Source organism: Tetrao urogallus, assembly GCF_951394365.1.
Source record: "Tetrao urogallus genome assembly, chromosome: 1".
NCBI lineage: Eukaryota > Metazoa > Chordata > Aves > Galliformes > Phasianidae > Tetrao > Tetrao urogallus.
The window spans coordinates 145,519,477-145,663,655 of record NC_136813.1 but is presented as its reverse complement, the minus strand read 5'-3'; the positions used below and the strand labels follow the sequence as shown (position 1 = coordinate 145,663,655).

Below are 144,179 nucleotides of genomic sequence, written 5' to 3'. Positions count from 1 at the left end.
TGCCCCTCCAATGGATTCCTTCTAGGAGATGCCTGTCTTTTTAGAACCGGGGCACCCGGAAGTGGACACAGTAGTCTAAATGTGACCTCACCAGGGCAAAGTGCAAGAGGAGGATCGCCTCTTTCAACCTTCTGGCTGCACTCTTGTTAATGTACCCCCAGGATACCATTGGCCTTCTTGGATGCAAGAGCACAGTACTGTCTTATGGCCAACAAGATTAATCAATTAATGCTAAGGCAATATATAGTCTGTTAGGACTATCTCTGCTGATGCAGCTTAATCTGACCCAAACGCATAAGCACTTGATTCTCAGAGGTGAAATGGTTGACTAGATGATCTTGAGAGGTCCTTTATAAAAAAAAATATTTTATTTCATTACGAATTCTTTCAATATATTGAAATTTTCTTAGTTATCTGGATATAATTATTTTTGTCATTTATTCCAGTTAGATTGATTTTGTTTCCAAGTTTGTCTGAAACTTCTGACATTACGTAGATTTAGAAAGGTAAAATAATTATCAACTGATAGAGCAAGACAGTATATGTTTTGAAAGAAGAGCGTGCTTGCTTTTACATTGGCTCAGTACCCATTCTAGCTAGAAACGTAATCGTATCCCTGCTGTAATGATACTGAGTTGATTAGTCTGTGTTACTACATGTCATTAAAGTAGTTGTGTCATCTCAGTGAGTTTTACATGCTTGTATTTGTTTAACATACGTAGAAATCTGCACTTGCTTTTCATGAGGAGAAACAAAATTTAATCGTTTTGTCAGTTGTTTTGGATTTTGTAGATAGTTATACCAGTTTGCTTTAAAATGCGCAAAAAGCAAATTTCAGCTATAGTCTTTTCTTTGAAACTCCTGCAATAATAATAATAATAATGAAATAATAATGGCCTTCACAAGTCTTATGGAACTTTTTTTTTTTAAGGGTCAAGATGGATAGCACAGATGAACCTCAGAAAAAAGTCTTCAAAGCACGAAAAACGATGAGAGCAAGTGATCGACAACAACTTGAGGCTGTCTATAAGGCTAAGGAAGACCTGTTGAAGACAGTTGAAGTTAAACTGTTAAATGGAAAGTACGAGAACGGAGATTCTGATTTAAATTCTCCTTTAAGCAATACAGACTGTACGGAGGACAAGAGGGAAGTTAATGGCCTAGTGGATTCTAATGAAATTAGTGAAATCAAAAGACCTGAAAGTAGGGCAGAAATTATAGTCAGTGATCTAGAACCTAAACCTCTCTCTCCAGAGAATATTACTTGTGAACAAGATATTGATATTGCATTAGTTTGTGAGGCTGAAAACAGAGTGCTTGGTAGCAATAAAGTTAACTTCCATGAAGAAAATAACATAAAAGATCATTTGGACCAAAGAGAGGGTGACACTTCATCAGAAGGTGACAATAAATCAAACTGTGATAATAGCTCCTCATCTGAAGAGAAAGGAAAAACAAATGACTTAACTATTATTTCTAGTTTGCCTGTTGAAGACAAGAAGAAGGCTGGAGAAGTAATTGTTGAAGATTCTGTTGGGGAAGAGGCTATCTCTAGCAGTATGGAAACTGATCAGGAACCAAAAAATCAAGGAGATGGCACTGCAGGTCTTTCAGAAACCGTAGCTGAGAAGGCAGTAGATGAGTCAAGTGAAAGTATCCTGGAGAATACTGACTCTATGGAAGCAGATGAAATTATTCCAATTTTGGAAAAACTAGCTCCTGCTGAAGAGGAGATGAGCTGTTTTTCTAAAAGTTCTTTGCTTCCAGTGGATGACACAGCCCCAGATTTAGAAGAGAAGATGGACAACTGTTTGGGTTCACCACTGAAGCAGGAAAGCAATGAAAGTCTGCCAAAAGAGGCTTTCTTAGTGCTGTCTGATGAAGAGGATCCTTGCGATGAGAGGGAGCATGCTGAAGGGGTACTACCAAACAAGTCAGGTCTTCCAGGTAGGAGTTTTTTTAAATTGGTAGCTTTGATTCATCTGGAATTTTGTTCATTTCTTAAAATGACATATGTTTGATGTGTTTCTCAGTCAATGTTTAAGAACTTCACACTTTTGGGTATATACCGGGAGAAGTAATGAATTTTAGGAGCATGTGAAAATTGTATCAGTGTCTTTGTAATTGAAGGTGATAAACCATACTTAGTGAAGTAATGAGCTTTTAAATTTTTACCAGTATTCTTCAGCATTACTGGTGTGAGCATTTGTTCTTGCATTAGTACGGTGAGCAGCAAATGAAGAACTTGAAAGGCATTAAAATGATACTATATCATAGAGAAACTCTTAAAAGCAAGAAAGAGAGAAGGTCTAGCCAACACCTAACCAAAGACCAGTATCAATTTTTGCCACGTTTATGGTATTGGGTTGTTGTCACACACAAGCATTCAATAAATCAAACAGTATTCCAGTTCATACCTTTTTCTCTCTCTTGTTTTTTGCATAACTATTTTTGTTAAAGGACTCTATTTTGGCAGTATATATTCCTGTAGTGATTTTATGTCAGGCATATTCTGAATGTAGAAAACTTTCAAACTCTGCATCCAGACTTTAAATATATCAATCATATATCTACAGCTAAAAGCAGCATTTTTATACCATAATATCATTCTTATTTTTTCTGGAACTCGCATTCTCAAGTAATTGCAGGAAAAAGTAGAACCTATACACCAGGTTTGTGTTGTTTGCATGCTCATAAGCATGTTCAGAGGCCTAACAAAAGACAGTCTTACCCACTACTTTTATGTAGTCTTGCAATTTGAGGGATGGAATTTGTGGCTGAGAAAGACTGAAATTAGCAGCAAAAATTATCACAGTCCCCCCATCATTCTTCATAAATGGGTGGGAGGGATGGAAGAATATAAAAGGGAGTAATTGGCAGGTGTGGTACAGGACTTACTGGAAAAGAAATGTACTAACTTATTGTTCCTAAAGAGAAGAAGGTATTTCTTTAACATGCTCATAAATTTTAAGGATGAAAACATGCTAGTAATACAGACATAGCATAACCCCCATTTGTTTCAAATTTCTTTCACCAAATAATGATACTACTAGAGAGGTTTCAGAAAAAACAAATCATGTAGATTATTTTCATGCCATTTAACTTTAACTCGTAGTGGCTTTATCCAACTTCTGTCTGGTGACTGTGGCAACTGGTTGACATTCAGAAGCATTAAGTATATGAAACTGATACTTCAGTCTTTCCATGCAGTTAGCAGAACCAGCAGATAAATTCTTGATGTTAAACTGATGTTTCTGCTCTGTTGTTGCTGTCACACTGTTTTGTATGTGTAAGTATTTTGGGGGCGTGGGGCACTCTGTCTTACTGTCTCACTTCTGACAAAATAAAACCAATAAATAATTTATGGGTATATAGTTGTTGCCCTCTATCGGTAGTTAAAGAAAGCTATAGCTTCAAGCTGCACCGCTGTGAGCATTTTATGAATCAATTACTGCACTAAGTCAAATCTATTCATTCATGCTTGACTGAGTAGGATTTCAAGAGATTTATCAAGATCAAGCTGTCTTTGTTTATGGGATGTTAACATCCTGTTTCTTACCGATGAGACTGTCTTTCACTAATTTGTAATAGCAGTTTGGGTCTTGAATAAATAACTGGAGACAGGGAGATGAGAATGTCTTTCTATCCATGTTTCAGACTTTTCTTCTTTTCTGGTGCTAACCTTTATGTTTATGCCATTTAAAACAAGAATTAATGGGTTGCATAGTCTTCTTAGAGAATTTTATTTGGGTATTAAAATCCACGTTTCTCTGGAGTTACAAAAGTGATACCAGTGTTTATGTAAGATCTTCCAGAAGATATCTGTGGGTGGGATATGGTGAATAGAAAAAAATACTGTATGTACTTGTGTAGAAGTTGTAGTGCATTATGAATCCCTTCTCTAAAATGTTACAAATAAATCAGTGATTGTTGGTCTTATCACAGTTTAAGGCTTCTCTCATTGGATATGAATGAAGTTAGAATAACAAGGTGGCTTTTTTTTTCTTCTCATCTTAATCGAAAAGAAGCACACTGGTCACAGAGAAAACTATGAAGCAAAAGGCTATAAGTGAATACTGAATATTGGACTACTATTTGCAGAAGTCTGCAAAATGATACAAATGATTGTATCCAGCAATATTTTTTCTGTTCTGGACAAGAATAATTTCTTGACTAGTAATTTTTTTTTTTTTCTGTCAGCTGTAACAGTTGGAGACTTTTATAGTTGCATGAATGTAATTGCAACTGTTTCTAAAAGGAATACTGGCCAGTGAAATGTATTTTGTTGATAGTGGAAACATGTTAATTTCTGCATGCTAGCTTCTTAAATTTTCCCATTAAGTTGCCAAGGAGGGAGCTCAAATTTTTCCAAATAATAGATTCTACATGAAATATATTGAGGAAATCTTCTGGGGTCCCATTTTGTGCTAAATGTAACAGGATTTTAACACAGAAATTCAGCAGTCCTTTTACGAATTTATGTTTCAGTAACAAATATCAGAGAGGCTGTCAGGACCAGAAACAGTATCGTATGGGAAACCAGGTGGATAAATGCCTTGTAATATAGTTAACAACTTTCAGAAGGGGTCTGTTAAAATTATATCTGTGGAGATGGCATAGAAATTATTTAAGAATACCGTCTTGGAAGTATGTGGAAGCTGTTCAGTTAAACAGTAAAGCTTTGACAGGATGCAGAGGAAAACTAGTGTGACTAAGCAGTAATGTAAAGAATGGTTTTCCTTAAATGGAAAGGTAAGTAGCTTTTGTTTTTCAAGTAGAATTAGTATATATAGTAGTTGAGATGCTTAAGATTTCTATAATGGGAGGTCATACCTTCAAAAACCTTGGCAATGAGGATGTGATTGAAGTATATGAACTATTTCTGATACCCAAAAACAGTGACTTCTTGCCAAGAATGTACAGAAACTGAATGTTTTGGGGACAGGATGGAAAGTACTCATGGACGAAATAATCTGTCAAAGGACGGAAAGTAAATCCACTGAGATCTGTTCTCAAGACTGCCTTGAGCAACAGATTGAAAATGAAAGGTCACTACTGAGGTGACAGTTTGCTGATGATATTATGAAAAGCTGCAGAAGAATTTTGCAATAATTTGAATATAAAAATGCAAGAATCTCACTGAGGTTAACTACCAAGTTATATGTGAGTACAAAAGCGTTCATAACTTGGCAGAAAGAGCTAGCCACTCAAGAATGATTGTCCAGGATTATATTAGGTAGTTTTATGAAGTCATTGATTTAGTAGAAGTAAATGAAAGTAAATGAAGAACGCTGAGAATAAATGAAATAGAGGAAAACACCAAGCTTTAATATTTTTTTGACTTTGGGCAGTGTTTTCTTACTCCACTGCAATTCTTTTACATTGGAGCTTTATTAGAAGGTCCTTGCTGACCCATGCTAGTGTTCTTCCACACCGATTCTATGTTCAGTATGATAAAATGGACTATTTGCATGGTTTGAGTTGGCTGCTCTTGAAGAACAACTAGCTCTCTGGAGCCCCTTTTCTCTCCAGGGCAGTCTCCCACTGGATACAACGAAGTACAGTCTGAACAAGGTAGGAACTGCTCTCCTAAAGGCATAGGTTAGACTGTTATTTCTTGTGACTTCTTGCAAGATAATAAATTCCACAATCACATGGTTCTTGCAGCTGAATTTACTATTGACTTTGCTTCCCTCGACCAGTTCTTCCTTGTTTGTGAATAACAAACCTAGCAGAGCATCTCCCCTACTTGTCTCAGTAATTGCCTATGTCGGTAGATTGCTGTCAGTGCACTCTAGAAACCACCTGGATTGTGCTCAGACTTACAGCCCTTCCAGTTAAAAGTACATCTGTGAGTCCCCAGGCCTGGTATTATGTGAGATAGCACCATTGACTTGTTCTTCTTGAACAAGTAGCTCTCCTTGAAGTAGTTTGTGATGAGAGGCTACCACAATCCTGCATGCATTACTTTGCCATTTGTGGTCCTGAAATGCCCAGCTGTCCTATTGCCTGGCCCCACAGTGAAATTCTGAGCATTTCCTGCATAAAGCATTACCACTGCTAAGCTTTTACAGCCTGTCCTTCATGAAGAACTTGTGTTCATCTGTTCTAACACTGTAGTCAGTTGTTATCCCACTGTGTCTCCAATTCAATGAAATCGTGATTCTGCGGCTATGTAGAGGACTAGTAATTCCTTGGCTTCTCTATAGCAGTACTTGTTTGTGTCCTCCAGGGCTAGTTTGAAAGAGAGCTTACTCATTTTTTATCGTTGCTAATAGTCTTAAGTAAAGCAGGGCACCCAAGTACAACTTGTTACAAATAGAGAGTGCAGTTAACATTTAGAAGAATACAGCTTGTCTTCTAGAAAGTAGTATTTGATGAGAATTGCACAGCATGTGAGTGGCAGATAAACAACTAAAAATGATCCTCTTGTTCCTGTATTGTAATATGTATAGCTCTCAAAATTCTTGAATGTACAAACAGGAAAGTAAGTTATGCTCAGATAGCAGTTATGGAACCACTTTTTTCTTTATTTCTCGGTATTTCCAGTTCTGGTGTCTAATCCTAAAAGGGATAACAGGAAGCTTTCAGACAGCTGGTGCAATGGTAGTTCAGTATTTGGGAAATGTAATACTGGAAGGCTTAAGAAACATGAGTTTCATTCATCCAATAGAAGATAAAGGAAGTCTGTAGTATCTGCAACTGAATATATGGTGCAGAGAGGTTTCTTAAATTTGGCAGACAAAGGTACAACTGCTGCATCTTTGATTCATGGGATTTTAAAAACCAGAAATGAGATGCACTGCTGTCTGACAGACTTTGGAGGGACTGGATCAGGATGTTGGTTTTATCAGTTAGAATTTTAAATCCGTCATGCATTTTTTTCCTATTAAAAATACATTAATAAGTAACCAAATAAAACAATATTGTATTTTGTGCTGGAATTACTTAATAAATTTCTTCCATGCAGGAGGAGTGACAAAATAATAGAATAGTTTTGGTTGGAAAATTCCTCCATAGGTTTCTCAGTTAAAACTTCTTCTCAAAGTAAGGTCAATTGTGAGATTGGATCAGGCTGCTCAGGACTTGACCCAGTTAGGTGAACCTTTCTCAGTAACCTCCTCTGGTAAATGTGTACTTGTTGGAATTCCTTCTATCACTTGGAGTATCTTTATGCTTGCAAATGTTCTCTCTTCCTTTGCCATGAACCTTCACACAGAGACTGACTTCATCTTCTTAGAAGTCACCTTATAGATATTGAAAAGCTATAATGTCCCACTAAGCTTCATTTTCTCTGTGCTGAACAAGCCCAGCTCCCTTAAGCTCCCTCAGCTTCCTTCCTAGACCTCAGCCCCTTCACCATCTCTTGCTCCTTGCTGAGAGCAATGGCACAATGAGCGCAAAGTAAAGGATAAAATCACTTCCAACAGTATGCTGCCTATGCGTCCTGGTTTCAGGTGAGACAAATTATTTTTATTAATAGTGTATGATACGATGCTATGTTTTGGCTTTGGGAGAGAAGCAACGTTGATAGCACGTGAGTATTTTAGTTATTGCTCATCAGTGGCTGCAGAGAGCCAAGAATGTTTGAACTTCTTATACTGCCCTGCCAGCAAAGGGAAGTTGAGAGGTCGCAAGGAGCTGAGAGGGGACAGAACCAGGACAGCTGACCTAAACTGGCCAAAGGAATTTTCCATACCATATAACATCATGAGGAGAGATTTAAAAAACTGTGGGGTGTCAGCTGGAGTGGCTGCCATTGCTTGAGGACTGGCTGGGCATTAGTTGGTGAGCATTAGGCAATTTCACTGTGCATCACTTGTTTTGTAAATCAAAATAATAATGATAATAATAAATCTTTTCTCTTTCTGTTCTGTCTTAGTAAATAGTTTTTTATCTCAATTACTTCATGTTTTTTTTCCCTGATTCTCTTCTCTACCTCATCCCACTATGAGGGGGGGAATTGAACAAATGACTGTGTGGTACTTAGCTGCCTTCTGGGTAAACCACAGCACAGTGTTTCTGTGAATACACCTCAGGATGCTGTTGGCTTCCTTTGGTGCCAGGGCGTGCTGCTGTGTCATGTTTGGCTTGCTGCCTGTGCAAATCCTCAAAGCAGAGCTGTTGACTAGCCCTGTGGGCCTCAGCCCTCATGTGCCATTGCAAGTGCTCTCCCTTCCAGGCACATGACTTAGTAGTTGTTGAATATCCTAACGCATTTGTCACCCCATTTCTCCAGCATGTTTAGGTCATTATGGTTCTTTTGAAAATAAATAGAGAACTCTCAATACAAATAACTTTTTTAAATGTACGAAAACAGTTATACTTGGCGATCTTGCAGGTCTTTTCTAACCTAGATTCTGTGAATCTGAAAACACTTTGACTGTGCGAAAGGAATTGAAAGAACCTCTTGACTGTACCTTTGCTTGGAATGCTTTGGTTGAGGAATGTGTCATGGTGATGTGGATTTTTTGGATACTGAAACTTCTAACTTGGGAATGTACTTAGGCGCATAATCACTTCTTCAGTGTGTGTGCAGCTCTGCCTTAGGAAGAGCAATGCTGATTTTCTGAGTATTAGGCAGTATTTATGGTATACCCTGTAAATTACAGTGTAAATTACTTTGTAAGGAGCTTGATATTGTTGTTGCATCAAGATTGGGGTCTGACTGGCATACTGTGTTAATCTGGAAGATTTCTGTGCATAAAAATTTATGTGCAGAGGGTGATGCTGTGCTTAGTTTTGTGTCTTAGGAAGATAAGGAATAGGAAATATAAGCATCAATATAAATCTTTTCAGTCTGTGTAATCAGGAGTGAAATAATGTTCACGTAACACACCATTTTGAGAAGTAAATACCTAGAAAGCACACTGAATACATTTAACATACCGTCAGTGTTCTTGCAGTAGCATATGAGCTAGAAGTCCTTAGCAGTTATATAAGAGCTCACACAAAAAAACTGTGCTATCTACAGTGGATCTGAGGTGGTGATTGCTGGAGAGCTATTGTGTTGACACAGTACTCTGTGTGATACAGCATAGATAAATATCAGCAGACCTCTGCCTAATATGCTTCCTGCTTAAAATTCTTTTTAAATCAGGCTTGTTGCCTTTAGAGATGCATGTTTTCATATGTTTTCACATTCACTGTTTCATTCACAGGTGTTGTTATAAAGTTTGTATGGCTGTCAGATTTTTCCTTTGCATTGTAGGAAAAAAACTTCCACGTATTATTTGCTAGATTCAAGATTACGTGGCATACGTTAGCCAAACTCTTCATATAATGATAGTACAGTCCAGGCTAGAAAGGACCTTGAAAGATCATCAGGCTCAACTTTTTGTGGGAAATGAAAGCCTAGATAAGATAATCCAGTCAAGTTGCATCGCAGAAAACTTCAGTGATGAGAATTGTACCATATCCTTGGTGGTGATGTACCAGTGATGAATCTCATTTAAAAAAAATGTAATTCTTAAACCAAGTCAAAACTTCTCGCAGAACAACTCGTACCCATCTCCCTGTGTTTTCTCCATGTGGCTGCTTGTGAAGAAGGAGCTGCTATTCCTTTTAGGTCACTAGGATACTGTGATGAGGTCCTCTCATAGCATTCCCTTCTCTAGAGTGAAAAGGCCTAACATATCAAGCCTTTCCTGACACGGCAGGTTTTGCAGCCCTTTGATAATCTTTGGGGACTTCCTTTGGACCCTTTCCAATCTGTCCACATCTTTTTTGAATTGTTGGGGCCAGAACTGGATGTGGTCAGGCCACGTACAGCCTGACAAACGTTGACTGGATTGGGTAGATGGCATTTCCGTCTGTGTTAGTAACACTCCTGTGGATACAGCCCAGAGTCTGACCTCCCCTCATTGCTGCAGCAGTGCATTACTGACACGTTCAGCTTGCTCACCAGTACCCCTTAGTCTCTTTCAGCAAGGCTACTCCACAGTCATACCGATCCTAGTCTGTAGTGGACTCTTGGTGAACTTCCATTTAGACCTGCTCTAACCTGTTATGTCCTCATGAGTATGAAAAGTGCTGTTCTGCAAATGTATCATACTAGTAGGAGTATGTAGGATTTGGTAATTAGAATATCATTTAAAACAGTATTTCTTTTGTGTAAGAACTTTTATGTAGGATTTCATCAAGGATTACCACTCCATACAAGAGGTAGATTTTTGTGCTTTCTTGTGTTTATGCTTCCTGCAAGTACTGGAAGATCACAATGAGGTCTCCCTGGAGCCTTCTCTTTTCCAAGCTAAACAATCCCAGTTCCCTCAACCTTTCCTCATAGGAGAGGTGCTCCAGCCCTCTGATCATCTTAGTGCCCTCCTCTGGACCCGCTTCAAGAGCTCCACATCCTTCCTGTACTGAGGGCCCCAGGCCTGGACGCAGTACTGCAGATGGGGCCTCACAAGAGCCGAGTAGAGGGGGACAACCACCTCCCTGTTCCTCCTGGCCACCCCTTCTTTAATGCAGCCCAGAACACAGTTGGCCTACCGGGCTGCAAGCACACACTGCTGGCTCATGTCCAGCTTCTCATCTACCAGGACATCCAAGTCCTTCTCTGCAGGACTGCTCTTGAGGAGATCTTCCCCCAGTTTGTATAAATACCTGGGATTGTCCTGACCTGCGTCACCCTCCACTTGGCCTTATTGCACTTCATTAGGTTTTCATGAGCCCACTTCTCCAGCCTATCCAGGTTCGTCTGGATGGCTTTCCTTCCTCCCAATGTTTTGACTGCACTGCTTGACTTGGTGTCTTTTGCAAACTTGCTGAAGGTGCACTTGATACCATTGTCTGTGTTGTTGATGAAGATGTTGAAGAGCATCGGTCCCAAGACTGACCCATGAGGGACAGCGTTTGTGACCAGCCTCCACCTGATACAGAACCACTGATACAACCCTTTGGCTGTGTCCAGCCAGCCAGTTTCTAATCCGTCAAACAGTCCTTCCTTCAAATCCACACCTTTCCAATTTAGAGAGGAGGATGTGGTGAGGGACCCTGACAAAGGCCTTGCAGAAGTCCAGGTAGATGACGTCCACTACCCTTCCCCCATCCACCGAAACCAACACTCCATCATAGAAGGCCACCAGATTGGTCAGGCACGATCTGCCCTTGGTGAAGCCAAGCTGTCTGTCTCGAATCACTTCTTTATCTCATATGTGCCTTAACATAGCTTCTAGGAGGATCTGCTCCATGGTCTTCGCAGGCACTGAGGTGAGGTTCACCAGCCTGTAGTCCCCTGGGTCTTCATTTCTCCCTTTCTTAAAAATGGGAGTAACATTTCCCTTTTTCCAGTCATCAGGGACTTCACCAGACAGCCATGATTTTTCAAATATGATGGAGAGCGGCTTGGCAACCACATCAGCCATCTCTTTCAGAACCCTAGGGTGGATATCATTTCGCCCAATGGACTTACACGTGTTCAATTTCATGAGGAGGACCCGGACTTGTTCCACCGTTACAGGGGGACAGAAACCACTCCCCACACCCCCACTTAGAGGCTCACAGTCCTGGCAGACACAAGAAGACTGACCACTCGTGAAGACTGAGGCAAAGCACTCACTGAGAACCTCAGCTTTTTCTATGTCTGAGGAAGCCAGCTCCCCATTACCTTTCATCAGAGGAGGAACACCCTCCTTGGCCTGTCTCTTCCTGCCTGTGTACCTGTAGAACCCCTTCTTGTTATCTTTCACATCCCTCACCAAGTTCAGCTCCATCTGTGCCTTGGCTTTCTTAGTCCTATCTCTACACACATGGACAATCAAAATCCACACATATGAAAAAAAATAAATAAATAACCCTTCAGCTTTGAAACTAGGACGCTGCTAAAAATGTCCTGGATATGTGAATCTTTCAATGAAATATCTGGGTTTTTTTGGTTGAATATTCAAAATCTGCAACTTATTGATAAAGTACTCTTGAACTTTGGGAGTCTCCTTCAGATTCTTTTGTGAATGAGTCTTGGCTCATGGGTAACAATTGTGTGCATGGAATTTATCTGTAAAAAGTGAGTGGTGTAGCTACTATGACGCTTTGTTACCTTGAAAGTAAGTCAGATTGGTTTTGAGAAAATGTTGTGGTTTGAATCATTATTATTTCTTACATAGATTAATAACGTGGAAAGAAAAACCCTCATAATTTCCATTTGTGGGTTTCTGATTCCTTTTGCTGATTTATTATGTAACTTCATTTTAAATCATCCAAAGAGTGTTCACAGTACAAGTAGAATTTAGTGGTAAGAGACTATCAGTATTATCTTTGCAGCCACAACTTCCTCTAAAAAAGCCTACATAAGCTGTGATGTAATAACTGAATGAAAATAGAAATTGAAGAAGTGTAGCAATCAAGTATTGTATAACAGAGTTGACTTGTTTTGTTATATTCTGGATCTATTTTAATGTAATGCTAATAGGCAGTGTAACTTAATAGTTTTATGTTGCATGTAGCAAGCAAAGAAGGCAGCAATACAGCCTGTATGATACGCTGGAAGAAGTCATGGAACATGCAGTAAAAGTTGATGGAAATTTCTCCCTTTGTGCAGCTTTTAGAAAGTACTTCCTTGTAAGCTGTGTGGATTTGAGATGTAGTTAATTTTTTTGTTTGTTCATTGTTTAATGAACTTTCTGCAATGTAGGTTTTAAGTGAATGCTGGAAGGGACTTTAAGGGACATTGAAGACCCTCTAGTTCTAAGCCCCTTGACATGAGTAAGGTAGATGATTGGATTTAAATTAGGATGCTTTCTTCTAGTAACAAACATTAAATTACTATCAATACTTATTAAGAAAAAGGATCTTAACTTTATCCTACCATAAATACTGTGGTTGAATTTGCCAAAGGTAAATAAACATGTTAATAATTTCCTACTGAATTTTTATGTTTTTTTCCTAAGTCTAGCTTTCAGATGTAACTTTCAGGCATTGTGTTGGTTTTAAAGCTGAGCAAATCCAGAAGTGGATCTCTGTTGTACAGTAGTTTTGCTCTGAAACTATCTTCTGTTTTTTTCATCTCTACATACTTCTCCCTCTCTCATGTTTCTTTCTCTTCCATTTTGTAAGGATCCTAAGCTCACAAATCAAAAGAGGATTCTGTGTGTAACATTCTGTAAGTCAATGTAAATAACACATATTTTTTCTTGTGTTTGTAGAAGAGGTGGGAAAAAGTGAGGAAAAGGACAAAGAAAGAGAAGTGGTACACAGAGAAGAAGAAAAACTCACAGACAGAGGTATGTAATATCAACACTACTCTGCACTGATGATACATATTAGAAACACAGAATCATTGAGGTGTCAAGGATAGCTGAAGGAAAGGTTTCTCATTAAGGTCTGAGCCAAAATAGGCATCTGAGGTTTTTTCTACTGTATCATTTGCTACCCTGTCAGCAGCAGGGGGCATATTTTTCCTAGTTAACCTTATGCTGCTAATATGCTGGTAGAAAGCCCTTAGTGCTTACTGTTCATGTTCCTCACTAGATTGAGCTGAAGGTGGCTTTTAACTTTCTTAACCCCATCCCTGCACACTTCCTGTTTTTAGATTTTTATGAGGTCATTCTGTCCATTGCAGATGGGAATCTCTGTTCCCTGCAGGTAGGGAGTCATCCACAGTTACTGCTCTTGACTTCTGCATCGTGCTGCTGAATGGCTCAGGCTCAGATAGTTCAGGCGTTTCCCTGGGCAGAACTTTCAGCAATCTGAAATGATAAGATCCAAATCTTTAGTTATCCTGTGCACCTGCAGGCATATTGGGAGCCACTGTCCTGGTGCTTCCTACTTTTGTCATTGTTGGAATTTCCACTTTGCAACAGGACAAGCTCTGGCTGTGTCCTTTGGTGTAGCTGGAGGTTCTGGTTCTTGAAGCTGAAGGATCTTACAGTTCATCCGGTCAATCTCTGTTTAATTATCTCTGATGTTATTTCATCTCCTGACCTCCTTCTGTAGCTTCTTTGCTTGGTAACGTGACTGCCCCACTAGTTTATACCTCCTGTAGGCAAGAAGTTCATCTCTCTCTGCCAGGGCTTCATACAGAAAGAGACACCCTAGAGGTCCAGGCAGCTTGAGATTTGCAAAGCCATATCCTCACCCAGGAGAGCTCTGTTTGCATGGGGGCTTGGACATGACAAGGGGAACTGTCCCAGTGGAGATGATGTCACATGGTAGGTCATCACCATTGCTGAGCATGGTGACCATGACCACCTTCTGTGCACCCTACTTTGCAAAGTTTCTCAGCTGTTGTTAGCCATGCTCTGGGAGCTGTGCTTTAGGCCCAGCCATTATTTAGGCTTCTCGCCAGTACATGCTGAAAGGATGTTTCAGTGTGCATAAAGTGTTAACTAGAACATAAGTGGAAAACACCCTTCAATCAGGAGCAACTGATGCAACTCAAAGCTGTTATTGTTTTCAGGAGTCACAACTTCCCATTGCTATCCTTTCCATCAGCAGCAAGCACCCTCAAGTTCTTCAAAGATAATCAAGCTGCAGTATGATTTAATGTAGCCTCTGCTTCAGAACAAATTATTGAACATGTTTTGATAAATAAATAAGTACTTCTTGTATGTTACAAGCTAATTGTTTCATTCATGAATAGTTTGATTTCTTCTCAAATGACTGACTGGGAGTAGGCAAACAGTGTACAGAAAATCCTAGTAAGCTTGTCTCCAGTAGTCTGTGGATAGTTTTCTAACTTTGCAGTTTAAAATTTATTCACTTTCTGCAGGCTTTTCTGATGGATGGAAGAAAGCTTGAGCTATAGCTGTTTTCATTCGTCACTGTTTACTGTCATTCTGAAAAAATAAAAACAAAAAATTACACCTTAGACATTTAAACTGTTCACAGATACTCAGCATTCTGCAGTGTTTATATGGAGTCCTGTAGTCCTGTTGTATTCACCTAAAATGTGAATACCTATGCTCTCATTTTTTTTTAGATAAAGGTTGTCACACAGAGTTTTAAAATTGCCTTTTAATATTTTTAGTACACTATAGTCTTTTTAGTGCAGCTCTCAACATGGAAAACCATCAGAAATGTGACCATCAGAAAATTAGAAAATAATCTCTGAAGTTAAAAATAGGACTCGCACAGTGTGTGTAATATAATTAAAGAAAAATGGAAAGTCACTATTTGTTGTGCTTTTTCATTCTCCATTATCTACTAATCCTGTCTTTCTGACTCATCCTCAAATGTGAAGCTCATGGTCTTTGATGTTTGTATGGACAAACACACACAGAATGGTCTATAACTTTCTTTACTTCCCTTTACTGGGCACATCATTCTGTATCCACATCACTAGAGCATATGGTGCCAGGAGCTGGAGGAATGAATGAGGTCTCTTTTTGCTCTTCCGTGCTTCATCACTGTAATGAAAATAACCTTCATAATATAGTTCTGTTTTGAGCCTCTTCTTTCATCAGGTTTTTACTTTCCTTCTTGCTCAAATAGTAAGAAAAAGATCCGATTGCTCTCTTATTCAGAGGTTGGAGGTACAGGTTAAGAATTCATGACAGATAGGAAAGAACTCTGCTAACACAGGCAGAGTGAAGTAGAAGTTTTAATTGGCTAATAGGTTACTGAGAAAAAAATACTTTTTTCAGAAAGAGGTTTTATTTTGCTTCTGAGAAGCCATGTTACATTTCAGGATGGTGCTGGTAGGAAGAGGAAGAAATGGAGGCAGGCAAGAGAGGAATGGCTGTGTGGTCTTGCATTTGAGGTAGTGGTTTGGTTTGGTGAATCACAAAGCGGAACTCTTGGCAGCAATGTATGGAGAGAAAGGGACTTGTTCTCTTTTGATGTTGTCAAATACATTGCTTTTCTGAAGGCATTCTTACTGTTCTAGAATGAAAAATGCTTAAGTGGATAAAAAATGAAACTTCATAATATTCGTGCAATTCTGCAAGTATCTGTTTGGGGGTAGTTCTTCTGGTTGTTCTTATTTTGCTTTCATTTGGTTTCTGTTTGTTTGTTTTTAAGATTCGTCATCAGCAGTTGTATCTAATTGTTTCAGGTGAAGTATCAAGAAGAAAGCGTTCAAAATCTGAGGACATGGACAGCGTGCATTCTAAACGGCGTCGATATGTTGGAGAGGAAGATTATGAAGCAGAATTCCAAGTGAAAATTACAGCCAGAAGAGATGTTGACCAAAAGTTAGAAAAGGTAGAGAGGAAGTGAAGAATGAAGATGGCAAAACAATATCTCATATCTTTATTTTCTCTTACCACTTTACCTGTCTTTTCCCACGCACTCTCTAGTCACGTACACACAAACTTTCTCTCATTTTTTGGTTCAAAATCATACATAATTAAAATAACAACAGAGGTTCAATTTATAAAGTCCTAGGTAGCCTTACTTAGACTAAATGCCATTTGGAAAGCATGTCACAAGAATTGTATTTGAAATGTGTTAAGCATTTAAGTTCTTAAGTGAAATGTGACTGTAGATGGAGAATAAAAGAATCTCAGTAAAGGTGGCATTTTAGTATGATAAATGTTTACGTGTGCTTTGCTTTTTGTACCCAGCTTTAAAGAAAGTCTCTCATAATAATGAGTTATCAAACATAGTGTTTTGCAGATTTTTGTAGAGCTATGGTGGTGCATATTGTAACTTCAGTGTAGGATCCAGACAACCACTTTTATTGCTTGTTTATTTCTTTTTCTTATGGAGATTTTTTACTTTGCAGTAGTAAAGATTTAGGAGCAGAAGGGGAAAAGATAAATGTAGTAAGTAGACTTTGCAGAAATTAGTCTCTTCTTTTGCCATTATTATCTTCTGCAGCTAAAGCAGCACAGGGCATTTCTGTTTAGGGGAAACTGTGTATCAAAAACTAAAGTTTCATTAAACACTTTCAGTTTCTGTTCTTCAAATGCCAATGTCACTATAAAGAGTAGAAAAGAAGGGAAAAATTTAACCTGTGTAAACACAGTGGTACAAAAATGTCTTCTGTTAAGATTCTTTTTATCAATTATAAATCTATATATGTTTATCATACTGCAGTGAAATTAATGTATTGAGTTAATGGTAGGAAGGGATATATATATTTGTCAAAACAGACATAAACACGTTGTTTAGCAATGTAACCACATTCTTATTATTGATTATGATAAATTTAATTGGTTGACAAGGCACAACCAGTGTCATTTGTGGCAAAATTCTTTTTGAGTTGACAATATTTTTATAGCCAGTCTCCCAAGTTTTAGGATTAATTTTCTTTTCCTTTTTTTCCCATCCTAATTTGGCAGGTTATCCAGAGAGTGTTAGAAGAAAAACTTGCTGCTTTACAGTGTGCTGTATTTGACAAGACTCTGGCAGACTTGAAAATGCGAATAGAGAAAGTAGAATGTAACAAGAGGCATAAAACCGTGCTTACTGAACTACAGGTGAGTGTGTATTGAATTGCATACAAGTGTCAAATTTAGCAAATTCCTCAGCATTTAATAATAAGTTTCCTGTTGCTGCTGTTTGGGAAGGCAGTTTGATTCCACAGGAGGATGAGAGGAGAAAAAAAAAAAGTGAATAAGTACATTATCTTTGTTATGAATAGTAAGTGAACAGTTATGTTATGAATAGCAGTGAAAAGTCATGCATAACGTAGGATTGTGATACACGCTGGTGTCTTTCTGCTGCTCCAAAGTCATATAGTAGTACTGTCTTTCATGGAAAGAATATTTTCTTAGAATCATAAAATCACAGAATGGCCTGGGATCACAATGATCATCTAGTTTCAAACCCCCTGCTATGTGTAGGGTTGCCAACCACCAGACCAGGCTGTCCAGAGCCACATCCAGCCTGGCCTTGAATGCCTCCAGGGATGGAGCATCCACAACCTCCTTGGGCAACCTGTTCCAGTGTGTCACCACCCTCTGTGTGAAAAACTTCTCCTCATATCTAACCTAAATCTCCCCTGTCTCAGTTTAAGACCATTTCCCCTTGTCTTATCACTCTCCACCTTCGTAAACAGGCATTCCCCTTCCTGTTCATAAGCTCCGTTCAAGTACTAGAAGGCTACAATGAGGTCTCCCTGGAGCCTTCTCTTTTCCAAGCTAAACAATCCCAGTTCCCTCAACGTTTTCTCATAGGAGAGGTGCTCCAGCCCTCTCATCATCTTAGTGCCCTCCTCTGGACCCGCTTCAAGAGCTCCACGTCCTTCCTGTACTGGGAGCCCCAGGCCTGGACGCAGTACTGCAGATGGGGCCTCACAAGAGCCGAGTAGAGGGGGACAACCACCTCCCTGTTCCTCCTGGCCACCCCTTCTTTAATGCAGCCCAGAACACAGTTGGCTTTCCAGGCTGTATAAACGTTTGGTTTGTGTAATTTCTTTACTGGTTCTTGTGTTTGTGGTTTGGTTTACTGGCTTTTCTCTTCTTTCCATTTAGGCTAAAATCTCTCGATTGACAAAACGGTTTGGAGCTGCCAAGGAGGATATGAAGAAAAAACAGGAAGTAAGAACTGTGTTTGCAGTATTTGTATTTGTGAGCTAATCTAAGCCTTGTATTGAGGAAATTTTGTATGCAGGAATATGCGACTTATTTCAGTGGTATTCACAAAGTAGATTTGTCTTATTTGACTAAAAGTGCGCCATTCTTAGGAATAGAGTCTTCAACATCTATTCAGTGGGTCTCATTTGCACAGAAGGTCTTTTATACATTGTTAGTGTGGAAGCCCCTTAAATTATATGTAAGAAAAAGTAATTTACTTCAATATGAAGAGTACAGGATGAATATCTGATTTTAGGAAGGGAGGGAAGAGAATAGAGGAATGAATACAAATCTGTCTAGAATAAGTATTTTGGGTTAGTTACTGTGACGAAGTGGGAGCTAAAAATTCATAACAGTTCAAAAAGAAATATTGATTCTTATGCTATAAAATCCTAAAGACAAGAGGCTTGGAGAAACTGTGTAGGAGTGAGGCAGGTAGGACCAAATAGTCGAAAGTAGTGTAGAAAGGAATCTGTATGGACTACAGTTAATCCACAAGCTGATGTAGTTGTTTTGTTTTTCTTTATATTTTTGTTTCTTTTTTAGAATACACCAAACCCATCTCTGTCCTCAGGAAAAGCAGCAAGTAGCACTGTGAATGCAAACAATCTGACATACCGGTAAACAAAGCACATCACTACAGTCATGTTAAAATTCGGAGTAGGACCTCACATAAATAATTTGATTGTTTGTTTTTTAATTAAAGTGTTCTTCCTTCATTGCTATTCAACTGTAAAATTCAGTTTTTATTCACAGAATTCACAAATGGACAGTATTGAATTAATTCCTAGGTTAAACGATGTGTTAACAGTTAAAGATGATAGAAGTCTAATGAGAAAATTCACTTGACAAAAGGCAAGCTCAGCGCAAAAGCTTGAAAATTTGTAAATAAGTAATTCTCTGAGGGTTTTTTTTGTTTCTTTGTTTTTGTTTTTTAGTAGAGGAATATACAGTGTTAATTTGCTTGTGGAGGCAGAAGATAAATCAGATTATAAAATTAATGAAACTAATAGCCTTGCAATATAGCCTTTTTTCCCCATCATCACTATACCTGTTGAGAAGTGCTAACAATCTTCTTTCTATAGAAATATTACCACGGTGAGGCAGATGCTGGAATCAAAGAGGAATGTAGGAGATAGTAAACCAGCAACTCTTCAAGCCCCTGTGAATGCAGGTGAGAAACCGCCTATGGCCTTTATAAATTAACTTCATGAAAGTTTGATTACTTTCCATTAATTAGGTAACTAAACAGACCAAAACTGTTTTGTAGAAATTCTTTATTCCTGACATCATTACTCTTGGCTGCCTACCGCATTCCCAGTTTAGAATTGAATGGAATCATTGAGTTAGAAAGGACCTTCGAAAATCATCTAGGCCAACTGCCTGACCTCTTGAGGGCTAACCAAAAATTAAAGCATATTTTTTAGGATGTTGTTGAAATGTTTAACACTGACAGGCAAGGGGCATCAGCCACCTCTGCAGGTAGATTCTTCCAGTGTTTGACCACCTTTGCAATGAAGACATTTTTCCTTGTTTGTAGCCTGAAGCTCCTCATACAGCTTTACACCACTCCTATACATCCTGTCCTCAGTTACCATGAAGAAGAGACCAGCACCTTCCTCTTCACTTTTTCATCTCAGGAAGTCTTTGAGAGCAATGAGATCACCTTTTAGTCTTCTTTTCTCCAGTCTGGAGTCCAGAGTGTCCTCAGCTTCTCCTCATAGCTCATTCTTTCCAGCCTTTTTATCATCTTTGTTGCTTTCTTCGGGATGGCATTTATGTTTGTGTAACGTGCTTACTAGGCAAGGCAAAAAATACATTGACATGGCCAACTAGAACATCTGGGCAAATAAAATGCTACAGCAGACTGCTTGCCTGGGTAAGGCAGAAAAACATGAAGTTTCTCCACTGCTGAAGTTTCTTCACTGCTGAGAAGTGAAGCGCATGTCTCACAGGCCATTTTTTTGCACTTGATTGTAGTAGGATGCTGATTATTGTGCTCTCTGACTAGTGGCTATAAAAATTGAGTGAGGAACTAAAGGAAGTCACAAGCCTCATTTCTTAAAGGAATCACAAGTGGAATTCCAATACTGGAATTTTATAAGGAATTTAGAATCAAAACCACAATTAATTATATTCTTCACCATCTCACCATTCTCACACCATCTTCAGTTTTAAAATTCTGTTTACTTAAAACTGATTTATTTATCTTTTTTTTTTTTTTTTCAGAACCAGCACATAATAGGAATGTAATGGTTATATTTAGTATATTGTGCTCCTGAGATTTAATCCCAAAATTTTGTTGCATAAAAGCAAATACTTTCTTTGGCACATTAATCCTTATTTCAGTAGCATCTTCTAGATACAATGTCCTGCCCATACAAAGTAACTTAGTCAAGTTGATTTCGTTTTTGTCTTCTTGTGTTTTCTAAAGGACCGGTTGTTCTACTGTTTCTGTAGCAAGTGTTTAAAGTGCTGTACTTCATGTATTTTCATCATTTGAATCTCAGCTCCTCAAGCTTCTGCGTCTCAATTGTTTGTAAATTTTGTCATTTGTATTTAGTTCTTTCAAATAGAAATACGGTATACACTATCTTAAACTAGACCACCGAATTTCACAGTGTACAGCAGAAAAAAGAGCACACATAGCCTTTCTTTGAAAATAAAAGTAACCATTTTTTCATTTGTTGTGTTGGAGTGGATCTACCCTCTTGGTTCAAATTCTGTTTTTGTGTTTTGTGTGTAGCACCAGCTTCAAGTCTTGCTGCTCCTCAGACACCTGCCAGTGGACATCCTAAGCCTCAGACTCCAGTGACCTCTAGCCCTTTGACAACAGCAGTTATTTCGACGGCTAACACAGCTACAGTTGTAGGCACAAGCCAAGTGCCCAGTGGCAGCACTCAGCCAATGTCTGTTTCATTGCAGTCTTTGCCTGTAATCTTGCACGTGCCTGTTGCAGTATCATCCCAGCCTCAGCTCCTTCAAGGCCACGCAGGAACTTTGGTCACTAACCAGCAGTCAGGCAGCGTTGAATTTATATCTGTACAGAGCTCATCTACAGTTGGTAGCCTTACCAAAAATGCAGTATCTTTGGCATCTACTAACACAACTAAACCAAATAACAGCCTGTCTGTGTCCAGTCCTAGTGTTCAGAGAAACTCTCCAGCCAGTGCTGGGTCTGTACGGACAACATTAGCTGTACAAGCAGTTTCAACTACACATCCTGTTGCACAAACCACAAGGACTTCTTTGCCCACAGTGGGTACTTCAGGACTTCATAATTCTACCAGCAATCGAGGTCCCATACATATGAAGATTCCCCTCTCCGCATTTAATAGCACCGCTCCTGCCGAACCATCTACCGTTACAGCGCTCAGAGTTGGTAAGTCATGCTTGAATGTTGACACTAGGAAAAGAGGAGAAAACCATTGTCAAAAGAAAACATTAAATTCTAGTCCTGTGGAAGTTTTGTTTTTACTGAAATGTATCTTCTGGGTGGCCTTACTGTTGAAATTACCAGGATCAGGATCATCTGTCACAAATGTTTTAGCCATTGTTGAAAATCATATCTCATTAGGAGTTAACAGTTTGACTCTTTAAGCTTTGTTTTATTTAGAACTTGATTTATATTATTCCTAGCATGAAATCAGATACTTCTGTCCTAATATTAACATTTTCGTATTTATATTTTTTAATGTAACTTTCTGGAATAATCTGATTACCTTTCCAAAGAACAGAAAGTATGTTCGTTGACTTAATTTTCAAAACACTTAAACAAAATGGGAGAAAAAAAAAACACAACATAATATTAATCTAATTCCAAAGAATTAGATTTAAAGGCTCTTAAAGCACAGGAAAAGTTCAGATATGCTATTTAGCTGACATATTTTAAAATGCTTTCTCCCCATCTTCTGCCATGTCATGACAATTCTCTGCACTTCTGATACTAGATATGTTGAAATTTTTATTTGAAATTTTTATTTGCGGTCAAGATTTTCTTAGTGGTATTGAGTGTGTTGAAATCATAGGTAAGAGTTTCTAATTGGCACAGTATAATGTTAGGATTAATTCAAGTAGGGCTCAACATCACAAATAATTTTATTTCATTTCTCATTTCTAAGATACGTATGCCAAGTATATTTTCTATGAAAGTGACAATTATACGCTTTGCATTATTGTTTATTTCTAAGGCTAGTATAGTGATATCATACAAAGAGCTGTGAAAGGTCTCTGTGCCCAGAAATATGTATTGTTTTCTACAGTTCACATTGCATTTGTGTATACCAAGTGGTTTTCTCACCAGAATTGAAACACTGCTTTGGGCAAGCACAGTTGCTGCTAAGCTCTGGTTAAAATGTAAGGGAGTATGAAGGAAGAATTTTGATTTAAATGTTTACATCAAATATTCAAGCAACTTCTGCTTAAGTAGGTATGTGTTCAGTTGAGCAAGAATTAAGAATTCTGTCCCTGCTCTGCTTGCCTCATTTACATATTTTCCATTCTAACCATACATAGTCAATTTTCATGAATGTGTTGAACAACTTTTTTTTTTTCTGCTTTATATCTTGTCTGTTAACATATAGGGGCAGGAGAGATTGGAATTATGTTTTCTCCTCAGACAACTGAGGGAATTACCCATAAAATATTTGGAATACATGGTCAGACATTCAAGGAAGGGAATGAATACTACTTCTAGACTGAAAAGTGCCATTTTGCTTTTTCTTCCTGTTTCCTCTGAAAAATGATAGTAATCAAGCTTGGATACTTGCACTTGAAAAATAAGGAGCATTTAGTATCAAACAACTTCAAATGCTGCCTTTAAATTTGTAGAGTGGACTAGCTGTATTTAGTTTAGTATTGATTAGATACTGCAAATGAACCAATTTCTTGACCCTTCAGAAAACCAGACAAGCAGGCCACCAGCAGATTCTTCAGCGAACAAGAGAACAGCTGAGGGAACAACACAGGTAGGTTGTTGATTATATTTTTGTTGAAACTTCTGAAGTTACAATCCACAGGAGATAAGTTCTTTACCCTCATTGCTCATAATGAAGCAACTTTAGGCTGTGGGTGTTTTTTTTTTGTTGTGGGTTTTTTTTCTGGTTTGTGTGTTTCTTCATTGTTGGTATTTTTTTCCCCCGTTCTTTCTAGTTTGTGTCTATTTGTATTTTTCTTCTTCTGATCCAGAGTATTACTGGGAGCATGAGCTCCTCATAATCTCTTCAGAAGTTTTCCAGTGTGTTTTCCATAAGTAGGTGAGTTAGTAATCCTGGAGAACACTAAAAACATGTCTGATGCAACAGAGCCAACATATGAAACTCTACTTAGTTTTTGCCTAAAGGTCTTAAACTTGAAGCTAAAAGTATTTTGCAAACTATTGCAGCTCTCATTTTTACACTAATCCAAAAGTTATTAAGAAAAAAAAAGAAACTTCCTTCAGAAATAGCTACTTCATAACAAAGAACTTGCAGTACTTCTGGATTCTTCTAAAATTTGTTGGACTTTGCAATTTTAAGGTTAAATTTAAGGTATTTGAAATGATTTGTAATGACAATTCTGTGTACAGATATTACACAAAGCACTTCACATGTACATTTCTGTTAACTGGAAGTAATTTTACTAAGGGGAATAAAATTAATTTTTTTCTACCCAAAATTTCCACATTTAATGGTTTTTCAAGGTGCAGATAAATCTGAATTGTGTTTCAAAGCAAGAAGAAAGTATACTGGACAAGATTCTGTTTTTCACTTCCTGTATAAATAGTCTAGTAAAGATGATCAGTGTTACAGATTATAATCCATGCCTTACTCTACCTTTTTATTAAAGCATTTCATAAAGAATGGTTGTCATTTTTAAAAGATACCTGTGGATTATAGCTGTACCAATCTGTCAGTAGTTGATATGGAGGAAAAGCAGTACCAGAATAATTGAGATTTATGATTTTAAGATATATTTTCAGCATAAGATGTATATTTTCGAATTTCTCATCTTCGGTAGAGTCTGAAACCCGGAAAAGATTTTAGCAAAAAAGTTTGTGTGCATGAGTGGTATTTAGCAATTGAAGGTGAGCAAAAAGGAAGGATTTGGAAGGAAACAAGATACAAGACGCTTTCCGGTTTTCAGTCTTTTAGTGTATGTCTCTAGGTTTACTTTCAGTTGAATCAGTTAAAGCATGTGTAATGCCATGGTTAATTTAAAAAAAGACCAGATGCATTCTAATTGACTATCAGGATATGAAACTGACATGCGATGTCATTTGAAAAATCCAGTTAATGCCACCTGCTTTTTGTTATGTAACATCCAAAATATTATGTATTACTCTGCACTTCACAGCTCTCAGAACAAAAAGTAGTTCGCTGTGTGCCGTATACCTGTGGCATATTTGATGGTACAACTTTGATCAATTGTTTCGAAAAGCAATTGAAACAGGAAGAGACTTCATCAGAAAATAAAGAAGCAGTAGAAGCAGCACAGATGAATCTTAACTTCCCTGAGGATGTCCTCTTTGGCTTGGAGGAAGAGGAAGAGGATGCTAAGAGCATCAAAAACACCCACAAGCAGACTGGCTGGGCAGCTAACCTATTAAAGCAATGGCTGGCCAAAAATGGCAAGGATCCTAGCTTTGAATTGGTTCCAGTAAGTGAACTCAATGATATTTTAAGAGAATTTTATTGCAAAATAAGGAATCATGATGGAAATACCTACAGTGTGGCAAGCTACAAGTCAATGCGTGCTGGCTTAAACCGGCATCTCAAAATGCCACCTTACAATCGTCAGATTTGCTTAATGAAGGACAAAGAGTTTGCTAGTGCAAATATGGTATTTGTGAGTATGCTGAGGATGCTGCGCATCCAGGGAAAGGATGAGACTCACCACCATCCTCCTATAGCAGCTGACGACTTGCGTAAGATTAAACTGTCTGGTGTACTGGGATTGCACAGTCCTGTGGCACTCGTCAACAAGGTGTGGTTTGATTTGCAGTTGCATTTTACCAAACGAGGGAGGGAAATTTTGAGAGATCTGGCTCCAGATGCTTTTGTTGTTGAGAAGGACAAGAACGGGCGTCGTTACGCTATGTTTAGGTATCCTGGAAAAGGAAAAAATGAAGAAGATCCTCATAAAATGGGTAAAATGTATGATATGCCAGGGGACCCAAACTGTCCTGTTTTTTCCTTGGAGCTTTATTTATCTAAGTTGCCTCCAGAGCCTCCGGCCTTTTACCTGCATCCTTTAAAGCTAACAGCAGAGCAAATGAAAGAACAGCCTGTATGGTACAAAAGAGAACCAATGGGTGTGAACTACTTGGGTGCAATGATGCCCAGGATAAGTGTGGCAGCCAGGCTTTCTCAGCGATATACCAATCATTCTCTCCGAACTACCACCATCCAGCTACTGTGTGAAGCAGGACTGGGGCCTGGAGAAAATTATGGCATTGGCAGGCCATCACTCTGAGTCTGCTATTCGACACTGCTGGGGAGCTGCAGAAATTCACTACAGGGCTTGGTCAGATATAATGGAGAATAACACAATCAATTACCTATATAGCAAGATTGCAAATCATAAATGAATCATTATCTGGTGTCTCCACCTTTTCTAGAAACCATGTTGTTGTAAAACAAAGCAAAATCTTATAAATCTTAGAAGTCTAGCATGCCATCTGGCACTAGTCTTGTGACTTTAGTCCCTGAGGGACATACTGCTCTCCAATCTAAAAGCCCTATTGATCCTTTTGAACTGCAGTTCTTCCAGCGTGCAGTTCTTCCTCCCCAAGAACGTAGCCAATGTAAGCCCAACTGCCAGTCCTCTCCAAGGCTGTTGTAATTAACTTTCATAAAGCACTTGATAAAACAAGAACCAACGTCTTGATGCTTTTTGTAACAGCTGATTTCAAGTAAATCACTAGAATGGAAAAAAAATATATCAAATTTGTTTTATCAGTTGGTTTACTAAGGAAATTTCCTATGATGTAGTTCATCAAGAAGTATCTTGTTCACAGTCCTGAAGTGAGCTATGGAACAGAAACTTAGTGCAGGTCTTGCAGTTTCTGTGACTTTAATTAGCAACTGGGACTCTAAATGACTGAGCTGAGCTATTTAAATTAAAAAAAATAAAAATAAAAATGGGGAGATACTGGTTTCCCCTTAGCTGAAGAGCTATGCTTTCTACACTAAGTGCATGGCTTCTATATTTTGTGAAGAGTATATTTATTAAACCACTCTGTGACTGTTGGCACTACTGTAGCATCTTACTAAACAAATACTTGATTGCTGAAGATCTCAGAGAAAAGTACAAGCTGAATGAAACAGACACTTGCAGTTCAAATACATACATATGCATGAAAACAGCTGCAATTGCCTGATCACTGTCACATTCTTTGTTCCAGTCTTGTTACCAGTGATTGTTACCAGTCTTGCCAAAAGATTATGCTGTGCAGCTTCCTGTTTTTATTGTTTTGCTTTTGGATTTATTTTTTTTTTTGAACATACTTTTAAATTAATTTAATCCACAAGCTACAGATTTCTGTTGCAGGTCTTTCGTTTTCCTTTCATGTTTTTGACTAAGATTTCAGTCACTCCCATCTCCAAAAACACTATCTGATACAAATGGTGCAAAAATTTCTGTGTCTTCAGTTGTTCATGAAATGAGGAAAACGTTCTCAATAGAATTGAGAGCAGATCTGTTGTTTAAATGTAATTAAAGTTGAGGTGTTACCTCTGGAAACATTCAAGGTCAGGCTGGAGGAGTTCAGAGCAACCTGATCCAGCTGTAGATTCCCAGTTCATTGCAGGGGATTTGGACTAGGTGAACTTTAAAAGTCCTTTCCAGCTCAGGTGGTTTTATGACTAAGTGACTTGATGCCTGATCTTTGGAGTTCTTATTGTGGCTGCTGCTGATTACATTTTCAAGTCTGGGTTAGGTTAGTTGTATTTACTACTTCACTTTTCCTTAGTGTAGACTAACCCAGAATGTTCTGTTTTCTCATCGGTTGTGTTAATTATTGAAGAGATTTCAGAATCGCTGTATGTATCGTATATACTGTTTATGGTCAGTCTTTTCATATTATAAAGATCAAACAAGTTAATGAGATATAATCTTTAACATAAAAATTACTTCTGCCACACAGTCCTGTATTGACTTAGTTATAGCATTAACGTATGACTTTCTTGGCTATAGGAAATCACAGATCCAGGATTATCATTTTATCAAATCTAAAGTAAATCAAATGGAAATAACAAATAGAAGGGCCTTTCTAGGGGCCATATATAAAAATTAGGGGAAAAAAATACACAAAAACAGGTGGCAGTATCTTATTCTAGGATTTTTTAGCATAGCAAACTTCCAAACTTTGTCTTCATAGAATTCGTAATTCAGGTAAACTGGCAAATTTCATTTCTTGTTCGAAGAGTCTCGCTCTAAATCTTCACCAAAATGGATATGCCTTGGTTTTTTACACCTTCTCTCCCATTTCCTGTTGTTGTCTCAGATAATTCCTTGTTCTGGTCTACAAGACTTAACAAAGGAAACAAGAGAACACTGACAGGAGTTCATTCTTTTTTGTTCATTCTTGCTGCATAATGTGGTCACACCAGCCACATATCCTGCTCTGGTCCTAACTGCATCTGTGTAATTTACTGTAACAGCATATTGGCATATTGCTAATAGTTTGATTCCTCAACAAAAATCTAGGTGGTGATTTAAACTGGGAAAAAAAAAAAAAAAAAAGCTGAGCATGTCTGATTTTTTTTTTTTTTAATTTAACTTTGAATTTCACTTTTATCTGTTGACTGCTAATTAGATATTTTTAATTTCTGATTTGTTAAATTCTAATTTTATTGACACCAGCTGTGTTCTAAGTCTTCATTTTCAACCTGGTACTTCTAAGCTGTTACTAACTGCAGTATTACTAGGTGCACTCTTGGCTTGGGCTAGAAGTAGTATTGCTTTAAAAGAGCTGGAGATGGTGTTAAATATTAGTGGAAAGATTAAAAGATTAATAGAGTTAGTTATAACTAATAGAGTACATTTCTAGCCTTCTACAATTTAAAATCTTCCCTGTTTTTCCTCCCACCCAAAGTTTTGTATTGATCTTCCTGCATGTGTTTCTAGAAAAGCTGAAGCAGGCGAACAGAATGTGTGTTTGGCTGCTTCTGTAAATTCAACTTTGGCTATGTGTGTAGTAGTGTGGGGAAAGAAGTCTTTCCTTTTCCTCTCAGAAAATATCAAATAAATCCCATTTATTATAGAGCAGACTATGAACTGTGATCATGAAATCTGTTCAAAATATTGGCATGGATTGCTACTCAGTGGCAGTGGCAGCAGAGAATCACAGCATGAGGTTTTTTTTTCCCTTCCACTACGTATGTTTATCATTATTTGTAAGACACCATTGGCTCATAATTTACATTTCAGTTAAAAAAAAAAAAGAGAATATAGCAAATATACATTGAAATAAATGTATTATCTGTCATTCTTGACTTTTCTAATTAGATTTCTCATAAAATTCATTTTTCATTTCAGTTGCAGAAAAGCTGTACTTAGCCTTAACGAAGTTAACTAAGCTTGTATTTTCAACAAGAGCTGCTATGTCATTGATTAAATTCCATTTTCCACATTGAAGCTGATTCTGAAAACAGTGGGAAATGACTGTGACATTTCATAAATATTTTAGTTTTACATCTCGTTTTTATAGTGAGGCTTCAGTACATGCACTGGGAACGTAGAACTTCTGTTCTTTGTGGGTTTTTTGTAAGTTTGGAAATTTCTGTTAAGTAGTACCTTCATTTTTTATTTTATTATGTTAGTGCAGTATCTTACAGTGTGTCGTGTTGTTTTTTTCTTTCATTGTTGTGTAAGTAATTCATCCCTGCTTTAAAATATTGTGATCTGCAATGTGGGAGATTGTAAAAGGTAAATATTCCTCACTATATGCACTTTTCCTGTGTCCACACCTCTGAAGAGCTCTCTGAAGATCTCAGTTGTGTAGAATGTCAGATATTTGAAGACAGTCCTGAACTGCAAGATTTTGATAATTACATACTGCCTGGGTTAGTATAGTTAGGAGTTAGCAGGAAGCAGCTTGGATGGATAGTTTTGCTGTGCTACTACTTCTCCCTTTTCAGCCTTCCTCTGCTTATTGCTCCAAAAGGAATGGCTGCAGTGATTTAGGGAGAGGGGGCATCTTACTGTGTTAGTGGTAGTCTTTGAACTTCCAACTTTTTCCTGTTTACACAGAAATAGAAAGGTTGCAACTTGGTCCCAGTAATTTTGCCAAAGGCCATTCCAGTGCCTGAGGTCATAGGGTTGTATTTCTGAAGATGTGACAAGCACTTTTAATTTATTACAGTACATGTTGTTGTTAGGGGCAAAAGGATTTATAATTATATAACAAATCTTTATAATAGTTTTAAAGTATTTTATTATGAATCCCAATTATAGATACAGGAATTAAAAATGTTCTATATAATGTATAATATAGCACAGCATACTGTGGGAATCTATTAAAGTGACTTATTAACATTTTGTGATATAACATAACAGTGAGTAGACTTGAATGATGTTGGGTATGTTAAAAATGGTGAACATAGAATCAGTCTTTTTGAGTTATATTTATTAAATCAGCAAGTTGGGCAGATAGTCTTTTTTTCCCTGCTCCATGCTCTGGATGCACTTTATCCTTTTGTGGAGTACATCTTTTTTCAGTTTAAATTTAATCTGTGCATTTCAGCTTTTCAGCTAACATGATTTCAAATGAAAATTCCACCAGTGTCCAATCCATTTCCCAATGTTTGTGACGTACCTTGATTTGTTTGATTCTCTACAGTCGAAGGTATTTCTGTGACTATTGGAAATGTATCTGGTAAAATGCTATTAAAGTGCATCTATAACTTTTTTTTTCCCTTTGTTTGCAATGTGTAACAAACTTTGTGAATGTCTATTGGGAAACAGAGTGAACAAAGGGGACATACCAGCTTAAAAGTATTAGCAGCTATTAATTCTATGTTGTTGAACCATTACTGGTGAAAATGCGTTTCATAGTTTGGTCACTGAAAATAAATGTGTAATTATATATGTAAAATGGGATACTTGATTTTTGTCTCTGAACGTACGATGATGTTTCTGCTATTTAAAATGCAGCTAGCTCTCATCTATAAGGTGGAACCTTTACCTGAGACTAATTTGAACTCTAAATTCTTAAGATGTTAGAAGTTTAAAGGTCATACAAGAATGAATTAGCTAGATTATTTTTTTTCCTTACAACAGCAATTCAATTCAGCTATATGATGTCCTCTTGGGAATTTTTCAGGTGACTTTTAAAATTCATTATTACAGAGGTTGTCTTTCTTTGAGATTGTACCTGTGTTATGTAAAACAACTCCTAGCTGCTGAGAAAAGCTTTCAGTAAGGACTTGTAGTTGTGTTTTATAGGCTCCAATTTGTCAGTTTGGGCCAAAAAATCAAGAGTTTTATTGAAACGTTAAACTATTGGTGTCATTGCACTGTGGACGAATAATAGCTATAAAAAGTTTTATTAAACTGAAACGTGCTATAATTAAAATACATTTAATGATTAGTAATATGGTTGCTGTTCGAAGTGGCCATCCCATATGATACTGTTTTGAAACTTTCAGCGGTCTTTGGGGAAAGAGGGTAAATGTTTCACCTTAAGAGAGTAAGAGCCAGTAAAGAAATGTGTGTGCAAGTGTGTGTTTATTATATACCCTTTAACTATTTGATTAAAGAAGAAATCACAGCGGTACACAGATGCTTTAAGCATTACATCAAATGGTCCTTTATAGTTTTTATTTTGGAATTACGATAACCACTAAAAAAATCTTTCTACCAAAGAGGGTTTTAGTTATGCTTCCTGATTTATGTTTCTTATTGATGGGCATAGCAGAGCTGATGTCTGATCTTTGCAACAAAGAAATGAGAGAGTATAAAACATACAGAGATTACTAAGACAGATTCCTCAGTTTTTCCATATTTGTTTTGTTATGCTGTCGAAAACATTGCGCAGTACTGAATAGAGTAAGGGGAATGGTCTGGTAAATGCAATATGTAAAATGTCTGCTGAGAGTGTTTGAGTTACACACAATTAAGCAACCGCACACTATCAAAATAAGTATTGCAGCCCTGTGAAATTTTGTTTGTGCAGAATACAAACTAAGTAAACTGTTAGCTTATTGCATTATCATTTATACTGTGGTAAGAGATGACAAATGAATTGGACAAATAAATTTTCATGACAGCTTTGCGAGGATTGCCTAATTATTTTAATGTTGTGAGAGCTACTATATTGGAATTGATAAGTGTTAAGGGGTGAGAAGTTTGAAGCAGTCTGTAACAGAATTATACTCATGAATGTACTAAAAAATGTTTTCCATAGCTACTTAGCCTGTGCTTGAAATCTGTGGGTTTGTATGTGTATGTGAGCTTTGTTTTTATCATACAAACTCAGTATCACCACTACACACATGCTATTTCCAGCACATATTTTTAACATCACTTTCCATAATTTCAAAGCGATTTTGCTATTATATAATGCCTTGGTGCGTCACGTGCGACTGTAGTGGTGTGATGGTTCATGATAGTTAGTTTTATAACTCCCAGATTTTTTTTCAGTTTTGTTGATCTAGAAAGCATTAATAATAAAATTTTCTGCGCTTTGTCAGTGTGCTACAAATAATCTTCAGTATTTTGAGTTTTACTATCCTAGAGTTGATTTTTGTTGTTTGATTTTTTTTCTGTTTTTCACTTTTACTTGCTGAAATGTTCCTTTATGAAAAGCAGGTGGCATTACAATATACAGCATTGTTATTTGTGTGATGAATTGACCCATGGCGTTATATAATATCAAAATTCAAAACAAAAAAGATCACGCATATACTGTATTACTGTATTTGAATAGAGAAGTTCATATGCAGAATACCAGAATCCACATTTTGGTATGTGCATGTTTGCCTGTGTATGTGTGGTGTTGTGTAAAATGATGTAACAGATAACATTTTTTGTTCAGAGATTTTCTGTTCAGAGATCTGTTCCCCAGCTTTGTCAGTAGTTTGCTATTTACATGTATATTGTGATGTTCTAGCCACTTCTGTTTCGGTTAAATTTTGTAATAATAGTTATAATAGAAAAAGTTCCGTTCTTTTCTCAACATCATCTGCCATGTGTGCTTTGGTCCTTGACCTTTAAATTCAGGCTCCTTTCTTGTATTTGTTCTTTTGTGAAAATGGAGTAACTTTTTTTTTTCTCTCATGATTTAACCCAGCAGGCAGCTAAGCACCCCATAGCCATTTGCTCAGTCTCCCTGAAGTGGGATGGGGGAGAGAACTGGGGGAAAAAATAAAATAGAACTATTGGGTTGAAATAAAAACTATTTTTTAAGGCAGAAAAGTAAGAAAGAAAAGGGAGAAAAAAATCGCGGTGATGACTGCATGTGTGTAGTATGTAGTGTGGCTCTACTCTGCTGCCAGAGGAACTGAGAAAAATGCACTCATTCCCAATGAGGCTAATTTGGCCTTTCAGTAGTTACCTTCTGGATGTGCCTGTCACTCCAGAGATACAGATGAGTTCTGCCCCTTTATAACTTGATGGCCTTAAGGTATGCTGTACACCAGCATCCACTTGGGCCTTTTGCTCTGCAGTTCTGATACGTCAGACCATCAAATCCAGTCTGATAAACCCAACTGTCCCTTTTCTCCACCTGTCTGAAGGCAGGGCTGCTCTTCTTCTGGTTATTTTGTTACTCATTTCTTGTGAATGCAAACTTAAAGGCTCATTATCAAAGTCAAAAATGAGATCAGACCATCTTCTCTGTCTGGGAAACTGCCTGCTGGAAACTGGAGTGGCCATTTTCCTGGAAGAACAGCCTTTGTCACTTTGTCAAGCAGTGTTGAGAGATATGACAACCTCTGATTCAGGACTTAAAAGGATTAACTCAGATATTTGAAAGAAAATTTACGCTTTTGCTTTTGCTTTCACAAATTATATGAAAGAACTGCTCAGTATTAAAATAATTATCCTCCATACCTGCCAAGGTAGATGCTTGGGTGGATTGTTTGGCATACAACCAAAGCTGAAGGTAATTCCATATTGTTAAATGTTGGTGTAGACATACTGTGAATTGAAGAAACCACAGCAGAGGATGTGGAATTTGAGAGATAGTCTTTGAAGAGCACACTTTTCAAACTGTGAGATTCCTTCTGCTTGGCTAGCTTTTTGAGGAAAAATGCACAACATTGAAAAGTCATTACAGAAGACTCATGCAGTCTAGTATTTGAAGTGGTTCATGCTTAGCTGCTCCTTGGCTTGTAATTCTCATTTCCTGTATTTTTTCTTCCTTTTGCTTTCTTTTTTCACCTTTGTTTCTGCTCTTAATCATACATTGCAACCCTTCTTCATTCATTTCACCTCATGTTTTGCTTTTGAACTCCAACATACATTAATTTGCATGAATCTTCTTAGACAGATCTACATTGCACTGATCTATGAAGTGTTCAGTTACAAGACACATTGCTTTTATGCAAAACAGTTGCAAATGAAAGTTCAGTGACAGATGAAGAATAAAGATGTGACTATTAAAATTACGAAGTCAGTAAGAGATGAAGTCTTGTATTTTTCTTGTTGTCTTTCTAAATTTTTGTCACATTTATCTGTGAATTCTGACATTTGATAGTAGGATTTCCTCACCTCTCCTCCCCCAAAAAATAAATTGTTGAAGAATATGTTTTAAATGAAAATTCTCTTCACTTTCTAGTTACTTTTTTAGAATGAATTCCATATTTTAGTAATTGCAGAAAGATAACTGCAGAAATAAATGTGTAAGAAGTATTTCAAATGTAATCAGGAAACAAATGCTTGATGCAGATTTGTTGCAGGTCATATAAAATCTGATTTTAAATAGATGCAAATGCTGTTATTAGTTTACATTTTTATTTAAAGTTTGAAAACCATATTTGCACCTTTGAAACATACAAGTGCCAACAAATTTCTTTGACTAATTGTGTTTTCAGGCTTAATTGTTTAATGTGTTGCCTGCAAACACCCACTTACTTCTATCAACTGTGCTTCTACATTTTGTTAAATTTATGTTCCTGTTTCATTGTCACTGGAAACTTAGATGGGAAGTTGGTCAGTGCAGGTCTTGCAGCTCTTTGGTGTTCTGACAGCAAGCACATAGTATTAATGCTTACTTTCTTGAGGCATATGATGTTAACTTGCTTTGTGTAAAATTGCTACACTCCCAGCTGATTTATGTGAGCAGAAAAAGATTAAAACTAAGGCAGGTGAGATGCAGTTGTGGTTCAGGTCTCACTCTTGCCTATTTGTGCTTGTCTTGTCAGCTCTGGATAGAACAGGTCCAAAGCAGATGTGTGAATGACAGCTTTTTGGAGCACTTCCTCTTATTCCCAGATAAACGGCATATGTGTTAACACGCATAAACTGGCACAGATGATGGAAAAGGCAATATGGCAATTTAAGTTTATTTTAAACTTCTTATAAACTTCTTATGTCATGATTTCTGGAAACTACACAGATGCTATTGTAAGCAGATTTCTGATTTCTGTCACTTGGGCGACTAATGCTCTAGTTCTGACAAAAATGAGAAAAGGTGGTTTCAGAGGTTTTGGTATTGTTGGCTGTGGTTTTGTTTGCTTTAATAAAATTGTTAGTTTTACTAACGTGTTCCAAGTAGATACGGATCACTTCATCTTACCTCAGTTATTTAGTTTCAGTTCCAGTTTATTCTAGGCCACTGACTTCTGTTACTCAGATTTGCTAGGCAAAATGTGAAATAAGGCACAATGCATACATTTTGGGTTCTCATGAAATGCTTTGAACTGTTTCATTACTGTGGTTGTCCTGAGGGAAAAAGTGTTGTATCATAGTTGTATCATCTTGTTCTTCTATTGAGATCAGGTGGAGCATGTTCAGGAATTCTTGGTATTCCTGTGTTTGGAGAAAGCTGAAAAGTCAGCAGATCAAAACGCTTTTCTGTGGTACTAGTTTCTGCCTCAGTGCTTGCTGAAGTATAATATTAGGAGATGAAAAACTTATTTTCTTATTTTAGATTTTTACCTAAATGAGAAGGTGGTTCATACATGTTTGGAAGTCCATTGTTACACTTCCTTTCACTTCACGAGTGACACAAACCTTGCTACGCTAGTTCATGGTTTTGCTCTGAGTGGTTTGGCTTGTATAACTCTCCTTTTCTGATGCACGACAGGGCAGACCCTTCCTCAGAATCCCCTTCATTTTGCAGGAGTAAGAGCAGTTTTGTTTCTAGCCTTTCTTCAGATGTGGTTCTATTATAAAATAGAGCTTTTGCAAGTCCTTGTAGGAAAAAAATAAAAAATAAACAATTCCAGAGATAATTTCTGACTAAAAGAGTCATGATATTGGTAGTTGGGCACAGGACATTATTACTTCCTTCTGGCAGGGGTGATTCCAAGTGGTTCCATTCATAGCTCTTAACCATTCATGTGGTAAGCAACAGCACTCCAGAAACACCTAATAAACAATAACTCTGTCTGGTCATGGAGATGTCTAACTTCCCTATGAGGAAATGTAAACCAGACCTCCAATCCCTAATTCCCCATTCTTCCTAAATCGCTTACTGTTCCCTTTCCTGAATTTGAGAGATCTATAAGAATCTGAAAACTATGTGAATCCTACAGAATGTAGAAGTGGTGTCTGCTCCTCCTCTTAAATGTTGACTGATACTTTGAATAGCCAGAATTCTGACCTCTATGACAGGCATAATCAGCAGTTTATTCTGTGAAGGAATACCCTGACAACCCCATACCCTTCTACATACTTTTCTTTGGTGACACAACATGCACCATTTTCAGCATTTCAGGTTACCTTATAATTTTCCCATAGCCCTAAATTTCATTCACAGGAGATGCATGGCAGGTGAATTAGAGGAATCTAGCGCTGAGGATGAAGACTTCGTAGTGCGCTGTGTGTGGACTGCCGCTTCCTCTTGTTTTATCTGGAGCGTGTGCTGTGGAAGTGGAACTGGGGGTTGTATAAGAGAGCACCATGCAAAACTGCCCTTTAGGTCCACAATTTTAGTACAGGTTGTGGAAGGAAATGTAACAACTTTGAGATATTTTTACTGAGGAGATTTCTGCCAGGGTTGTTCTGTAGAAAAACTTGAATAATGTGGTTAACTCAAAGGTCTGTTCTTCTAAAAAAACTGCATTCTTGAGACATAATTGGCTCATTAGATTATTTATTTAGCATTGCATAACTCAAGATTCTGGCCTCCCAGACACATCAAAATCAAAGTTTCATGCAATATTGGAAATTCGAAGAACTTTCTCAGCTGACACGGATAAGTAGGGCTTCAAAACAGTTTCATAAAGAGTATTTTTCTCCAGGGATTTGAATTTCTTTGTGGAAGAAGAATTGAAGGAAATTACTTCAGACAAGTAGATTCTGTCATGGGGGAAAAATGAATTGTTTAGTGTTAGTTTATTCTTTCTCCAGCTCATAGATCTCCCTCCTTTTTCAGTCTGCTTTCTCCTAGCAAAGTAAACCATCATTTAAAATCACATCACTGACTGGGAAGATTATCAAGTTGGAATGAAATTCCTCTTGATTTTATGCTAATCAAGTAGCTATTGGTTATTTGAATGTGACATTTATCCTAAGCTTCAAGTGGTTAAATCAGGTCATCACATGAAGAAAACTGAAGCTGGAAGGTCTTTGAAATAGAAATCTCTCAACTGAAGAATTCCATGAATAGATCTGAAAGATGTTTCTCTATGTAGAGCAAAAACAGAATCCCTGCAGAAGTCACCTCTGTCATCTTGGATCTTAAGTACTTTGCTGTTCTTCATATTTTATGTCATCCAAGTTATTAGCAGAATTTCATCAATGGCAGCATCAAAACTTCAGTAGAAATCTTATTATAATCTGAATGCATAATGATCATTCATGTCAGGCCTTCCAAATCCAATGACCAGTAATTCAGAGACTGCTTTCATTGTATTTAGTGATACCTCTTTTCTCCCTCCTCAAAGCTTTACCAGTATGAGAACTGTCTTTAAGACTTCAGTAAAGGCTTTACTTTACTCTAAGTTCATAGAGCAGATGATCTCAATCCTTGGGCTTTTTGCATCTGTCCCTATTAGACCACACAGTAACACCTGAATCTTGTTAAGCTTTATCACGCTGGTTGTGTGTGGCTGATAACTTACACTATTTTTCATATTAATTATTCAGTGATTTTGGTAATTGTTTTCCTAACCCTTTGTTTGTCCCAAGGAATTGACTGCAATCTGTAACTCAGTAACAGTTCAGTCCAGCAACAAATGGTAATTTCTTCTGCACAACCAAATTCTACTTCAAGTTTAAGATGTCAGATATTCATGTCATTCCACATCTGTTCTATAAAGCTTTTTTAAAAACCCTGACAAACCTAGGATTTTTCTTCCATTATTTATTCCATCAGCTAAATAAAAAGTTTGGTGGTTCCTGTAAACAGTCTAAACAGTCAAAGGATGTGTTGATCCAGAAGATAAATCTTGTTTGATGGCCCACTGGGTTTTTATAACATTTAGCCTTCAGAAATTATCTTCTCTGAAGAGGTAGACACAAATAGTTTTATATGTAGGATGACAGAATATTGAAATCTGTGATGATGGATGAAATACTATAAAGAAGTTAAAAGCTGGAAACTATTGGAATTTTCTGGTGGCTTTTGATGACCTGTTTTATCAGCATATGGGTTGCATAAGAGGTTTTCATACTCTGAAGTCAGTGTCACTGTAGGCGTGCAGGCTGAACTATCTCAAGATGAGTAATACATTGTCCCACATTGTCCTAGTGACTACTGTGTCGAAAGATAATAGTACCATAAACAAAAGCAGAATTGGATTAAAATACTACAAGGGTCATAACTGAAAGATACTCAATACCATTTTGTTAATGTATTTACCCGTAAAATAACAACATACTACTGGTCATTAAGTTAAGAGATAGTTCAGTATTCGATACTGAAATCCATACAGTTGGTTTTTGCCTGTTTTTCCAAGTCCAGAGAAGTTTGTTTGAAATCTCCTCCTACTGCTTAATGCATCAGTTTCTTCATAATAAGTGCTTCAGTTCTGAGAGCTCACTTACTCAGTGTTCAGTTCATATCCCTTTTCCATCTGTGTTCCCTGGATTTGCTTTTGCAAAATGAAGGAGTTTTGTCTTTCAGAGCGGGAAGGTCACAGGAAGCGATTCAGGAGGTGTCATTGACCTTACACTGGATGATGAGGATGATGTCTCTTCTCAAGGTAAGTGTAAAAGATTTTCCTGACAGCTGGGACAGTTGAGCTGCAAGTATTATTTCGTGCCCTTGAATGATAGGAAGGAGATTCAGTTCAGTGTTTTTTAATCTCTGCTGTTTCTGTAAAGCAGGGTGGTGACTAGAGAATTCTGATAGGCCTTAAACAAAAGGAGTTCTGCTTAGTATAAAATACTGTCTTTAAGTTTTTTCCTTTTTCCTTTAATCTAAGAGATGTTGCTTTCTATGTTTAAATCTGTTAGAAATAAATAATCTGAAGTAATTTGAGAAGTTTAAATTATTACATTTTTGAAACCTCCTCTAGACAGATTTTGTCTTTGTTGACTAAATAATTAAAGACTTTTTACAGTTGGCATTCAGGCATTAGATTGTTAGAGTTTCTAATCCTTTTTTTCCTCTTAAATAAACTGTGTAAATAACAAATGAAGATCTGATCTGTTCTCTGCTTTGTGTCTGTGTGCCAACATTAGAGTAAATACAGTTGTGCTTTTACATCCTTTGACAGTGTGGTTGCACCTCATTGCTCTGACTGTAGTGTTGCAAGCCCATTTTTTTGCATGGAAATTAGCCCCTCTTCTTTTCCATGTTGTGGTTTAGATTTTTAGTTTTGCTCTACACCTGCACCTCAGTAGTGATGATTTTCACTTTATGTTCATTTCCAGAAATCAAATTGTCCTTTCTCTCGAGTTCCATATTTTTAGTGAAGATGATATTTTGTTCATTTTGCATTGGAACAGTTCCTACATTACTTCTGACCTTAACTCTGTGCTTACTGTGTACTTCGTCTTCATTTTTCCTTGCTGATTTTTTATTTACACCACTAAATAACCTTTTGCTAGGGGTACCTAAATCGGTTAGCTTTCCTAGTTTCTAGCTGGTGGAATCCTGACCTAGTTTCCACAGCTGGAATCTCAGCAGGACTCTCGATTTGTTAGGCATAAATGATCATGCTTCCATGTGAGATAAAAACAGAACAATTCATGTTAGCCCAGACTGTCCTTGTTATCTAAATGACCCTTTTATAACAGTAGTATGTCTGGATTCCTACTGGTTGGATCATGAGCACATCTTCTCTAGATCATGACTAAGAATGCACTCATTCAAATTATGCGTCATTTAAATGATGCAGTGGCATTTATAGTGTGTAGAAATCTGTAAGTGACTATTCAAAGTGACTGTGTGTGTACATCTCTATAGTAATCTCTTGAAGGAATTTGCTGGACACTGAGAAGTCTCTCATACCAATATGAAATACAAGAAGATTGAACTAATCACAAGACCTGTTACTTTATGAAACAGCAGGAAATATCTCACTTTGTATTTTCAAAACAAGGATCTCTTCACTGCTTCTTCTATATGCTGCTTTGTTCACTGAAAGAAAATTGTTTTTGTCAAATGACTTCAGCAAAGTAGCTCAGCTTCAATCTACAGATGGGACAATGCAGAAAGTCTGCAATTTATTTTGTGTTACTTTTGAAGTCATGAATTGTGTTAGGTTATCATACAAGAGTCTGTGAAGGGTACTGCTACTTTAAGCTGTCAGTAGCTGGTGTTAAAGACAGTGTGATCATCAAAATACTTTCCGCTTCCTCATAAATAAATAAACATCTTGAGCCACACTGCCATTAGCCCTGTTCTTGCATGTAACTTCATTAGCATACTTGATTGATAGTTTCTAAACATGTTCTTCAATATATTGCTGATATGTATTCTCAAGAGTGTAGTATTTTCTATTTCTACATTGTGTGCTCTTTTCTGAACTAGTGGTTGCTGCATGTGCAGTTTTGTCAGGGCAAATCATTTTTGAATGGCTGCCCTTAAAACTTACTCTCTTAATTTTGTGTTCTCTAGTTTTTGGCGGTGCCTTATCTGCCCACTGTTGGTCTAATCTGGCTTAAAAATACAGCTTCCCAGTTCTCCTTGTGGACAAAAGGTCTGTTTACATACAGATTTGCACTCAAATTTTTTTACGATGCCATATAGTGAAATACAAATACAGGTGCTGTATTTCTCAGTTCTCCCAGTCAGTGGGAGTCACGTTGACAATGTGACCCAATCAGTGGGTAAGTCATGTTGACAATGTGACAAAACAAAATTTAAAATCTTCTAAATTTTTTTAATAATAAAGCTATTTTCCTTTATTAAGAAAATAGTATGAAAATTCAAAACAGCAATAAATGGATGACTAACATATCAAACAAAGGGAAGAGTCAGCAAAAAAAAAGGGTATAGGCGCCAGGAGAAGACAAGAATTATTACTTAAAAAAAATAAGTTTAACACAGCAATGTTTAAGCCCTTTTTAAGGTTTAGGCCACTCCTTTCTTGGTGGAAAAAATCAGGTTTTCAAATTACGCAGAAACCTCATAATGATAGAATGAAACATTATGGAGTATAGGATGGAAAATAATTGACATGATGAATGTGAGGAACTGAATGAAATTTTAACAGTTTGGTTTGCAGAATGAAAAGATGAAAGAAATGTGCTAGAAAATATTCTTTGATAATCTGAATGACAGGAAATGAACAGATCTGTGATGTTCTAGTTCTGTTTGCAGTTGTCATTGTTATTGCTATTTTGTTTTACAGCAGAGGCCAAGAAGCAGAATCAGACACCTCCTACAGCACAGAGCATCCCTGCCCAGCCTTTGTCTCGCCCCCTACCACCTTTGCAGCCAAACCCCCTGCAGCAAACAGGCGTGCCAACAAGTGGGCCTTCCCAGACCACTATACATGTATTACCTACAGGTAACATCATTTCTGTTATTTTGTCTGTTATTTTGTTATGGGTTTGGTTGGTTTTTTTTCTGTAGATAATTGTTGGGCATTAGAATCGTCTTAGAACTGATCAGTTCTGTGGACTCTTAATTGCTTGTATTCAGTTGTGATTTTTATCTTCTCCACAGCTATCAGACCTCAGAACTACTTTTATTTACTCAGATCAGATATAGTAATCGTTGGGTTTTTTATGATCTTTTTTTCCTATTTTTGGATTTATTAGCAATAGAGAATTAGGGTTTGTTTCTTTTTCTTCAGTCTTTTCTTCTTTGGGCTATTATTTTTATCTGTTCTGTTTGGAATTTGGATATATGCTGACATCGTTACTGTTTCAGGTGAAAATTACCATTACCATTTGTTTATGCTATTTTCCCCTTTCTTGCACTATCAGAAACAGAATTTTGTGGCGATAGCTTTTATTTTGCATGTTCTGGGATTACATTCTAGGTTTTGGTTTGTCTCTCTTTTTCCAGCTCCGACAACAGTGAATGTAACTCATCGACCAGTGACTCAAACAGCTGCAAAACTTCCTATACCACGAACCCCAACTAACCATCAGGTGGTCTATACCACTATTCCCGCACCACCAGCTCAGAATTCTGTAAGAGGAGCTGTCATGCCAAGTCCAAGTTTAAGGCCAGTCAACCCACAGGCTGGAGGTAAGGGATTCTTTCTCCCAGGCACATTTTAGCACAGCAGAGCTTCATACATTCTGCCTAATGGATGTAGATTGTTTTGTGTTGTTGTTTTGTTTTGTTTTACAATACTAGTCCAAATTAGAGGTTATTTTTTTGCTAACCAAAAGAATTGAGAAAATTTCCAGCTATTAAGAAATATTTCACACTACAGCTATGTAAATGAGGAAAAAAAGGAATGAAGTTATTTCACACACTGCTTCTGCTAACTCTGTATCTCTGGATGGCATTCCGAGTGCTTCGCAAGATATCGGAAAGTAATGTCATGAGCACAGCTGTTCTGGAGGATATTTTGTTATTAAGCTTGCAAGATTAAAATCTATATGTATGTAGTAAATCATGTTTGATTTCCCATCTGAAATTCTGTCATGATCTCTTATGTCCTGTGGTCAGCAAGTTTTCATATTTTAAGTCGAGACAGAATTTCTCACCAAGTGCATCAGTTTCTGATGCATGATTGTGTTTCTTTGTCTAGGTATGTCAGCAAGTTCTTCTAAACTTTGCTAGCGTAACTAGTGTCTTCCTATAGCAGAAAAATATATGAATTAAGAACTCTATCTTCACAATAAAAACCTTGATGTTAAATAGTAGTTTATATTTTGCTATTAAGTGGGGGGATTTTAACTGCTTTTTTAGCTCCCCACAATTTCTCTACTATGCTTTTTCAACATGGTTTAACGTAAGTTTCTCTGTTCTGTTGGTACAGACTGAAGTTACATTTATGTGACATCCAGGTAGTGAATTTTCTTAGACACCATCTGTATAAGTCAGATTCAGAACATTGTGCTTGGACAGTGTGAGATTGTGCCTCTATAAAGTCCTCCAGATTTATGGTTCTGAATTCTTAGAAAAAAGAACATCCATGCATATTTGTAGCCATTTAATTCTAAGCATCTCTTACAACTAGGTTCACTTGCATTGCCTGGGGTTGTGAAAAAATCAGCAGTGCTAGCTAAGCAGAACTTGATCAGACAGTTCTTGAGCAATGTCTATGGAATGTCAGGTTGTGAGGAAATAAGCGTTCCTTTCAGAGTATTTGTTTGTATTTCTTAAACTCACAATACTGCTGCTCCACACACACTTGAGTTCATATTCTTCTTTTCAGAGGTACCTCTACATCTTGTGTTCCTGGTGGCAGAAGACCATAAAAGGCAGGATAACCTCAATCCACCTTAGTTTTTGTCACTGTTACTCTTAGCTGCAAGTCAAACCTGTGCAGTCTGTCTGCTGTTTTGGAAGGAGTTTTGAGTCACTAAAATTAGTTGTATTTTCTACTTTGTACCAAATTTGTATCGGGCATGGAAGATACTTAAGGTGTTGCTGAAGAACTTAGAATAGATAATATGCTATTTTAAAGCTTTCTGTAGGAGAACTTAATGAGAGTGTTTTTCAGATGAGATCAGACAACAGTAGATCTCTTTGTAGTGTTGTTCTGCTGGTCCATTGATAGAATCTGCTCAAAAATTCTCAAAAAGGTTTCCAATAAAAGTAAATAAGATTCAGGTTGACAGAACCGTGAATAACCTAATCAAAGAGCACTCTTCTGCTGGAGATTGGGCCAGATCGTCTCCAGAGATTCCTTCAAACCTGGACCTCTCTGTAATTCTGTTACTGTTAAAAGCATTTACATGAACATACTTTTCAAGTCAGAATATGATGCAGTACTGTTGCCTGATAAGCCAAATAATACATAAGAAACTGACAGTTCTTCCCTAATATTATGATTTCCATGTACCACAGGACAAGGACACCAGATTGTTGGCCTGAGCAGGTTGAAGATCAGTTTATATGGAATACAGATTATTTCAAGGCTTCACATTTGCATATCAGATATAGATGTTTCACTTAATTGTAGCAAAAAAGTTATTGCATTCTTTGATCTCTTTTATCTGACAGCTGTCAGCTGTCCTTGATCATCTTTTAGCCCATTCTGGATTTTTAACCATCCTTATTATATGGCTTTTAAATACAGAAATGCTGGTGATAATCTGTTTTGGTTTTTACTATCATTTAAATTGTTTTTAGGGTCAGTAGCAGGTGCTTAAGTAGTAAAATCTCTCCACTCTTTCTTCAGAAGATTGACTCATCCAGTGTGTTTTGCAGTGTTGTAGGTTTGTACTGCTACTTTAACCAAGTAGTTAGGTGTACCAGATCTTCACAAAGATGCACTCAGAAGCAGTATTAACTGTGTACTTTATATGTTCTTAAGTTACTTCTGTCCATCTCTCTTCAGATTATTGTAATTTCCTGAGACAGAATCACATCATGCTAAAGCAGTGTACTCAGTTGAATTTTCATACATAAGGAATAGCCAGTTTTTGATGACTGTTAATCCTGTAAGAGTTTCCAGTTAGCTTCTTAGATAGGTGTGCTAATAGAAAAAAAGAGATGAAACAGCTAAGATGAAACAGTAAGATTTAGCACTCTATGTGAGTTCACTGTCTCAGTCCTACCGTTTACCTGGATGTCTGACTCTCATCAGTTGTGTTCAAGCTGATGACTGTTTATAGAAAGAAATCATCAAAGAATCGGTGGTTTGCTGAAATATCACTCTATGAGCTACTCTTTCTTTCTATTCTGAAGAATTGGAATGCTTGGATATCATACATTTGGGGATCTGTAAGGAAGAGATTGCCCAAGATCCGTTATTTTCTAGATAGAAATAGAAGAATCATAGAATCACAGAAAGTCAGGGGTTGGAAGGGGCCTCAGAAGATCATCTAGTCTAATCTCCCTGCCGGAGTGGAAACACCTAGATTAGGTCACACAGGAACACGACCAGGTGGGTTTTGAACAACTCCAGAGAAGGAGACTCCACAACCTCTCTGGGCAGCCTGTTCCAGTGTTTTGTTACCTTCATTATGAAAGAAGCTTTTTCTCATATTTATGTGGAACCTCCTATGTTCCAGCTTGCACCCATTGCCCCTTGTCCCGTCCTCTTTACACTCACCCTTCACATATTTATAAACATTAATGAGGTCACCCCTCATTCTCCTCTTCTCCAAGCTAAAAAGACCCAGCTCCCTCAGCCTTTCATTGTAAGAGAGATGCTTCACTCCTTTAATCGTCTCTGTGGCTCTGCACTGGACTCTTTCAAGCAGTTCCCTGTCCTTGAACTGCGAGGCCCAGAACCGTACACAATATCCCGGATACAGTCTCACCAGGGCAGAGTAGAGGGGGAGAAGAACCTCTCTCAACCTAGTAACCACACCCTTTCTGATACACTCCAAGATGCCATTGGCCCTCTCATGGTCATCCTGCTGTCCACCAGAATCCCTAGGTCCCTTTCCCCTATGTTACTCTCCAGCAGGGTACTCCCCGACCTGTACTGGTACCTGGGATTGTTCTTGCCCAGATGCAAGACTCCCTGCTTACCCTTGTTATATTTCATTAAATTTCTCCCTGCCCAACTCTCCAGCCTGTCTGGGTCTCACTGTATGGCAGCATAGCCTTCTGGTGTGTCAGCCACTCTCCCAATTTTGTGTTATCAGCAAACATTGCTGACAGTCCACTCTATTCCCTCATCCAAGTCATTGATGAATATATTGAATAGTACTGGTCCCAATACCGAACCTTGAGGGACTCCACTAGATACAGGCCTCCAAATAGACTCTGTCCCATTGACCACAACTCTCTGGTTTCTTTCCTTTAGCCAGTTCACAGTCCACCTCGCTACCTGATTGTCCAGACCACGCTACACCAAGATAGACCACATCCACTGCTTTACCATCATATACCCACCTGGTTATAGAGTCGTAGAGTCATAGAAAACTTAGAGTTGGAAGGGACCTTTAAAGGTCATCTAGTTCAAATCCCCTGCAGTGAAGATGGACACCCACAGTTAAATCAGGTTGCTCAGAGCTTGATCCAGACTCACCTTGAAAGTCTCCAGGGACAGGGCATCAACCACATCTCTAGTCAACCAGTTCTAGTGCCTCATCACTCTCACTGTAAAAGCCTTTTTCCTTATGTCCAACCTAAATCTACCCTCTTTAAGCTTGAAGCCCTTTTGTTATGTCTTCGTAAAAGGATATCAGGTTGGTTAAGCGTGATTTCCCTTGGTGAAGCCATGTTGACTGCCCCTAATGATATTCTTATCCTTGATTTGCATAGAGACGGCACCAAGGATAAGCTGTTCCATTACCTTTCCAGAAACAGACATGAGACTGACTGGTCTATAGTTACCTGGGTCCTCCTTCTTGCCTTTTTTGAAGTCTGGAGTGACATTTGCTTTCCACCAGTCCTCACGCACCTCTGCTGTTCCCCACAGCTTACCATACATAATGGAGAGTGGCCTAGCAATGACTTCACCAGCTCCCTCAGCACCCACAGGTTCATCTCATCAGGACCCATGGATTTATGGATGTCCAGATTGCTCTATTGGTCCTGAACCCAGTCCTCATCAACTGAGGCAAATTCCTCCTTTTTTCTGACTTCCTCTGGGGGCTCAGGGGTATAGGGTTCTTCAGGACAACCTCCAGCAGTATAGACAAAGAAGGCATTCAGTAACTCTGCCTTCCCTGTGTGTTCTATCACCAGGGCACCCACCATTCATCAGTGGACCTACACTGCCTCTAGGGTTAGTTTTATCTGCAATGGAGATAAAAATCTGCAATTTGAAGAAGCCCTTTCTGCTGCCCTTGATCCTTCTTACAAGGTTTAATTCTAAGGAGGCCTTAGCTTTCCTAGTTACCTCCCTATATTCTCTCACAACAGTCTTATATTCCTCCTAAGTGGCCAGCACTTCCTTCCACAATCTGCAGACTCTCTTCTTCCATTTGAGTTTGCCTAGCAGTTCCATGTTTAACTACGCAGGTCTCCTGGCTCCCTTTCTTGACTTCCTATCCATTGGGATGCGCTGATCTTGAGCTTGGAAGAAGCAGTCCTTGAATGCTAACCAACTATCTTGGGCCCCTTTGCCTTCAAGTACCCTGTCCCGAGGAATTTCTTGAAAAGGCCAGAGTTGGCCTTACTGAAGTCTAGACTTGTGATTCTGCTTGGTATTCTGTTCCTGCCACGTGAGATCCTGAACTCCACCATCTTAAGATCGTTGCAGCCAAGGCTGCCCTCACCCTTCACCACTTCAACCACCTTGTTAGTGAGAGCAATATCCAGCAGCACTCCTCTCCTAGTTGGCTCATCCACTGTTTGTATCAGGAAGTTATCATCAGTGTACACAGTCTTCTGGACTGTGGATGGCTGGCTGAGTAGGCCTGGCAAATATCAGGCTAGCTAAAATCCCTCATGACAACCAGGGCCTGTAATTGTGATGCTGCTATCAGCTGCCTGTGGAAGGCCTCATCAAGTTCCTTATCTTGATCAGGTGGCCTGTGATAGACACCCACAACAGCATTACCTATGTCAGCCTGCCCCTTAATTCTCACCCACAAACACACAATTCACTCCTCATCTACCCCTGGACAGGACTCAGTACACTCTAGTTGCTCTCTAACGTAAACAGCAACTCCACCACCTTGCCTTGCTCACCTGTCTTTGCTGAGAAGGGCATAGCCGTCTATATGACAACATTTCAGTCATGTGATCTGTCCCACCATGTCTCTATAACCTTGATGTTGGACTCGATGATCTTGAAGGTCTTTCCCAACCTTAGAATTCTGTGATTCTATGATTCCTACCCACCTGTCTGGAAGATCAGCAGTGGGTAGTAGTCTGTCGAGTGCACCGGGCAGGGGTGATATCCTGATGATATCCCTAATCTGGGCTCCAGGTAGACTGTAGACTTCCCTATTTTGAGAGTCAACACTGCATACTAGGCCGTCTGTTCCCTTCAGGAGTGAGTCACCAATAACTAGAATCCTTCTCTTTTTCCTTGTGGAAGAGGTTATCATGTTGCTGGAAGGCATATCCAATTGAGATAAGACCTCTGGAGCATGTTGCCTATCCTCCTCTTTGACAGCTAGTTCCTCCTGTAGGACCCCATACCTGTTCTGCGAGGTTTAACTGGAAAGGTGGGGGAGGTCAGGAGTGGATTCACTTGCTTCCTGGAGCAGGGACTTGTCTCCATTCCTCCCAGTCTCTGAGGTCCTTCCCCAACTGCCTGGTGACAAGAGGGGAGGGGATCCTCCAAATTACCTGGAGCCTCAACCTGTTTCTTCTCTCTCAGGGTCCACCAGGCAGTCTCTCTCTCACACTCTCTGATACTCCCCAACATCTCCACTTCATCCTTCAGCTCAACCTCTAGGCTGGGCAGATCATTCAGCAGTTCACATCTGACACAGATGTTGTCTTTGCTCCCCTCCATTACAGGAACATGCTAGGCAACCAATAACAATGAGCAGAAAAGCACTGAGCTCATAAAGCCTGTATGTCCCATCAGTAAATGGGCAAAATATTACTTAAGAGAGAGAAATGTAGTATAAAATTTGTAGCTGCTTGGTATTTTGCAAGAGTTCTGGATATTAGGTATGAAGCTATAAAATTACCTAGTTTACTCCTGCCAGTCCGGTCAGTTTGCTATAGAATGCAATGAAATGGCAATTCCTGTGAGTAGATATTCATAGTGGTGTCCATTCTGTGAGGGAAGCTTCTTGGACAGTGATGTAATCTTTTCTGGTTTTCATGCCATCCTAGCATACGCAGTCTCCTCGCATTTGAATGCTGAATGGTTGTCATTCTGCTGCTGCAGCATTTATGTTCTCCTTGAATCCCGAAGTGATTGGATTTATTTATTTATTTTTGTAAAGCTCAAGCTGCCTGAATCTCCCCCACTTCTCCTCCCCCATTTCTTTCATACTACAAATGACAAAAACATCATTCTGCCCCTTCTGCAGACATTAGCACGTGTTTTCTTTTACAGCTTAGAGGAATAGAAAGTGGTTTTGGCTTAGTACAGTAATTAGTCTGATGGCAGTTTGAGAAGGATGTGTCAGTTTGAAATTTGGTGTCAGCCAGCTGAGTGAAGGAGTTTGGCTTCCAGTGTTCTGTTTCGCTGATTTAAAATATTCAGTACTCAGAAATATTCATTGTGCTTCTTACAGGCATGACAGTACGAATGCCTCAAACAACTGCATATGTTGTGAACAATGGACTAACTCTTGGATCTGGAGCACCTCAGCTTACAGTGCATCATCGACCACCACAAGTGCATGCAGTGAGTACTCTCATTTTGAAATTACTTAAGGCAATTTACAGACTTGTCTCTGCACTAGTATGTCTGAGATTGCTTCTCAGTGTGAACTGAAGAACAATGAAATATCTTGTAGGCACTTTCCAGCCACTTCACATGTATAACACCATCATATCACCTTCAGAAAGTTCTACCAGGAACAGTGAAAGCTGTGCTATCTTGTTAGCTTACACAGGAGTTCTTCAAATGAGCAGTATTGCATATTGAAAAATGATGTGAATTATCTGCAGGTGAATTGTGGAGTCAAGTGTACAGAAGAACTGCCACAAGATGTTTTATTATGATTTGAAACTATAATTCATGGGATTGCCTATGAATTGGTTGATAACATTTCTCTGTTGTGTGGGTGAGAGATCACTGGAACAGGCTGCCCAGTGGGGTTGTGGAGTCTCCTTCGTGGAGATCTTCAGAAGCTACCTTTATCTGGTCCTGAGCAAACTGCCTGTATGTAGCCCTTGCTTCAGTAGGGGTTGGACCAGATGACCTTCAGACCATCCAGCCTCAATCATCTGGTCATTTTGTGATCAGGCCTTTTACATGGTACCCCACATCATTTTCTCCAAATTGGAAGGATATGGATTTCGTGGGCAGATTGATCAATGGATAAAGAACCGGCTGCAGGATTGAGTCTAGAGGGTGGTGGCCAGTGGCTCAGTGTGTGGATGGAGATCAGTGTGACAAGTGGTGTCCCACAGGAGTCAGTGCTGGGACCGATACTCTTTAGTATCTTAATCAATGACATTGCCAGTGGGATTGCTTGCACCCTCATCAAGTATGCTGATGACACCAAGCTGTGGGTTGCGGTCGACACACCTGAGGGACAGGATGCCATCCAGAGGGACCTGGACAGGCTAGAGAGGTGGACCCAGGAGCACCTTTTGAGGTTCAACAAATCCAAATGCAAGATCTGCATTTTGATCTTGCACCTGGGTCAAGGCAGTCCTCACTACTACACTCCGGAAAGAAAGGATTGAGCACAGACCTGTTGAAAAAGACCTGCGAGTACTGGTGGACGGGAAGCTGGACATGAGCCAGCAGTGTGCCTTTGCAGCCCAGAAAGTCAACCATATGCTGGGCTACATCAAAATATGCGTGGCCAGCAGGGTGAGGGCGGTGATCCTGCCCCACTGCAGTGGTGAGGCATTACTTGGAACACTGCATCCAGATGTGTTGTCCTCAGTACAGGAGAGACATGGACCTTTTGGAGTGCATCCAGAGGAAGGCCACAGAAATGATCCAAGGAATGGAACACCTTTCCTATGAGGACAGGCTGAAAGAGCTAGGGCTATTCAGCTTGGAGAAGGATCTGAGGTGACCCAATAGCAGCCTTTCACCATCTAAAAAGGAGCTACAGGAAAGAAGGGAGCAGACTTTTTAGCAGGGTCTTTGGTGATAGAACAAGGGGAAATAGCTTCAAGTTCGGGGAGGGTAGATTTAGGTTGGACATAAGGAAAAAGGCTTTTACAGTGAGAGTGATGAGGCACTAGAACTGGTTGACTAGAGATGTGGTTGATGCCCTGTCCCTGGAGACTTTCAAGGTGAGTCTGGATCAAGCTCTGAGCAACCTGATTTAACTGTGGGTGTCCATCTTCACTGCAGGGGATTTGAACTAGATGACCTTTAAAGGTCCCTTCCAACCTCTAATGATTCAATGATTCTATGATCAGTTTTTCAGTACAGATGCTTGCGAAGGTTAGGTAGAAGAACACAGTACAGACAACATCCTTAATTGCCAAGTCCTGAATTTTTGAGGTTTGGGGGTTTTTTTTGTTTTTTTTTTTTAATCACTGCTTGGGTTGGTTCTTTCTGTCTCACCTCAAACCCTTTTTAGTAAGACAAAACTTACTTTTGACTAATTTTATATCATTCTGTTGTTGAGACTGAAGTATGTTGCCTCCATACTCAATTGTTACACAGTCACCTCATTTCCAGTCTCCTGATTTGGTAAATATATTACCAAAGTGGCTAACGATTTTTTGAATCTAGACATTATTCAACTTTCAGTGGTACATAGTGAGAAGAAAGCAAGCCAATATCATGCACCAAAACTTAAACAACAAAAACTAGATGATTCCACCATGAAAAAATCCCTGGCATTGCAGTAACAAAATGTCGTGCTCACTGTAACCATATTCCTAAATTGAAATTAACTAACATAAATAATAAACTTAGAAAAGTTTCTGTGATAGAAATATTTCAATGTAAAGTCACATTTTGCCCTTATTTCAAAACTTTCTGGAAACTGAGGCTGAGGTTTTGTGTTCAATTTAAGGTGGATAAATATGCATGTTGTTCCATTACCAGTTCTTCCTCTTGTGACTGAAAGAGCTGCCTATTGAAAAGATAATGTTGAGTTGCCAGCTCAGTCCACTGTTTAGGATGTTTTTGGGTAACATGGAGAAGCAGCTCAGATACAGATTAGCTCAAACTCATTGTGAACCTGCCTACTCAGTCTTGGTAAATGGCCAGATGCTCACAGACCATCATCTCTCATGGGTAGGAGGCAAGCAGGATATAGAGAAGTAGCTGTGGTGACAGCTTTCTTACAGTAGTGTCTTCTATGTGAATAACTTCTGACATCCTTGGTTTGATCCCTTCTCACCCTTTGCTTCTGTTTATTCCTGGTGCTCTCGGTACACAGGACTTCGAGTTGTGATGTTGAGTGTTTGCAGGCTGATTTCTTTCCATTTGCCTTGGGAATGATGAATTAAAACCTCTTTCCACTGCTGCAGACTTATCTTTCCCTGATTGCTCTTATATTGCATAGGAGCCACCACGCCCTGTACATCCTGCCCCGCTCCCAGAGGCACCACAGCCACCACGCCTGCCCCCTGAAGCTGCCAACACTTCTCTGCCTCAAAAACCACAGCTGAAGCTGGCACGGGTACAGAGCCAGAACGGTATTGTGCTGTCTTGGAGTGTCATAGAAGTGGACCGGAGTTGTGCCAGTGTGGACAGTTACCATCTCTACGCATACCACGAGGACCCGAGTGCTACTATGCCTTCCCAGTGGAAGAAGATAGGGGAGGTGAAGGCCCTTCCACTACCTATGGCATGCACTCTTACTCAGTTTGTGTCTGGCAGCAAATACTACTTTGCAGTCCGAGCTAAGGACATTTATGGCCGCTTCGGACCATTCTGTGACCCCCAGTCTACAGATGTGATCTCCTCCCAGAGCAGTTAAACTGGAGTTCTTTGGAGCCTTTAAACCCATCCTACTTCAAAGGGTTACCCTGGTTTTGAGCGGGTTGATCCCATGCATGAAGTTCACTTTTAAATCCACTCTCTGCAGGATTAATTTAGACAGCTGTGCGATACACTACATACATTCAGAACCAAAAGAAAAATAAAGTCTCACTTCCAGCAAGAGAACCTGTTTTTCTGGATAGGTCAAGTCATGGGCCATTCAAAAATTTCATTTTCCTTCTCATGGCAGCTGTTCCACCTAGACATCTACCTACTCTTTATTCAAGGGCACATTGGATGCCTGGGATTCTGCTTCAGAGTGGGAGCAAAAATATAAATTGCAGTTTTTTTCTGAAGCTGAACTACATCTGTAGTGCCTATTAGGGCACTAACATGAAGGGAAGAACAGATTTGCCTCTTGTACCTAGCTCTCTCTGAGCAGGCTGTGATACGAAAGGTGAATCAAGGTCTTGTGTGCTGGAAGATTGAGTGATCTGTTCTTAAATTACCAACAGTAATCAGCTGTCTGAGGAGAGGGAAGGGAACTTTAGTCTGGCCAAGGAACCAATGCCTGTGAATTTGGAGGTGGCGTAGTGGGGAAAAGAAATAAATCACCCCACTACTTCCTACCTCTCCTAAATAAGAGCTCTTCTCTAATGTCACCGTCCACCTCCATTCACACTTGGAGCATTCCTAGGACAGATCTGAAACTGGATTATAGAAATCACATTCACCCCTCTCTAGCTCAAATAATTTTTCTGCCTTTCCCCTTATACATCCAGCCCTGATTTTTAGATTTATTTTGTGCCTTAAACAGTAATTTCAGAAATAAATGTAGCCAGATACCTTGTGGTGTTCATTTGCTTGGAGTTACTTCTCCTTTTCCCCCCCTAGCCTTTCATTACTGCTTCTCATTTTCCTGGCCCACAGTGATTTTTTTTCTACAAAGACCAGGAAGTGACATCTACTGATGCTGGACTCATTTTTATCTGTACTTTCAATTAACCCTTCCCTCACTGCAATTAATGAGTCGTCATTTCTGTTCTGTGAAGAATATTAGAGTGTACAGACGGTATTTTCCACCAGAGCCTTTCCCGCCTGTTCTTTTGGGAAAGCTGTATGCTGCATTTCAGCCAAAGAAACCTATGTGGTGTAGCACCATGAAAGCTTCTACTTGTTTACACTCAGTTTAGATGTTCAGGTGGTAGAAAAATGCACAAAGGTGGCTTCTTAGTCCTCTATCCCAGTCACCTGCCTGCCTCTGCAGAAAACTAACACGCCCAGAGTAGTTTACACACTGGCCCAAAATTTGTGAGCAGCTGCAAATGTTCCTAGAAGCTTTCATGATGCTTCTGAGCTGGGAAATCAAAACAGTGCATCTGCCCCACTATCCTGTTGACGTGTTCTTAAACTTTTTTTATGCATAGCCAATTTCTAACACCTGAACAAGAAAGGATATGTAAGATTTTTATTTTGGCATTTTTAAAAACAAGGACAGTGTTTTGTTTCTGTCCAACAGAACCAAATACTGGATTTAGAAGGGAAAATGTTTGGGCTTTTTTTAGATTTACTTCCCCATCTGACAAAGCTGTAGACTTTACATATTTCTTAATTCCAATACTGGCTGTCTTGAAAAATTGAAATACTAAGCAAGGTTGAAAAAGTCGCGGAATACGGCTAGTGAAATAATCTATGTGATAATAGATTCTTAAGTTGCGTTCCCTTCAAGAAAATCATGTGAAAGAAACTCAGTTGTAGACTTTTGTCCATACTACTTTACTGCACTCCTTCATGCAGCTGGGATTGTTGCTTCCGTCAGGTGAGTAACAAATACTGTCAGTATGGGAGTTGTATTGATTTGGGTAAGCAGAAATTCTATCTAAATCCGTGTATCATGAGAGAAGGCTTGCACTGAATCTCATGTATGAAAAGTGTTTAACTTTTCCTTTGAATAACAGTTGTCCCCATATTGCTGGTGCCAATGATCAGTAATGCCTTGATTTTTTCTATATGGAATTAAATGTTTTCTCTGCCTATTTCAAGGAAAAATTAATAGTTCATTTACACTACTTATGAAAAGTTATTATAAAGGAAGTTCTGTAGTAGAGGTTTAGAGCAATTTCTTCCAGTTGGTGGCTGTTGAAGCATCAGTTTACTTTCGTGTCTTTGAGTTGGTACTAAAGGGCTGTTGGCCATATCAGTACAGTGGGGTTTTTATAATTTGAAAGTTAAAATAAATGTTAGAATCCAATCTGGAATTTATGCTGCTTACTGAATTTTGATTCCAGCCTCAGCTATACATGAGCTCTTCTATAGTTTGTGCTTGCTCTTAGATCACAGTTGTTACTAGCTTTGTCTTGCTTGGGATAGGCGGGTGGTGAGAATCCTGTGTCACAATTTGTTTTCCTTTCTCCGGTGGATGTAATAGTTGGGATGGCCTGATACTGTGTGGAGGTTTTGTGGACTGCATCTTTAGAGAAAAGACTCATCTTTATTTACTAAAGAAAGATGTTCTCAACAGAGTTGACACTGGCTTCTTGCTTAATAGTATCTTTTGTTACGTATGGCAGAGCACAGTTCATTTTTTTGAATAGATAAGCAAGTTAGCTACTGTTTGCTAAGTGAGGCCATTTCAGTTGTAGAGTGAAAGCAGACATCTCTTTCATTGCAGCAGAGATGTTAAGATCCAATTTCAGGATCTTAAGCAAGTGCTGGTGGCTAAGTACATGATAAAGCATAGCTTGATTTTTCAGATGCCTTGCTCAGCTTGGAGACGTTGCAGGTAGCGGTTCTTAACACTGATGTGCAGAGAACTATGCCACTTCTGTAAAACTATTTCACTGTGGAACAGATATCTGCAGTGAGTACTTACCCCTTATGCTAATGAATGGGAGTATTGCTTAACTCAAATGGCACTTTTCCCAATGTTTTTGAGTGGCTGTTTTTTATTTATCATTTAATCTCCCAGAAACAATAAAAATATTGAGAAACTGAATTTCCTTCACTAACACATTCAGAAATAACTAGTTTCATTTAGTAAAATTTATTTGGAAGTGTTACCAAAATATCTGGGAACGGTCAGTACAGGTCTGTTAATACTGTGCTTTAGACTGGAGTCATCATAGAAGTGTTGGTTACCGAGGATTCTAGTGTTTCATTTTTAAATATGCTACAAGTCTCTACACAGCTTTCAATTGGTAGACTAGACTAGAACAGTTCAGTTGGAAGGGATCTGCAGAGATCATGAAGTCCAAATGGCTGACCACTTCAGGGCCACAACCGAGTTAAAGCATGTTATTAGGGACATGATCTACATGCCTCCCTGTTCCTAAAGCAAGTTTTTCCATATGTATTTTCAGTACCCTAGTATAAATTGTACCTGGCTAATGAGTTGTGCTGGTACCACTGGGTGCATGACATATTAGCTGCACCACCTCAGATCTAGTTCTTCATGTTTTGGCAAACACCGCACTGATTCTACTACAGTTTTTATTTTCATCATGTTTCTGGTTTGGTTTAGGTTTGATTTGTGCCCACGGGCAAGAAGTAACTTAAGTTAGTTCTGTTTCTGGTTGGAAGGAAGCCCTCCTGTGGAGTGCTGATGGCAAAATGCCATTCTTTTCCACTGAGTTCCTCCTAGTTACAGCTTCACTGACCTCCTTTATTTCAGTACAAGTCTTAAAAAGCTTTACTGGATTCAAATAGCTAAACCTTTGGAAGGGTGTAGACTGTAGATGTAGCATGTGTACTGCAGTTGCAGTAACAACTCAAGAAGATGTAAGGGTGTGGAAGCAGGTTCCTTTCAGCCTATGTTTACTTCTGTGCTCCAGCCCAGCTTCCCTGAGAGTGGCAGTTCTCAGCTCTGCTTCTTTCAGTGTGCTTGCTACCCTTTAACATGTTAGATCACTGAGCACTAGCAGTGACGCACTCACACACCCAACATTTTTAGCACAAGGCTGGAAACGCCCATGGTGTCTTCCCTGTAAAAATAAGGGTCTTATCCTGCTTCCTTTGAAAATAATGGCAAAACCCCCTCGTGCCTTCAGTGGGAGCTTGATTGGGGCCCAATAGTAGGATCTGAGCACTGTTTTACACTATAACAAAATATCCATACACTTCTTTCTTTATGCTGTTTGTCTTAAGAGTCCACTAAATCAGAATCTGTATTATATGTAGGGACCAGGTCAGATGTGTTCTTGCTCCCCAAACAGCCATTCCCCGGTTCTAGACTATTGTATACACTGTACAAAATCAAGCTGTGATTCTGCCTTCTTATAAACTTCAGTATTTTCATTTGGTCAAAAATATCTATCCAGATTTTTTAAAATAGAAGCTTGATATATTAAATATATATTTTTTTAATTTGTTAGTTGGGGCAGGGGCGAGCATTGTATGAAAACACTGGAGAGTGGAGTTCAAATGACAATGACTGTGCCGCCCTGCCACCACATCTGTGTTCCCTTCTGAGTAACTTCTGAGGGGCTAAGAAATTGCTAAGAAAAAGCAAATGAATTGATCTTTTCCTCCTTTCTGCCCACCTGTTAGAATGCATCTTTATTTCTCATTGTCATTGCACAGGCTAAGCATTCCTTTTTGTTTTGTTTTGTTCTAATATATATTATATGCACACACACATATATTTATATATATATTTGAAGTGCTGTCTTAATTTAATGGAGTATATCTGTAAATAAGACAACTGGGTAGTAACTGTTTGGGGAGTCCTGTTCAGCTGTAGTAAGTTCTTTACTATTGAGTCAAATATGCAAAATCCTTTGCAAGTAGCTCCATCCAACTTCTTGTTTTGCTTTGCAGCTGGACTTGTAAATACAAAAGGACTGCTTTTATGTCCAATTTAAACTGGGCAGTTGCAAATTCTCCCCATTTTTGTATGTACTGTAGATTAGTGTGTGTGTACGTGTTAACTGTAGTGGGGTTTTGTCTGACAAGCCTGAAATTTATACTTTGAAATAAACTACTGGGTTTTTAACGTTTTGAGTCATCTGTGCTTAGTTCCAGACATCTCAGGTGACAAAGCACCACGTGTGTGTGCTCATGCTCTCCAGCCATGCTGCCTCGTGGAGGATGGGGCAGCACCAGCTTTTCAGTTCTGCAGTCACAGTGCCACTTTGGTCAAGTAATGTCCACAGCAGTGATGTGGCTCCAGGTCATTCCTAGAAAGCCAGCTGCGTGATGCTGCTCCTCCAGGCTTCCCATCAGAGCAGAAATTAAAGCAATATGCTAAGTTCTAGAAAGTTGCAAAGAGGGGCTACCAGACATTCCTAAGAGTTGCACATACTTACCCTGACTGAGTGCCGAGCCCACACTTAAAGGACAGCATCATTAACCTACGGTGGTAATAGCTCCCTGGCACTTAGTAAAACTGGCGTCAAGTCACTGACTGAAAGACTCTGTATGGACTCATGTTAAGTGATGGCTGAATACAGTCACACTTGAAAGTCCAGACTTTGTGCCTGTTTAGAACTGACTGTTCAGAATACTTGTCTACTTTCTGCCTCTACTTTGGACCATTACTTTCATTAAAACATTAGCTTAAGCAGTTTGCTCAAGCAGTGTTACAATTGCAGCTTGTGCAGGTGCTGTGCTAGGGATAGGAGCTGTGTCCCAGTCGCTGTGGCTGCATTCAGCCTGAGCCGGGCTGTTGATGGAGGAAGGACAGGGTGCAGTACAGCAAGCATGTGGTGATTCTGAACCCAGCACACCCATTAACAGCAAAAGAGTCACATGGGTTAGTTTTACAGCTCACAAGGTCCCATTTATGTAAATACTTAATCAGAGAAAAGGGCTCTTCAAAGCAGAACTCTGTTTTCCCACTGAGTGGAAAAGCACAAGGCCATTCCTGTCATAAGGTAGGAGGCTCATGGTGTGAGAAAGGCTTATATCCCCTTCCTTGGGAACTTACAAAGTGGCATCTCAGCTGCTGACTGCATCCATGTCCAGCACAGGGAAGCATCCACATGTACCCCAGCGAAAAACAGTCTAACACAGGAAGGTATGACTAGCTCACTGGCCCCTATGGACTGACATTGAAACAATGAACTTCTATTTGTGCTTTTTGTTTTCAAATATAAAAATGGGAAAAGTTGGCAGTAAGTACAATCTCTCCTGTTACTTAGGAGTAACAGAATTCCTCCGACTGCTCTCTGCCTCCATCATCAGCGAGCTGCTGCTTCCCAGCAGGTTCCTCCAGCACTGGCTACCTCCTCTCCTGCAGGTGGGGTCCTCTGAGGTACAGAGCCAGTCTGGTTCCACCTATGCCTGCTGCTTGGCAGCAGCCTTTGCCCACTTACAGGAGTTGGAAATGCACCTCAAGGCAGCAATCAGGAGCAAACATCTGAAGGCTGCACAGCGTTCATATTTGGTGTTTATTCTGAAAGCACCAAGCCCGCTGCCCTGTAAGGATGGAGCCTGCCCTTGTCACAGCAAGGGCTCACAGCACTGACCAACCAGGCAGAGGCAGCTGCCCTTGATCAAGGGCCAGCAGGAACTACATCCACACGCTCCAAGCAAAGACAAGCTGAGTAGCACATGCGGGCACAGCATCCTCCCCAAACTGTCAGCAGGGCCATCTCCTCCCCCCCCACCTCGGGGAAAGATACTTGTGCAGCACTATCTCTTCGCTCATATGTGGCATCAAGAGAACATCATATTTATTCTCCGTCCAACAGCAGAACAGCTGAATGTACAGCAGTTTTATGTGTACCCCTGCAGCCACTTAGTCCTCATGCAGTGCAGATGCTCTCTGTAGCCTCGTACGTACTTCCTCCTGCTCCAGCAAATAAATTATTTTGTTCTCTGCACTGATTTTGAGCCTCAGCAAAACCTGCCTTATTAATTTCTGGTCTCCCTTGCCCCTTGGCAGATGTCAAGCACAATGTGACAGCCAGATATTTAGGGCAAAGTGTCAGTCAATATGCAGTAACCTATTTCCTTCCCCAGCCCTTGCCAAAACCTCACACACTTCTGCCTACACGATTTGGGGTGGTACTGTGCTCTGTTTAAATTGGACTGTCAAGGCCAAGAGGAAAGAGCTGTTTATTTGTTGTGTATGTAATTAAGAAGGCTCAGTTACCTGCTATGGAGAGCATGGCTGTGACTCTTTGACAGTAACATTCCCTGCTGATAAGCAACTTGCAGCACATTGCCAGCACTGCTCAGACTAAAGGCAGCCATGAAGCCAGCACAGAGTTAAAGCCACGAGGCTCAGACCAGTCCTGGAGACAGCTTCTATGTCTAGACACAGATCACTTCTATGACTGCACAGCAGTTCATTCGTGCTCTGGGAGCGGCTGAGATGATGCTCAGATGGACAAAGGGCAGCACGGCGCCTGTTGTTTCCCATCCATCCCAGCTGAAGGGCCACCCAGACAGCCCAGAGGAGCAGAGCACGTGCTGTGCCACACAGAGCAGGAGAGGGGCAGGCAAGGCGTGGGGATGTGTACATCCAGCTGGATTTATTACACACAGGAATGAAAGTTTCCGTGAAAAAAAGTTAAAATCCCATTTTGGAATATCAATGCTGATTTTACAAGATTGGCCTCATGGTGACAAATTTGAAGTTGTACGATTCAGGCAGGCCCTGATGGTGTGTGTTGTTGAACCGCCTCCAAGTGAAGACCGGGAGACCGCCCTGCACTGGGGGACCATTGATGGCAGTGGCCGTGAATGCTGAGGCCAGGCGGAAATCTGACACCTGCAATAAAGGACAGAATGGTTGGCTGGTGTTTGACATGCACCCATCCCATAGCAGAAACAGCTCAGATTTGGTAACAAACAGCACAGCAAAGAAAAGGAGCAAGGGGAAACGCATGCTGCTCAGGCAGAATTCCTCCCCTGCACACAGGTATCTTCAGCCACAAAGGCAGTAGTGAAGGGGCAGCAGAAAGCACACACAGCCCTTTGCACTATCCAGGGTGAGAGCAGCGCATCCACTTTCACAGCAGTCCTCTCTGTGTCTGGGCACCCCAAAAGGCCATGAGGGCAGCCTAAGATGATCTAGCGTAAGCTCTGCTGTGTTAAGCTCTTCATCCATCCCTTGGAAACTGTCAGACAAGGGCAGCAGAGTTACACAACTGCCTGGAGCCCCCCACTGTTTCTTCATTACCTCCCAGTACAGCCCAGCCCAGTCTAACTGCTGTCAAAGGCACCTGCTCCCTTGCCAGACAACTCTATACAGCAGTTTTCTGGTTTCACAATGTAACAACAGGGAGCTCCTGCAGCAAGCAGGCAGGCTAGCCTGGGCTCGAGCAAGCTGAGGGGAGACACTCAGCTCTGGTAGTGCCCAAAGGGGCTCCCATTCCAGTCTTCAAACTCAACCCCGAGAAGGTGGCTGGACCTCGCAGGATCTACCAGAATGCCAGGGCTGAATAGCTGTACATACAGGTGTTGCCCCTCGCAGTGAAAAAACCACACAGGCTGCCCAGAAGAACTACAGCTTTCTCCAACACAGTGGGTCCGAGGATTTCCCCATGTTTCCTTCCTTAAAAAAAGTGATCCTTGGCAAACTTTGCTCAAAGCAGTTTTGCAGAGAGGTGAAGACATGGAGCAGGGTGATTCACTAAAGAGCAAGGCTTTTGTAAAGGTAAAATTAAAAGGAGGATAAAGACACATTCTTGTGGGCTCTGGGGACGCAACCAAGCAGCCTCCATGACCAAGAGGCCCAGAGTGTGCAACAATCATTTTCTCTACCTTCCTCCAAGCAACGTAAGGACTCATTTCAACCTTCACTCAGGCTCATCCTGTTGCAAAGCTTCAGGGCTTAGCCCCTAAACAAAACAGGTTCCCATGGACAACATTCTTCTGCGTATTTCCCTGTGCACCCTCTGCAACACCAATGTACCAGGACTGGTGTCAGGGTGAGGAGCAGTACTGAGACAGAGTGAAGAGATGAAGCAGGTCTGGCCATGCCCACCCCAATGTAGGAAAACACACCACAGGTGTGAGAAGAGCACAAAGAGACTGCAGCAAACATTTGGCAGAGACAGAAATTGGGGTTATTTACCTTGGAGTCATAGCAGCCTGCAGGCACTGGGAAGGAAGGATTCAGGTCTTCTCGGCAGCAAATGGTGTTGCAGGGATTGTGTTCAGCGTAAGGATCGTGCTGGTAATCTGGGGAGGAATGGTGCAGGCAGGGAAGAAAAGGAAACAAATGAGTCCCTTTACGCAAAGTCCTCTACTTCTCAAGTCCCCAAACCCTTAGTAAGTACACAGTTTATCACATTGCTTTCATACTTCTCACCAGGTTTCAGATAGAAACCAGTGCTTGTGTAAAGGCAAGTTCCAAATCTAAGTCGATTTAGCTATTTGTACATCCAAGGGGCACTGCTGCCCACCTCTAACCACAAACACCCCTAATTCCATGGGACAAAAGTTTGCAGGAATTTCATGACTCCTCAAAAAAGCAGAACAGAAAGGAGTGGGAGGCAAGGAACAAAGAGTGCAGCAGTGAGAGCCTTCCTGTTCCTGTTCTGGAACAAAGTAAGCGGAAGGAGCAAAGCCTTCAAATACCCACTGCAGTAGCTGCAAGAGGGAAGAAGGACAAGTCTTAACACTTGCGAGCATGCTGCTACTCATAACCCAATCAGTAGCAATACCACACCCTGGGAGAGGCCTCTCAATGCCCAAGCACAGTAATCAGTGTGCTCCCTGTAATTGGGAATCAAAATATAGCATCCAAAGCTATTTGTACTGAGAGACGGGCTTAGGCAGAAGTTAATTATGCTGGTTTTAATCCAGTAACAAGAACCCTGTCAGGGAAAAACAGAGCTGAGCATTACCTACTGAAGACTCTCCTTCCTGGACTGCGGGAGCTGAAAAGGTGGGCAGAAGCCAAACTCACTTCACGTTTCTGCACTTAGAGCAGTGTAACTAATCTAAGTAACACTTTTCACTATAATAAAAGTAAATTAACACTGCTTTTTTATGATCAGCTCCAAAACACAAGAATATATTTCTTACTGTTATATCTCATGATGTACTTCATGCTTTCTAAGTTGGTCACCTTGCCCTGGTCTCGACGGAAGATTTTTGCTCGTGGCGCAAGCTCATACGAGAAATCCAGCCCATACTTCTCAACATATGACGCATACCCACTGAGATTGTAAATCTTCTGATGGAAAGGAATATTGTATGAAGGCCAGTAACCTGCAAGGGAAACAAATAACCTGTTAGACAGTTGGAAAAGCTGAACACTCTTGCTTGAATAAAAGCAAAAAAAAAAACCCAACACATATTCCATGGTGCGTTGCCTTAACAGCATTTCGAGGAACAACACGTCAAACTGGTTTGAAAGAAACAAAATAAGGTAACAGATCAACTGGAATGACTGGGGTTGACTCCCTGCATAACACACACAGGCAACCCGCCCCCAGACTTCCACCCTGAGGACTCATCCTGCGGAACAGCTGAGATCAGACTTGCAGGAGCCTGAGGTAAAGACACAGATCAGCTACAGCCCTCCTGTAGAGGTTACACTCCTCCGGGGCTTTGCAAGGAAAGGTCTTTTCCTGCCACCTAGCTTTGCTGCATGAGACTTCAGTGAATGCTCTCCCTTTTCTCCCTTCTTCCCAACTCACCGAGATGCAATAATGCACTGTGCAATGAAGACAGATGGCAACTAAAAAGAATAAATAAAAACTCCTAAACAAACACATTCGTAACAGAGCATGGGTCCCAAAGCAGCAGTTAGAAAGAGAGACCTGGGGAGAAACAAAAAAAAACTGGAGATGAACAGATATATAGGAACCATGAAGCAAGCAGGGGTGAGCAGGAGACAGGTCTGCAGAGAACACACAGATGCGCTACTGAGCAGTGGAGACTGGAAAGCTGTGGCTGCGCAGAGGGTAAGGAGATGCGGGGGTAGATGCACACTTGCCACTTGAGGGTTAAGAAGCAGTTGACCTAAGCAGAGTGAAAAGCTCTTCTGCATCCCAGGCTCTGCAAGACTACAGAATCCACGCAGACAGTGCAGTATTCAGCCTAAGACAGGCTTAACCTAGGGATGACAGTGTGGGAACGGAGGGATGTTCACACAAGGCCTTCTAACTTGAACCTCAGTACTAGTGTTCAGTAAGCCCTTTCCATGCACAAAGCACACTCAGCTAGCACAAAGACATGGTTTTCCTAAGCCAGCAAACACTACAGGAGCTATTACCTTTCCGGAGAACATTTGTTTGATCAGAATATTCCACAAGGGTTGGGATCTGCTCAACAATGTACAACGCACCGTCATCGAGGCTCTTCTGTAGCTTGACCTTCTTCAGGTCCAGCACCATGTACTGATTGTTGTAGGTCCCTAAGTACGAGAACAAAGAGTTACATGCCCTGTCTGGGAAAGAAAAGGAGCGTGAGGGGGGGAAGGAACACATTCTTTCTCTCAAGGTTCAAGTGAAAGTGTACTTACCAGAGTTGCATTTTGAAAAGGTTTCTGCCCAAGCTTTGCCATTGTCTGCCATCATGTTAGCAATGCGGACCCTCTGCCAAGCAAACAGGGATTCAGGCACCACTTGCTTGATGAGGGTTTGGTTGAACACACTGTTGGTGGTCTGCAACATTATCAAGCCGCTGCCTAGTATGTAAAAGTCGTCCAGGGACACTAAAAAGCCTTAAATAACAATGACACAAAAATTGTTATCTCTGAACCCTTGTTGTATTCACAGAACAAAGCAATCCAAGACAGAATGACATAAAGGAGAGTGCATGTGCAACTTTTAAATAAAGCCATAAAAATATTAAAGATGAGATGGCAATTTCTGCTAGCACTATACACCCACTGTCAGCACAGTTTCTCCCTTGTCATGCTTTCAACAGACACAACTTCCTTTGTTTGGAGCATTTGTTTTCAGGTTTGTTTCTCACATTTTTCCACTTGTTTCCCTTTCACATGTCAAGCAGTGGCTATTTCCAGGAATTACATGGTGTACAAGTGTTTGTTTCTAACAAAGAAGTTTCTTCAAAAAACAAAAAAAAAAAAAAAAAAAAGAAAAAAAAAAACGTAACACAACTCCACAAACAAATCTTCATCAACCAGTTTTCAGAGTTTTTTGTTTCTTTGTTCTGAATGAATCTTCTCTGGACTAAATGAGCTAAGCAGAAAAGTCTTTTTTCTTAATCTTTTCCAATCTAACTATTCTAAAAAATGTCTCCAAGAAACGGCGGCAACTCAAATTACAAGGCACCTCCTGCATGTGAGAGAAAGTTCTACCTACTCTTGTCTGCGATGTGTCGCCATTGAAAAGCCAAGCCAAACTCAATGCCGCCATGACTCTGAGCAGGATCCCTTCCCAGGCTACATGCCAATAGAAGCATTAGTCCCAACTGCAGCAGAATTGCAAATGTCAGCTGTAAAGCCATGGGTAGCATGGCAACTATTTACAAAGAAGAAATAATTTGAGATTCTCCAGAGGATACAGAGCTGGCAGTCACCAGGCTGGGGAAATGTGGTTAATTGAGCTGCTGATGGAAAAGTCATCCAGAACCTGGTCTCTTGCTAGTCAGCTTTTAGTGACATCACTCTTTTTCAAAGAGTACAAAATGCTAAAATTGTCTCTGTGTAATAGCCTAATACTTAAGCTCCACTGTGACATCTACAGAAGGCCTCATTAATACGCTCTGCAAACAAAGCAAGGCCAGCAACCTGTGAGAGCCAGAAAAACAACTCAGTCCTGCCTCTTGTCCTTGGCTCTCACCAAAAGGCAGACCTCCTTCCAGCAATGTTTAAGGGCTTCACTTCAGCAAAAATTTTTTTAAGTCCCAAGACCTCAAATCACAACAGGTCCAGGAAAATATACTTTATAGTCACCTGTTCTCTAAAGACACACTGGTATAGAACAGGGAGAGCACCCTGGCAGACTGTGGGTCCTAGTACTTTATTCTCAGAAACAGCAGCAATAAATAAAGCATACAAATAGCAAAACTATGTCAAGTAAATAAGGACAAGAAAGGAAACACTCTAAATCTGGCTCTGTCGGGCTATTTTATACCAAGAACTATCTACTCCAGAGATAAGCTGTTGCATAATAAGTCATGTGCTTGTCCAAAGAGAGCAGAAATGGAGCTGGTAAACAACTGATTCCAACACAGCACCAATGCCCATGTGGGTACCAGCGCTAAGTGACCCACTTCAAAATAAACTGAATAGCTTTTTCATCTTTTTCAAACCAACTTAAACTGAGAAGCTGAATTAACTGAAGTGTGAACTCTAATGTAGACCTCACCCAGGCATTAAGCAACAGTACATCCCACATGACCTACCTACCGTAGGTCCCATGTGACCAACACGGGTAGGGCCCTTCCAGCCCCTACTGAGGGGTTCCGAGATTCTGTAAATTGCAAAGCTAAACTGAGCTGAAAAAAAGTGGCTTTTTTTTCTAGGCCTTACTATTTACCAAGTTTCCTCCTGCACTGCTTTTATAATACTATGTGCCGTCCGTGATACGTCATTACTAGCTCAATTATCCAGAGACAACATATGTCATTACGACTTAAGGTACAGGCACTCCTGAGGCAACAGGAAGTTAAACACGTATGACAGATTTACCATGGACAAAGACAGCCACAAAAATAAACCCAGGTGAAGTCTATAGATATCAAGAGCTATTTGATATCCTCATGTCCTTCTCATTTTTTTTCACTATGTACAAGAATCTGCTGTAATTGAAACTGTCTTCCAGGTAAACTGTACAAAGAGATAACAGTGACATATTTTCTCTGTAAATCCATCTCTCATTTTTATCAGCTACTCTCAATCTTAATTTTTTTTTCCCTCTCCCTCTGTCAATTGACCTGACTCTTCCTACACAAAAACAAATAAAAGCACTTCTGATTGCATTTTCAGGGCCCTAATCATTAGATGCAGTTTCTGGAATACTGAAGTTTCTAGAGTCTGGAGCTTCACTCACAGTACTATTAATTAGCCAAGCAAAACAAAACACTTTTTGAAATCTGAGCCATAGAGTTCCCTGGGGAGCACACTGCATAGCATGCAGGGGTACCATGCTCCTGATAGCTATTGTTCCAAAAGAGGTAGCAGCTGCTTTATCAACCAGATGGCATCCCCCTTTTCTGGTATTTTAAAAGGTCGTTGTGCTCATTGGTGTACAGAAAGGTGCAGTATTACAGTCTGAAAGTCAGAGACAGGATGTCTAGACATTACCTCCCAGGGATGAGAGTAGCTCCTGGCCACAATGTCCACTGCTCTGGGCTACAGGCACATTTAACAGTGGGAAAGGAGCTGCCTTCTTTGTCTGAATTTTCTTAATCCCACTAGGAGCTGCTTTTCCCACTAGGAGCTGCTTTTCCAAGACTGCACAGCCAGCTTCATTTCACTTGCAAACCTCTCCCAGGCACTAAGCAATAGTACATACCATTCCAGAGATGAGATAACAGAGCCATAAAGTGGATCAGATACTTTTCCCTGCTCATCCCCAGGTTTTAGGTACATATTGAAGGGAGCTGGTAAGCAAGAAATAGTTTGGCAAAATTCACGAGCAGAGGAGAATTTGCCAGTCCACTGAATACAAGGCCTAATGCCCTTTCAATGTGTCGTTCCTCCTCAAAGCAAGGACATCTTTCCTCTTCATCCTGCCTCAGCAGCACAAAGCCATGCATCAGAATGGCCTTGTGCTATCTCATGCCTGTCTCAACCAAGGAAGATCCTGACAGCAGGCCAAAGGTGCAAAGCTGCTATAAAGTTCTTAATTGTTGTGTTTGAGCAGCTAGAAACAGAACAAGACTGCAGCTCATCTAGAAAAAGGGGGTCACTATCCAACCCATCATGCTTGGGTCCAAATGGTAGGTTCCCTTTTCTAAATGGGGCTCAAGACTAACAACAAGCAGATGGGGATTTTGGAAACCTATCTTCTCTTGCTGCCCAAGGAAACCAACAACTTTCAATAGCTAATAGGGCTCATTACTTCCTATGGCTCAGTGAGGCAGTACAGAACAGTGACTGCACAGTTGGGGCATTTTGATTGCTCTTAGCTCTGCTGTTTTACTGGACTTGTCCTGCACCTGTCTATCTACTCCATGCCATCACATTTGTTATCCCTCCAAATGAGCATAGTTTCACTAACAGCTGTGAATAACCATAACATGGCCTGTATCTTTCTGCTGTGAAGAAACTCACTAGCTACATTGCGTACTTAGTCTCAACAGAACACTGGCGTCAGAGTTGAGTCATTCCTCCCTTCCAGAGATTTGCACAGCTGTTCTGCATGTAGCTCTTTACATATGCTTTCAACAGAAAAGAAAGTTAAAAGTGTGAGCAAGGGTTCAAGTGAGGTTTAGGATTAGCATGGAAATGAGCTGCAGAATGGATGAATCCTTCTCCAAAAGCAGGGCTTACTATTCCCATTCCCACATGGTAGTTTCTCCCCCCCCCACCCCTCCACTCCCCCAGTGCTACCGTTGCTCTGCGAGGAGGAGAGCAGCAAGGAGACAAACTGAAGCAGCACGGTTTGAGCATGCTGGCAAGAATTGCTGGGGCAGAAGAGATGGACTCTGCACTTCGAGGCTGTTCTCCTATCTACTGAGTCTCAACAAAGGAGAGGAAGCACAAGGCCTTACAGCTGTAGCATAATGCATAAGTTGTTCTACATCATGTTTAGTTAATAGGTTTAGATCCTCAAAATTGAGTAATGACAAATAGATTTTTACAGTGTAATTTCACAATCTTGCCTGTCTTTTGAAAATCAGTAAATAAACTGAAAAATCTTACTCCATGATTCCAGGAGAAATCAGGGAATTGGCACATTCCTTCTCAGAATACAAGCATCTCCTTAAAGTGTTTCCGACACAGCTTTTGGACAGTTTTACTTCATAACCAGACCATCAGGTGACAGAAATTTATGAATTCCTCAGTTGTCATTGAAGGCCCAGAAAGAAACCTGCCTCTTAACACTTTGTCTCCCTCCAAAGTCAATACTTATATGTTCAAGAGGATCGGGTAGGGTATTATTCAGTTGAGCTTACCAAGAACCAGTAAAAATGTCTCAGATAGCACCTGTCAGGGCAGAGAAGAAGAGCAAGAACTTGCATGCAGGGAGAAGGTACAATGGCCAAGCTGAACCATGGCCAGGGCCTGTGAATTCCATGGTCAGATGCCCTGAAAATCTACAGCTTCACCTGATTATAACACAGAGCATAGGAACCTCTCAGTCCCCTCCTTCCTGCATGATGTCCTGAGGTCACTACCAGGCCAGTGGCTTCACAGCTTGATCACCTTCTGTAGAACTGCACGTTTGTGAGCTACACCCACAGCTAACCTGATTTGCTGCAGTCAGTGGATAGTGCTCACCTAGCTTGCGGTGCTGCCTTGTAATTAGGCGGCTAGCAAGTGCACCTGTCATACCACAGCTCTCTCAAACTCCACTGCAGCCATGGGAACTATGTTTTGCAACAGCTCTTACTAAATTCTGTTGGTAGAAGTAAACTTCACTATATCACTGAGTCAGAGTCCAGCTGGAACAGGCAAACTTCAAAATAAGCCCTCTCTTACAAGTCCCTGCAGACTCCAGGCTCAAGGAAGCACACTGGGATTCTGTACAGTAACAAACAGACTCGGATCATTTTAGCACAGCAGCAGCTGATTTTCAGGTACCTTCCATACAGTGTGGTTTATTTTCCTGTCAAAACATAAATATTTCACTCTGCATTAAGAATCCACAAAAGGAATAACCCAATCAGCATATACACCCACTAACAAAACAGTAATATTAAATAATAATAAAAGTCACTCTGCATGGCTGATCCTGATCCCAATCTTGAATCTACAGCACAGCACAGTATGCAGTAGCTAGAAAACACGTTTACACTCTCTAGAAGAACAGCACTATGCACAGCAGTATTTCTTCTGAGAGCTACGAGATCCAGAATGACCTCTGATACTTTCAGGTGACGAAGAGAGCTCAGGCCTTTACAGCCTTTACTTCCTACCAGGTTACACATGCTCCACAAAATTCCTTCTGAAAAGCACTGAAATTCCTCAGACACTCCATGCTCCTGAAAGACTGTTTGTTTTACAAACATTTGCCAATTCTTCTAACTCCTTCCTTAAAGTGAAAATCACAGAACAAGTTATATTCCCGTGGATCAATTGAGGAAGGTCAGAACCCCTTGCCTCCACAGGAAGACAAGTACAGTAATTAATCAAAGCACAGACTCAAACCATCAGCCAATACAATTTCATCAGAATCAGATAACCTCCTACTGCACACACTTTGCTTTAAAAAGTTGAAGACTGAGTGCTTGGCAATTTTTTATTTTGAAATTCCACCTTTAAAAACGTATGCGTTGCTGACACATACAAAGAGTCCTACATTTGTTCTTGTGTTTTTTTCCCCGTGTTTTTCAGTACTACGCTAAGCTGCTCAGAGTACATGTTATACCACTGAAATATTCAGTGCTGGCAATTTCTTCAGGAAACTTGAGAATACTATTTCCTGCCTAATCTTCCCAAGAGGGATTGGAAGTGTTCTTGCTGGATATATTTCTGACACGTGAAATATGCGTAAAAACACTCCCCTTTGCCACATTAATAAAGAAGCTGCAAGAGGAGAACAAAATGACTGGAAGTTTGCTCACCCAACATTAAAGAAGTCTCTATAATTCCTAACAGCTACTGTTTGATAATCTCCAAGCAACAGTCATGCCACAGTGCTACACAGAACTGTTCAAAACTGCACTATCACCAGACACGTGAATGCCATTGACAAGGTTAGAAGTTCAGTAGTTGAAATGACTTTGCACTACACAAAGCAAGATCTAAAGTAGCTTGCCTGCGCTGCGAGTAGTAGAATATTCAACTAGTACTGCTCTGAGAGCTGAATGTGATTAACCAACAGCAAAAAATACAAGATGTTCCACACTGAAAATTGGATAAGACATTTTGTCCTCTCAGTGGCTTGTGAGATGTCTTTTTTTTGACATTACCTGGGTAACTGCTGAATGAGACACGGTTGGTGCTAGTGTATGGATCAACTATATTGAAGTTCCAATGCTTATATATTCTCAGTGTGGCTGCATATGTAAACCAGCTGGAATGGGCAAAATATATGTTCTCATATCCAGGTAAAACCTGGAAAACAAACAGAATGATGAACCATTTCAGGTCCTATTATACCTTGTGTGTTTTGTATTTGAAAGAAACTGGGAGAACAACTTGTTTTAAGTAGCTTAACAAACTGCACTGTTCAAGAAGGAGCAGATTCTTGTGCCTTTTAACTGTGCACTAAACAATGAATTTTTGACACCTTTGGAAATAATTCCTGTTCATGTGTTGTTTTCAAATAATTAGTTGCCATTGTTCAAAATTAAACAATTCAGGTCTTTTTAGGACACCTGTGTCACAAGACATGTTTTCTTTCCCCAGTTTACTCTTGAATACTTGTGTTGATGCATTCAAATCAGCTCTCCGCAAACGTATCAAATATTAACTTAGAACATTCTCTTTCTCTGTGAATACCTCTGAGAAATTATGAAGTACAGAATGAAATGCAAGTACATTTATTTTGAAAAGGTAAATGCATATTGATAGCACATCTTAAACAGTTTCCCTGGTTCTAAGATTTACTGCTAGTTCAAACCTCTTGCTGTAGGCAATTTAAGATGTATATTTTTGCTCTGGGTTACAGATCTCCGTACACTGCCCAGGTTATTGATAGTTTTAGCTGAATAAATTAATTGCAGCCACGATGTATCAGAAGTTTACATTCAAAGCATTTTAATCCATCACTACTCTCACTGGAAAGCTATCAAGAACATCACTGCTAACACTAAGTAAACTTCTTTTATGAGGGCTGTTGTGAAAGCAATGCCTCCTATTTTATCATGGTGGCCCACAGCTTCAGGGACAGATGGTGGTGGTACAGCAGTAGAGGCTGAAACTTCCCCCAGTATTGTTACATTTTGTTGCAGTGCGACAGAGGGCAGCAGAGGGGCAGTCTGACAAAATGGCATCTGACATGGAAGTGCGTGTGAAGCAAAGGTGTGTCACTGAATTCCTGCATGTGGAAAAATGGCACTCATTGACATTCATCGCTGATTGCTGAACGGCTATAGAGACCAAACAGTGGATGTAAGCACATCAAGGCAGTGGGTGGTGCATTTCAGCACTGGCAACAGTGAAGAGAAAGACAAGACGCATTCCAGATGGCCACACACAGATCTCACACCACAAAACGAAGAGAGTCTCAATCAGCTCATCTGCACAAATCAGCAGATTTCGACCAGGGAACTGGGTACGGAGCTGAATACTGACTTCAGTGTGTTGGAAACAATGGCGGCAATGTTGGAATACCAGAAAGTTTGCACCAGGTGGGTCCCATAAATGCTCATCCAAGAACAGAAAAAACACCACGCGTAAAAACTAAGTTTGTCAGGACCTATTGAACCAATACGAGGCTGATGGTGACAGCTTCCTAAATCACATCACTACTGGTGATGAGACACAGTGTCACCACTGTGAGCCAGAATCAAAACAGTCCATGGAGTGGTGACGTGAATTCCACTTCAAATAACAAGTTCCCAGATGCAGCCCTCAGCAGGTAAAGTGATGTGCACTGCCTTTTGGGATAGAAAAGAGGTGGTCCTTCTGAATTTCCTCGAACTCAAACAAACCATCAACTGAATGCTACACTGCAATGCTGACTAAGCTGAAGGCTCAAACTTACAGAGTCAGGCTAGAGGACAACCTTCCTCTTGCAACACAGTACTGCCAGGCTCCATACCAGTTTTAAGACCATGGAGTATATAACCAGTTATGGCTGGACTGTTCTACCAGACCCACCACATAATCCAGATTTGGTGCCTTCTGACTTCCATCTGTTTGTGCTAAGGAAATATTGACTGCATGGGCTACGCTTTCCTAGCAATGACACTGTCGTAGCAGGTGTCAAACAATGGGTCACCTCTGCTGATTTTTACAAGCATAGCATGCAGGCTTTTGTTCATTGCTGGTGAAAATGCATAGCTAATGGCGGTGACTATGTTGAAAAATAATATTTCACAGCTGAGAATTTGCTCTATCATATAGTGTTACTGTGCTCTTCTTATCTGTTGTAGTTTCCATGGAAATAAATAGGAGGCATTACTTTCAGAGCAACCTATACAATTTCAAGACTGTATTTACCAACCAGCACTGTCTCCCTCCCTGCTTAATATCGCCATGGTATTTGTAGACATTCATGGTATCCCTTTTTGGACTTTGCTTGGCTATATAAAACAAGTTACTCTTCCAGTTTCTTCCCATCGGTAGCTCCCCACTCCCAGTAATCATACTAACTTTTTACTATCAGTCTCTGGAGTTTTGAGTTCATTTGTTTTTATTGTTTCCCTCTCCCTGAACACCAATGAGCAAAACTGAACCCAAAACGCCATGCAAGTACATACCGTAACTTCATAAAAGCAATTTAATTGACAAGGGTGTCTATTCACACACAACGTAAACAGTGAAAACTACAGAAGCACAGACTCATAACACTGTGAATCAACATAATCACTAGAAATGAAACTCAGTGCTCACCTTGATGAGAGCAGAGCAGTGACCCATATCCCACTGGTATTTCCCATGGCCTCCAGCTTCGACATTGCACTGTCCGCTTCGTGCAGAATACTCAAATAATGCAGGAATGAGATCCAACAGGTCTCCAACTGCGTTCAGAAACTGGACATCAAAGACACTCAGTGGCTGAAGAAAGAAGAGACCATAACAAATGCTTTCAGATAGAAAAGCGTCAACACAATCTCACCTGTTAAGCATTTTTTTCTTTCTCAAAGGAATCTCTTATACTTTCTATGAAATACCTTCCCTCAAGGCCCACAAGCTAAGGTCTGGAATGAAGCACTCAAATATCTTTAAGGGTTTAGCCCTTCTAGTGGAAATACCAATTCTAGCATTTCCAAGGAAAGAGAAAATAGCAGTAATTTAGAAAACCTCTGTGTATCTTTGTGAACAGCATATTAATTAGTCTGCTGTTACTCCAGCATAAGACTTTTTTTTTTTTAATGTATTTATTAAAAGCCTATGAAAAGCTTTTTATTAGCACGCACTTGGGTGAGCTCCGGGATTTTTATAAAGACTGCAATTAAAAACAACCTTAGGACTGAGAAGGAGAAAACAAATGAAGGAAGTGAAATACATTAACAGTGCTAATAAAGCATGGAACTAGCGGAAAAGAGGAAGTCAGTCAAAAGGCACTCCAATATTAGGCTTTCAAAAAACCCTAATAGCTAGAAACAGCAATGGTTAACTATACACACCTCACTGAGCAACGTGTTCTTCACAGTCCTCTTACATTGCCTATTCAAAAATAAAATCTTAAGTCTGATCTCAGCCTTCAAAGACCATTTTCTAACTCTTTCCTATTCTTTCTTGCTGTCTTTAGTTAAGGCAAGGCCTAAGGAAAAGAACATAACACAGATCAGCATAGGGCTATGACTACTAACTGTAGAATCATATAGCAAGGAAGCATTTTGCTTGCAATATAAATCACTACTACTAAACCATGAAGATCAACTCTACAAACCCCAGCAAATAAGAGGAAAGGGCAACAAAAACAACCAACCAAAAAAAAAGTTAATGCCAAATTCAGAGAATACTTACTTTGTATTCAGAAAGCTGAATTCTGTGTTATCCATCTACTGCTTTGGCAGAGCAAATAATCAACAGGAAAACCAAAAATAATGTAAACCCTAATATATATAGCCTAATGTATATAACCTTCCCACATGCTTACCAAGACTACAATAGAAATAAGCTATTCTCACCAATAAAATCATGTACTCCTAACAGCAGCTACAGTGTGTGAGAAAAAAATCCAAAGCAAAATTGAAAGGATGTTACCTTTCTCAGGCTCATCATACTATTGCTATAAGGTCATAAACAGGGAGCAGCAGAGGTCATGACTGATAAAAATCAAGAGATGTACCTTCAGATAGTTTTAAGCAACTCAGTAGTATGAATCATTTACAGACAAGTCCCAACAACTGCTATTTCACTGAAATCCACACAGACAGATTTGCCACAGTTCAGCACATTTTCCCCCATCCAGCTGTACTCAAAGTACTGCAAGTTAAACATGCTGTGAAGAGAAGCTGTTTTCTCACGTCCAGTTTACAACCGTTACTATAAGAGAAAAGTCAGGCAGCAAACTGATGAGCTGATATTATCACCAGGAGGCAGGAACAGGATTGCATGTAAGAGTGCTCCACCAGCCTTCAGACTTTTGAATTGTTCTTCTCCTCCTCCTGCTACCCTCTCCATATTCTCTATTATAAAACCTGCCTTGCTTGTGACATCTACTGACACTGCAACATCACTTGTAATTGCTTGGATATTTAAATACATATATATATATATCCACATTTATGTGCTATCTCATGGCCATTTCAAATGAGAAATTCATTAAGTACTGGGAAGCCCATTCAAACTAGAACAAAGGTGCTACAGAAGGAAGCTATCAGCACTATGATCATAGAAAAGTGGCCAGGAAGTTAGGAGGAAAGATCCCTTTGAATAAAGCAGCAAAGAATATGTAAATTCATTGTGTTCCACTGAGTGAGATTGCTATCTCCCAAATTCAGACAAAACTGAGAAGTAAAAGAGGAAAACTAGGTCATTAAGTACCCATTGGAGTTCTGTTTTCATTTCCCTTTTGAAGTGCAAGCAATTTTCATTCCAACTTATCTCAAAGAACTCATGCCATAGCTTTGCAAGGAAAAAAATGGTTTTGTGTTCTAGGCTGATGCTAGCCAGGTGAATTAGAGAAGTCTGACATGCTCAGTGCAAGAGCTTCTCATGAAAACAATGCATTCAAACAGGATACTCAGGCATCTGTGATGCATGCCAGTTGTGGGAATTTCAGGAGCAGACTGATGCAACTCTCACCAGGCTGAAAGCCCGAGTTGGGGAATAACTAGACCTGATTTTCCAAGCCACGTGGAGAAGTCTTCTCACTAAGATGCTAATCCAAACCCACCAGCAAGAATTAGATAAGCATACTTCATAACAAGTGCAAAATATAGGGCATACTGTAACCTCATCACCTTCTCCCATCTCTCATAGCACTGTCAGGAAAACTCCTCATATGCATCCTGAATAAGAGTGAATGAATGTGCTAAACTGATAAGCAGTGAGATGATATAGCCATGACAAGAGAAAAAGTTCTTTACCTAAAATATATTGGACATATTCTCAGTTACTATCCTGAAAAGTGAAAAAAAGTCAAACTGATTTTTTCTTTCCCAATGTAAAGTTACTACCAACTGTAAGGAGGCAAACTTAGAAAAGGTAGCAGGCAAGAGAACAAGCCTTAAGTGTTTGTCTGCAAGAAACAATAAAATAGACTAGATATTCTGTAACAATTGCCTTTCAATGACCTCTCCATGCATGAGCATTCTCCATAATAAGTGAGCAAGTACAAATAGAGAGCTGTTGTGGAGTCACTGCAGTATTTAAAACTTACACCTCCTTATTCAAGAATAATTTCCCTGTGTAGACAAGCCCAAGATTAATCACAGCGTTGGTAGAGCATTAGGCAGATGAAAAGGCTTAATGTTCTTTGAGTGCCCCTCCTTCAGAAATTGTCCTGACAAAAGGGTTGGGTTTGTTTACTGAATAAAAAATGTTGTCCAACCAGATGGAATAATTTCACACTTTAACATGAAAATGTATTCAGATTTTGACACAATTCTCAATGATACTGGTGAACATCAAATTCAAGATACAGAAGTTTCCATTGAGCATTGCTCTCATGCAGGTTTGAATGAAGTGCCTGCCTAGAATAGCCCTGCATGATACAAGAGAAAACTCAAAAATTGAACAGTCCACTACAAAACTTTCTGTATGCTCCATACAGAAAGAAATAAAAACTATGTATCAGCACTACTACTAAGCAGCTCAGTGTCCAAACCAATTTTCTCTCTGCAGTAAGGTTTGGTCGTTGGGGACAGATACAATGGTGCTTCACTTGGATACTGTAAAAATATTGAATGTGGGGAGAAGGGGCAGGGAGTGGAATGTTTTAGAGTGTTATTTATCTGTATTTACAAAATCCAGCTCCCATTTATGCACAGCTGTCCAAACTGCACTCAGGAGGTGGAGACTGATGTTAACGTATTGGCTCTGGCAAACAGAGGAAACTGTTGTCTGAAGTGACACACAGAAAATTTTTGCTTTGGGAAAGAGAAGAAAGATATGCATCCCAACTTAGGTGATACTGCCTAAAGCCAAAATTGTGAGAGCAGCAAGGACTGGAAATAATTCCCACCATCTGCTCCCAGCGTATCTGGGAAAATAAATATATATATGCACACACTTATATATGAGCACATACACATGTAGATATATATGTGCCTACACACACAAGATACAGCTCAAGAATAAAGGACAGCCATTTCAATCTGAGCCACATGTTTGAATTACACTTGAATGCACCATTTTACGTAGGTAGTGCTGATGAGATGTGCCCTGTCTGAAAGAGGATCAGAATGATTTGGTTACTTCACAGGTCAGTGCTTTTAATACCAACTACACAGACAAAAACAATCAATAAAAATATGCTGCAAGGTAGGATGTGCCTGTTTTAAGGAATTAGCTCAGACACAAACTAGCAGTTTTCTCACCCAGCTAAATCTAAAGCATTCCAAAGCAGAAAAAAAAAAAAAAAAAAAAAAAAAAAAAAAAAAAAAAGATAATAAAAAAAAAAAACTGATCAGATTTGCAGGGCTCTGCAGCTACAGTGTTGTAAAAAGGAATTATAGTTCTAGAAAGTCATGGCTTCTCAATATCTTCCCTATAATTCAGACACACCAGAATGGATATTTTCATTATTGTCAAGAATCTTTTCTTTTAGTTTGAACTGGTTCCTACTCAAGAAAGCCACAAAGCAAGGACCATGCAAAGAAGAGATGACATGCATTTTACTAAAATCCAATTGCTGATGATTCCTTACTGTTATCTTCCCTAAATTCTCATTATGAATGAACCAAAGCAAAAGGTCAACTGTAATTACTCAGGTCCTCCTCTCACACTCAGGAACCTATTAGACATACTAGACTTAAGAAGACATTTGTAATTACTACAGCTCTACTGAATTTAAAGGAGCTCTGGTACTGCATACAAGTTTATGACCCGGAACACAATTCTAACCAATCATGAAAAAATAATATTAATTAAAGAAAACCTCCCATTTGGCCTGCCACAACACTGACCATACAGTTTGAAACAAGAGCTGTGGAAAACAGAAAACCATCTAGCAATGTAAAATATCCCTTAAAATCTAGCAACTTTGAGGCTTGAAAACAAAAATGAAAGTTTTTAACATGCTCCCTATTTACTGCTTCACTCTGATGCAGCTACTCTTCATACCAAGAGGGTCATTTGCTCAGTAACAATTGCTCAGCAAACATCTTAGAGAAGTGTCTATCTTTCCAACATTCACACTTGAGTACAAAAGCCACTCCCAACCTAATCAGCACATGAGAGGACAGAGTTCTAAGTGCAAAGGTCTGTGGTGACACAACAAGAGAGCTCAGTAACAATCTGTAGTGAGCAGTGACTGAAGCTTTTGTAGAATCACATGCAGAATGAATGCTTTTCACTAGTTTTCATATACATTTTTTCTTTTATAATATCAGATTCCCTTTTCACGTCTTCATCTTCTGACATCCCAACCCCAACTACTAAAAAAGAGATGCAGTAATCTTACTGTTTGCTTGTGTAGTTTAGCCCACTCGAGGGCTCCCATGTACAGACCATCCAACTGTGCAATAATATAGCCAGCATGCCTCCAAAAGGGGTCATCCTTATTATTTCTGATTTGTTGTCTTGTCCATTGATCTTGTTTCCTGCAGAGGAACAAACAGGTTGGGGTTTTCTTGCTTTTGCTTTAGAGTATAACTGATATTGCAGGGAAGGGACAAATGCAGGCCTGTATTACAATCCAGATATCAAAACTTTCCTAGTGTTTTGAGCCAAATCGTATTTTGGAAATTCAGAGGTTGAATCCTTTGGGTGCAAGTGTTCAGATCCATGCAATGTACCCAACAGTTATTAGCATACCCTGCTTCAGAGCTAAAGGAAGAGATGGATTCCATCTGTATGTCAGATCTAGCATAGTCTCGTAATCAGTAAAGAGAAGCAAGCATTTGACACGTAAGGTGAACAATTCCCTTTCAGATGCCTACTTGAGGATAAAATATGTGGACCTTTGAAGTCCCCTCATTTCTCTCCCTTGGGAATAAGTGCAATGAAGGCTTTCTGGTGGCAGTGTTTAAACACTGCTTAAGAACCACCATAATCCTCCTCATGATGAAAAGGTGGGAGGCCAAACACAATCATTCCCTGTGCTAAACCCAACCAAGAAGTCAATACCCAAATAACCTAAGTTTACAGCATGACACAACAGAAGCTGAACAGACCCAAGGACAACAGCAGTCAGCACTATGCGCATTTTCCAAAGTTCCCTCTTTCACTGTGCACAAAGGGCCACAGAAAAACCTGAGTTATCAGAATAAGCCAGGACCAGAGCATGACTTCTGGGCCTCTCTCTATCCATCTATCTGGTGTATAGCCAAAAAAAAAGGGACTAAATCTGGCAAGGAAGTAAACTCTTCCAGCAGTATATGGCTGACAAAATCACCCAAGTTTAGTTGTCTGTAAGTAAGAAGGTGCAAGAACTATGTCAGAGGAAATGGGAATATGATAATCAGTGCATCCTGCTATTATATAATATATAATATAACTGCTATTCTGAGTTACACAGGCAAAAAAACTTGGATATGGTACCTACTTCATCTTTCTGTCAGAGAGGATACAATTATAGGAAGGGAGTGGTAAAACTTTTTTTTCTGTTCTATTTACATACACCAAAAACAACAAATGCACTTACTTGATGTAAGTGCAACAACAACAGAATTATTCAGATATGTAACCCCTTGCATCAGAAAAAAAAAAAAAAACACAACAAGGTGAAACATAATTAATCTGCAAGAGTGAGTCAAGTTTCACAGAAGGATTCATAATGGAAGAAAACACAAGTCTAAGGAGATGCTAATCACAGTTGAGCCTTCTAGTACCTAGCGTGGCTTTTCTTCAACTTTTGGTTTCCAAGCAGTGTAGCTGCATTACTATTTGAGCATAATTACTTTTGATTTATACCGCTGAAGAGAGAAGGGAATTAGGACTTTCCTGAATGAGAGGACAATTTACTTCAGTGGTAGAATATAAAAAAAATCTAATCTCACAGTGGAATGAAAGAACGCACAATGCTAGAAAGACTAAGGTACCAGAAGACCACACTATTCAGTGAAGCATTCAAAATACCAGCTTTTGGGAAAGCATTTTGACTAGACTTTGGAATCAGTTGGCATTAACTACAGCTTTAAATATTTCCTTGAAAGAATTAGAAAAGGGCATACTCCCTTCTTCATTTCTGTTGAGAATTTTTTATTCCCCCCGCACACGAATGCCACACAGTCAGAAGTAAGCACATATTTTCTTTAGCTTTTAGGAAAGAATTTTAAAAAACTCAAACATTCACTCATACTCCAACCCTAAATCTTGATTATTGTTTTTTACGGTAACTAAATACATACGCCATGAAATTCTGAACTCCACTTCGAACTGTGGGATTTTTAATTAATTGTGGATACATGTTTGCAGCATGGTCATACATATGCCTGAAAGAAAAAAAAAAAAAACAAAAAAAGTTACTCTTTTTCACCTTCCTTCCCTCTTCCACACTACCCCACTTATTACTAAACGTTGGCAAATAAGCACCACAGTCCACAAAGTCAGCTTTTTTGAATTACAGAAATGACTTCATACACTGAATCCATGTTAAATGGCAAAGATAACACAAAGGGATTGTTGAAATTTGAATCAAAATAAAAGACTTTGCTAATGCTTGCTCAAACAGCCCTATAATGGAAAAAAAAAAAAAAAGCAAAAATGAGAAGCAAACCTTCAGATTTAGGAAATGTTTGTAGACCAGAACCATCTTGGAGGTTCTGGCACATTAACATAAAGCACAACAGAAATGGTTCATCAGAGAGCTTTTCTATTTGGAATCAAGAGAGCCAGAGAGATCAGTAGGATATTATTTGCCGATTGAATTGAAAGAATTTCAGCCGATACCTAGCAGAGTTTTTACTTACCATTAACCACGTTCTACCACGTAACAAGCTAAGTATCTCTATTTTAAGGTGTAAGTTGATCCTGAGCATTCCCAAATAGCAGACTCATGCCTGATCTAAACAAATTCATGTTTATGGAAAACAAAATTACTGTAGTGTGTTTGTTTTTGTTTTTGTTTGGTTTGGCTTTTTTTGGGGGGGGGAGGGGAGAAAAGGGTTTGGTTTTTTTTTGTTGTTTTTAAATTAAGTTCGGTTAGCTTTCTCATCCCTATTAACTAGCAGGAACAAAAGGTGCTTTTTTATGCTTGTTACTGTTTAGTTATTGAAGTGAAGCACTTTACACTTCCAGAGAAAATTAACTGCCAAACAGAATTCAGGAGCCCATGAGTTAAAAGTCACACTTCTAGTTTAGGTCAAGTGTAGTTGCTCAGTTCATGCATCTGATCCTCTGAATCTTCTCATTCCTTTAATTTTGCTCCCATTGACATTTCTTCATGTTGTGCAAAATGAACTAACGCTTGCTCAGCCACTGAGAAGAAAAAAAAAAAAAGTGTAGGTAGGAATATTTAGTTCTAAGCAGAAGTCAACAGGAAATTATTTTGCTGAAGTCTGGAGTTGGTGGAACTACATCAGTCATCACTAGAATGATGAACTTAGCTCCTACTAAGTTCCAAGACAAAACAGAACTAAGAAGCAGGCATTAGCCTCAAGGAAAGCAAATGCCAGCACAACAATATTCTCTGTACCAAAACTCTGAAGGGCAACTCCCTCTGGAAGCTGTGCAGACAGGTACTCTTTTTCTCCAATTTCTCTCAGAGCATAATTAGAGGCCATAATTAGAGAATGCAGCCAGAGATGACTGAATGGTTTGTTGATAATTAGAGATATGATCTACTGACCTTCTTTTTGTCCCTTGCCCCATTCTCAACTGTTTTTGACTGCATGACCCTGTTATGTCACTTCTGGTACCCTTCTGATCACTCAATCTAATTGTTCTGCACACATTCAGGTAAAACACTAACCCAGCAAAAAAATGTAAATTGCTTTTCTAGCTTTTATGTAGACAGAAGTGGTATGAGAAGAAAGCTTGAGGAGACTGAGTGTACCCTCAGTAAGTTTGCAGAAGACAATCAAGTTGGAAGGAAGTGTCAATCTGCCTGAGGGTAGGAAGGCCCTACAGAGGGACCTGGAAGGCTGGATCTCTGGGCTGAGTCAATGGGATGAAGTTCAACATGACCAAGTGCCGGGTGCTGCACTTTGGTCACAACAACCCCATGCAGCACTACGGACTTGGGGCTGAGTGGCTGAAAAGCTGCACCAAGGAAGAGTATGTGGGGCTGTTAGCTGACAGCTGGGTGACCATGAGGCAACAGTTTGCCCAGGTAAAAAGAAGGCCAAAGGCATCCTGGCTTGTATCAGAAATAGTGCAGCCAGCTGGAGCAGGGAGGTGAGCCTCTGTACTAGGCTCTTTTGAGGCCACACGTCAAGCACAGTGTTCACTTTTTGGGCCCCTCACTACAAGAAAGACACTGAAGCCCTGGAGCACGTCCAGAGAAGGCAACAAAGCTGTGAAGGGTCAGGAGCACACACCTGATGAGGAGCAGCTGACGGAACTAGGACTGTTGTGTCTGGAGGAGACTCAGGGGAGACTTTATTGTTCTCTACAACAACCTGAAGGGAGGTTGTGATGAGTTGAAGGTCGGCTTTTTCATGCAGGTAACAGGCGATGCCCTCAGGTTGCCCCAGGGGAGGTTCCTAATATCCGACCAGGTAGGCTGGATATTAGGAAAAATTTCTTTGAAAGATTGGTGATGCACTGAAACAGGCTGCCCAGAGAAGGTGCTGGAGCCACCACCCGCGGAGGCTTCCCAGAAAAGGTTGTATGTATGTGGCATTAAATGACGTGTTTTAGTAGGCATGGTGGTGATGAGTTGACAGTTGGACTAGATGATTTTAGTGGTCTTTCCAACCTTAATGGTTCTATGATTCTATCTTAGTAAATGAATCAATATGAAAGGCTTGGTGAGTGTCTGGGTAGGCGCAAGTGAGAGGGGTTGGATATGTGGAAGGAGGAGCTACAATCAAAGAAGGAAGTACTCAGCAGCCTTATACCATCACACTTTTTATGGAACTCCAGCTGTAGCATCAATTTTAGTTCTAGAGTTATCTGTTCTCCTCCCAGACTACACGCCTTAATTCCTACCCATTTATTGAAGTGGACAAGAAAGTTGAAGAGCCAGATTAATATTTTGCATCCCTGCAGTCCCAGCAAATTTGGCAAATAAAAATCCCAAGCAATTTTAGTATGGAAATCATAGCATAACACATGCCATACAAGTCTGATCCCTGACGGCACTGAAAAAGGGAAAGCAGGAGACAATCCATCTAGCAGATAGTCTTTCAGGGACAAGAACCAGATTAAGAGGATAGAAACAACAAGGATGCTGCTCTGACCACTGCCTGGGCCAGGATAGATGACCAGGCTTCTAGACTCAACTATGAGCCATAACTGTCCTTCATTTGGAGTTCTCAAAATTTATGCAACACAAGGCAGATTTTACAGCAGTGGTATCGTTAGGCTGTGATGATTGATACAGAGTGGGTTTGTTCAGAACCAGAGGAGTGAAACCAGCTTCTTTAATGGGTCTCCTTCTTGCATATACTAAGAGGCCAGATGATTCCTGGGATTTTTTATTAACGCACAAAGTTTTTGAGACTCTTTTCCCCTTAGATGCCCTGTGTTATCATCTGGGGGGTTTTTTGCATCTTTTATTCCCTTCTAACAAACCTTCTATATGCAAGGCCTGCAAGTTTTGTAAGAGAATTACCTTCTGAAGTAAATTGGATCATTGCAATAACGTAAGGCTTTGCAGCTGTATCTAAGTCAAAAACAAGGCAATTACAAAGCTGAGACAAGAATTCAAAGTCCAAAAACAGCAAAGCAGAGCTATGCTTCTTCAAATTAGAGAGGAAGATGACAGGACTCAGGTCAGCTGGGGTTATATCAGAAAAGAGTACAATTAATGTTGCTTCAAATTTAATACCAGCTCTTAGGCAGCTGGTATGTCTCAGTTGAAACTGAGTAATAGCATGCGCTGAATGTCACTGATCTGGATGTGCTCTGCCATTGCTTGAGTAAAGTATGCCTCAGTAACATCTGTCTTGTAATGGGGGAAGGGAATTCATATCCAAGAAAGCCACAGCAAAAAATTTCAGCTGGACAATAGGACTGGATCTTACAGAGAGACCTGAGACTAGGGATAAAAACTAACGTATGGCTCTCCAGATACAAGAATTAGATGTATCCTGCCCCTGACTATTTTCAAAATGGACAGTCGCTATTTGAATCAGGTGCCTATTCTAGAAAGATAAATCATGTCCACTGGTAGATGGGTCTAGTTTAGCTATTGTTTTTATACCACAGACCTACAAAACAAGAGCTGAGTTGAATTCCTCCCCAGTAATTTGAGATCATACAGTCCCATGTCTTTTTTTTTTTTTTTGTCTTTTTTTTTTTTTTTTTTTTAAATCCATTTTTATTACATTCTCCTTGGGTTCCTAAAAAACGTATGCTTGAGAGAAATTTTGTCACTCTTAGGCATACATAAGGCCTAGCTGAGTCTAGAAACCTTCCTTCACATCTTAAGTGTAATGAAAGAACTGGGATAGCTGAGAATTCCTGAAGGTCTCCAAATGCAGCCACTGTCAAACTGGAGCTGACAGCTTCTGCAGGAACCTGTACTTCAACCTGGATTAGGCCTGCAATGTATCCTTCCTATTAATACAACACAATGAGATCAGAGTGCTTCCTGGTAGGACTTAAGGGTTCCCACAAAGACGCACCTTGGGTCATTTCTGCTTTGTGGAGTCGTTACCATAAATGGATGTGTGACAGATGAGACCTTGGAGTTAGTTGCCCAGACTAAGGAAACAATATACTACAGGACACCTCAATTAGCAAGCATACCTCATGTATTCACCTTGGAGGGCTGTGGTATAAAGAGCCACCCACAGCAGTGGTGCCAGTATAGGCAAGTGACATAAGCCTCATCACTCTGGTAGCTAAGTGGTTATTGATACAAATAAAGCCTTCAACACTGTCAAACACTGAGTTACACTCTTCCTTGCTGTAAGCAGGACACAAAAGGCCTTCAGAGGGAAGGCTGAGCTGTGTGCAGCTACTGTGGACAACAAACGTGCGCAAAAGCAGAGTGACAGTGTTTAGAGACTCATTATCTTATGAGAAGTAATGATGGTGCTAGAAAAACCTTACCTAAAAGCTGGCTGCCAGGCTGTCTGAATGGAACAGGGTTACAGTCTGAGAGATGCTATCTCCTAGTTCCACCATAAAAGACTTGTGTAACCAATCCAAAGAAAGAACATCTGACTGCATGTCAGTTAGGATTCCATCACTTTCCAGGTAAGATAAAGATGCAGGAATGGAGTTGTGAGATCAAGCTTTTAACACACATCTTAACCCGCTGCCACACCTATCTGTTTTAAAGCTGTTCAAGGTTCACTTAAAAGCCCAAATCTCAAACCCTACTTCTTCAGTCTCTTCCTTGACGCAAACCCTCAAGCTCATTTCCACAGACTCTAAGACCTCTGTTCAGTACAATTTCTGCTTATCTACCTCTCTATAGTCATTGGTGGAGCTCATAGCCCTGCAATAAAAATGGCTGAGGCTGGGAAACAGCGGTAGTAAGCATCTGGTCTGGAGAAAGCAAAGGCCTTGAGCAGAGTAACTGGTGAGCACCTTCACTTCCGTGAAGATTCACTTAACATCTGTAGCCAAGAGGAAGGGGATGTGGAACAGCACTCCTTCCCCTAAACCTAAGCATAGACTGAGACATCAGATAAAGACTTTGCAGACGCTGTTTCACACTCAGTCCATTTTTAAAGGAATGGGCATATACTTAAGTCTGCTTAAAAGGACAGTCAGGAAGACTTGCAGATCAACTATGGATGCAGAAGGGGACCAGGAAGTGAGTTGTTGCTCCTAGAACATTTCTTGCTATCTAATTAAGCTTAGCACAGATTGGACCATCTACGTAGTATGACAAAACTTAAACTTAAACACTTAAAGATGAGTACACAAAGCCTTAGAGAAAAATCTAAGGAGTAACATTCTCATGTAATGCTATGATTCCCCCACATCCATATGTAGTTTATAGAAATTAAGTAGTGCAAAGCTGTAACTTCTTATGCAAAATAATCTAAACAGCATATAACCAAATTTCTCACGTACTTCTTTCTCTTTCCTGCCTGGGTTAAACGCTGTGCACTCAGTACTCTAGGTCTCCTTTCTTGAACTAAAACTATACATCACATTTCTTCTGTTCTTCTGGAAAAGAGAATCCTAGAAGGGTAAATTAAGAACTTCTTTACAGTGAGGGTGACGGAGCACTGGAACAGGCTGCCCAGGGAGGTTGTGGAGTCTCCTTCTCTGGAGATGTTCAAGACCTGCCTGGATGCCTACCTGTGCGACCTGGTGTAAGGAACCTGCTTTGGCACGGGGGTTGGACTCGATGATCTCTGGAGGTCCCTTCCAACCCCTACCATTCTGTGATTCTGTGATTCTTCTTTCCCTCAGAAAGAATTTTCTTAATTGACAAACACTGTTTAACTGGGTTTTCTTCATAGTGTAAAAGTCTTGTTCAGAGACCATCTAATGGATGTCCCTCCATTAGAGAGACCTACTAGAGTCATAATAACATATGATCAGAGAACTATCCACAAAATCTTAACTGATCTTAAAATGTCTTACTACTGATTACACTAATATCTTGTTCAAAAGTCATACCAGACATTTGCTCTTCAGAGAAGCCTACTATGCTGACCTGTTAAATGCAGCTAATGGATAATTGTTTTAGAGTTGTGGAAGGAAGGCTGGTGAAGCCAGCACCTGTCGTAAGCATCTCTCAGCTAATCCCCAGGCACACATCAGAACTCGGGAATTTTTCTTTTACTGTGACTAAGATCATAGAGGAGGAAAAAAAAAAAAAAAAAAAAAAAAAAAAAAAGTCAAGCTTGTTCAGCAAGCCATGTGTCACATGCTTAGTATACTTGTATCTCCAGCTATATCCCATCAATTCTGTCTTCCTGCTTAGTGAGGGAAAGAACTTCTCTTCTGATTTTTTTTTTTTTTTTTTTTTTAAAAGCTATTCTGAATTCATTGAATTTGTAACAAGCACAAAAAAACAACTGTTTTCACAGATCTACACTGTGGGAGAGATTCAATCCCTCATTTTCTCTCCACAGGGCTTTCAGTGACCCTTCTAGAAACACATCTGTCTGTCTATCGGTATATCAGCATTTTTTACTTTGTCCAAGAGAGACCAAACTTCCCACACTGTAAAGTTTCAGCACCTGCTTCTCCAGTAGATTTTTGACAGTGTTTGCTGAAAAACCTCCTTACAGAAGCCCTGCAGTCTTTGTCTCTCCCTGTCTGATCATTGTCTCATCTGTTCATCAGTCACCTACCTGTATGCCGAGGAAATAACTATTCTTTCTGCTGCCTCTTTTGTAATTATTTACAACATAGTGCTTACACATTTCATTATACATATGCTATTCTGTGATTACATTATTTAACCAGTAATAGAGATGCAATATTCATTGATCTCAGTGACGTGTCAAGAGAGCCTGCAGGAGGAGAGGGCGCAGAGCCATAACTTGATACTGTGGTGATGATGCTTTACTTCATACTGCTACTAATAAAAAAAACAGCACACTACCACAAAAAATGTACGGTTAGTTTCTGAAAGGATATAAGGGAAAGGATAGAAAGTGAATAAAAAAACTCACTAGCACAGAAACCCACTGGAAGAGTCATAAGTTGAGAAGCTTCCTGAGGTACTTACGGAGCTGTGAGATAGCCTTCCAAAAATCCAGCTGCATACATGATATCTTCATTGCTTAAGGTCTGATGGCCATAGCCTGCTTTGATCTCCAGAACTCCCCAACCTGTTGTCTGTACAGTGTTGTTGTAGAAGCCATATGCATCTCCACTCCTGTCCAGTATATTCTTGACCTGAAGTATTTTTTGAGCTTTATTCCAGTACAAAGTTGCATAGCGCATTTCTGTGGCCAAGAAGAAAGAAGGCAATGAAAACAAAAACAAAAACACAAGGGAAATTACTGATGCAACACATCTGAGAAGTAACAAGCATCATAGGAACATCATTTTACTTCAACACTGCTGACTCCTAAAGAAGTCTAGGAGGGTCAGAGAACTAGATACAACACACATAAACCCAAGTCTCCAGAGTCCCAAGCAGCTGTTGTTAAACAATAGAGTGGAATGGGTTGGTCTGCCACCTTATCAGAAGTTTCTCACAGTATTTGTAGACTGAGAACTAATGAAGTAGCTGCTGCAAAGTAAGACTAAGAAAGTAAAACAAAGTAAAACAGAGAAAGCACGTGTAGGCATTTCCTATCCAACTGTGGATTGCTGAGGCAATTTTAAAGTTTCTTTGCTAGCTTTCCAACAGGTTTGATTCCATTATGGAGACCAACACTAAGGTTAACATACTGAGGAGCAGTATGAGGACCAACTAGAGTTATACAAGGACAGCAGTTTACAGATAAATATTTTCATGTTACTTCCTCGGAAATTATCAACAGCTTTTTTGGTATACAACTCCAACCAGCTGAGTCTTGACAAAAATAAATCATAAAAATATTTCCTTATCTGGCCCAGCAGAAAAACTACACAAATCTTATCAAAAGCATCTTTTAAAATGTCATGCCTTATCCACTGCAAATGATTATAGCTACTGCTGACCTTGTTTTCTATCTGAAGATTCAAACAGCTGTAAAAGTTGGTTTTGCCTTTTTTTTTTTTTCTTTTTTTTTTTTTTTTCTTTTTTTTTTCTCCTCTCTCCAAACTTTCTGGGCAGCTAACCTTGGAGACTCTATTAGCCAACCTGCAGAGCTCAATGGATCACAGGCTGAAAGATCAAAGCACCACACATATGCAACCCATTTTAAGGCACAAAACACCTCCCACACAACCAGAATAGAATGGACCCCAAGCATTAAAAGAACATGAAAGGTGGATAAGGAGGGCATCAGGTTGCTCCAGAGTTCTGCCAGGAATTTTGTTTGGGGAACATTATTAATTAATTTGAGTTTTAATCCTGTTACACTGAAGAACAAAGAGCAAGGTAATGAACTTTCAGAAAAACCTCTAATTGTTCAGCCTTCCCTAAAATCAGACCTGGTTACATCAGAGCAATGCAAGTGAAGAGAGTTGAGGGGCAGAGGAACAGAGTGGGAAAATCAGAGTTTCTATTTTAAGGGATAAGTTCATAAAAACAATGGGGAAATTGGCGATGTTTTTATTCTTCTGACCACTGCTGCCAGCTGATAGCAACAAATTGCAATTTGGTTACTGTGCCTCATGACAATTCATTTTGTGCATCACAACCACAATATCTGCAAGCAGAGAGCTAGACGTAAATGTGGATAATTTTACACAAAATATTTAGTATGCATGTTATCATACTGGAACCACTAAAAAATGAAAAAAAAGCGACAGTGTCAGCACAATACCCAGTGCTCTTCAAAGAGCTTTAAGTAAAATGTCTGTGATTAAGTAGCTCATCTGACTTCAAACTAAGTTCACCCACTTCATTCAGTACTCCTCATTAGGAAGCTGTTTTTATGAAGAGCCGTGAAGTGACTGAACAAAACAGGCTTCCAAGAACTAAATTCTTCCTCCAACCAATCACTTCTGGACATAGCAGTTAATCAGCTTCTTTAAGACATTTTTTATCTATTTTACTAGACTGCTGAATAGTCAGTCTCATACCCAGTATTCCAGCAAGAAGAGTAAAAAGTGTTCCTTAATAAGAAAGCTTGGAAGGGGATCTCTGGAAATCATCTGGCCCAGTGCACTTGCTTAAGCAAGGTCATTAGAGCTAGATATCCAGGCAGGTTACTTCTGAATGTCCCCAAGGAGACACCACTTTGCCTGGAGCCCCCAGTACAAGATGCAGAATTTTTGGAACAAGTCCAGAGGAGGACCACTGAGACAATCACAGGGCTGGAGCACCTCTCCTATGAAGAAAGGTTGAGGGAACTGGGATTGTTTAGCTTGGAAAAGAAAAGGCTCCAAGGGGACCTCACTGTGGCTTTCCAGTACCTGAAGGGAGCATATGAACAGGAGGGGGAACGGCTGTTTATGAGGGTGGATTGTGACAGGACAAGGGGGAATGGTTTCAAACTGAGACAGAAAAGGTTTAGGTTAGATATGAGGAGGAAGTTTTTCACTCAGAGGTGGTGATGCACTGGAACAGGTTGCCCAAGGAGGCTGTGGATGCCCCATATCTGGAGGCATTCAAGGCCAGGCTGGATGTGGCTCTGGGCAGCCTGGTCTGCTGGTTGGAGACCCTGCACATAGCAGGGGGTTGAAACTCGATGATCACTGTGGTCCTTTTCACCAGGCCATTCTATGATTCACTACCTCTCTGGGAAACCTGTGCCAAAATTTCAGCACCTGTAAAGAAGAGAAGTTCTTCCTGGTGTTCAGAAGGAACCTCCAGTGTTCCAGTTTGTGTTCACTGCCTCTTGTACTGGCCCTGGGCACCACTGAAAATAGCTTGATTTGTCCTTTTTGCACCCTCAATTCAGATATCTATAGACATTAATGAGATCCTCTTTTGGCCTTCTCTAGGCTGAACAGTCCCAGCTGGCATGGCCTCTCCTCACAGGAGAGGAGCTCCAGTCCTTTCATTACGACCCCTCACCAGACTCTCTGCAGTACATCATCCAGGTCTCCCTTGGACTGGGAGGCCCAGAACTGGACACAGTACTTAAGGTGCATCCTCTCCAGGTGCTAAGGTGCTAAGAAGGGAACGATCACATTCCTCAACCTGATAGCAATACTTACCAAATGTCCAGGATACTATTAGCCTTCTTTGCAGGACTTTGCACTTCCTTTTGTTGAAGCTCATGAGGTTCTTGTCACATCATTTCTGCATCTTGCTAAGGTCCCTAAGGATGAAGAAAATCCCTCTGATCTATCAATCACCCCTCCTGGTTTTGTATCATCTGGAAACTTGCTGAGGGTAGTGCGTCCCATCATCCAGAGCATTAATGAAGACACTGAACACTACTAACCTCGTACCTAGAACATAGTACTGAAACTGCAGTACACAGCCTCCAGCTACAGATCTGCACCACCGAGTACTTTGTCAGTCTTCATAATGTACCAGAAATATGCAAATGGGGGAGTGTAAACCAAAACAGCATTTTAGTACTGAAGAAAATCTTCCCCTCCCCCCATTCTATGAATAGGAGATTTTATGTGAACTAATTTAGAGATTAAGTCACTTCAGGGACTGGGCACACAATGTTTAAAAACATGCTTTTCATCTGCCAGGTAATGATGCTATTTAAAGGACTGAAACATCACAGACCTTGGATACCTTTTCAAGCTGCCACCATCAGTTTTCTGTTTTCACCTTACCTCATGTATTACTAAAAGATAGTTAACTGCTGCTTTTGTTTAAGGGTAAACACAGGAATCTCTCAGACTGAAAAATCTATGAAAAGCAGTGCAGGCTAATGAGGCTGGTCAGTACAGACTGCCAAAGACCATTCATAAAACTAAAGCTCGCAAAAGCAAAGGGAATGGAGAAAGCTGGGTCCTGAACAGGCTGAACAGAGACAGACACGTGCCTTGAACACGCATACTCTACTGTGGCAGGCCGTGTTTCTTTGTTTTACTCCCTGTCAGAGCATGAAGAGTCAGAATTGTTTTCAAAAGTCAGAATGAACTTTCAAATTATCCTTGAGTTTGCCCTGCCCTTAAACTTCTCCATATGAAAGCTTAACTGGAGAAAGCCAGGACTGGAAGAGAAGTGAAAGTGTTGCATCGTGTAGCTTCCTGAAGCTGCAGAGGCCTTTGGGGGAACAGCACTGAGCCATGTGCCATAGATGTGGTTTAACAACAATGCTGGAAGGCACCATTTCCCATTACTGATTTTTGGGGTTTTCTGGCAGCTCATATACCTGATGTCAGCTCATTCATTTTTATATCAGTTTCTGCAACTCTGATAGGCCTGGTCTAGTGTGCCAAAATACCCTGAGATTAAATTGTTATGCCTCCTTCAAGGAACAGATATTTATGTATAATCATACAGTAACTGTTATAATTTACAAGATAAGGCTTTATGTTGCCGAAGATGGATCTAAAAATCACATCTTTGAACTCTGTGTGCACTTAAGCTTGCACTTTTATGTAATTGAAGCATTTCCTATCACTCTGTCACAACTGTAACTTATCATCTGAACAAGCAGTTCTACCTTTAGCAAGAAAACCATCCAAAATCTATCAACAGAACACAGATATCTAAGAACAGACTGCAGAATTCCAAACAGTCCTCTAACACCATGAACCTCTCCCTCATATAATGCCAGCATTTTTATTTTGGGAGGGTGATGCAGAGACCTTAATATATCTTATCCCAGCAGTTGTGTTGGTAATGCCTTACGTATGAATCAAGTGCAATGTCTCCATGAATCTAGAAATCATAGAACTTACTGTGTAGCAGAGAACACTGACAAATGTCAACTTACTGCCTTCTCACAGAGCTCTGAAGAGCAGAAATGACTTTGATAACTTACGGCAATTCCATATCAATACTGCTTAGTAGGGTTAACCCAAGAAAAAAACAGAAGCAGACACTATTTACTGCAACAAGTGACTCAATGTCACTGGAAGGGCAGGTCAACTGAGCCAGAACTGCCTGCGTAACATCAGCAACACACAGTCCCACCACAGCTTCCAGTACACTGCAAGATGGGGGACAGAAGTGCAGAAGAACAGTGACAGAACAAGTATGTAAATAAGTAAAAGTTCCTTCTCCTGTCTGCAAGAAGCAGAGACTGGGAAGAACCTTTCCTGAAGGTGCCTGTTCTTATAGACATATTGATGCTTTTGCCAAATAAAGATCCAGAAACAGGATTACAGTTGGCAGAGAACTGGAATTTCTTCACCACATGAGAAGTATCTGACTTTTGCCAAGATTATATCCTGGAAAATGGAAAAGATGGAAGAAAAATGGAATATATTTCAGCTGTGGCTAGGAAACGATGATACCTAGCAGTAATGTGTAAGAACTGGATGGACAGACAAAAAAAGAACAATACAGCAAGATGGCCCAAGACCATCTAATGTGCACTATTTAATAACTATCTCTTTTATTTATTAAATAAATTAGCACTACAGAAATAGCACCTGACATACCTTAAGAACAGCAATAGAGTTTTTTAAGAAATAACTACTGAATAGATGTTTTTTCCTATGCTCTTGTTCTTAAAACATAGATACATCTGGACAGCCTACTAGACTTCTGATCAGAGAAATTAACAGAACTCCCCCTTTCCTGCAAGCGGAACAGCTACAAGGTTTGGAGGTCAGCATTAACATTCACGTTTGTCCTCAGTTTAAGCAACAAGCCCACTCATAAGCAACAGAGGGAGCACTGGGAATATTTTCAACCATTTCATGCATTTCAGGTTACATCTAACTAAACAAGTCAGAGTAGGAAAAGCAGTGGGTTCCTCAGCTACTAATTTTTATCTCTATTTTACATGCTTTTTTTAATTTCCTGCTTTTGAAAGGTGAGGAATTTTTTTTTTCAGTAGAAGTACTAAGATGTACTTACTAGATTCCGCCCATTCACTTTCCTTTTCCTGTTTCACTGAAAACAATTTTTGCTCAACCTGGACCCATTAAAATAAAGCAGAGTTTCACATCTCCCCTTTATTAATACAGCCTGTTCTACAATTAATGTTCAGTTAGTTGTTCATTCTGTGTATCAGGTCAACCATAATAAGAAGCATCTGATATTTCAGTTCAACTTTGTCATTTGATAGAACTTGCCCTATTTTCCCAAAGAAATTTTAGAACCAGCCTCCTAACTGTTTAGAAAGGTTGTGCACCTCTGAAGTACAAGTGAGATTTCACACTACAGTTACGACCAGAATTCATTACAAAATGAACATTAAGTACTTCAGGATTTCTTTAGAGATTAGCTTAAACCACACAGGCACTTAACATGAAAGCCAGTAATTTTCAATTGAAGAACTAAATGCATTCTTGTTCCTCTTGAACAGAAGTTATTTGTGTTTTCTATTCTACCAGACTTAATTAATCCTATTTCCTTATACATTTTAAGTAATTTTTCAATTTGCCTCCAACAAGCCTATCATTATTTGGAGCCTAATCCCCTGAATTCTGCTTACTGGAGAGAAAGAGGCAATACTGAAATGTGTGAATCGTGACTTAGCAGTTTCAATTTTATATGGTTTTCAAGTTCACAAGGATGCTTGTGAATGTGATACTTGCCAAAACTGTAGGTCCCCAGCATCCATCATCCACAGAGGAAACAAAAGCAGCTGCTTCACAAGTAGCTTACAATCTTAGTCCCTAATTTTCACTGATTTTTACCAGAGAACATTCTCCAGAAACATTTTCCAAATTGCACAATAAGAATCCTCAAGGAGTTCAAAATACTAATGAACAACGAACAAATTTAGGGAAAACAAAGCAAACAAACAAAAATAAAACAACAGGAAGTCCACAATGTTGAAAGCTAAATTTGCTCTATTAAATAGCCCAAAGGCACTTCCAAATGCTGCTTAATAGTCTTCTATTTGTCTACTTCAACTATGATGTGAGGAATCAGTAAGGTATTAGCTTAAACTACTTTATACCCTAACCTTCCTTTCACTTCTTTCCGCATGCTCCGTGGTTGATTCCTCCTTAAGTCCTGTTAATACAGTAATGAAAGTTTTTGCAATTTCACAGAATCATAAAATAGTTTAGGCCAGAAGGAACCACAAAGCCCACACAGTCCCAGCCAGTGCCATAGGCAGGGCTTCCACTCCCCAGCTCAGGCTGCCCAAAGCCCCATCCAACCTGGCCTTGAATCTCCAGGGACTCAGCTTTTCTGGGCAGCCTGTGCCGGCACTTCACCACTCTCTGAGTAAAGAATTTCCTCCTCTCCCCTCCTGTGGCTTAAAACTGTCCCCCCCGTGTCCTATCACTATCTGCCCATGTAAAAAGTCAGTCCTCCCATTAATAAGCTCCCTTCAAGTACTGGAAAGCCACAATGAAGTCTCCCTGCAGTCTTCTCCATACTGAACAAGCCCATCTCCCTCAGCCTGTCTTCATAGCAAAGGTGCTCCAGCCCTCTGAGCATCTTCGTGACCTCCCCTGGACCCACTCCAACAGCTCCACATCTTTCTTGTGCAATACTCCAGATGGGGCCTTACAAAGACAGAGCAGATAGGGACAATCCCCTCTCTCTCCCTGCTGGTGACCCCCTCTTTTGATGCAGCCCAAGGCACTGTTGGCCTTCCAGGCCACAAGCACGCACTGCTGGCTCATGTCCAGCTTTTAACCCATCAGGACCCCCAATTCCTTCTCTGCACCGCTACCCCATGAGTTCTCTCCAGTCTGCATAAGTATCAGGGATTACTCCAACCCAAGTGCAACACATTGCACTTGGCCTGGTTGTTCATTAGGTTCAACATTAAGGTTTGAAAAGGACTGAAAAACAGGTCTGCAAGATGAGATAGGGCTGCCCATGAAATGAGACGCTTGTAACAACGCAGATGTGTTAAAACAACTGTCACCTGAATTTTCCCTTGTTCTGTAAGCAATTAATAAGTGAACCAGGAACCTCGTAGAAGACTTCACAGTATCACAGAATGGCTTAGATCAGAAACGACCTCAAAGCCCACCAAGTCCTCCCCCGTGCCGTGGGCAGGGCAGCCACCCAGCAGCTCAGGCTGCCCAGGGCCCCATCCAACCTGGCCTCGAAAATCCAGGGATGGGGCACCCACAGCTCTCTAGACAGCTGTGCCATCGCTTCACCGCCTTCCGAGCAAAGCATTTACCCCCTCAGCCGCCCCCCGGGCGTCACGGCCGTCCCTCACCCCGGCACGAGGCGCGGCGGCTGCTCGGTAGCCGGGACGGGACAGCGCCCCCGGCCGCCAGGCAGCCCCGCAGTACCCCGCCCACCCCGACGCGAAGGCTCCGGGGTGAGACCCCTCCGCTGCCCCTGGAGAGCCGCCCGCCTCACCTGCTCGACCTCCCGCCACCGCCCATACGAGGACGAGCCCCCAGCAGCAGCACAGCGGGCCGCCGCCGAGCCGGGCCATGCTGCTCGCTCCCACGCGTCTCCTCTGGGCACCAGGAGGCGGCGAAACTTGAAGAAGTTCCCTCGCTCAGGGCAGGTCTCGCCGCTGCCCCCGCCTCCTCCGGCGCCCGCCCCGGCGCCCCCGTGCTGGGGGTGGCCCGAGCCGGGGCTGGCCCCGCTGGGGCAGTGGTAACCCCCGCAGCTCGCCGTCCCCTCTCTCCCAGGAAGCGATGGTTGCTCGTCGCCCTGCTCTGCCCCCTCCCGAGTCGACTCGTGGTGGCCCCGGGGCTCGCGGGGGCTGCAGGGGCTCCCCCTGTCCAGCTCCCTCGAAGGCTTGGCCCCTACGCTGCCCTCCAGGCCCGGCTGTCCTGCTGGAGGGGACCGGTGGAAGGTGTCGGGCTGAGACCTGGATGTGTTTCGGGGCACAGAATTTGTTTTCAGAAACCCCAAAGCCAAGCCGGGAGCTGGGGTTCACTGCAGGGCAAGTTCAGGCCTCTTCTCCACACTGACCAGCCTCGAGTGGCACAACGCCGTGGTGGGGCAGCCCCAGGCCGGACCCTGGCAGGCGCCCGGGCTGACCGAGGCTGACGGACCTCCAAGGTTTGCCAGAGAAAGCTCCAGTAAAGTTACACCGTGTCTTGTCAAACCACGTCTTCTACAAAGAAGAAGGGCATCTTTTAGCCCTGTTAATGCAAACCACTGTGCATTTCCCTGCAGAAAAAGAACAAGAGAGAATACTTTCCTTAGGGTTTACAACTATGGCCATTCCCTGCGGGTGCCCATCCCTGGCAGTTCAAGGCCAGGTTGGATGGGGCCCTGGGCAACCTGAGCCGTGCCCACAGCACGGGTTGGGACTGCCTGGACTTTGAGCTCACCTCCAACCCAACCATTCTGTGGTTCAGTGACAGATTTCTGATGGCAGAGGGCTCTTTAATCCAACATTTAATAACAAAATGCAATGATAAGATATTGAACCTAAGACAGATTCAAACTAGAAAGTAGGTGAAAATTTTCTAAAAGAGTAGTTGTGATGTATGGGTGACAGAAATACACAAGAACCACATAGAAAGCAAACATGCCAAAAAAAGTCAATCAGTTATTTATCTGCAAAGAATTACATGGGATTTATGATCTGAAGAGTGCAGGAAAGAGCTACTGAAAACTAGACAGATTCTAAATGAACTATCCCAGTATCTGCAGATACTTGCTGAATAATTCATATCTCAGGAGCATCATGGATGGAACCCATGTAGCTCCTCTTTAAAAACAGACATACAAAGAGCAGAACAACTCCGCTTAAGAAAGCGGGAGTAGACTTCATGCTGGAGGAGTCCGACACTTGTCGCTGCAGTATAGCTGCGTTTGCTGAGTGTATCAGATATAGCAACCAAAATAGACTTGTGGTGCCAAGTATCACCTACCAAGGAATGTAGACATAGAGACGAAGCTTCTTGATTGGCATCTTGGGCCAGGAAATAGCAGGCATGCTGGTTTCATGTTTTTCTACTGTATTGATATTCTTTTCAGTGCATACCAGTTTTAGAATGCCATTCATTTTTTTCTGTCCTCATCCCAATGAGCTGTTCCATTAGGACACAAATGGGGAAAGTAGTGGTATGTTCCCAGTGCCAGCCCAAGTTAAAGACTGCTAATACAGAATCAGAAACTGGTAGCTGTTGGTTACAGGCTGTCTGCTATTTCTGCCTATAATGTGTACCTGTCTATAGAAATTTACATTCATCAAGCAATATTAGAAGCCCTATAGCACAACCTGATTTAATTTTATAGCTTGTATATTTACACTTTGGTTATTCTGTTGAGTTTTATGTTTGGCATGGGGCTTTTTGTGAGTTTGAAACAAGCAAACTGAGGTTGACAAAGGCAAAAGCTGGCTTGCTCTTTCTAACATTGTTTCCTTGGACAAAATTTCCATTCAAAACCATAAAGGAATGGTTTGGGGGGAAATTATATACTGAGGTGTACAGTTTGAATACTGACCAGTATTTGACAGCTGTTGAAAGAAGTAGCTCTGCTTTGAAAGCCATCAGTGCACATTTGCAAAAATTCTGCTCACTACTTCGTGGGAATGTTGGTTTTCTTCTACATGCACCCCCTGTTCTTTGGCTGCTTTTAAAATCTGATTATTAATAAATGCCATGTTTCAGTTCATGAGTGAGTCATCTCAGTAAAATGTGAGTTCTGCCTGGTTGTGAAACTTCATCCAAAAGTTGAACTGAAACTTCCAGAAGTTTAAAAAACATGGAGAAATTTGTTTTCTTCATTTCTGTTGCACTTCTGGTTTGGGGGCACAAACAGAAGTGGAGGAGAGATATGAAAGGGTCTGCTATGCAAGATTTGCAGTTTGATTTTTCAGAATTAAGACGTTCAGATAAGTTTTAGAAGCTGTACAGATTCTAGAGTTATCTCCCAAGGTGAATAATGAAGTGTTTAAGAAAGACAACTTGGCTAAACAAAATGTGGGAGACAGGGGGAACCTGCAGGGAAAAAATAAAAAAATAAAAAGGCAAATATCCAGGACTTACACAGTATGTTTAATGTTACATTCAAATATATTACAGCAAAGCTTTCTTGAAATAAAAATTACAAATTAAATACAACATTTGAAAATCATGAGAAATTAAGGCTATGCTGTGAATATTTCAGAAGTGAATTATTGAACAGGCTATCATCTTTAAAAAACAAACCAGAACAGATAAGGTATCCTCAGGTCTCATTTCTCTCAAATCAGATTGCATGTCCCCTGCTGAAGTCATCTAACAATTCGGACATGACAGTGAAGACAGGTTTGATGTACTACTGGCAGGTTGAGTGGTAGGAAGGTTGCCTTGAAAGGTATTTTCTTTCTCCTCCAGCTGAGAACATAAGCTTCCAGCCTTTATATGAAGTACTTCTGGGAGTTGCTGTAGCTTTTTAAGTCATGCTAGACATCCAGTCTTAAAGATATGTAGCAGAATTATCTGTGCTGGCCAGCTGCAAGTATTCCAGGGTACCTGTTCTGTAGCTTGCTACCCGTTTAATCTCTCTGGTCCTGAAACCTTCGGTTTCTCTTTTCTGAAGAATTTTGGTTATCATTTCTGCTATGTCATTTTTTAACTGCTGCTGATTCTCCCTGAAAGCAAAAGGATGAAAAAAAAAAAGGTCACAGAGTGACATGCTTTTAGTGATCCCTAGATCTCCAATGTTTTTTGAACATTTCTATCCCATACTTAGATTGATGTCATTCACACACTTCTGAGATAAAGGTTTTAGATCCGGGTTTTGTCTTTGGGAATATAATTGAGGAATTACGTGCAATTTTTCTGTATAGCACTGATTACCATCTTTACAGAGATTTGTAGAAGTGTTGTTAGTTAAAATAAATTTAGAGTCACTTGCATGAAAAACATCAATTAAATGCTCTCCCAATTAAATCAGATTCTATTTCTCAACACCATTATTTGTACCAGTACTTCCACTACAGCTTCAGGTGGTCTTCAGTAACAGAACTGCTACCTTTTCATAAGCTTTTGCATTCTGCCTGGTGTTTACTATAGTACCCTTTGTATGAGAATTTTAAGGGGCAATTCTGTGAGTCAGAGCCTATAACGAGGAAGTGAAAACAAAAACATCACTGAGTACAGTGATCCAGCTCAAGAGGTGTTTTCAAAATGTTCTGAAATTGAATTTCAGAACAACTGCCAATTCAATCATTCTCATAGTCTCAACTGATCATTTTAATTCCGAAAAGAAGTTCTGAGATAACAAAGAGTTGTACCATGTAAACAGGCCTGACAGTGTTTCCTGCTCAGCACAGCGACAAACACTTGAAATGCCATTAAATAAAGCTAAGTTTATGAGATTCTGTAGTAGACTAAAAGCTTGATTGTTTCTGTTTTGAAAACATCTTGAAAAAAACTGCATCTTTCTCCTAGTTATCTCTTGTCTTTTAGGTAGATAGGAATAAATGGACAGGAAATAGTGTTATGTACTTGTGCCTTTCACCATTAATAGATCCCAGTGTATTCAGCAAAGTACAATTTGCAATATAATTGCTTCAAGTACTGAAACACTGTATTTACACTTTTTAATTGCACTCTAATTAAAATTAAAACTGCAATTAAAAGTGTTAATCAACACTTTGATTATTTGAAATAATCAAAGCAGATAGCAGCAAATCCCTGTTTGGTGAAGTAACTGTACACAGAAATAGAAAGTGGAGAAATTCCATGTTCTAGTGAGTTAACAGGAACAAATGCAGTACTCATATGCCAAATATAGATGAAATGAAGACAGTCATCCTGACTTCAATTTTGCAATATTTCTCAAAAACAATACTCCCACTATTATTGTATTTTATTTAGTAGTAATGCAAATTACAGCTCAGTTCCAACACAGCAGCCTCTTCTTTTTCTCTTGCCAAATATACTGTATTGTGTTAAGAAGTAGAATTTTGTTCGATTTCTAAACACTTTGTGCCTGTGCAATGCTACAGTTGCTTTGTCTGCCTCCTCTAACAGAATACAATTCAAAATCCTGCTCAAAATAACATGATATTAGAGAGTTGCAGTTATCCTCTAGCTGCAGTGTCTAGTGTGGCACGCAGGTGCAGTTAGGGTTCAAGTTTTGGGGAATTGGCCCAGTTTCAGCTTGGACAGAGCTGATTTTCTTCATTCTGTCTGCTATGATACTGTGTTTTGGCTTTGGGAAAAAAAACAATATATAACACAGTGACATTTTATTTGTTGCTGTGCAGTGCCATACAGAGACAAGGACATTCCAGTTTTTCAGCTTCTCATACTGCCCTGTCAGCAAGGGGACTGAGGAGGCACAAGGAGCTGAGAGGGGACAGAACCAGGACAGCTGCCCTAAACTGTCCAAAGGGATATCCCATACTATATAGTGTCATGTGGAAACTCTATAACTGTGGGAAGTAAGCTATGAGGGCAGTCACTGCTCAGGGTATCAGTCAGCAAATGCTGAATAATTGCACTGTGCATCATTGTATACATATATTTACAAAACAAATGCAGGGAATAATAATATTTTTAATTTGTATGTCCATCTCCTGCATTTATCACATCAGCAAGTTGTTCTATAAGTCTTATTACCCGTCCAATGAAATGAACCTGCTAAGCATACAAACAACCTGCAGCACATGCATAGTCCCAAACATAACACTGTCGTGAATATTTGCATGCTTATATCCTCAAGCTCTAAAGAAGAATGGTTAAATCTAAAGTTCAGAGACTTTTGAATTTCTCTTTCCTTTCCATGTACAAATAACAGCTTACACTGAAGGAGGCGTTGGGAGATTATATTCCTTGTCTTCAGTACCCGTCAGCCAGTATGTAATCTCAGTCCCTCTGCCCTAAACAGTCATCATAAAGAAGAGAAAGCACAATTTAGGGATTAGACTGCAATTTCCTGTTGTTCATTTACTTAAATAATTCTATATTGCACACTGCTGTGTTTGCCTTTGCTCACAGCAAAGGATTAAAAATCAGATGTGGAAAGAAAAATAATGGGTGAGATACAGGTGAACATTCTCTTGTTCTATGACCTGAAACCATGAGAGAGGTGAGCTGTGTTGCCTGCTATCAGCACCCAAATACAGACATCAGTGCCAAGTTACATAGACTGAAATAAATAGATACGTAGGTAGACAGTCAGATATCAGAGCAAGAGCAAATTAACAATAGATTCAGCTTCTCTTCCATCAGCCCAATTCAGCATCACTATTACTCTATAACTTTCATTTATTCTCTTCATCTTAATGTTATTTTAGTTTTTCACTTGGGCAGCTTTTCATTGCCTTTATTGACGTTATAGAAGTGTCTTCAACAACTGGAGTTTATGGTACTGATTGATCTGTGACCCTTGTTCCCTTGCTGATAATTAAACTGCAGGGTACTCTAAGCTACATAATGCTCTTATACTATTCCTTTTCTCTGTGCATGTGCATGGTAAAGGTTACCTTCAAGTATGTTTCTCCTCTCATTTCATACTGGAATCGACAGTCTGTTCTTTTCAGGATGGCAACCGTGGAACCACTTACATGAATCCTTAAAGCTAAGAAATAGACCATGAAAGCTCAATTAGAAAATGTATCTGTAGCGTTTATATGTCAAAAGGGAAGAGAAATTTGGGAAGAATCGCACAAAGAGAATAGCCATATGAAGACACTGGGCAGAAGGAAGATAAGTCGGCTCTTGGCAAAGGTCCCTAATGGTGTAGTTGAAGAAGTAATTGCTTCAACTTAAAGTATACAGTCAACATATTTACACAACAAAGCTGCAATACAATTATAGGTTGAACTGAAATCCAACATTCATAAAGTAAAATGAAACCCCAAGCATCAGTAGTACTTCCTCCAAAGAAATTCAGCCAGCAAAAACCAGCCTACATACTCCCTGTTACCAGTGCTGGAGATGGAGCAAGGAACAGTTCTTCATTGCTCAACAGGACAGTGAAATAATTGGTAATTAGAACAAATAGGGCTTCATCTTTAATCTGCGAGCTGATTACAAATTGTTCTCGGCTGAAAACAGACACTTCAGTCACAAACTGACCAATAGCCTTTGGCCCTGTTATATGGACAGATGAACTTAAACCCTTACGCAAGCCAGTGGATTCCATCCGTGAAGCTGTGTTTACCGTATCTCCAAACAAACAGTAACGAGGCATTTTTATTCCTACCACACCAGCCGCACATGGACCTAGAAATGGGATTCAGAGAATGAAAAAAAGGTTGGTCAAGAGACTACTAGCTTGAAAGGTGCCTCTCCCTGTTGCAGAAAACACTGCAGTACCTACTGGAGCAATGTGTTCCTCACCAATGGGATTGCTCTCTACCACTAAACTATTTGGACATCTCCCATTCCTCTCCAAACCACACCTCACACTGCATATCTTACAGAATTCAATTAGAACAAAATGGGACAGTATTAATTGCATTTAAACATAATCTCTGTGCATGAAAAAATATGGTTACGGTCAGTTTTGGAAGCAAAAGAAATAGAGAATAAGCTTAATTATAGAGGGGTTCCATATTATTGCCTCAAGGAGTATCCCAGTACCCAGCTGCTTTCACTGTTATGTTCCTCCTTCGCCAGTTGCTTAGATAATTGTTGAAACAAGCAAAAATGACAGGTGATTTCCCAAAGCCCTTGAGACTGTTGAGCAGTTTCTCTTATAGAAGAAACATTTTCGTGGTTTCACTGAAGCATGAATTCCCACATGGGCGCAATCAGAACTTTTGTCTCCAAAAGCATAAGAGAAAAGCTTGTTTTCTGTAGTGAGACAAGCATGTCTGAACATGGCTGATCTCCATCTTGGTCAGAGAGGAATTATCTGTGAAAGCTTACAGTTGATCATACCAGGAGCAAACCATTAATGAATAGATAAGGGCTATTTCTCTAGACAGGAGCAAAGTAGTTGTTTATTTACTCCTGTTAGCCTTCCCCCAGGAATATTATTTTCAACCTGATTCTTCACAAGGAAAGCAGTTGTGTATGATGTCCACCCACATCTTCCATGGATATCTGATCTGTTAAGTTCAAAAACAAGGCAACTATAGTGTCATTGCTGATCTAGCATCATTGTGTACCAGAGTGAATTCCAATGCGAATCCAAACAGGCAGACCAGGAAGGTGTCGGAGCTCAAAGGATCCTATGAAGCTAAGGATGTCCAGAGCCATCATGGAGATGTCTACTGCATGTCGGTTGCCATTCCTCTTTGGTAAACCACTCACCACCATGTAAGCGTCGCCAATGGTCTCTACCTGTGGAAACACAATTACTAATCTCAGCATGCAAAGAACATACTTAGTTGAGAGCAGAAAGGTTTTATATTCATATTCTCTTGTTTATGATTAAACCTGGTCCCTAGTCAGCAGGATTATTTAGTTTAAGGTAGCTAGCACCTTTTTGTAAATGAGTATGACAGTACATGGCATTTCACTTAAGGAATCTGTGACCACCTGGTATATAAAATTTGCTCTAAGCTGGCACACAAACATACTGAAATGAGACAATCTTGGCCTGTTAGATTTCTGCATTGCTTGGTATTTAACTGAGCAAAAGTGAGGAGCTAATCACCTTGTAAACATCATGATGGTCAAGAATGTGATCAAAGTTCTTGTAGATGTCATTCAGCATGTCTACTACCTCCATAGGGGTGCTGTATTTGCAGAGTGTGGTGAAGCCAACAATGTCACTGAAGTAGATAGTGACTTCTTCAAATAACTCTGGCTCTACCAGGCCAGTCTCCTTCAAAGATTTTACTACTGGCCTGCGGAAATAGAGAAGGCAGGAAGACAGAAGACAGTGTTTAACATTAAAGGTATTTTCTCACGCAAGTCAACCTCATCATTGCCTTCTGGGTAGGAAACATCAAATCATTTGCTGAAAACTGCCATTGTAATAGCATTTTAGATGTCCATAATGCCTTTCAGCCAGGGATCTCAGCATGTACTAAAATCAATTAATGCGCTACAGTCTTGCAAAATCCTCTGCATAAACAGAAGCTGAGGAAGATAAGGGGTCCAAGTACTGCTTTGGTGTGAATCTCCATCTGAGAATGGAGACCTCAGTGATTCACTCTTCTTTCCTGCCTATCAAGATCAGATTCGAGGGAAGGAAATTTGTGACAAATAAGTCATTCCCCTTACTGCTTGTAAGTACCTCTGCCCTTTTGCCCTAAGGACTTCAGAATATCTTGGAATGGGATAATATTATAATACTTCACTTTTGTATTGCTATTGAAAAAAAGATCAAAGTGAGATTGCTGTCACATTCGACAGTCACACCAGCTCTTCGGACTACCTGCTTTGGAATTTGCAGGATAGTTGACTCTACACTGTCAAGGAGAAAAAATTTAGTCTTCATAAAGCATTAAGATTCCAGCTATATCCTACACGTGATTGAGGAAAATGGGGAGAGTAACCAGCCTCCATCACAGACTTGCACTGAACAAAACTGCATTCTAATGGTGGGAAGGCACAGTTTTCTCACCTTCTTTCTGGGCTGTTTGTTGAGCACTTGGCAGCTTTGTGCATTAAAACACAATGCCACTTTGCACATTTGCATGTTTTCTGAATACCTTCCTTCTAAAGAGAATGCAGCTGCTTGGGCAGACTGGCTTACCTGTCTGTCAAGTAGAATTTACAATGATTATGTAAAATTGAAAGTTTTCAGTACTTCAAAATGCTGCCAAGTTGTTAAACAGATCAATACACCGATAAAATGAGATGGGCTGATAATTTTCATTAAAAAAATGCTTTTTCAGTGTCAGTAACTTTCAAGTAGGGCATGTACTTTTCTGGGCTAGGGTGGTACGCACAAGCTTGAAGGTGTTTGTCAGTTGTGATACAAATATTGTATATCTGACACTATCAGCCTTAACAAGAAATGAGTAGGGATGACCTCAATGCAATTCCACCCTTTTCCAGCCAAATACATTTTATGAATAAATAAAGAGACTTTACATTGGCTTCCCAACTGAAACTTTTTTCTTCCTAGGCTTAAATCATCATGCTGTGACAGTATATGAGATATAGTTTATCTGAGCTCCCACTGTTATTTCTTATGTAAGGCATTCGTTCAGTAAATTTTTTTAACTCTAACACCTCATTTAAATCCTGAACTTAATCAGAGCCTTAGGCAGGGGATTAACATAGGTATGGAAATTATCTTTATGGGAGATCAGACCAGGATGAAAAGTCTATAGAAAATCTGTGATTTTGTCTGTGCAAAGAAAGCCACATTTTCCCTGCCTGCTACCCCCTGTGCTCAATTGAGCTGTACAGAAGAGGGGATTGATGGCACCTCTTAAATTTGACATTTTGTCTGTAAGGTGGGGAGAATTAGAACAGAATAAGTAGCATTTCACTCTGTGAATTGAAGAAATATAAGACTGATATTAATCCCACTCTCCAAGAATCAGGTGATACATACAAATAAAATGTCAGTAAAAATCGTTCTGCTCAATACTAACCTTGGAAGTAACATGAAATTAAGCCTGTCTGCTCTGTCTCGCTCTGCTTTATAGAGCTCTGTCCTCTCCTCCACCAGGTGCTCCAGATTCCGGGAATACAGCTGTAGACGTCGAATCAGGGTATCCATGTAGCTTTCATTGGTCTGGCCATGGTAATTACTGGGAATAACAACAATGCACAGGAGCCAAAAAGAAAGGGTGATGGAAGCATATTGTTGAGAGAGGCAACAAAACTTCTCCAGTGTTTAACTTCTGTACGGATAGAATGAAAGTGCTTAAAATGCACAGGTTTTTGTTGCTTGGAGGACTTATGTTTACAAATTGAAAGTCTGTGCCCACACTTGTCACTCAGAGCTGCTAATTCTTAAACCACTTCCAAATCATAGCCATGATAGTACTTCCAATCCAGGTTACCTTGAGTAATCCCTAAACATTCATTTGTGTAAGCTCAAATCCCAAGAGGAAGCTAAAGAAGACAGATAGAGAACTCCATGTAACATTTAAATGGGGATTTTAGACAGAAAGACTAAGACCATTTTGGGGCTACCTCTGTGGAAGTCAGAATAATTCAATGGAACAATTAGCAGTTCAGGAGTTAGTTTTGGTCACAAGATTAAGCAGATTCCAGTCAGAAGCATAATTGCTGGAAGCAGAAGCACAATACCATGGGCTACTCATAACGCATTTGTCTCCATAGTCTGAAAGTAGATGGGGCCCGACTGACAGGAAATGTCAGTTCCTTCTAACCAGACTTCAAAGCTACTCTTACTTTAGACAAGTGTTCTTGTCCAGGGTGCACTGTCTGAGATGCTCATGAGAAGAACACCTTGTTGCATGTGGCAGGAAGCAGTCTCCATCCTCTTGTAGGATGGAGGCTTATCCCACAATTTTATACCTACAAAACCCCATAATTAATTCCTCTGATGAGGTACAACCCAACACCTTTAATCAGCTCTATCTGAGACCATCTGAATGGCCATTTATGGCACAACTCAGCTCATCCCAACTTTCCTATCATCCTCCAAACGTTTATGAGCCTTTATTTCCCGAAACTTAGACAACATGACTCATTATCCAACTCCTGACTAGAGACAGGAGGTAAATTATTTTAATGGTTTGAATCTCTAATTATCCAGCTTGCTACTTTCACAATGTACCAATTTAAGGTATGGTGATCATCTCACCCTCACTCAGCTAATACATGCATAGCTGCACACATTCACATGAGTACATACAAAAATGCATGTGCTCACCTACTTCCACGGCAAAGAATAAATCAAAGTGAAGGCACTAATTGGACTATATTAACATCAGCTTACATGCTTAAAAATACAAGCTTTCTAGCACCCAGAAGGAGTTTGGAGCAACTTCAAAAATTCAGTTTCAGATGCTCACCTGAATATTTTAGCCAGAATATTCTCAATTTTCTTAAAGTCAGGTCTTTTCTCTGGGTCTTCCTCCCAGCAGCTCTTCACTAGTGTGTATACCTTCAAATGAAAATTTAAGGAAAGTTGAACTGAGTACTGGATATAGAAAGATAATGGAGATAAATAGCACTAGTTCATCAGGGTATTTCCAGTTACTCTTGATAAGCAACATATTGAAATGTGTGACTAACTGTTATGAATCTATGGTTGGGACATTCATTGCAGGCATCTGAAACTTAACTCTGTGGTGGCTAGTGACATCATCTGCAGTTGAATTTGCAATACGTAAATGAAAGGCATGCAAATGGATCTCCTCTTGCAACTGGTACCAGATATGGTTACTGACATGGAAGTAAGTGCTGTGATAATTTATTTCCAGTACTCTGAGTTTGGGAATTTTTTGAAACTGGTGACTCAGCCAGAAAGAATGGGGCTCATCAACTGAATATGCTGATGTCCACAATACAGACCTCTGCACCCAAGCAAGAAGTCTTAGGGGCTGTAAAATACATGGAAGGAAGTACATTTGAAGTGCCATTCATCCCATCTTAGAGCTATCCAGAAGAGATCAAAAGAGTAGCAGCATGCAAGTGTTGATTTTTTTTTTCCAGTGACTACAGAGTAAGTAGTTCAAATACAGATATGTGCATTGCAGATGTGTAAAGCTACCTGAGGCAAATCCCACTTGTAGTTTAGTTTAAAAGCTGGCATAGCCACCCTGGGTAACATCTGTAATCAGTAGGGAGAAAGGAATCTTGATCTAAAAATATAAAATAGGTCCAAAAAGTGATATGGATGAGTATTCTCTTATCAGATGTAAAAGGCACCTATGGGGGCTAGGTCAGAATGAGATATACAGCTTGTAGATATCTGAAGATAGGTGAGATGAATCATCTGTGAAATGTTGTACTGCCACCAGTTCCCCTAAGATATTATCCCTTGTGATTCTCATGCATTATTTAATGTTCATATATCAGTTCAGCACCCTGGAATAATACCAAATTTCAAAAGACACACCACTGTACTACAAAGATAAGTAAGCAATACTACTACTTGAGAGTACTTTCAAAAGATAATGATAGTCCTTCCCTGAATTATTGCAACACAGTCTCTTTGCGGAGACTCTCATATACTGGATCAGAAAACTGAGCCATCCCAGATCCTTTCCTATGCAGGTCAGACTGCTACTTTCCCACACACAGATATACAACCCTCACTATATGATGATACATATTTTTTCATGTATCAGTATAACACTCTCCTTATGGTATAGCTAGCAGTTCTCAGCCCTAGGACTATACTAAACTAAGTAAGCACATGTTCCCTTTTTATTTTAAGACTTTGACTCAGACAAACTGAATATAGTTCTTCGTGAATTCTAGAGAGGCAGGGGAGCGTTGTTTGATACATTTGCCTTTTTTCGAGCTAACCAACTTAACAAAAAGTTCAAATTCACAAGGGATGTACTTTTAACATGTTTTAGTTTTTAAAACATCACTAGAAAAAAACTAAAGAGCTGATGCACAGAATACACTTAAGAAGGAGGAAAAAATTTCATCAGTTTTGTTTCATTTCACTAGTAACAACTATAGAATACTGTTTCTTCCCATGAGGTTAAAGCGTTTGGCAGAAAATGTGCATAGCTTTCATCCTCTTGTCATCCTGAGCGCTAGTTTTGCCGACACTTCTACCTTACACATAGAAAATGGCTGTGTTAATGATTAGCTTACTTCCATCTCTCTTTCTCCCACTGTTTCTAAGGATAGGTCTGGTCGGAAAGGCTTCACGCCTTTGTCATTCTCCACTCTGTAAAGTTTCTCTGAAGAAAGAAAAAAAGATGTAAAGTTTTAATTAAAGGGGGAAAAAAAAAAACATAGGAAGAACATTCCTTTTGTATAGCATACTATGATGTGTTACAAGTTACTATTCAAACAAAATATTGAAGGTGGTTCCCTTCTTTTTGATGTGAATTTCAATTCTGGAGCTTTTCTAAAAATATGGCTTAAGATCATAACAGGCTGGTTTGAATGCCCCTGAAAGCAAAACGAATAGGAATGTACTCGGGTATTTATTGGTCATGGCAGACATGGTTATGGCATCCTTCCAAATGAACATTAGGTATAATTAGCGTGCCTCTCAGCATGAGCTATAGCCATAGTAAAAAACTATATGAGAAGCCCACTAGAATATTACAACTTGATAAAAAGCATGGAGACCTACAATTCTCACCAGAGAAGTTCAAATCATCATCCAGATGTTCAAGTTCCTTAAAACTAAGCTATTAACATGTATGGTCTAAAAACATTGGATTTGTTAGCTTATTTGTACTTATATTCATGAAATCCATTCTATGAAAGCTATCTGGATTCAGAACACATCAGAAAGCAGACTGCATTTGCAGAACAATTTAAAGAGCTAAAACAAACAAACAAAAAAAAGTTGCTCTCTCAAGAGCTTCAGAGGTACCAAAAAAGAAGAACTTTTTGATCTCTAACGAAGAGAGAGAAATTGCAAGTGTGAAATATATTTATTAATGATGTTTGATTATATTTGGAAGACAATTTTGCCAAAGGAAGCTTGTAATGAGACAAGGAAGATTTGTCATCAGGCTGGTATGTGCATGTCCAGAGTAGCAAGGAATGTCTAAGCATGCCCAGTTGCACGATCACTCTAAAAAAATGAAGCAGCATATGGTGCAGATGTTACAGACTAGAGAAGGAGTAGGAGGTTTTGTTTAAGGGTCATGCAGATCGGAAAGCCCAAATCCTGTGAGTGAAGAGACAGTAGAACCTGTGTTAATCTCATGAACACAAGAGAAATGTGATGGATTTCCAAGCTGCATATGCACCTGAAAGAGGAAATAAAACCAACTATAAGCAGCACTGCAATTAGCCAGTGGCAAGAAATAGTGGAGTAAGGAGCATGGGTTATGTTCACTCATGACAAAATTTCAGTCTTGAGAGTGAAGGAGGTGTTTCTGCAGAAGAGTGGAGCAGCAGCTGGTCTAACAGCTGTCTCACAAAGAAGTCGGTAAAGAACTATGACTAGTTACATCATACATTAGAATACAGTTCTGTATGCCCATCCTCTTTGTGGGATTTCATTTCACTCAGTAATAATGATATTATTGTACACTAAGTTGATCAATATTTGTTTGCATTTTGAAAGAATTAGTTCACTGAGTATTTGAAAATTTAGCTTAATTTTGCCAGCTGTGGTTGGAAGCAAGTTGCAGGCTTTATCAAACAATTCTTAAATCTGAACACAGTCCTTGCTGCTGCCAATGAAGCCCTGAAGAAGTGATTATATCAGTCATCCTGAAATATCCATATATTTGAACTTGCAGAACTTGATTTCTGATAACCTAGCTACTGAAAGACTTTTACAGGACGCTAAAATGAATGTAACGTGCATCAGGGGCATTTCCTTGCCCATTACCATTGACTCTAATTTTGCATTTTTTTCCCTCTTTTTAACTTAGATATTTGTAAAGTAATGATATTGCCACGTCTGAACTACTCCTTCCCAAAACTAGATGACACAAAAAAAATTCAAAGACGTTTGAGTAAGTACGGTGTACTTTCTTGTATCGTCTAATGAATGAGTCCTGATGTTCTACTGATGAGCCACTTCAACAAAATATAATAACTCATTCCTTTCCATTACATTAAATCTGATGAACTGCTGAAACCAGACTGAACGTATTTACTGAAGCTGCAGAATCAAAACACAAATAATAACAGCAGCTATTAGATCAGCGATATATAGCCCACACACCCAATAATGATTTAGAAGAAAAAGCTTCTGGGAGAATACAATCTCCTTAGTTAATGGAAAATTCTTAGTTTGGAAAATAGGATGGTTTTTTTTCCTTTCAAGTTACAGTGAATCCAGACTTACACAGGACTTACTGGGTTTCAGGCCCAGTAGATTTATTGCTCTCTTACTAAGCTCGCTGCTGTGTGTCACCATGCCCAGCATTAGGAAGCCTAAACCTAGAAGTGCAAAAAGTACTTTCATCTAGTTTATCTTAATGCTATTTTAATTGAACAGTTTTTCTAAGATGATAAGGTGCAGTGTTAGGACATAGGTCAAAGTTAAAACAAGGAACCAGACTTTGACTATGAACCACAAACAGAGCAGTGAGGTCACCACCACATCTCAGAACAGCCAGAAAACACAGGGTAATGCTAACACACAGGCAGGCTGTAACTGATGTAAACAATTATAAGAACGCAGTTTGTTATGGATTTGTTTCGCAAGTCAAAATCAGGAGGGAAGAGTAGTAGTCTTTCCTTATTCCATCTGTATGGTGGATGTTTATAAAATTATTGTATTTATGAGGATTTGGCTCCCTCTTCCCAAGATAAGTAGTAGATGGACTTTTACTTTCTCTGCCCTGTCTTATTTGATGCAGTTCAGGGGACCATCTGTCACACAGCACAACGACCTGAATAGTTTTGTGAAAGGGAAACAGGTATTTCTAATCTCTCCTACATCCAATTATACATTAAGGAGTTGATTATGTGAAATACTGTATTTCTTTGGTTAAGAGCACAAATTTGCAATAATGTAAGATGATGAGCCTGGCCTAGATGTTATTCTCAAATATTACTCAGGAAAGCAGCTGTTAGGCTGGCCAGCTGCTGCTCTAGATGTTTTAGCAAATGTGAGGCAGATCTTTCAGAATGACTCAGAAACAAAGGCAATGTTTAAACTTGTTGGTAACTGTCAGTAAGAAAATCTCAAACCTGAATGCCTTTATGGTGGCTATAACATTGCAATATAAAATAATTCATGGGATTCAGGGCACTGCTATTGTCTGTGCTGTTAGCCATCCAAAAACAATGTCACAATATGCACGAAATTGGGTTTAATGGATGCATCGCGTGAGGAGATTCTTTTTCTGACAGAAGATAAGAAAATAAGCTACTAACGTTAATTTGAAGACTGGAACAAAGTCTGAATTGCCAACTTTTAAATATCAGTTGTTCTCATGTCATGCTGCTGAGTTTTTGTTCTCTTTTGACACTGCTGATTTGTGATGCCTAGTACAAGTGAACTACTATATGTTGTGCACAACATTTTGTAGCCTTAAATGTCACAGTAAGTCTAGGCAGTTTTTGTATAAGGTTAACTTCTATTACACTGTGGAAGAGGTGGGAAGGAGAGGAAAAAGGGCAAGAAAACTCAATAAAAACCTGATTCACAAGAAGATTGCCTCCACATTGATATCCTTCAAACATCCTCTTTGTGCACCACACAGTGAAAGAAGCACCAGTTCAAGCACCTACCAGAGACAGCACTTTACACGAAAACCTGTGGATGTGCTACTTACTGCTACAGTATTCTAGAAGGCTGCAGTGGGGGAGAAAATTGTGGATTTACCTTTGGTGTCTTGGCAGTGTCTGGTGTAGAAGGTCTCTTTGCGTAGGATGATCTCCTGGGCAATGATCCCATAGCTGTACACATCACCCTTCTGAGATACGTCAGCATGACGGAGATGCTCAGGAGCCGTCCACAGGTCTGAAAATCCAGATCACAGTAGGAAAAAAGGTAAATGGGTACAAGAGAAAAGTAATTGAAAAGGGTGATCCTTCTCAAAAGCGTCCATTGGCCATTTTCAATTTACTCTTTTCATACCAAACATGGAGCTCACTGGTACTGTTTATTTCTTCATTCAGTAGTTATTTGGATAAGCTGACATCAATGGAGTTAGATAAAACTATGATGTGGTAGTCTGCAATTGTCTGGGATTTAATAACAGTACTATTTTTCACTGTTGGTGCAGACCTGCAGACCTCCAGAAAAGTTGTGTTTGTTGGCAGTGAACTTGCTTCTCTTAAGTTACCTCACATGGACTTCTTAGAAATAGCCCATGCATCTGTATAAGACCAAGGAATGCCTGTGCTATGAAAAAAATAAATAAATAAATAAAAATGCAGAGGCATAAATTCTTGACCCAGATGCATGAAGTGTGTTATTCAAGATGTCATATGAGAAGGCTGTAATATTTCCCGGTAGCCTTGGTATCATGACTCTATAGAAATAATCCCCAAGTGCTTTTGAGCTTGACATAAATACTACCTGTGTGTAACCACTTTCTTTCTACAGAAATTATTATTCTGTACTTCTAGGTCACCAAGCCCCGCTGTACCTCAAAACTAGAATACTGCCATGGTATGACTATTTTATATGACATGCTGATGATGTATCATAACGGACTGATAGTGACCCTGAAAACAGTGTTACGATATCAGGCTGCTACATCCAGCCACAATGAATCTGTAGATGTCTTGTGAAGCAATAAGTTTTCTTCAAGAAAAGAAGCCTAGGGGCCAGAAATTTTGAGGATGATTGCCAAAGTATTCAAGAGCAGCATGAGAAGACAAATTCATTAACATTCAATCATAATGTAAATTTAAGTGTAACATGCAAAATAATGAATTAACAGAACATTTTCATTCAGTGCATATTTCTTACTCTTCTTATGTTCTCATTGCTACTCTTGACTTTCTTTGTGTCTCAATGTCAATTCTTTACCTCAATCCATTTGCAATCACAGGTTCTTCTCAGATAATATACAACAGTTACAGTGCAGTATTGTGCTTATTAAACTCCAAACTCTGCTGAACAGATTCAGATGACATAATTTCAGAAGGGCTTATCTTTGCACTCAAGATCAAGAAAAAAGGAGATGTGTAGAAAGGAATGCTCTGTTCTACAGTATAAGACAGAATTGTCCTATGATTATTAGATGAAATAAAAAATGTAAACAAAAGCTGTGAAAACTAACCTGAGCTCATTGAACAGATATTGTTATATTCTGAATGAAAAACATATCATTACTAATTTTTAAGGATGATCATAGTCACAAGTGTTAATATTTAAATCAAATTACACAGCACTGTGATAACACGTATAAGTGATCAATGGCAAGACAAGAACCCAGTGGTTCCTTTTTCTTTCTTCACACAAGTCCACTGTTACTGCTTACAGGAGCTTTTTGCATGAAGTCCTATGGGAAATTTTTGCATGAAGCCTTTGGATCTTGAAAATATTTGTTGCGTCTCAGTCAGAAGGGAAGTCTCCTTGTTTTTCCAAATATAATTTAAAAATTTATCTTCCATTTCTTGCTCAACAACACTGCCTAATTTCTTTCTCTATTTGCTAAAAATTTTTATTGTGTTATTGATGAAGGAGTTTTAATATATAATTTGTATGATGGCTGCTACATGAAACAAAGTTGTACTGTATGTTTTGTACCATGTACAAGATGTAATGAGGCCATACTGTACTATGAATATAAAAAAATTCCACTGGGCTGGAAAGCATGAAGGACAGTCTAACTGGATATTGTTTTTACCTTTCCTTTGAGGCAGAATTGAATTACATCCAAAATCAGTGATCTTCACAACCATGCGATTGTCCACCACACAGTTCGTGGATTTGAGCCGACCATGGACTTCTGTTTTGCTTGAGTGCAGGTAAGACATTCCCTGTGGTTGATAATAGGGAGAAGACAAGGCTATATATGAGACTCTCAGCTGTTGCTAGAGTCAAAGAATATGAAGTGTTAGCATAATATGTGTCTAAGCAATAAAATTGCCTTTACCAACAATCCTCTGTCATGGAAGGAGAGAAGCATTTACAGAGAAGAATTTCCAAGATCATAAAAGCAGTCAATGTTAGGAATTGAGGATGGATTATTAGAAGGATCATGTCTTAACTAATGATCATCTTTCCTGTTGATTAACAAAAGCCTGATAGAGCATCCTGAGTTTTGATGAGATCATTTTGCCACTAGGGCATTAGAGGAGTTTGTTTCCTCCTACAGAAGTGTTGATTTCATTTGCAGTAAATACTTTTCTGTTAAATCTAGTACAGATTTGTTGGAACGTCAAACAAAAAAAAAGTCTCCAATTGCATATCTAACCAATAGTTACCGAAGACAAGAATAATTGCTCTTTATGTCTGTATCATCTTCGAAGATTACCATTCACCAGAAACTCCATTCAGAAACATTTCAGTAGATCCTTCTCAGCAAAGCAGCAAGCAGCACAGGGTCAATGCAGATTAGGTGATATACTATCACTTCCCTGAGGCAAGCGGTCAGAATAGAGTCCTAAATGTCACTTCTGACCTGACTGTTAATGGCTTTCTCTGCACTAGTGAATATGTATCAATTATCCATGAGTTAAACTAGGAAGTGAGCACAATGAGGATTGGCCAGTATAGTTTCAGCTGTATTTCCTGACATTCAGACTCCTGACTACAACACACACACATGCATACAAAGTTGTGTAGTTTGCTATTTTTTACTTAACACCTCTGAATTTTGTTCATTTAGTACTAGAGTCAAATGTGGTATAATACACGGCAAGTGGCTAGCACTGAGGCATAGCAGGAAAAAGACATTAATAAGTGGCTGTAAACTGAAGGAGAGTACAGGTATGCTAATTTACACTTTCCTGCTAATATTTACTCTGATACATCTCTCTCTTGTACTATACTTTAGCTCACATCTTTTAGCCTATTGCTGGCATTTTTTCTTATAATTCTCCTTTCTGTAGTTCAGTAGATAAGGCATAATCTACATAGGTCACTCCAAAAGTAATGCCTCCTATTTATTTGCATGGAAACTACAACAAATAAAAAGATCAGAATAACCCTATTTGATAAAGCAAATTATCATCTACAAAACAGTGCTTTTCAACAGAGTCACCACCACTACCAATGCATTTTCACCTACAATGAATATGAGCCTGCATGTCACACTTGTAAAAATCTGCACCAGCAGAGGTGACACACTGTCACTGCTACCACCACTGAAACACACCACCCACCACCTCACTGTGCTCACATCCACTGTTTCATCTCCATCAACATTCAGCAACCTTCACCAAATGTCAGTGGGTACTGCTTTTCCCCATGGATGAAGTCAGCGACACACCTTTGCTTCATATGTGCTTCCATGTCAGATGCCATTTTGTCATCCAGCCCCTCTGCTGCCACATAGCAACAAAATGTAACAGTGTGTTGATGGAAAGGTTCAACCACCAACATCCGCCCCTGACACTGTGGGCCAACATAATAAAATAAGAGGCATTACTTTTAAAGCAGCTCTTGATAATCTGTGGAGGTCAGAACAGATATGTTTTATCTGTTTAGTTTCTTCTGTGAATGGTCTTCCACTGAAATTCCCACATGAGCAATTCATCCTACTGGATGGTAACTGATTGAATTTAAACAAGATTACAGAGCTTGTGGGGGCAGGCATACACTATATGACATGCTGGGTTTTCTCTCCTTACGCACCCATCTTTCCTTGAGAATCAACCAGCAAGTGCTACAAGGGTACGCTGAGACACAAGTTGAGTTTGGGGCACAGCACATGTATGTCTGAGGCACAGGCAGTATGCAAGATACGCAATCCCTTGAGAATGTGGTTGGACTGGTTATCCTTGGCCTGTCTAGATCCTGTCAAAATTTACAGAGACTGTGTGCAGGCTATATCCAAGGAACATGCTTCTTGATTAAGCAGTTTTTATCATGCAACCCTGCTGACATTATCCAGGATGTTTTGCCTGCTTCAGAGCCTATTTCCTCCAGCTATGCCATCTTCCTTCCCCTTCTTATATCATCCCTTTCTCTATTAGAATTCCTAATCAGTTTCAGCATCAAATCAGAGGCAAAGGTAATTTTTATTTCCTTATACCAGAGCTTCCTTGTTAACGATTTCTGAAGAAAGAAGTCTCACAGATGTGCCTGATAATATTTTCCTCTTTCCTTCTAATCATCTTCTATACCTATCTGAAAACAACAAAAAAAAAATAACAACAGCCTGGAGAGCTGTTAGAGGGTTTGAGAAGAGCATACATTGGGATGAGGGGAACAGGAGCTGAAGGGTCATGATATAATTTAAATTAAGCAAGAAGACATTCAAGTGGGAAGTTACATTAGTGAAAAGCAGTAAAAGAAGTGCGTGATAATGCCTAGGTCCCAGAGATTCCACCACAGCATCAGGTGGAGAGGAGGCAGGAATAGGAAAAGGAGAAGTTGGCAGATCATCCAAATGACCATAAATCACCACATATTCCTAAATTTGAATTTTCAGGAAGGTTTTTTTGAACCAACTCTAACACTGCTAATATAATAATGATCTGGAGCCTTTCTAGTATGGATGCAGTGTTTCACCCAGCCCCAGACTCCATGTCCTCCTTACCAATGGTGTAGTGAACAAATGGTTCTGAAGTCCTGGTCACACCTACTGTAGTCATTGGGCATTTGGTCACTCCCTTCAGAGGGACTGCAGTTTTCCATATGTCTCATAAACACAGCCACTACCTATCACCATTTTCTTAGGTAATATCTGAAGGTGAACTGCAAAGGGTTTAAAAATTCTCTGCTCTTTTAATATGCTAAAAGGAAGAAGGGAAATTGCACTGCTGCTATTTAAAATGAAGCTTAATTCTGAACACTAACTGAACCTGAAAGTCATTAACAAGGCCAACAAGCTGTGACAATTTGGATTAAGGAGGTTCTAATAAAGAGCAAGATTTTCAGTATCTCTTTAGAACAGTGGAGTCATACATCATGGAGACCAAGGCAGAACTGAAGTGTGTAGGGAAATGGAAAAACTGCCAAAAACAGTTGCACACTAGCAAAAATTTAGCCAAAAGTGTTGTGGATTACCTGCAGAGATATAATGTATGTGAATTGCAAAGTTTTCTTAATTACCAGCTAATCAGATGCAAGTCTGTAGTGAATTAAAAATAGAAAATAGAATTGGCTTTATTATGAATTTGTTTTTCCCTCTCTAGCTGAATGAAATGGCTAATCCTAGTGAGAAATGAGGGTCTCTAGAGAGTGGGAAAATCAAAATAAAATGCAGAATAAACAGAGCTTGTTTTGAAAAAGAACTTGATCTTGGTTTTGGATACAAATTGAAATAATTCCATCATTTTGAAAGAACACAGTTTTCCTTCACATGTCTTGCCCGAGGCCAGACAGCACAGTCTGATTTACAGGGCTTGTGACTGCCCAAGCCCTGCTAGTCAGAGCCGCAATCATCAAATCGTAACCCTCTGATCTTTGGGTCCCATGTCTTTTTTGGGGAATATTTTATTATTCATATATACCCCAAAGCCAAATCTGGTCCCCATTTACTCCTTCAGTTTGAGAGCCACAGGCTTTCCTGGCCTCGTGGAGGTCAGGAGGGAGAGTGGAAGGGCATCAAGCTCTATCAAGGAAAGGAAAAAACTGTAGTAGCTGCTTTTCTCCAGAGGATCCATATTGCAAGAAAGGACAGGCTGATTGATATTGCATGGTCAACAGTCCACTTACCTTAGCAATATCATACATGACAGAGATTTTAAATTCCCAGTCCATGAATGTGCCATCAGGGTAGGAGATCTTATCATTTAAAACATCCTGTAAGAGAAAAAAAAAAAAACAAAAAAAAAAAATTCTAATCTGCATCAGGGAAAAAGCAGAAGCTGAGATCTGAGTATTACATAGCCTTTCAACCAGGGACTGAGTAAGGCAGACTTGCATATTAGGAGTACATGCGCTAGAGCACGAGTAGATTCAAAAGACAGTGAAAACTATACATATTTTAGGTTTACACAGAACTAGAAAAGTGAAGACTCCAGAAAAGAAGGGTTTTGTATAATTAAAGTAAACTGTGAATTTGCTCTTAAAGCCAAGGTAAATCTAATCAAGCTGTGACAGAAATGAGTAAGGTGTATAAGTGGAAAGGACTGTATGTGCTTTGTGCTCAATCCAGTTACTTCTAACTAACTCACGGCTTATAATTTCAAAGTAGAGTGATCTTTTAACATAAAGGGACAGTGATTTACAGTTCCAACCACAATGATTTCCATTGCTAAAAGTCAGTCTCCACAAGTTTAGAAGAAAATAACTGGAGATAGACCTGCTATTTTGCTGCCTTGTTATGAGTTTCATGTGAGTTCCAGAGCCCACTGCTACTGATGAGAGTCTTTGTACGGTCTAAGAAGCTTGCAGAAAATCTGACACCACCATGACTAGCTCTGAAATAATATTTGTAGTAATAAAGTCTAAATCTTTCCTTCCTCTTGCCAGGTAACAATTTACTGTTTCCTTTTATAAACAAGAACGAAGGGCTTACAACACAGGATTTACCATGTTCCAGTCTTAAACTGTTTGCCCCTTATTAACATTATATTATTTTCTCTGTTTTCAAACTCTGGGGCCACTGCAGGAGCTGCAAGAGCATCCGAAGAGACAACAGCTATGTCTTGGAAAATAAATAAAACATTATATACTATATGCTCCCAGTGGGGAAAATAATAGATACCGGCTGTTGCTGTTCTCTGGGTAGAGATCTTGCCTATATACCCTTGCTCACACCTCCCTGCATCCTCTGGCTACTGAGAACCACCAGTCTGATGGCAGCCACAGGCTGGAAATTTGGGAGACGTGAGCAAGAGGGAAGGAATTCAACATGAGAAACTTGCCGCCACTTGCTTGGTGCGGTGCTGCAGCATGAGGGCCACACAGAGCAGATCTGTTTTCTTACTACAATAATTTGGGGAAGGGAAACTGCAAAATTCTTTACCCGCAGGGAACCTCTTTCGCAGTACTCAATCACTGCAAAGATCATGGTGTCCATCTTCACTGTGCCATAGAACTTGGTCAGGTTGTAATAATCAATCTGCAGGAGCTAGAACAGCAATATTACATCTATTTTTAAAAGCAGTTGTTGTTAGTATAGAAACACAGGTTGATGACGCTTGTGTGACTTTTTATCTCAGGCTCTGATAAGATGTAGGAGTTCCCTTTGAACCAGTGTGTATTAAGGCACAGAGTGAAGTACTTGAAGGCATTTGTCATTTCAGAGCCTTCCAGATTAGGGAGTTAAAACTGGATGTTGCTGGAAACTGCAAGATCATACTAGAGACAACTACAATCTCTATTATTGCTTCTCTAGTCAAATCACACAGTTAATAAAAATAGCCATTATGAGAGAGAGAATGTTGTTAATCAATCAGCAAATGAGCAGGTAATAAAATTGTAATGATGCTGCACGATATTATGGACTTTGTCCATATATATATACAGACAACTGTAGTTTAGTTCAGAATATTTTTAGAGATTAGTGAATTCACAGTATAGCCCTGTTGTGTAAAAAGGAAAACTTGTCATTCAAAATAATGCAGTATTGTAGCCAAGTTCATCCCTAATGTTAGAATTATCAGTATGCACAAGTCAGCACAGAGCTACTCATACTGAAAGATCTGCATTTGGCATTCAGTAATGAGATTTAACTACAATATTCCACTACAAATGAATTAGCACATGAGCAGAGTGCATAGTGTATTAGCACTGGCTATAAAAATGTATTTAGCAGGGCCTTATGACAGTGCATGAATTGCTTCGTTCACCTCAGTTTCACTGACTTCAACTGACGATGTGATTACACAAGCAAAGACAGAGGTCATCAAGCAATATGCTTTGATGAACACATCACCTGTCCACCTCACAAACATTCGTAAGTATATATATGGCTGATGGAGCTGGCAATGGAGGGCAATGACTTCACTCATTGGCTTCATCCCACCCTGCTGAGTCCAGTTGCTACCTACAGTAATTACCTTGTTCAGTTCTATTTTTTGCTTCTCTGTGAAATTACCATCATTGTTTTTGAGATCCTTCAGGATCACCACCTGAAGAAAAAATACCAGTGGAAAGAAATTGTAGTGATTAATTCTTCTCTTCCAAGAAATGCTAGATAAATATCTCAAAAAACACCTGCCTATTGCTTTGCTGTCTCAGTTAGTCAACTAAGTAAGCACTGGAGTTACATTTCCCTCAAAGGATTTACCACACAGACAGGAATTCAAGGCCAGGCTGGATGTGGCTCTGGGCAGCCTGGTCTAGTTTGCCAACCAAGGTTTCTGGTTGCCAACCCTCCCCACAGCAGGGGGATTGAAACTAGATGATTGTTGTGGTCTTTTTCAACCCAGGCCATTTTATGATTCTATGATTCTGTGATGCAGATTGTACCTCAACATGAACATATCTCAGTCAGGCAGAGAGCGAGCTCAACCGAGTTTACAAGAAATGCACGGGAATGGCCTGTTCTCCACTAATAACTTAATCTCCATGGTATCAAACTGCATGTAAAACTTCTGTGCTTTCTGTTTCCACTTCTGTGCTTTTGGACTAGGCCAGGGTTCATGGTGTCTAATGTTTTGCCTCCTGGCAGTAAGCAAAGTACAAAGCAGCTGATATGGCACATTCCTTGCATGAACCCAAGCCATTCTGCAAGGTCAGAGGGAGGCAGAGTTGCTTCTTGAACTCCAGAGAGGATGTCTCCACGGAGCTCTCCTGAGCAGAGGAAGGAGCAGGGACTCTCAGTTTACCTTCTTGTCGTATTTGCCCTGGCGCAGTCTCTGGGAGGTGTCACGTCTCTTATCTTCATCAATCTGAGAACAAAGAAGGATCATTAACTTGCAATTATCACCTACTCCCCACTCAGGCTCAGAGAGGGAAGTGTTGCCAGTGTGTGCCACACAGAGAAGCACAAGCCTCTCTGCAGGGAGTGCCATCACATGCCATAGGAGGTGTGGGGCAGCCAGTCCACTCCCACAGCTGCCATGGCCTCCACTTGTTGCTCCTGTGCTCCTGGGAGTTAGAGGAGTGGAACAAAGCACAGAGAAATCATCTGTGGTGTGGAAGGGGACTGGCAATCAGACCTCAGCCTCTTTCCCCTTTACTAGCATAACTGTTGGGAAGTCTATTCTATTAGGGAGTGGTAAAAGGGGAATAATCAATATAGCAAGTGAGAGTTAAAAAAATAAACCACAATAATGTTAACAGATCCCATTCCTATCACAGCCATAGCCTGTGTTTTAATCAAAGAAAGCCAGTGTCCCAGCGCTGATGGTCCTCAGGAGACAAAATCCAAGATCCATCATTGGTTATCATGCTTCTCTTACCTTCAGACTGACATGGTTTGTCTCGCTGGTCTCCAGAGGCAAGATTTTCTCAGGTGATATATGGGACCATTTCTTCCGCCGACGCTCATTATCTCTCCTGTACTTCCTGCAAAACTAGCAAACTTCAGGATATCCTCCCAGAGAACTGAAACTCATGACAGAAGATTAGGACAGGGAAGCTTTGGGATGATGTAAGGGTGGAGTGCCAGATTGACAAGGCTTTAGCATATGCCCGATGTCTCTCATAGTCTTCCATTTTGAGGCTGCTCTTACTCCTATATCTTTGGGAAAGAACAAATGCTGTCTCCGTTCCACAGACACAGTAGAAGAATAGAAAAGATTTAGCAGAACAGCTGCTGGGCCATTACCAGAGACTCAAGAGAGGTCAGAACAATTTAAGGTGCAAAGGGCTTTCCTCATTTTATATGGTTTTCTCCTGTATGATACTGAATGTACTCTAAAGGGAGGTGCCTCAAACAACTACCAGCCAAATGAAGTCCTGGCATCAACAATGGGTGTTAATAGCAGATGTGAGTACAGTGCCAGGAGAGGAGAAAACAACAGTGTTGGGATGAGACCCCTATTTGTGGACATCTCTTATATTCTGCATATTTTTAAAGAGTCCTTGGAACTGGAAAAAAGGAAACTGCTGTCTCTCTTGCAGAATTTCAGAGCAAACTTTATTTCCCTTATAGAAAAGCTGCAATTAGACTTGTACTTATCAAATTACCTGTTTACCCATGCAAGTAATTCCTCTATTAAAAAAAAAAAAAAAAAAAAAAAGATGAAGAAAAAGAAGAAGAAGAAAGAAAACAAATGATTTAAGGATGTCTGGATCCCAACACATGATGACTGCTGGCAAGTGCTCCAAATGGGAGAAATGATTGTATCAACTAATAACAAAATATTCCCTTTTCTGACTCATTTTTACTTATATGTGTATAAGAAAGGGAGTACTGATAATTGCTGTAAGAACGATATTTCTCAGTTCAATCTCTAAACTGTTGTCATTACTCATAAGAATGCACTGCAATTCCAACTGTTACCAGCTAGTGATTAAGGATGCATCAAATTGAACTAAAATCTACTGAGACTAATAATTAGTTATGTGTTGTTTTGCTATTTTCCTCAGCACTCAGAACTATAAAGGGAAGTGTGTAGTTCTGACTATGAAGCATCCTAGAAATCTGGGAGATAAATGGAGACTAATGAGGCATTTTCTTCATTTTCATAATTGAGTCTCTCTTAGTACCCTGTTAGGGGACAATCTGCTGCAGCACTTCTAGTTGAGACAGTTGCTATTATTTCTATACTAAAAAGGTAAGTTCTCCAGAAGAAAACATGAAGAAATTATTTTAAAATATCCTCAGAAACTTCTATATTTGTTGGTTGAGGATATTACAATGATATGTATACAGTAAGAATCTAAAAATATGAACAGAATGTTTAGTTTTTATACATCTGCAAATATGGAAGAGTACAGAACCTTTGCAACATGCTCAAACTGTCTCCAGGCAAAATTTTGTCAATTTTCATGACCATATAATAACAACTTTACTTTTCTGTTTATATGTCAGTTCTTATGTGGGAATAGTCAGCTCTTGCATTTCTCGAGCTCAACTGCCTGTGTAAGAGTTATATACCTTCATCTTTGAGTTTTCATCATGAAAAGCTTTAGTCCACAAGGCAGTGAAGTCCACTTCAAATAAGTGAACCTGAGCAGGTTTTGTTAGACCTGATTTTCTCACTTTGTCTGAAGTTCTTTACTGTGTAAATAAGAGGGGTCCTGAGCTACCAAAACCGGATGCGAAGTTAAGACAATTTCTTTGAATAGGAAAGAAGACTATATAATTTGGAAATGTACTGAAATTTCTTCCAGCAAAAGGAGATTCCACTGGTTTCTATTTCTGCATTTTCCATCACAATTAAGATGAACTATGTTATATTTGGGAAATTACATCTGTTAGAAAAGTCTGTATGTGAAGAGTTGGACTGAGCCAGAGGAACTGAGAGAGAGAACAGATGCATGAAATGAAAACATTTGAACCTTACGGAGTTTTGATTCCCACAAGACAGAAAACTCCTTCTGAATTGAACTTCTCTATCACTAAGAGGTCAAAGAAACATAAAGGAACCCCAGGTGGGCTAATGGTTGACAGTAAGTGGAAAAAATCTGAAGAGTGGTCTGAGACATGAGATTCTGTGTTGAGCAGGAATCAGAACTTCTGCAGATGCAGAAACTTTAAACCTGCTTGTATCTTCTCCCTTGATTATTAACCTTACATAACAATGCTACAGATGCAAATCTGGCTAAACAGTTCACATCAAGGGCAACTACCCAGGTATGTAAGGAAATGTCATGAATAGCTCTTCAAGGAGACATAAAAGGCATTGCTCTAGGAGGAAAATTCTTCTAGGATAAACAGAAGGACAAAGAGTGGTACCTTAGGACAAGCAAAGAGATGATCAGAACCAGAATCACAATTCCTGCGAGTGTGAAGACAGCAATAGTCAGTATGTGTGGGCCTGCAGAAAGGAAAAAAATAGAAAGTAAACAACTTGATGGAAGACACTGAAAAACAATATTCTATTTAAGAAACTACCTGCACCCACTTATGCAAGTCACAGTAGCCACACAGGGATATTCTGTGGTCACATTCCAATTGAGAGGCTTTGCTAAAGCTCAGCGCTCCCTGGAGATGACATGTGCCTGCTCCCTTTCCAAACAGGATGAAGCGTGGCCCTGAGCAGTGCTCTTATGTCCCCCCTGAGGCATGGGCACTCTGTAGGCACAGACAGGTGGGAGGTGAATTCAACAGCACTAGCTGTCACATCAGCTCAGGGCTTCCAAGTATTTCACTCCTTCTTTAAAAAGAAACTAAGATAGGTCTGCAATAAAAATAACTGTTTCTTGGTAACCACTTTCTAAAAAATGAAGCAGACATTAAATGAGTTCATGAGAATAGAGTGGCAACAAACCCTGGATACAACAGTCTGTGTGGTGGGGATGTACATGCATTAGGTGGTTGAAAACTATGGAAAGTAAAATAAGAATAACAAAAATAATAAAAATTAATAAAAATAACATCAAAAAGCAACAAGACACACACTAGCTACCTCCAAAATCAGGCAGTAACTAAGCACAGATTTTAAGCACTAATGTAAGTGTTTGCATCCAACATGGAACTCTATTTAGGAACTCCTCCGCATTTTGGACCTAGCTTTCTAGCTTTGGTTTTGTTGTTCTGCGTATCACATCTCCCTGCCTTCCATGTTCTCATGCTAGCCTCTGTTGAAAACTATCTGTACTACCATTTCTCTTCACCAGGGAAGGATACTGCCAACTCTTCATAATGACATATGCACGGGATTTTGAAAGCAATTTCCTAAGAGTTCTCTAAAACCTCAGCTTTGTGACTAGTAGTTTATCATCAGGTTGAAGTTTCCCACGGAAGGCCGGTTGAACAGCATTTTCCTGTTCCTGAGACTCTGCTTCCACCTCCTGGCTGCCGGTGTTACAACACACCGAAGGACTCCGCATCCAGAACCGCACTGGAGAAACGTGTATTTTTACAAATGCGAAAACAAAATAATCAAGCGCTTGTGAGAGGCAGTTTTACTTCGTTTATGTGTAGCTTGGCCATGAATTCCAGCTCCATGATGTACTCAGTGTTAAGATACCACTTCATAGACACGACGGTTCTGCAATTCCCAAACATTTTTCTTTTGCCCTTGTGCAGCCACTTCAAACAAGGACATCTTCAAGGGAATGTGTAGAAGATTATGAGGTCCTCTGATAACATAGTTCATGCGGTGCATGAGGGGAGGATGAGAATGGGACTGGAGCAGCACTGCCAAGGCTGGGGCCAGACAGCACAGCTCTCACAATGCAAGCTGGTGCAGGGTTGACACACGCCCTGTTTTACTTTACTGAAGAATAGAACTGTTCACCTTACTGTGAATGACTTTTAGTCTGCAGGTGGTGCTTGTTCCTCCAGTTATCACTTTGCATTATAGCATTCCCTAATGGAGGTCAACAGCACAGCAAACTAATGGAGCCTTAGGTTATAACTCTGGCACCTTTGGACACTCTCTCATCAGTGGGAATGTCTCAGGCAAGCACCAACCAACCCACGGTGCACTCACCCTTGCAACCACTGCCACAGCAGGAATTTTCATCTTGCATATTATACCTTGAAAAACATGCCTTCCCATTGCCAATTGCCATGTAGCAAATGGCAAAACACCTGCTGGCACTGACCAGCGGGGCTGTACGCTGCCATGCTGAATAACGCAGAGTGTTAATCATTTAATCCAGGAGTCACCAAAAACTCAAAAGCAGGTGGTGGTTTCTGGGATGTCAGGTTCAATGTTTGGGCAGAGATAGAGCTGGATATTAGGTGTGAGGGCTTTGTAAACTCTCTTGGAAAAAGAGGTACATTTAATGGATATCTCACCAGTGCTTGGAATATCACTAGGCAGCCTGTGGCTCTTCCAGATGAAATCCGGACTGGTAGATACCACATACGTCTTGTTCTCTTGAGTGTTGAAATACATCAGAACTCTGTACTGTGGCTGTAGGAGTAAAAAAATGCAGTCAGCAGCAGTTGTGCCTCATTTTTTTTTTTTTTTTTTTTTTTTGTCCCTTGTTTCTAACTACCCTTAAAGATGCACAGCTCAAACTTCAACAGAGTAATTCTTGCTCTTTCTGCCACACTGGTGTCTTCTCTTCAGCTTAGCCATATGTTTGGCTGCCATATTCTTCCTTACTCCTCCCCCCTGCCTAAAAATAAACGTGTCCGAGTCACTAGCTGTACTTCACTTAGTGAACCACTGATGACATCAATCCTGCCCATATCCAGCACGCCATTTATGACCCCCTCCCAGCATGCCCAGTATGACTTGACGTGACACCACTTCAGGTTATTTACACTGTTCTTATGTGATAGTGCATGGCATTTTGTTTCTCCTTTCATATACAAGGCCAAGCAGTTGCTTCTTGGACATACATACATCACTTGCAGACTGTGTCGTGTACAGCAGGGTCAAATTGTTATCAATATCTCCGAATGCATCTAGAGTCACAGGACCCTGTGCACCTGTGGACACACAGAATTAGTCAGATGGCTTGTATTATCCAAGAAATAAATATGTGACAGGAATGATAGGACAAATAAAAGGATTTCTGTTGCTCAGAATCTTTTTCTTCTTCATCTACGTGCTACAGCACATATCAGTTTAGCGTAGCACTGCTTCTCCCTTCATAATGCTCCACATTTTCTCTAGAAAACCCAAAAAAAGGTGTTGAACTAACTGCGCAGAAAGGGAAAGTCTCCCTTTAGCCATAGAAAAGATATATATGTCAGGTTTCTTCAGCATACCAAGAATGGCAGAGTAAACTCCTCTGAAGGGATCATTTTAAAGGTGAGAAGGGAAATTGCCCATTTCCCTCTGCAGTTTGAGTCTGTCAGCAAGAAAGGAAATGTGGAGGTACTTTCATTCCTCTAACTCTTTTGATAGCTGTGTGCTTAATTCTAACAATATTATTATAACCAAGTTCTCCTTGCCTTTCATCTCTTGACTCCTAATGTCAGCAGATGTGTACACTGAGAAATTGCCTTTGGAAAACATTCCAAGGATTTTAGCGTGGAAACTTCTACATCCCTCAGCACTGGCTTGACTTTGTTCTCATGAGGCCAGGCACTTCAACAAGAGCAAGTGTTGCCAATATCAACCACTCTTGAAAATCTCACCACCATTTTTTCCTTTCTTTTTGTTCAGGAAAGTCTCTTTGGTCTGTTTCAGATTGTTCTTCTGCTGCGGTTGCTAATGATTTATTTTATTTTTCCTAAAGTTCAGCATCATTATTTTTGTTTGGAAATGACCTTTTTTGTGTTGTGCGTGTTAATTTTTTCACAGTTCACCTTCTACATATCAAAATATTATTATTTGAACACTCTACTCAGCCAGCACCTACAGAAGGAAGAACGAAGGTGATTCAACACCTTTCACTTCTAGGAGTTTTTTTAAAAAAGAAACCTATAACTAATATGCAAGATTAATTTGAGACAAGAAAAAAAAAAGTTTATGTAACTTATCTTTCAAACTAAATGAAACCAAAGAGATGACTTCAACAATATAAAAAAAGGATGCAGACTTCAGGAAGAATTCATAGAATCACAGAATGGCTTAGGTTGGAGGGGACCTTAAAGATCATCTAATTCCTACCCCCTTCTGTGGCCAGGGCTGCCACCCACCTGGCCTTAAATGCTTCCAGAGATGAGGTACCGACAGCTTCTCTGGGCAGCTGTGCCAGTGCCTCGCTGCCTTTTGAGTAAACAATTTCTTCCTAATATCTAACCTAAATTTCCCTTCTTTTAGTTTAAACCAATTCCCCCATGTTCTATCACTATCAGTCCATATAAAAAAATAGGTCTCCCTCCTGTTCATAAGCTCCCTTCAAGTACTGGAAGGGTCTCCCTGGAGACACCTCCAGGTCTAACTAACCTAACCAAGCCCAGCTCCCACAGTCTTTACTCATAGGAGGTATGCTCCAGCCCTCTGATCATCTTTGTGGCCTCCACTGGACACATTCAATCAGCTCCAGATCCCTCCTGTACTGGGAGCCCAAGGTTTGGACACAGTACTCCAGATGGGGCCTCACAAGGGCAGAGTAGAGGGAGATAATCCTCTCCCTTGCATTCCTTGGCATTACTCTTTTGATGTAGCCCAGAAATAAGCATAAGCAAACTTTTTTTTTTTTTTTTTTTTTTTGCTGGGATGCTATGGTTAAAACAAAGATAAGCACAAAGTCTGTTAGGCCACATCAGGAAACTCTGGGAAACTTCTAGCCGTGTTCTGTGAAAGTAGGTGAGACAATAAATACAGAGCTTTGAGTAGGCACTTTGGTACAGATCTCTGATGTGAAGTGACAGATGGGACTTTGCACTCAGATACTGTTGTGATTTTGTTGTGTGTGTGCTGTCTCTATCTTTTCCTAATGATCAATTTCTGTGATTTTTAAGTACAAAAGTCCACTGGTACTAGACAACCTGTAAGAGGAACAAGAACACTGACTAGGAAGACCCATTGTGTTGCCAGCTGGATTATGCTCTCAGCAGAGACACCCAGGTCTACAATGCCTTTGTAAACTAAAAACAGTTTGAATCTAATTGATTAAAGCTTTGCTAAGTGGACTTCAAAGATGTTTTGAACATTAACCATATTTCATAAGTATTTATCTCAAGCCAAAACTAGGTCTCTGCTACAAAGCGTAGAAAAGACATTGCCACAGTTTAACAACCCATGGAGAACTGAAAATGAAACCTGAATGCCAGGTTGTCTCTAGAGGAAGACTGCATGCAGACTCTGAAACTCTTTGCTCTTCTAGCACCTTTTTCATTCTCTGAAAAGTCTCCTTACAGAGAGTTAATCTCTTTTTCAAAGTAATGGCACCAGCTTCAGGGCCCCATCCCCGTCCTCCAGCTCTGCTGCCCAGGAAGCTCTCTCTCCACTCCCCCCATCCCTCTTTTGACAGCAGTATTCTTCAAATACAATTCTGATCTTCTCTACAGATTATAGAAATGTTTATTAGGTTGGGCTGCTACTATTTCTGAATTTTGAACCTGAACACAAATTTATCTCACCCAGAGTCTTGTTTCAAACAAAGGATAACCAAAGATGCTTATGCAGCACTGAGGGACATGGTCAGTGAGCATGGTGGGACTGGGCTGATGGTTGGACTAGATGACCTAAGAGGCCTTCTTCAATCTTAATGAGTCTATGACCCTGTGATTCTTTGAAAAGGTCATGACCCAGAAAGGAATCTGCTTCTCAAACAGGCTGTTGCTAATTGCAGTGGCACTGAGGTGATTCTGCACGACTGCTATGTTTTGTTAATACTGAAGATAACACGTGCGATAAAAATGATAGAAAAGTAAAAGAAAAATTACAGTAGTAATAAAACTCACTGAAATGCTTGGACCTTTTTTTAATGTACAAGAGACTTATCCTAAGAGTACTTTAAAACAAATCTCTTTCCCTTCTTCAGTTCAGTGAACCCTGCTCAGGACCATACATTTTTACCTTCAAAAGTGATATTTCGGAATTCATTGATGAAACTGAGAGGTAACACAGGGCTTTGGGAGAAGATAAATTTCTTCAGAATATGTCCAAACAGCAAGACTGCATTATAATAGCCAATAACAAAGTCATCTTCCAGCTAGAAAAGGAGGAAAAAAAAAAAAAGCCAATTTGAGAGTTCATATTTCTGCTTTAAAGCTACAGTAACTTTGGTAATCTGGATAGGCAAAATTTCCAGCATGGAAGGCCAGCATCTGCATGCTGAGTGATTACATGGGAAATGCTACATTGGTGTTCTCTCTTGGAAGTATAAAGTTGTAAACAATATGTTTTTGGTGTCTTACGACAGGGAAGTAGGAAAAAATGTATAAGAGGCCCATGTAAAGCATTGGCATGCTGATTCTGGATTCAAGAAATCCTACATTGTGGGTTCTAAGCAGGTGTGCTCAGTGGGACACTAAGCTCTTGGCTTTGGATTAGACTCTCAGTGCAGATCATCTGGTGTGGTGCCAACAAGTCTGGGCTTCCAGATGGCCACAGCTCAAGGGCAAGAAGCTGTGCCAAAATTCCCAGCTGCCTGCCACAGAGCTGGCACCCAAAAAACGTTGAACCCAAGCTGAGGAATCTGGAAACTCAGTAAAGCCAGCCAAAAGCTGGAGAGCTGGAGCTCAAAGCCAAAAATCCTGGGAGGAACTCTCTTGTAAAGTCTGGTTCCTGGGCAGACTGCAGGAGTATCAGTACCAGTAAGCAGATACGGGGTTTGCACAGTTTCAGCTTTCCAGGAAATTTAAGAAGACATGTATGCATTTCCTACAGAAAAGAAAAGGGGGAAAAAAAAAAAAACCAAAAAGAAAAAAAAACCTGTTTCTTGAAAATTACAAACACTGGAACATCTCTGGTCAGAAACAACAATGGTTGTGATTGCCACCACTTACACATATCTGCACACAGAAATGTTATCTTTCCATGCTTGCATCCCTATTACACCTATAGATCTTCCTTCATTGATGTTTTGCAGCTACACTGAAAACGTAAGATTGTCAGTCAACCAGAAGTGGAGTCAGAAAGCCTTGATCTATGAGTCTCCCCCAGTCCCATGGACATGATACTTGCAGAACAAAAGAAAAGGTTGAGTTGAACTTCACAAAGCAGGAATATGATATCATTACGACACTGCGTTTCTACATCATTACAGCAGAACAAAAAGTCATCTTGCATGAATGTAAGAAAATGTTGACATAAAAGCATGACAGGGGGTGATTATCACTCTGTTTTCAGTTTTCGTTTCCTAGTGCAGGAGCATGTGTGAGCTGAATGTGATGATCAGATAAAAAGCAGCATGGTTACCAGGCTGGTGTCAGTAGTCCTTGTGCTGAAGTTGTTATTAGTTGGTGGTAGAGTCAGGACGAGTACATTCTGCATGTAACGGGCTGAGGTAGTATTCCTGAAATATGTGTTCCTGCAAGGCAAAGTGAAAAACCTCATGAAGAGTCAGCAATAGGGGTGCAGCAACACAGCATTCTCCCCTCCCCAGTGGAGCTGTTACTTAACAGGCTAATATAGTAGTTATATAAATAAAAACTAATCATAGACAAAACCCTTTACGCTGTTCATTCCCTCATGCCAGCTTGTGTGCTTAACTATATTAAAAGGTAATATCAAATAGATTGGCAATCTGAAACAGTGTTATTATTAACATAACTCGTTTCTGTCCTATTTTCTCCTCTTCAAAGCAGGAATTTGTATTTATTAAAATGGAGTCTCTTCCTGAAATATGTAGTGCTGGAATCTGTCACTTTTTTCATGTTGCTGTGCACATTTCTGGCTTCTTTAGCACTCTTTTACATGTTCCTCTAGTTCTGGCATTTCTTGCTAGAATTGATAACAGCAGGAGTTGCCCTGAAAACATTTAATAGAGGGCATAAACAATCAGAGAGGTCAGAGGGCATCCTACTGATTTATTTTTTTTAATTCAGTGATCTGGAAAAATCAAAAGAAACTGTGTGAACTGAAAAGCATGCTAAAACAAGCAGGAACATTTGTAGCTTTCAGGCGTCTTTGGTTTCATCATCCTGACAGGCCATCTGGAAGAGCTTCCCAGACTGGCAAAAACATATTGATTCACGTACCACAGAGGAATTTAGCAATTGCTATCGCTAGACTGATTAAAAACTCATTTTCTAGGAACCTTCTCTTATTAAACATTTTTGATCATCCTTTTAAAGGTTTGTTTGTTTGCTTCAGTAAGTGCAGTATTAAGGGCTTTTGGAGACCACAAGCTCCGCTCCTCAGATATCAGATGAGATCCCAACTCCACAACCCTGTTCCTGCCTCTCTCTGAGTCTTACAACTTTTACATCACACTTTTAACCCCAGATAATTTCAAATTGATTTTCATTGAGGCTTGAACTGAACTAACCAGATGGAAAGGAAACTTCATTAGATTCCACCAGACTGGATAATTCTACAGCACACCCCTTCCCTTGAGGGAGACTTGAACACTCCATGTGTCCTAGATGCAACAGGACTCAGAACTGAAGGAAATTTAAACACATTGCTTTGTCTGAGGGCCGTGACGATTGTAGAAGCACAGACTTTGCCTTCTCTTATGGCTTAAGTTCAGATCTAACATAGTATCTGTATTTTGATTCTGTTTTAGGATCAAAATGGTTTGAGATCAGAGGGATATGTAGCAGAATTAAGGAGGGGAGCGTATAAGATAGTCTGAGGCAGCTGGGCGTACCAGAAGGACAAACAGGAGTCCTGGACATAGTTTCGGTATAGATCAACTAGCTTTGTCCCAGACCATGCCTTATTAGGGTGACAGGAACCAATCTCAAGAGTTTGGGCATGGTTTAGCCATGTGGCTGCGGGCTGTGCTTTGTCACTTCAGCTTGGGGCCAGAGATCAGCTCTTGGTCCACTTATTTACTCATTCAAAGCTGAGGCTACAACTTAGTCAATAAAGTTAGCCAATGTCCTCAGCTACAAGGTTTTTATAATTAGTGATAGGAAGATGAAATTGAACAACAGAATACTTAGGCTGAGTACTAAGGAATATCTCTGAAAAGTTAGATTCCTGTAGTTATAAAGACGTTGCTCCTTGGAAGAAACAACTGTATCTCCCCTTTAAGTCATTTAATAATGAGTAAGTGGGTCCTAGAAAAATACACTGTAATCCATATTTCCACAGCTGCCTTGGTTGGATAGAGTGTATGAAAAGTTTACAGTCCTCATGTGAAGAGCTCATGACCAACTTTGGACTCTGATTCATTCAGAGCTTCCTGCTCTGAGGAGTCCACAGGACAAAGTTAACCATCTCTGCTCTGGTCACTACCTTAGAAAAATCGTTTGTGGACTTAATTGGGATGTTGTAGAAGATGCCATGTTTCACACACCAAGCAAGTTATATAAAGAGCAAGACAAGAGGAAAGAAGCAATGGAAATCATTTTGTGATAAAGCATTTCTTCAACAGAACAGTTCCACACTGACTATGTCCATTATCTGTATCTTTCAGCAAAGTGCAGAGAAAATAGGAAAAGCAAAGGTGATACTTTACTTGAAGAGATCTATCAGGATGATAACAATGTCCTTATCCACTGTCTCCGTCCCTAGGTCTTGGCTGATGTCAGCTGGAGTGCCACACATGATGATCACTACAGATTGGGCAAAAATGGAGGTGAGAAGTACAGATAAGGAAAGGACATTTGCTTGCTCCCTGGTGCCTGAGTGGCAGGCAGTGTAGCAATGCTGGACTAAAGCACATTACCTGCATTATGCTGGGACCGTCTGCACAGGATATCTGAGGGATAGAGATATCTAAGGGAAAGTCAGCTGGTAGAAAGTGCCTCAACGCCTATTCTATGTTTGACTGCACCAGAGCACCACCATTATCTCACTCAAGTAAGCAGCAGCAGTTCTGATGCAATCCAGGCTACAGAATATGAAAGTTTATAAGAGTTTATGGAGTTCAGGCAATAGTTTAAGTGGTTTACTTATCACTCTTGTGCTCCCTTGGCCTGCTGATGCCAGGTGCTTACTCTTTGCAGAAAATGAGGTATTACTCATCTGTTTTTTCAGGTTTAGGTGGATCACTTCCAGAAGAAGTGCCCTTTGATGGCACAAGTGAGGACCATTTATATATCAGAGCTGCAAACACGGGAATGGTAGAGAAAGAAGCATTATTGTAATATCTAGGGCCTTGATTAGGAGGACTTGTGATTCCTGGATTTCTGAATCTTTCACAAATCAGAGTATGTAGGAGGATAACATTATATCTAGATGGGACAAATCATCCCAGAAGGCTTCTGGAACAAGGATATCCCCATATTTTATGGGGATAGGGAGAGGAATCTGAGAGGTTTGTGCCATCTTCTATTTGCATCCATGTGAAATGATGTCTGTACTTCACTATGGAAAGACTAGTCCTAAAATGTAGCTAAGAGAATAGTCTGATTTCCATGAAAAAGTAACTTACCTGCAGAGAAGAGTGCACCCTCAGCCCCTCCTTACCATTGCTTTTCCGTTTGGAATTTTTCACAAGTTTTCTGAACTGATCTTGTGTCCTCACAGTGTCCTTGAACTTCAGTTTTTCGGAGAATTGTGTGACTCCAGCATCTAATGCATTCATGTACCTGGCAGAGGGGAGGGAGCACAGATAAAGTCAAAAAATGGCTAAATCTTCACATGATCACTGTGCAATTTCTCCTAAAAATCAAAACGCCAGACAAACTGTCTACAGTATATGAAAAGCAGAATGGAGCATTTTTTTTCTGCGCCATAGGAAATCAATACAGATCACCAAAGAATTAGAACTGTTGAAAAGTCATCCAGGTGTATTTGAGCCTGGTCAAACTAAGGATGGGCTTAGAGAATATAATCATGCAATAAGACATTAACAGTTAAGAAAAAAAATCAGGATTGTGAGGAATTTAGAGTAAGTGAGACTAATGGGAAACAGAGCCAGGAAGCTCTGCTGTAAAAGGCCCCACTTGGAGTCTTAGAAGGAGTATCTGAAGATTCAAAGGAGTAAATGAGAGCTGCAGAAAGATCTCAGATAAAAAAATACAGGTTCCCTAAGAGGAAAAGGAAGGAAAGGAAGGAGCAAAAAGAGTTATACTGAGTCACTTAAAAATTGAAGGAGAAAAATGAGAATGGTAAGAAACAACCAAGTGAGTAAAAGCCAGATAAAAGATTAAGCAAAAACAGCCAACTTCTAAATCTTCTAGCCTAAGCCTATTGGGAAAATACATTCTGTTTGAAGTAAAGTTAATGCAGAGGGAAAAGGAAAAGGATTTTCTTTGCTTTCAAACTTTTCATTTAGCAACACTGAGATCCCTGTCCTATAATCTACAAAATATCTTTTGCTCCCCTCTGTTTTCAAGAACTGAGTTGCTAATCATTAACTTACAGGACCATATGCGTAGTTGGAGACCTAGCTTGCTGTTGCCGTCACTGTGAGTATTCATGTGCTTTTATACATACGTGGGGAAAACAATTGTCCCATGTAGAACAATTCATGTGTTAGCAAAAACAGATTTTAAAAATTAGGCAATTGAAAAAATTCAAGATGACAGTTTCCATTAAAGCAGAATGAGGTGCATCTTACAGCCATATTGGGATGAATAATGACAATCAAATGGGAAGAAACAGAATTTTTCGGTTTTTTTATTATTAATTCAGCATTAACGAAAAGGAGCTTTAACATTTCAGAAGTTATAAAGAAGGTCTGAAGCCAATAGATTTGTAAATTCTGCTTAAAATTCTGTAACATTCTCAGGATATGAACTGGAAATATAAATAATAGCTATCTTCTATGAATATAGTAGCTATCCAAGAGATGGAACATTTCCCCTATGAGGACAGGCTGAGAGAGTTGGGGCTGTTCAGACTGGAGAAGAGAAGGCTCCAGGGAGACCTGAGAGTGGCCTTTCAGAATCTAAAAGGGGCTGAAAGAAGACAGAGGATAGTAGCAGTAAGGCATCTCCCAGTATGCAGGGCACTTAGAACAGCCTGTAGGAACCAAGCCTGAGGATGGAGGTGGACAACAGCTGAGACAGAATTGGATTTAGATCTTACCAGAGGCATTGCTCCGAGTTCTCATTCTTCTTGTAAATGTAGACAGATTCCCAAGTGCTAGTTTTGAACGGCTGCTGGATTTCATTCCAAAAATAGTAGAAGAAGTCATTCACTTTCCTAGCTGGGGTCAGAAGACGGGTTAGGTTTTCTTTGTAGTCACAGGACAGTCCAAAACTCCCTACAGAGATCAGAGGCAGGCTCAGTATTGTGTCAACTCTGAGGGGAGAGACAAGAAGACACGTCTGAATGGATTGCTGTAGCACCAAGGCTGCTGCTACATGATTTCTATCCCAGCTCCCTCTCATTGCACCCTGCATGATTTTAACCTGAAACAGAAGGTTCCTAAAGAACACAAGCAAATTTCAATGTATTGGCACTGCAGAGAATGAATCTGGGTGTCTTCTTCCACTGGCTCCAATTCCCTGCACAGTATAGATATTCTTCATCCAGTTTCTTTGGGTATCAAGCACCATTTCTGCCCACGGACTATGGTGGGAGTCAAGGGACTCTCATACCCCTCCATTTCTGCTGCTGGGTCATCATCAAGGACAAGATGCTGTTGTCTGTCTCAGGAGCTGGTTTGTAAGCAGTGTTTGTTTTCAACAACTACCAAACAGCTAGGAGATGATGGCATCTATATGGCATATTCTAGGGGCCAGGTTGGAAAAACAAATTACACAAAGGGGGCATAGAAGTTACTTTAAGGAAAGCTCCCCATTTATTGTGTCATTCTGCTGACACAATAAACATCCTTCTAACAGGTTTTCAACTCTTTTTTTTTTTTTTCAACCTATGTATCTTTGGTGACTGTAGTCACACCTGTAGATTGGTCACAAAATGTATTTACAAATTGAGCTGCATGCTCAATATAAAGACACCCAACAGTCTTGGCAATGTTGTGATGTCAGTTTTGGATGAACAAAGGGATTTGGTCTTTTCTCTGATCTGCGATGAATGCTGGATGATTTCCTGCCCACCAATGTAATTTTTAATGTGGTATGTATTCTATCTCTGTATTGCGATCATGCTGGAGGGTGAAGGTTTTGTTGCCATTTACTCCTACAAGTCAAAAGAAGAATCTTTCATGGTATTTCAGGAGCTGAGCAACAATATCAGTCAGAGAGAACAAATAATGATATCCTCTGCTAGCAGCAGATTTGAAAAGCAGTGATATTTTTTGTCCTGAAACTAAAAGTTGGATAAAAGTATTTCCCTAGATGCTGCAGATTATCAGACTAGACTAAAAGTATTTTTGTTCCCTTATTATACCCGCAAAAAAAAAACCATTCTCATCAGCACTGTTAGCATTATTATGACAAAAATGGATAAGTGCCACTTCACAAACTACAGGTTTTAAAGTGGTCACAACAGAAACAGACATAGATGATGTAATGTCAAGGAAAGCTTTTCATAATGAAATGGACCTTCTTCTCTCTGATTTAAGGTGTTGTAAAGTGAATCACTTGTTCTGATTTGTGGATCTGTTGCACTGGGGGCAAATCCAGCTGCCTGCTAGTATTATTTGCATAAACGTCCACTACTCATACTTTCTACTGTATACTGCTGTAACTTTACCAGAGTCTGAGAAAAAGACTTTGGCATCATTCTGGGCAGCTCTATATCCAGCAGACAGAAAGACAAAGAAAGTTAGGAGTCACAGTGAATAAAATGAGGCACTTTGAACAGTATTTTATCATGGTCTTATACATAAGAATTTATTATTTTTATTCTTCTATAAATCAATCACATTTTTTCACTGGAAATATTGGAGTAACTAGCTTGAAGAAAAAGTACCCCAATTTTATCTGTATGTCTTAGTGAAACCACAAGGCTACCAAAATTTAAAGCAGGGAGAATGATTTACATGGGTAACGGTATTGATCTGTATTCACGACTGATGTGCGTTTTTTTTTTTAATCAGCTATGCTAAAGCAACACAGATTTAGCTCATGTTTTCCTAATTTCTGAGAATTAACACATTAATGTACAATGCAATACAGAATTGCACAGATTTATGTATAATACTACAGTAGAGAGACTCATTGTTCAGAAATGTTTTCACAAGCAGAAGAGTTAGGATGAAATTGTCTGTTCCCTATCTAAACACTCCTTACTGAAGATAACTGGGGTTTTTATTTTCTCATGCCACATCGAACTCAGGCTCCTCTCAGTAACTGAAAGCCCACTTAGAAGGACCCTCACTTTTGCAGTTCTTCAGTGTCTAGTGCCTTAAATTATCATCCCCCTTTCATTCTGTGGTTGTTGATAAGTCATGTCTCCTGAGCCCAATATCAGTCCGTCATGAGCAATTGGAAACACTTAGCTAATAGTAATGAAACTGCATCAGTAGGCTCTTGGAGGGGATTTTCTTTTCCCTTCCAAACTTGAGTGGCTATGCACAATAGCCTTACTGCCTTGACTGTTGACATCAAAGTGCCCGATGTATCCCAAAACCCAATGTCTCTGCTGGTTTGCTGCGCTCAAAACAACTTTGTTCAACACTTGATATCTTTAACAACATAGTATCACATGGAGAGGGTGGTACTTACGAGACCATCTGGTAGGTAGCGTAAGTGCAAGCAGGTCCTATGACAGCACAGCCAAGAGTGCCATTATCCTGCAAGAGATCAGAAAGGGTCTGTAGCAGGGACAGTGTGAGATGGATGGGAAATTGAAGAGAATTTTAAGATTTGAAAAGGAGTCCTGGAATTTACTCAGCACAAGCAAAGACAGAATACAAAAGGAGACATAGAAAGATTTAAAGAAGAAAACTAGAGTGAAGGAGAGAGAAATCACAGGGAGTTACAAAAAGGCAGAGTATGACCTCACTGGGGAAGAGAGAGGGAGTGTGCAGATTAGGATTAAAACGTTGCAACAACATACATGAAAAGCACAGACCAAAGCAGTTTTGTGTGCCATGAGGGACTTCTTAACAAAGACTACAGCGTGCAACCATAAATTGTTAGAAGTGAGAATTCACAGTTGATTGACAAAGCCTCACTGTGAGGTGACAGTAATTAGACATGAGAAAGTCCACTGCAACGCAGCTTCTTGAACCTCTTGCAAGGCACCAGTTCTAACTGAAACTTTTTCCAACATTTGGAGATTCACACATTTTCTCCCATACAACATATCTCATTTCCAGTGAGAAACAAGCATGCAGTTCATCTTTGCCCCCTGGGCACAGTCACATGTTATGCTTTGTTATCAGTGCCAGGCCCTCTGCCTGCCTGTTCCCAGCTCACACTGCTCCCTCCTTTGTGCTGGCACATGTATTTCTGTAAGCCAATGGATCAGGGAACTGAACCAGCAGGAAATGGACATTCTCTGTTCCGCTTGGGCTGTTGGAGTATTTGGGTAGTTTGTTGTTGTAGTTTGTTGGATTTTGTTGTTGTTGTTTATTTGTTTTTATTATTATTTGATTACTTTGATTATGTGGCCCCACAAAGATCTGTGCAGATATGACAGAAGGGATAATCTGAAGATGCAAAAAGTAGCTTGAAGCAGGTGGCTGCTTCAGTTGGCACTGCTAACAAATGACAGCCTCATTAGTAAGGTCTCTGTGTTTGACAGCTTGTCTTCACAAAACCCATGGGAATGTCTTTGATAATTTCACCTATCTCTCAAGTTAGTTTGGAATTGAACAATAGGCTCAAAAATTAATATAGAAAGACAGACACAGAACCACAGATGCATGCGTACTTACATGCATGTGCACAAACATATACGAAAGAAAGTCTTTTCTTTTTAGGAAATTAACCTAGAGAAACCAAATACTCACAAAAATTTGCTTGATGAGCTCTACACCTTCACAGGTGCTGGTGCGACAGCCTTGTGAGACATATAGAGATGATCTGAAGTGGTGGAAGGAGGCATTGACTGTAACCTTTACTCCTGCAACGCAACGTAAAAGTGAACAGCCTCAAGAGCTGGAGGTAATCACTAATACACCGTATCCCTCTTCTTCCAACACATGTGAGTTGTCTTGTGCGAAGATGTCTGCTATCCTTTTCCACCAGGAAACTCACCTACCTGGATCCCACTATTTAGGATGAGATGAAGAATTTGCTCTGGTGTTGATTGCTGGGTGCAAGTGCTCTCAGTACAAAGCATTTTTGGTGTTGGTCTTTGTTTGAGACACTGCTTTTCAACAAAATTCAACAAAAACTCCTTCAACTAGGGGGCAAAATGTGAATCGTTTCTTTGGAACCTTTGTCCCAAGGTACTCTAGATAGTGACGATGAGAGCGGTGGACTCTTCACATTTTTAGACATAATGTGATCAACGGATGAAATTATTATTATGAAATTATTCTCAGAGAGTAGAAGCTAATCTGGCCAGCAGAAGAGAGGGTCTCACTTTTCCCATCATAATTGTGAAATCGGATGAATAAGTTCTAAGTTTTCAAACAAGGGCATCTCAGTTTCTTCACTAGATGGATCACTGATCCAGTTTAGCAATTTCCACGTTCTCAATACCAACTAAAAAGCATGCAGAAAGATTCTGCCCAGTTACTATAAAAGCAAAACTATCTCTTTCTATCTTCAGAGCACTTCTTTTCTCACAGAGAGAGACCATTATTTCTGTAAGATCTATATAAGGTGAACAGAGAACCAACAAGCCTGTCTGAGAAGCAGTTTGATGAAGGCCAGATAAGTAGAAAGATATGGCAAAAAATGAGAAGAAACCACTGTGGTGGAGGGATCACCAACACCCATTGCCTTACCTTCTGTCTCTAATTCATTTTGTATTGTTGACAAGGCTTCCTCCACAGCTGATGTCAAATTTTCAGAAGTTGATGGGAAGTCCGAGTCAGGCATGAGCATCACATTGATCATGTAATTGTTGTCGCTACACCTACTTGAACCAACTTGCTGCACCAGCTGCAGAAAGAGGAATAAAAGCCAAAGGGCCAGACCCAACATCCGTTGCTTCATTATTGTTCAATTTAGATCCATTGTGTGTGTTCTCTCTTTTCTTTTCCTCGTCAAGACTTTCTCTTCTTCCAGATACCTTACACAGACTTTATTTCTGGCAAACACAAAACAGATTTCTGCACTGTAGATTCAAGGACAGACTGTACAATTCTTCTCAGGCACTTCCCCGTCCCCTTTCCTTCCTTCACTTCTGCCCATCCCTCTGGTGTCCTAGGTGGCACTTTGGTTTGTGAAAAACTAACAACAGCAAAACTCAGGAAAGCAGAGAGGCTAAAGGTTGATGTGAATGTTTGCTCATGGAAAGGCTGAAGCAGTAAAACTGAAGCATTACCTGAAACTTTGCCTGATAAGGGCACTAACATTTCATCACGGTAATGAGCTGAGAGAACTAAGGGGAGGGAACAAATGGACTGTAAAAAAGACTCTTTAAAATGGAAATAAAATAAAAGGTGCATTAAAACCTAAAGGAAAACAGTTGATTACTTCATGTTTGCATTGCCCGGCATCTCTAGTTATGTTGCTATACCATCTTTGCTGGCTGGGCTCATAAATCAAGGATTTATTTTCTCCTGTGATAGGCTATCAATTTCATTCCTATAGCTTTTACCATCAGAGCACTTTTATCGTTGGCAGAAATGTCTGCTTCACAGTCCTCCAGACTGAAGCCTTCATTTCCATTTATAGAGTAGACTTAGCACAAAGCTTGTCCATTAGTACTTACAGAGCATTGCACACTATAGCCCAAGGTCTGCTCCCAGGCAGCACAGGCCCATCTGAGACCTGTGGGATCAAAATCCATATTGTGAATGGCATCACTAAGAGGCACCCTCTAAAGAACACTGGGGCAATTTTCATGAGTAGGTCTCTTAGGATTTCCTAAGCATTCATACTGAGAAAGGTACATAGAATGAAGGGAAAGCAAAAAAATAAATACTACAATCTTATGGATGGGGCTGTGCACGGAAGAGAAGTCCAAGATAAAAGGAATCAACAGGCAAATTTAAATAAAGTACTGAGTGTGATTGGCGCAAATTTGGGCTCTTTGTTCACACCTACAGCAGTTTCTGCTTTTCTGAGATCTGAGGCTGTCAGATAATATATCCGTTTACTTGTCTACTTTTACTACCTTTGTGATAATTTTAAAACAAGAAGAAAAAAAAGAAAGGAAAAAAAAAAAAGGAAAAAAATCAATTGCCATTGCTTTTGACACAAAACAACAGAGCTGCAACTTCATGGTTTCTTTCCAAGCCTGTTTGAAAAGATGATGAGTACACTTAAAATGTATTTCCATTGACTTTTTACACAATCATTTTTTTTATAGCAAATTACTGTTGCATTAGTGTTTCCTACACCTAACAACAGGGAAAACCACAAAACATCATTTAAGAGTAGACCTTGAACACAGCAGCTTCTAATCTAGCATTTCTAGTAGAGTAATTCTAAATCATTATTCACGTAAAGATCTGGACCGTACGTGAACAGAGCCACATATGGAGAATAGAATATAGCTCTTCACGTTGAGACCATCTGCTTACCACTGGCCCATTTTATAGGTATTTACAAAGTACCTGAAGCTTAACCCACATAAGTCAATAGAAGTTTTGTCTTTAACTTCAGCAGAACAAGATCACTGCATTTTTATACTCTTCATCTCTCTGAGAGAAACAGTTAACTCATGTAATTAATGCAAGTAGAAATAAGTATGTAATAACAGTGAGGTTTCCCTACCTATCTCGTCATGTATTTGTTCAGTTTTCATAGCAGCCTTAAAATGTTCTTTAAAAACAAAAGGTAAAATCAGCTATAACCTTAGAACGGCATCCCTTTTTACATCTTCTCTTGCTCCTTGCCTTCACAGTGCCATAGGTCCCAGTCAGAAGTTAAATGAACTGTTAACTTCTCAGTTTCTTAATTGCCCAGTGTGTGCGCGTAATCTCTCAGTGTCAAGTTCCACCATGTGAGGATGCCTTCATTTTCAGGTGGCATGGAGCACAAGGGAGTGCTGCAGGAGAGTGCAGCTGGGGTGAGCCACGTGCTCCTCAGCACACAGTTGAACACCACACTTTCCCCTGTTACATGATCCCAAAGTACTTGGCAGACTGATTGATAGCTTCTGTTCCATGGGGTAAAAAAAAGACAAAGAAAAGGTGTGGCACTGTGCTGTAAATGTGAGAGTTTCTGATACTGTAGATCATGAGGGTGGACAGGAAACAGACAACTGAGTCTTATATGTAAAGCACAAAGTTTGATGGGCCTGCTACAAATAAAAGCAAAATCTTCTGTACTTTGGTGTTAGTTGTTGTCTGTGCCTGAGGGATCTTTAATCCTAGGGAATAAGTGGGGAAGATAATCTCTCCCGAAAGCCCCCAGGTTAATCCAGAAAGTGTAAACTAAAACTTCATTAAAGCACATCTTCTAGAACTATTTGTTCTATCTTAACCAGTTTGTAAGGAATGAAGTACTAAGTAACTGCATCTGACCTCCCTGATGAATTATTCCATTATTCTGTGGCATCTAGGCATCAGTATTGCTATTATCTTGTCAGAAAGGTGAAAAGCACTCTGGCACTAAATATGTTTACTTTGTGCAAGTACCTATACAATAAGTCAGTTGTATGTACATCAGTTTGAGCACCTCATCTTTGTAATCCCAGCATTATTAACACGTGATGGAGGTCTCCTCTTGAATCATCCTGAAGCTTATCACATACTCTGTCTTCAGAAGCACAAGAACAATTAACATTCAATAGCAAGGTCCTGTATTTATTTGAATAAATAAACACTATTCAGCCTCTCAC

The 144,179-nt window shown here is 40.0% G+C and overlaps 3 protein-coding genes across 4 annotated transcripts; 1 reads left to right on the top strand and 2 right to left on the bottom strand.

The window, feature by feature from the left end:
• Positions 1-935: 935 nt before the first annotated feature.
• Positions 936-52,568, top strand: ATF7IP (activating transcription factor 7 interacting protein; the record flags this gene model as incomplete). 2 transcript variants are annotated; one of them, XM_079549799.1, is made up of 14 exons in its annotated part: positions 936-1,947; positions 13,146-13,223; positions 15,995-16,143; positions 17,226-17,363; positions 18,360-18,425; positions 19,008-19,081; positions 19,547-19,635; positions 21,208-21,843; positions 23,361-23,428; positions 38,677-38,755; positions 41,354-41,512; positions 42,016-42,201; positions 49,236-49,348; positions 52,152-52,568. In XM_079549799.1, 14 exons carry the CDS (start codon positions 939-941, stop codon positions 52,566-52,568), a joined length of 3,261 nt encoding a protein of 1,086 aa, XP_079405925.1. The 2 variants fall into 2 exon arrangements, with proteins under 2 accessions (XP_079405925.1, XP_079405924.1); XM_079549798.1 differs by having other exon boundaries at positions 939-1,947; positions 41,357-41,512.
• Positions 52,569-60,116: 7,548 nt separating this feature from the next.
• PLBD1 (phospholipase B domain containing 1) lies at positions 60,117-95,902 on the bottom strand (the record flags this gene model as incomplete). Its single annotated transcript, XM_079535349.1, has 11 exons — positions 60,117-60,284; positions 61,593-61,699; positions 62,549-62,734; positions 63,744-63,884; positions 63,993-64,193; positions 70,520-70,664; positions 73,110-73,274; positions 78,295-78,433; positions 80,183-80,266; positions 87,586-87,805; positions 95,824-95,902. The coding sequence occupies 11 exons, from the start codon at positions 95,900-95,902 to the stop codon at positions 60,117-60,119; spliced, it is 1,635 nt and encodes a 544-aa protein (XP_079391475.1).
• A 2,933-nt stretch (positions 95,903-98,835) lies between these two features.
• GUCY2C (guanylate cyclase 2C) lies at positions 98,836-141,382 on the bottom strand (the record flags this gene model as incomplete). Its single annotated transcript, XM_079549233.1, has 27 exons — positions 98,836-99,010; positions 101,172-101,248; positions 101,855-101,949; positions 102,498-102,596; positions 103,487-103,661; positions 103,978-104,170; positions 105,875-106,033; positions 107,270-107,361; positions 109,032-109,120; positions 112,690-112,827; positions 114,668-114,800; positions 118,648-118,734; positions 119,903-120,007; positions 120,939-121,010; positions 121,710-121,772; positions 122,286-122,391; positions 124,730-124,811; positions 126,743-126,860; positions 127,299-127,384; positions 130,371-130,506; positions 131,715-131,826; positions 133,927-134,023; positions 134,880-135,001; positions 136,446-136,661; positions 138,995-139,062; positions 140,227-140,339; positions 141,172-141,382. 27 exons carry the CDS (start codon positions 141,380-141,382, stop codon positions 98,836-98,838), a joined length of 3,219 nt encoding a protein of 1,072 aa, XP_079405359.1.
• Between the last annotated feature and the right edge of the window lie 2,797 nt (positions 141,383-144,179).